This window comes from Adiantum capillus-veneris, chromosome 16, assembly GCF_014529385.1.
Source record: "Adiantum capillus-veneris isolate H3 chromosome 16, ASM1452938v2, whole genome shotgun sequence".
NCBI lineage: Eukaryota > Viridiplantae > Streptophyta > Polypodiopsida > Polypodiales > Pteridaceae > Adiantum > Adiantum capillus-veneris.
In genome coordinates, this window is record NC_140946.1 from 8128152 (window position 1) to 8266921 (window position 138770).

General features: G+C 42.7%; 2 protein-coding genes across 4 annotated transcripts; one reads left to right on the forward strand and one right to left on the reverse strand.

Moving 5' to 3' along the window:
* Positions 1-31145: 31145 nt before the first annotated feature.
* On the forward strand, positions 31146-97738 carry LOC147438519 (uncharacterized). Of its 3 annotated transcripts, XM_086484615.1 has the most exons (4): positions 31146-31298; positions 31514-31656; positions 57392-57486; positions 95125-97738. In XM_086484615.1, the coding sequence occupies exons 3-4, from the start codon at positions 57445-57447 to the stop codon at positions 97237-97239; spliced, it is 2157 nt and encodes a 718-aa protein (XP_086340741.1). In that variant the 5' UTR covers positions 31146-31298; positions 31514-31656; positions 57392-57444; the 3' UTR covers positions 97240-97738. The 3 variants fall into 3 exon arrangements, with proteins under 3 accessions (XP_086340741.1, XP_086340743.1, XP_086340742.1); XM_086484617.1 differs by lacking the exon at positions 57392-57486 and having other exon boundaries at positions 31514-31668; XM_086484616.1 differs by lacking the exon at positions 57392-57486 and having other exon boundaries at positions 31147-31298.
* Positions 97739-129295: 31557 nt separating this feature from the next.
* LOC147438520 (17.3 kDa class II heat shock protein-like) lies at positions 129296-130408 on the reverse strand. The gene is made up of 2 exons (XM_086484124.1): positions 130218-130408; positions 129296-130094 (listed from the first exon to the last, which is right to left on the reverse strand). Exons 1-2 carry the CDS (start codon positions 130308-130310, stop codon positions 129816-129818), a joined length of 372 nt encoding a protein of 123 aa, XP_086340250.1. The 5' UTR covers positions 130311-130408; the 3' UTR covers positions 129296-129815.
* Between the last annotated feature and the right edge of the window lie 8362 nt (positions 130409-138770).

Below are 138770 nucleotides of genomic sequence, written 5' to 3' on the forward strand. Positions count from 1 at the left end.
TTGAGCCTTCGGCTCTCATATGTTATGGAATGCCCTTCTTGAAGCAAAACTGCTCCAAGGAAATCACCACAAGCATCACATTGGACCTCAAATGCCTTTGAGAGATCTGGAAGCATGAGGACTGGTTGGAAGGTAAGCTTCTCCTTGAGCTTATCAAAGGCATTTTGCTCCTTAATCGTCCATACATACTTAATTTCTTCTTAGTTAAGTCATGTAGTGGTCCTGCTATTTGAGAGAATTTAGCTATGAAGCATCTATAGTATGCGCACATACCAATAAAGCTTCTTAGCTCATGTAGATTCCTTGGATTAGGCCATGCTTTTATTACCTCTAGCTTTGATGGATCCATACGGATATCATCTTCAGAGATAATATGACCTAGGTATTGATCTCTTGAAGGAAAAATTTGCTTTTCTTTTGGTTGAAAAAAAGCTTGTTCTCCCTCAATGCTTGAAAAATCACTTGGAGGTGTTGTTTATGTTCCTCCAAAGACTTGGACTAGATGATGATATCATCAAAGAACACTCTAGTGAATTTGCGGTAAGGTCTATAAATTTTCTCCATCAGAGAATTAAACGTAGCTGGTGCATTAGTCAAACCAAAAGGCGTGACTAGATATTCATAAAAACCAAACGTTGTGCGAAACACGGTCTTTAAGATATCTTCATCCACTATCCTTATTTCATGATAGCCACTTTTAAGGTCAATCCTACTGAAGTAGGTAGAGCCTTGTAGCTTATCAAATAGATCTTCTACCCGAGGCACGAGTACTTTTTATAGTGATATAGTTTAGTGCTCGATAGTCCAAACACATACGGTATGTACCATCTTTCTTTTGCACTAAAAGGACTAGAGAACAAAAGGAAGAGGAACTAGGCCTCACCATCCCTTTTTCTACCAATTCATGTACTTGCCTCATGATCTCGTCTTGTTGAGCTTGAGAGACTCGATAAGGAGGCTTGTCAGGCGGTGATCTTTCTGGAAGGAGCTTAATGTGATGGTCATCATGCCCTCGTTTTGGAGGTAAGTGCATAGGGATATCATCGATGAACACATCTTGGAATCCTTTTAGAAAATTAGACAAGGCTAACTCTTGGTGATTCCTACCATTTACATTTGATGAAACATTAAGATCTTTTAAAGATTCTTTGACAAAAATCATGTACACAAAAACTGAGCTCTCCATTGATTTATCAAAAGCAGGAGGATTTACAAGTGGAATAGTGCGACCACGCTCACTAGCATCTATATACGTGTTATTTTCCCTGTCTCCTTTCAGGGAACTTCATATTGGCAGCCATGCAATCAAACCATGGCGCCCCTAGGATAGCATCCTCATATTGGAGAGGAGAGATTAAAAATTCTTCTTTGTCAACATAGCTTTGGACATGAAGCCTCAACCTCCCAATCAAGGGAGTAACAAGGCTTGTTGTCCCTTGAAAGCTGTGTCAGCCATTACCATATCTCCCATCTCAAAAGCTTGAATGCCCAACTTGGTGGCCAACTCCGTTGATATGAGGTTGTGAGTAGAGCCAGGGTCAAACAAGATGAAGGCATCATGCTCTCTTACCTTTTCCCAAGCATAGGAAAGTGATGATCCTTTGCAATGAGCATCCTCTTTTGGAGCTTCAATGGTGGAAGCCCTAGGAGTCTCATTGCGAGCATTCTTCTTGGGGCAAGAACGATATCCATGTCCTTGCTCCCCACACTTGAAACACCTATGGTCCTTGCGAAAAGCTTCAAGTTCTTCAGGAGAGAGTTTGTTTTTGCCTTTGTAAACTCCCTTCTCCTTGGACCAATTGTTGTTGATGTTGTTGAAGTGCCTTGGGAAGAATTTTGAGCATTGGTTTTTCCCATTGAATCATTTTTTTCTTTGTTTTCCATGGGCTGGACATTCCGTTTAGCCCCTTGATGGAGATTGATGCGTGAAGCGACCATGGTGTGATGGATTACTTCGGTGATAGAACCAGGACGTTGAGAATTGATGTATTCTGCCATCTCTTCAGGTAATCCCGCACATAATTGATGTTTTTGCTCGGCAAAGTCTATCTTGTGGATAGACTTGTGGATAGACTCATGAGGGAGAAGCTTCAAGCTATATACTTGTGGATAGACTCATGAGGGAGAAGCTTCCAGCTGCGCCATTTGGTGAGCACTTTGGCCTTTGCATTGCTTGCAAAGAAATTGCTTCATGATGGAAACTCATAGAGTTTTCCATGTCTTTGGGGCTTCTCCATTGCCACGAAGGCTAGCCCACCATTGATGAGCTGATTTTTGAAAGTGCGTAGCTACATGACATAGCTTGGAGGACTCTGTGAAGCCCTCGTCTCCAAAGGCCGCATCAAATTGCTGGATTAAGGCCAACACTTTGTCGGTAGCAACAAGGTGCCATCATAGGTGAGAAAAGAGATACTCTTTCCTCCCTCTTTAAACTTATTTAACTTTTGTGACCTTTGCCATGCAGGGTATGATTTTCAATGTCCTCCCCTCTTGTATTCTCTAGGAGAATAGCCATAGCTTTTGTCGGAAGAGGAGGAAGGTGAAGAAGTAGCAGAAGAGGGTGACCTCTTTCTAGCCCTTTCCTTCCTTTGTTTCCTCTCTTCCCTTTCAGAATGACGAGGAGAAGGACTATGTGTTTATCTTTTCCTCTTGGGAGGAGTGGGCGATCGTCTAGACCGCCGTCTTCCTGGAGCCACATCTTCAGAGGAACTTAAAGTTTCATTGCTTTCTTGCTCTTTGGATTCCTCCTCTTGTATGGGAGAGAGTCTTCTTTTGGGGGTCTCTTCAAGAGGCCTCCTAAGCTCTCTCTCCTCTTGGACAGGAAGGGAAATTCCATAAGCACGAAGTTGTTGAGTAACTTTGGCTTGCAAAGCTAAGTTGCCCATAGCTTGCTGCAACCTTGTAACAAGAACATTCACAAACATGGGGACATCATCATTAGCACCTTCATGTGCAAAATCAAAGCTATCAATGTTCATTCTACTCTCTTGATTATTGTCATCCATGTTAACAAAATTTATGTATGTAAGTGTATGCTTTTGCAATTCAAAACCTTAGTTGCCACTCCTCTTAGCCTTTGAAAGTCAGCTCTTAAGTATCTACACAAATGGCTCAAAGTGGTTAACTATAGAGAGTAGTGGAGTAGGTCTAGCATATCAGAGTTGCCAAGGGCTAGCTCCTTTCGGACTTCTTATGGCTCAATAATGGTAAAGCCGTAGGCAAGTCTAAAAAGACTCCATTATTAAGACCAAATCTCCCGAGGTGTGCACCATATCCCACATAGTGGGCTCAACAAAACCGATAATAGATCCCAGTTCCACTTACCCTAATATAATTAACAACATCAACCATTTATAGGCTACTTAAGGACCACTCTTCTTAAGCAAGAAAAGAGAAACCAAATGCTCCGATACTAACGTAATGGTATTGGCCTATTAACTTGAGAGTAGCAAAAATTAATGAGAGTACTTTTAAGAAATTACTTTGTGAGCATAGGGGGTGAACATAATTGAAGATAACAACATAGACATAGCAATTAGTTAACTTGGCATGAAGAATACTTTTGCAAGAGAGAGAATTTAGAGAACGTGACAACAATTGAGGATCGGATTTATGTGGAACCAGTCCCCCCCTCCAACAGACATTTGTATTATGATTTCTCCCATTAAGAGAGACTTGTTACAATACAATCTTTGTGTTCCTTGTGACCTAGATGATGCAATGAAGATGGAAAGCTTCATGCATCACAAACATAACATAAACTTCGTGGGTCACTAGGCCATTGCAACATAAGGTCATGGTAGAAAGTCATGTCCCACCGTATGCAGAGCATCGTGGGATTGATACGACAGTTAAAGCGGTAGAGACCTTCTTCTATTGGCCGACCTTGAGGAGAGATGTGGATGCCTTTTTGCAAGCATGCCTGATATACCAAAAGGTCAAGTTTGACAGACAAAAGGCATTTGGGTTGTTACAACCACTTTCGATTCCGAATAAGACATGGGAAAGCATTGCTATGGATTTTATCTTTGATCTTCCAAGAACCTCAACGGGGAATGATGGTATATGAACCATTATCTGCAGGTTCAGCAAACATGCCCATTTTATCTCTGTCAAGAAGAAGATAAAATTTGATCAGATGGCACACTTGTTATGGTACAATGTGTTTAAGTACCATGATATGCCACAATCAATTGTCAGTGATCGTGATCCTCGCATGACAAGTTTGTTATGAAGAGGATTTTTTGAGAACATGGGCACTACGCTCAAGTTCTCGTCTTCGTTTCATCCACAAACTGATGGACATTCATAAGAGGCTACTTCTACTGTCTTGGATCTGCTGAAATGTCATGTGTCAGATAATAAGGGCAAGTGGGAGCAGTATTTGCCTATGCTTGAGTATGCATACAACAATACGGTGCATTCACCGACTGACAAGGCACCTTTTGAGATTGTTGAAGGCAGCAAAAAGGTTCCTCCCATTTTGCATACAAAGGACAAGATTTTCGAGTCAGATCGATATGTTGAGAACATGGACAAAATACACAAGAAAATTAAAGATGCCTTGGAGAAGACTCGGGCAAAGCAGAAAAAGGTTGTTGATCATCACTGTCGTGAATTGCTATTATCACCTAGTGATTGGGTTTTGTTAAGGTTCGAGAAGGCAAGGTTAAAGAAGATGAAGGGCAAGGAACGACTATTTCCTAAGCTCAAAGTGCGTTACTATGGGCCTTTTCAAGTGCTTGATAAGATTGATGTGGTTTACATGCTGAAATTGCTTGATGCGTGGAAGATTCATAATGCGTTTCACATGAGTCATCTAAGACCCTTCGTGGGCGATGTGCTAGAAGATATGCCATATGAGGATCAGCCAAAAGTTGAGGAACTTGATGAGATCTTGGTACCTGAGCAAGTTTTGGCACATAAGGACATAAAAGCTAAAGGACGGGTTGCAAGACGCTACTTGATGAAGTTCAAGAACTATCCACCTATGGATGCAAAGTGGATGGAAGAGCATGAACTATCGGAGTCAGTGGATGTATTGCAGCTTTACCTTGAAGCCTTTGGGTTACAGCCTACTTATGCCCCAACCCAATGTGTGCAAAGGAGGGGTAATGATAGAGCTAGCACATTAAATGTATATATATGAATTTAGTGTAATAGATGGAAATGACAAAAGTATGAAGGTCTCATTAAGTCATTTGTATCTATGCGTTACAACCTTTCTTGCGGATACATGCGATGATAAAAGAGTGCTAAGAACACAAGATTATCAGTGGCATGTATTTATGGAATGCAATTGAGGACGTTTCAATTTCAAGAGGGGGGTATGTCACGAGGACGTGGCAACTTCTAACCTTAGTTGTTGGTTTCTTTCCAATGATTTTTATTTAGTTTTTGAGACCCTCTTTTTGAAGTTGCAAATAATCGCACATTGTATGGCCAATGTGAACCGTAGTTTCACCTGCAGACGGAAAGTTGGTCGCCACTGGAACTCGTATAGTAAGAGGATGTCTAGGCTCAGTTCAAGATCATGTAGGTCCCCCCTGTTGAACCTAGCAAGTTGGTGGATACTAGGAAGTGAACTCAATAAAGGCATAGTGCCAAGGTGGGGTCACCGAGGGAAAGTACCCGACAGCTGGGCCACATTGCATTTTTGGATGCGGTCCTAGTGGGGATAGATGATCAAATGACCAGTGCGAGTCCAACGAAAGCATCCCCTAAAATTTAGGAAACTGCTATTTTGGACCATAAAATCTGTTCGCGACATTATCTCCGGAATGACAAGGGGAACATTTTAGAACTTTGTCGCAAAGTCAATTGGGTAACCAGTCAGGAGATTTTTAAGCTGGAAGCCCAAAACCAAAAGTTGCTTGTAAATGTGCCAAGTGGCCCTTTCTGATGCACTTTCCTCATGTAGAAGAAGAGGGCGCTCGATTTCTTGCTGCGAAGGCCTCATTTGCAAGCTCTTGTCACACAAGTTAAGAGCTATTGACTGCAAGCTTTCCCTCTCATGCACAGTGTAGTGCAAGAAGTCATGTCCTGCACACCTTACACTGCTCTCTCTCTCTCCCCTACGTGCAGTAATGTTACGCCCCACAAGAGGGCTCTTCATTTGACTCATGTACAGTTGTGTGGTCATATGCGTTTTTTATGAGGCAAGAGCCTCACTGAGCAGGAACAGGAGTAGTTAACTGCTGCTCAAAAAGCAGGCACCAATGAAGGTGATAACCTCACCGTATAGGTGCGTTTTCAGTGCTGGTTATGCGCTAAATTTGGATTGTTTTTCAGCCATACGCATGCCACAATCATTGGGAACATTGCCCCACTATTAGAGGACGGTTCAGGGACTGTTTAGGGATGAAAACGTGGCAAAAATCAGTAAATATTACGTGCTGAATTTACTATTTTTGGGCAAAAATCAGAGGGTTTATGTCAGTGGAAGTGAGTTCCAACAGGGGAATTGGTTTCGAGCAAGTTTTGGGATTGTTATGCTACCAAAATTTTGCCACAATAGGTGGTATCTAGCTGGATACAGGTAAAGAATTCCCATGACTCTTCTTGTAATTTACCCTCTTAAAGTATAAAGAAATATCGAAAGGGGCGCCAATTTTGGGGCCTACAGGTTGTTGGCGTCTGCTCGGAGCATTCCAGCTTCCGAGTCGTGTGTGTGCTTTAAGTGTTGATTCCCGTCGTAGGTTGCCTTTCCAAAATTCTCTCTGTGTGTGTCTAAAGTAAAGAAGTTCGTGTGAAAGCCTATGTCTACCGCCTATGGGCCAAGTTTCAGAGGTCTGGTGTGATTACTGTTTTGGGACTACCAGAGAGACACTGTCTGTCCAAGAGCTGATGGACCATGTTGCGGTCGGCTACGATCATATGGAAGGAACCCAACCCTGATTTTTGGTGCCAAGTTTCAGGATGGAAAGTCAGTCGACTTTTCTATTTGGGCTGATGTCAAGATTGCTTATTAAGTTTGAGTTATGTTTGAGAACTTGTTTGGTGATCTTGTTTGAAATTTGTTTGAAATGGATGGTATCTATTTTGAACCTATCTTGGTGCCCATTTGAACTGTTTGACTCTGGTTTTAATATTGGTTTCATAAATTGGTGATTTTACTCCCGGGTGGACAAGTGAGAAATGTTGTTTTGGTATTGTTTGAACCTCGGAACGACGTAGGCCGATAGCTGGGGAGCGTTTCGTTGTATGTTTGGAAACCTCGGAATGACGTAGACCGATGTCTAGGGTGAGTTCCATTGTATGCTAGGAAACCTCCGAACGACGAAGGCCGATGTTTGGGGAGCGTTTGGTTGTATGCTTGAACCTCCAAGCGACGCAGAGTGCGGTCTGGGAGCGTTTGGTTGTATAGTCCTCTGAGCTCATGACTTGGACCTTTTTAGGTTATTTGCGGGGGGAGTGACAAGGTAGTCATTGAGTAGCTTCATACCGTAGACTATTTGTCTTGGGGGAGTGCTCAGCGGCGCTGTTTGTTGTGTCTTGTAACATGCATATGTGAGCATTTGCGTTGCATTGTGGTGTGCCAACTACTAAATATTTCTAATTAGATGAGTTTGCCTAAATATGTAATTTTAGTGCATCAAGACACCCGTGGAAGATTAGTGCGGTCTCGGTGTGATCGCTAATTTTACTATGTCGGAATATCAAGAGTTTCGACTTGGATGGAAGGAGAAGCCAACTCCTTAACAAAAAAAAAAAAAAAAGCAAATTGATTTTCTCGGATTGTCCCTCGGAATGACCCTCAGAAATTTTTGAGCTAACTTGAGTTGTTTTGCAGATATGCTGTAATCGCGGACGATTACTTTTTTTCAAGAAGGGGGGATGTCACAAACTGCTGACGTGTCTAAAGAACAGAGCGAACCTTCAGATCATGGCAGAGGGGCCTAAACCCTAAGAAGAACAAGCAACAACAGAAGAAGAAGTCCTACCAACTTATGGGACCCCGTCTGATGGGGCCCAACTGACATAAAGGCATATAAATAAAGCGGGACCCACACACACACACAGCATTGCGTTGAGCTGATGACGTGGCAACAATTGTACGGATCACTGCAATTTGCATTGACCTGATGACATGGAAGATTGTACGGATTTTCGCATTTTGCGCTGATTTTGCTGACGTGGCAGCTGTACGGATACGCTCGCAGCTATTGAGCATGTGCTTTTGGACGAGTTGCTTTTGAGTTTGAAGCTTTTCACTGTAATTGCTTTTAATGGCCAATATGAGGCTAGGGCTCATTCTCTGGCACTCTTCTGGGAGAAGGTGCAGAGCGTGGAGTACTGTGTTGATGCAATATAAACAAGTACCGAAAAGGGCGCCAAGGTTTGGGGCCAATACTCTCTGGGGTGGAATTTCACCACTCCGTGTCACGTGTTCAGTTCCGTTGTTATTGAAGTGCTAAAAGTCTGTTCAGTCTATTCTTTTCTATTGGCACATGGTGCCTGTCTTGTGATAGCGCCCGGCGCGATGGACCAAGGGTGGGAGTTGCTAATAAGTCCGGGGCAATGACACGAAGATTCTTTGTTGAGGAAAAAAAATGTTGAGAGAGGTTCTTTGGGTTCTTGGTCGTGCCCTTGAGTTTGCAAAGCTGAAGCACGCACATAGCTTTGATACCAATGTCAAATGCAAGCGGAAGTGGTTAAGGATTTAGCTCGGATCTAGTACTCCGCACAAACACAAGGTTACTTAACTTCAAAGTTCACTTGAAAAGAGAAATTGAATTAAAGACAATGAAGGAGAGGGAGACACACACATGCACACACACACACAGACAAACTGCATGTTGGGTCCCAACCACCCTCAAGGGCCCCCTTGCTCTGTTGCCACAACAAGTACTTGCTTTTTATTACTTGCACAATGTTGTTACAATGGTCCTAGATGCTGAGATGCTAATGGGTACTTGCTATAGATGCTTGGTAGTGCGAGGCTAAGACTGGATGCTGAAAAACGCTGGTGGTTCATAGGCTGAAATCTACAAACTGATGGCGATGAAGGCTAAAAATTGATGGTTGAATCGATGGTACTCATGGTGAAAGACGTTGTTCTAATAACTTTTCTTTAACCTACAAAAAGTTCTATCTAGAATGCTTATTAGGTGAAGCAAACTCCCCAAGGTTGTGATCTTTCGATGCAAGAGGTATATCTTGAAACAGGACCTTTTTAAGTCTTTTGGTTTCAAGTACCATCCTAAATTACCATATTTGTAGACCGTTTGGAAGATCCACAAAAATCTATCAAGCCTAGATTTATTGTTGCCTCTTGTAGCACTTCTCTACCAGACATACAAGTTCTCAAGGCATATGTCAACTTCATCTATGCACAACCAGATCTTCCACATCGTCCATTGTAATAGTATCTTAGACATGCACGCATCTACAATTGGTATGTATTCCCAATGCACCTCATCCAATATTTTTTTATTCTTCATGAGAAGCTCTACTTCAAATCCAATGAAACCGGCCCGTGGGGCGGTAGGCTTTGGCTTTCACCCGAAATTCTTTACTTTATTTTAAACACACACACACACACACACACACACACACACACACACACACAGTACTTTGTAAGAGGAACCTACGAACGGGAATTAACACTAGTACACACACGGCTCGAAAGCTAGAATGATCCGAGCAGACGCCGACAACCTGTAGGCCCCAAAATTGGCACCCCTTTCGGTATTTCTTTATACTTTAAGAGGGTAAATTACAAAGTAGAGTCTTGGGAATCCTTTACCTATATCCAGCTAGATACCATCTGTTTTGGCCAAATTTCGACGACATAAAAGCCCCAAAGCTTGCGGGAAACCAATTCCCCTGCTAGAACTCACTTCCATTGGCATAAACCCTCTGATTTCTGCCCAAAAACAGTAAATTCAGCTCGTTGTATTTACTGGTTTTTGCCTTGTTTTCAGTCCTAAACAGTCCCCAAATTGTCGTCTAACAATGGGGCACGGTTCCCAATGATTATGGCATCATGGCGGTTGCAAAACAGTCCAAAAAACAGCGCGTACACTGCTAAAAATGCACCTGTTTGGTGAGGTTATGATTATCACAAACTGCTGATGTGTCAAAGCCTAAGAATGGAGCCAACTTACAGATGTTGGCCGAGGGGCCTAAACCCTAAGAAGAACAAGTAACAGAAGAAGTCCTCCCAACTTATGGGGACCCCATCCGATGGGGCCCCAAGTGACAAAGGATTAAAATAAAGCAGGACCCGCACACACGCAAAAACTGATGACGTGGCAACTTTCCAAAATTTTCATTGGCATGATGAAGCGGCAGCTGTACGGATTTTCGTGTTTTGCGTTGGTTGATGACATGGCAGGCTATATGGATTTCCGCGTTTTGTGCTGGTTGATGATGTGGCAGGCTGTACGGATTTCCGTAAATTACGCTAACAACTTTTGGCTTTGCTTTTTGGACCAGAAGCTTTTAAGTTGGAAGGCTTTTTACTGTAAACTGCTTTTTAGGCCAAGGGCCTTTAAATACGAGGTAGGGCTCATTCTCTGGCATGCTTCGTGGAGAAGGTGCAGAGTCTGGAGTATCGGTTGGTACTGTGTTGATGCAATATAAATAAATATCGAAAGGGGCGCCAAGGTTTTGGGCCAATACTCTCTGGGGTGGAATTTCACCACTCCGTATCGCGTGTCGTCTCTCTCTTTCAGTTCAGTTGTTATTGAAGTGTTAAAAGTCTCTTCAGTCTGTTCTTTTCTAGTGGGGCAGGTGGTGCCCGTCTTGTGACCCTCACCGGTACCTGCTTTGGAGTAGCAATTAGCTACTCCTGTTCCTGCTCAAGGAGGCTCTTGTCTCAGCACAAAAGCATGAAACCACACAGTTGTACATCAGTCAAAATGAAGAGTCCTCTTGTGGGGCATCACATAACTACACGTAGGGGAGAGAGAGAGAGAGAGAGAGAGAGAGAGAGAGAGAGAGAGAGAGAGAGAGAGAGAGAGAGAGAGAGAGAGAGAGAGAGAGAGAGAGCGAGAGAGAGAGAGAGAGAGAGAGCAGTGTGTAATGTGCAGGTCATCACTTCTAGCACCACATTGTACATAGAGAGGAAAGCAAGCACTCCATAGCTCTTAACCTGTGAGACGGGTTCTCAATGAAGCATTCCCCCATCATAAATCGAGCGTCCCCTCTTCTGCGCTTGACCTGTAATGCATCTGTGAACAAATAGATGCAAAAGGGAAAGATTTCCATGGCTACCTAAACCTATGTATCGCTAAAAACGCAGCAAAACAGCCCTGTAAACACGCATTTGATGCCTTCCAATGCTGAAAATGAGCTTGGTCCTAGGTAAAGTCATGGGAAGCTCAAAAATGGAGAGAAATGGCTGAAAATCAGAGTTATCAGCCTCCAAAACTGGTCCAAAAAGTCAATTACGAGTTCTATTCTCCCAAACTTGGTAAATTGGCCAAAAAGTGCCACTTGGCACTCATGCATGCAATTTCCCCGCATTGGCCTTCCTGCCTTAAAATCTCTCAACTGGTGCATCAATTGACTTTGCAGCAGAGTAATAAAATGTTCCCCTTGTTATTCTGAAGCTAAGGATGCGAATAGATTTCATGACCCAAAATAGCAGTTCCCTAAATTTTAGGGGATGCTTCCGTTGGACTCCCACTGGTTATCTGACCATCAATCCCCACTGGGACCGCATCCAAAAATGCAATGTAGCCCAGTTGTTGGGTACTTTCCTTTGGTGACCCCACCTTGACATTGTACCTTTATTGAGTTCACTTCCTAGTATCCACCAACTTGCTAAGTGCGACGGGGGTACCTACATGATCTTGAACTGAGCCTAGACATCCTTTTACTTTACGAGTTCCAGTGCAAACCAACTTTTCGTCTGCGGCGGGTGAAACTATCATTCACATTGGCCATACAATGTCCGACAACTTAAAAAAGAGGGTCTCAAAAATTAAACAAAAATCATTGGAAAGAAACCAACAACTAAGGTTAGCAATTGCCACGTCCTCGTGACATACCCCCCTCTTGAAATCGCAAACATCCTCAATTGCATACCATAAATACACACCCCTGATGATCTTGTGTTGTTGGCACTCTTTTATCATCACATGTATCCGCAAGAAAGGTCGTAACACATAGATACAAATGACTTAATGAGGCCTTCATACTTTTGTCATTTCCATCTATTACATTGAATTCATATGTAGATATGATGTGCTAGCTCTATCATTACCCCTCCTTTGCACATGTTGGGTTGGGGCATAAGTAGGTTGTAACCCAAAGGCCTCAAGGTAAAGCTGCAATACATTTGGTGACTCTGACAGTTCGTGCTCTTCCATTTACTTTCCATCCATAGGTGGATAGTTCTTGAACTTCACCAAATAGCGTCTTGCAACCTGTCCTTTAACTTTTTACTTGTGCAAGAGGCTCTTGCCTCTGCAAACGAGCATAATTCCACAACACTGTAGCGTTCTACCCATGACCAAGTAAGCTCAAATTTCAAAATGATTTACCAATGCGTCAAAGAATCAAAGCAATCGCCTTAGAGAATTGACGAGCAACGTGCCACGTGGCAGACCCACATCACTCCCGCAGGAGATCTAGTGGCCAATCTACATCGTGAGACCTCTCCCTATCTCATCTTGGTTCATACTTGCAAACCCTAAAAACACAGGAAAAAATCAGCCCTAATTTGACCACTTTTTGGCAAAGCGAACATGCGAAATTTCTTGTTTGTCTTGTGAAGAGGAACCCTCTTCCATAATGCCCTTCCCTTCGTCGGCCATAGTATAATCCCGCGTTCCTGTACTCTGTGTCTTTACCCAAAACAACCGAGGCTCACTTCTTGAGGAAAAAATGATTGATGTCCCAGCAACAACAGAACCTTGAAACCGGCCCGTGGGGCGGTAGGCTTTGGCTTTCACCCAAAATTCTTTACTTTACTTTAGATACACACACACACAGAGAGAGAGAGAGAGAGAGAGAGAGAGAGAGAGAGAGAGAGAGAGAGAGAGAGAGAGAGAGAGAGAGAGAGAGAGTACTTTCCAAGAGGAACCTGCGAGACGGGAATTAACACTTAAGTACACACACGGCTCAATGCTCCGAGCAGACGCCGACAACCTGTAGGCCCTAAAATTAGCGCCCCTTTCAGTATTTCTTTATACTTTGAGAGGGTAAATGACAAAGTAGAGTCTTGGGAATCCTTTACCTGTATCCAGCTAGATACCATCTGTTTTGGCCAAATTTTGACGACACAACAGCCCCAAAACTTACGCGAAACCAATTCCCCTGCTAGAACTCACTTCCATTGGCATAAACCCTCTGATTCTTGCCCAAAAACAGTAAATTCAGCTCGTTGTATTTACTGGTTTTTGCCATGTGAGTCCCCAAACCGTCATCTAACAATGGGGCACGGTTGCCAATGATTCCGGCATCATGGCAGTTGCAAACACAATCCAAAAACATCACGTACACAACATTGAAACACATCTATTTGGTCAGGCTATGACCCTCACCAGTGCCTACTTTGGAGTAGCAATTAGCTACTCCTGTTCCTGCGCAAGGAGGCTCTTGCCTAAGCACAAAAGCATGAAACCATACTGCTGTACATCAGTCAAATGAAGAGCCCTCTTGTGGGGCATCACATAACTGCACCGAGGGGAGAGAGAGAGAGAGCAGTGTGTAGTGTGCATGTCATCACTCCTAGCACCACATTGTACATAGAGAGGAAAGCAAGCATTCCATAGCTCTTAAACTGTGATGACAGGTTATCAATGAAGCATCCCCCGAGCATAAATCAAGTGTCCCCTCTTCTGCGCTTTACCTGCGATTTCCATGGCTGCCAAAACCTGCGTATCAAATGTCATAATAATCAATGTCTAATTCTCCTAAATGATTTTCTCATGTTAAACTGATCATTTAATATGGGGAAGTGCCAGGGGAGAAAAAGCTAGAATATTGGTTAAGCTAGCAAACTAGCCACAATAGGGATCCAAAGGAGCAAAAATAGGGATCCAAAGGGGGGGCCATCTGCAAAAGAGCTATGTGCAACAATGGGCTCAAAAGACCCTAAGGTTCAGCCCATTAAGACTTCCAAAATGCTAAGGTTCCAAAATTCAAAGGTTGTGTCCAAAGGTCAAACATTAGGGGAATTGGATGCTTTGTGTGGGTCCCAAAAGTCTTTGTCAAGCCCTACATAGGAGGGGGCGAGCCCAAGAAGTAGGGGATGAGAGAGAAACACCCACACACACTCACAAGCTTCATTTGTACACAAGGAGAAAGAGGGACACATGTCAACTCCCTAGGCCAGATGCCCACAAGGTGTACTCAAATCCTATTAGATGGCCATGGAGGTGGACCAATGAGAATTAGGCTAGAGTAAATCTAGTTTAGTTAATTTAAAAACACTTGATAAAAGAACCAATAAGAATTAAGCTCTCTAGAAGACTATTGGGCAGTCTCCCAAGGGAACCAATGAGCATCCAGCAACCCAATGGCTTGCCTGATTCCTATTGACCAGGAGGCAAAGGGGTCCAATGAGAGTTTAGTTGCATTTATTAATTACCTAAAGCTCTCACAAAAGGGGGAAGGGGGACACATGTCAGAAGGCTATCACTTATGCTGCTTAATTTCCATTGGCTAGGCCTGGGGAGGTCCAATAGGGTTGTAGCATGAGCATTTAGCAAGGGGGGCCGACCAAGAGAGAGAGGGGGCTGATTTTTGCAAGGCATTATCACACACACACTCACACAATCTCATGTGTGAAGTAAAGAAGACTCTCTCTCCTTCTCAAGCATTAATGGAAAGCTTACCACCTACTCCAAGCTTCTGAGAAGGGATGCCTACACCAACAACTCTTGGCTTTGTGATGCAAATCCAACCAAGATCCAAGCTTCAATGCATGCTCATCTCCTCTACCATGCTAATTACTAAGCTAAGCTATGCTAATATGAGTGATTATGTGAGGAGATGTACATCTTTCTCGTAAGAATACTCCTTCTTCCTCTCAATCTACTCTCATACCCCGCTAGCTCTCACCATCTTCGAAGGTGTGTGAGGTCTTGGGTCTGAGACGATGAGGGAATTGATGTTGTGTTTGATAAGTGTTTTGCTTAGTGCATGAAGTTTCCATCTTCATTGCACTAGCTAGTATTGAAGGAACACAAAGAATTGTATTGTAAAATGTCTCTCTTGATGGGAGAAACCATAATACAAAGCCTTTTGGAGAGGGGACCGGCTCCATGCAAATCCGGCCCTCAACTGTTGTCAATTGCTTAATTTCTCTCTCTTTTGAAGTATTGTTCATGCTATCTAACTAGGTGTTATGCTTTTTGTTGCTCTCTCCACCCAAGCACTCGTGTTATTCTCATTAGGAAGCTATTCTAATGAAATGCTCACTATGTTCATGCTATTTTCCGCTACACACAAGTTACTAGACCATAAAATGTTACATTGGTACTCGAGCACAAGGTTTCTCTTTTCTTGCTCAAGAAGGGAGGTCCTCAAGCTAGCTATAAATGGTTGGTACTATTAATTGCATGTGAGTAAGTAGAATAGGGATTTTTCAGCCTTGCAATGCGCCTGCCTTTGTGCAGTTAATAGGGCATCACCGTCGAGAGCTATGGTCTTAATAGTGGAGTCCTACAGTGCTTGCCCATGGCTTAACCACTATTGAGCTATTAGAAGCTTGACAGGAGCCGATGCTGTTTTGGTGTTGAACGAGCCTCTCTTATATTCCTTGCAATTAATGGTATTCGAGTCACGGGTACAGTAGCTTGAGTGCTTTTTCTAAAGGGGTAAAGAGGAGTAGCAACTAGGGCTTGAAGTGTCAAAGTACACCTAAAAAGTTTACACCTAAAGTTGTTAGAATGGCTGACAATAGTAAAGAGAGTGAAATTAATGTTGATAACTTTGATTTTGCTAATGACCAAGCTACTAATGATGCCCCGATGCTTGTTAACTATCTTGTGTCTATGCTTCAACAAGCCATGGGCAATCCATCCCTCCAAAGTGAAGTGCAATGGCAGCTTCGTGCTCATGGGATTCTCCAAGCTCCCCACCATGACAAGAGAGCACCTAGGAAGCCTCCTTGCGAGACTTCCAAAAGAGGTCTCTCTCCGATTCGGGGAGAAGAAGAGGATCCCTATGAAAAGCTCATAAATTTGCTCCTTGATGACGCATCTCCTTCTCAAAAGAGAACTCAAGAGCCTCCACCGAAGGAATGAGAAATAAGTGAGTCTCCCGCCACCTCAGTGGAGATGGCTCCACGAAGACCGCGGGCTAAACACTCTCCATCGCCTCCAAAAAGGAGAAGACTTCTTCACACCATACTTCAAAGAGGGATGACAAAAGGCAAGAGAAGAAAAAGGCGAGAAAGAGGACACCCTCTTCTCCATCTTCTTCATCCTCTTCCTCTTATGAAAGTGATGGTGAAGACAACGAAGATCAAGGAAAGAAAAAGGTGAGAAAGAGGTCACCCTCTTCTCCATCTTCCTCAAATTCTTCATCTTCTGAAGAAAGTGATGGTGCAACCTTTGAACCATCAAAAAGAAGAGGCCATAGGAAATCCTATGCCATGGGAAGAGGTCATCCAAGCTCAAGAAGTTCAAAGAGGGAGGTAAGAGCATCTCTTTCCTTACCTACGATGGCACTTTTGGTGCTACGGACAAAGTCTTGGCCTTTATCCAACAATTCGATGCGGCCTTTGGAGATGAGGGCTTCACGGAGTCCTCTAAGCTACGCCATGTAGCTATGCACTTTCAAAAGTCTGCCAGGCAATGGTGGTCTAGCCTACGGGCCAACGGGAATCTCCATGAACATGGAAAGCTTTAAGAGTTTCCATTATGAAGCAGTTTTTGGCCACCGATACCAAAGACAAAGTACTCACCGAATGGCAAAGCTTAAAGCTCTCTCCTTACGAATCTATTCACAGATATGTACAAGTCTTGGGACCTACAACTCAAAGCCACTGTCTTCAAAAAGTTGGATTTTGGAGAGCAAAAGCAACAATTTTGTGCGGGCTTAACTGAAGAAATGGCGGAGTATGTCAACTCCCAAAGGCCATGCACCATACCGGCGGTTATACACCATACTATGGTGGCTATACACCATACTATGGTGGCCTCTCGAATCAATTTCCAAACGAGGGCCAACAGAAATTCTAAGCCCACGAAAAACAAGGGTTCCAATGAGCCTAAGGGGAAGGACAATGTCCAAAAGTCTCCTAAGGGCAACTCCAACAAAGCTAAAGAGAAGGGAGTTTATAAAGGCAAAAATAAACTCTCTCTTGAAGAGCTTGAACGTTATCGCAAGGATAACCGCTGCTTCAAGTGCAGTGAGCAAGGGCATGCGTACCGCACTTGTCCCAAAAAGAACACCCGCCATGAACCTCTTAGAGCTACCTTGGTTGAAATCCAAGAGGAGGAAATTCACCACAAAGGTTCTCCTCTATGCCATGCTTGGGGAAAGGTAAGAGAACATGATGATTTTATTCTCTTTGACCCTGGTTCTACTCACAATTTTATATCTATAGAGTTGGCCACCAAGCTAGGCATACAAGCCTACGAGATGGGAGATGTCCTACCCGCCGCAGACGGTGCTTTCAAGGGGCAAGAAGCTTCAATCACTCCCTTAATCGAGAAATTGAGGCTCCATGTCCAAAGCTACGTGGACAAAGAGGACTTCTTTATCTCTCCTCTCAAGCATGAGGATAGGGGCACCATGGTTTGATCACATGGCTGCCAATGTTAAATTCCCTGAAAGGAGAATCTCCTTTAAGTTCAAGGAAAAAGATATGTATATAGATGCTAAGGAATACCCATTGTACATACACAAGCTTTCAACAAGTCAATAAAGAGCTCTATTTCCGTGTACATGATTTTTGTTAAAGATTCTCAAAATGAAAATATACATAATCAAAAGGAATTAGAGTTATCCAATATTCTCAAGGGGTTTCAGGATGTCTTTATTGACTACATCCCTTGTGAGCTACCTCCTAAATGAGGTAATGATGACCATGCAATTGAACTTCTTCTAGGAAGTTCGTCGCCTAACAAACCTCCTTATAGAGTTTCCCAAGCTCAACAAGAGGAGATTATGCGACAAGTGCATGAGTTAGTTGAGAAGGGCATGGTTAGGCCTAGCTCATCTCCATTTTGTTCTCCTGTGCTACTAGTGCAAAAGAAAGACGGTACATATCGTACGTGTGTCGACTATAGAGCACTAAATAGGATCACTATCAAAAATAGGTTTCCCGTTCCACGGGTAGAAGACCTATTTGATAAGCTACAAGGGTCCAACTACTTCAGTAGGATTGACCTAAAAAGTGGCTATCATCAAATAAGGATAGTTGATCAAGACATTGTAAAGACCGCATTTTGCAGTACGTTTGGTCTTTACGAATACATTGTCATGCCTTTTGGCTTGACCGATGCACCAGCCACATTCAACCGCTTGATGGAGAAGCTATTCAAGCCTCACCGAACCTTTACTAGAGTGTTCTTTGATGATATCATCATCTACTCTAATTCATTAAACGAACACGAGCGACACCTCCAGGTAAATTTCAAGTTCTAAGAGAGAATAAACTTTATGCTAATCAAAAGAAAAGTGAATTTTTCTTACAAGAGATTTAGTATTTAGGTCACATTATCTCTCAAGATGGCATCTAAATGGATCCATCAAAGTTAGAGGTAATAAAAAGATGGCCTAAACCAAAGAATCTTCATGAATTAAGAAGCTTTATAGGTATGTGTTCATACTATAGACGCTTCATAGAAAAGTTCTCACTAATAGCAGGACCATTACATGACCTAACAAAGAAAAACGTTAGGTACACATGGTATGCCAAGGAGAACAAGGCTTTCAAAAAGCTTAAAGAAAAGCTTATCTCTCAACTTGTGCTTACACTACCGGATCTCTCAAAGCCATTTGAGGTCCAATGTGATGCTTGGTGATTGCCTTGGAGCTGTTTTGCTTCAAGAAAGGCACACCATAGGCTATGAAAGTCGAAGGCTCCACCCTGTTGAGCAAGCTCTAGGTTGAAAGGGCAAGGGAACTGGACATACTCATCACTACCCAGCCATGCCCTATTAGGCCCTTGGCCTTCTAAATATAGGAACCCCCTTGACTGCATGTCCGTCCTGGCCCTTGGCCATGCCTGGTCTTAACATTGTCCTGACATTACTCCCCCCTTGGAGAAGCGTTTTCATCCGTGAAAACACAAGTGATGGTATATTCATAAGAACACGAATGTTTTCTACCGTGACATCCCTCATGGATCGAGTGGAACCTGGTTCAGTAGGAGGTTCAATGAAACCAAGAGTAACATCTTGATTTTCTACATTGTTGTCCATTTGCAACCATGTGATGGTACCGGTTCCTATCCAAACATAGTGTGTAGACTACATTTAGAATGCTCGTGAACATGGTAAACGAGTTTATCACAACTAAGATGTACCAAAAAGAGTACCTCTTGTCACTTTCCATGAAAGTAACTTGTTGACATAACTCATTAACCAAGTTTAAGTCCTTGACTTGTTCATGAATAAACAACCCCACCATAACTAGTGTTCAAGGTTGAGAGCCTGATTGAAACATGAAGAGACTAAACTTAGTCGCAAACATGCATTAACTGAGAGTAAGTAAACTCCAAGTAGAGCAATAAATGCTTACTATTGGATCGCTCGGTGCTAACATACGCACTTTGCATATCCTTCAGCACAAGATTACACTTTGTAATCTGCTTATCCCCTTGGATAACTGACAGTACTAAGGTGTGTTTTCCCTCACGGTTTACAGACAGTCTTCCCAGATGACAAGTAAATGGGAATCACAATATCGTGCAACATTGTTGAGGAATCAACAATGTCCGGAATAACCATCGTGGTTAACTTGAAAAATCCACAACACCCGAGTGACGAGCCATGACCTCTATTGGTGATTAGTAGACCAAAAAGTAATCTCATAGAGGTACTGCACACAGAGTGCAAAATACTTCATAAGCAAAAACTTGATGAATATGCATGCCGTTCCAAATCAGCCTTTGCTAAACACTAGGACCCATAACACCTAGTGTGCATGCATTTAGCAAAAAACATATCCGAACCTATATATCCATGGTGATCGTTGCCAATACTTATGGCAAATGTGATGCGCCTAGCACACATTAAAAAGGAATGTAAATAGTTCTGAAAAGAAACTAAATAATTTCAGTTGCAATCTTTTCAAAGCCTTGCTTAAACGTCTGAATCACAATAGAAGGTGAAACATGGATCACTTCTAGGTGCAGACAATGAAACTTTTTCATTAACAACTTAGAGCCTTGCTATATGTATAAACAACCATCTAGAATGTTGTTTAGAAGTACTTGTACCTGAACAAGTCATTCTAGGTATCCGACAATTTTTTGCCACCGAAATTGCTCATGATATGTCGTGCTGAAAATGGTATAGAAAACAGATTTGACCAGCACCTAGGGACTTTGTCGTGACACATATTTGAAATAATGGGCGCCAATGTCAGTCCAGAGACTCATATTCTCCAAATGTGGAATATGTCTCATGTAAGGATGTTTAAAAAAATAACATCCTGCAAGTACAAGGTGTACTTGTGTGTGGAGGTAACTCTAAACACTCCGCGACAAGAGTGAGAGGGACCCTCATTCATTGCTCCACACTGGCTAAACCGAACTCCTTGAGTTCCTACACCATGTTGTATCCCATGTGACAACATGTTTCAAATTGAATCCTACAAGTGGATTCATAACAACGTAATGTACTTTGGACACTACAGCCCAAAATACTTGTTTTGACATGCCCTTGGCATGGCCCTGGGGATTGAACTGAAAGTTCACTTACCCGTATTCAAATGCACAGGAGTACATCTCCCACCCGTGAAAAAAAACAAGCAACATTGCACTAGAAACCTTGGGTGTTGCCTTCGCAATCCAAACCGGTTGGGTAGAATCTACGTAGTCAAACCCCTTGGTAAGACCCTTTGTAGAAACTGCTCAACTAGCAAGTAACGATAACCAACCTAGGTAACCGTGTATAGAATGATGAGAAGCAACTTGAAAAGTTGAATTAAGCACCCTGGGGTCTTACCCCAACAATGTGTCCATAGACACTCGTAGTGCTATAGAAAGGGAGAGAACAAGAGCATGAGAATACACATGCGTGTAAAGCCTAGCTCTTATGGACAGCCATGCCGTCTCAATTGATTGCTGCATCGATACTTCCTTGTAGAGATGAGCTGCTGTGAGTTGAAGATGATCAAAAACTCAACTTGAGTGTCGCACTGAAAACATGTAGTGCAAACATGACACCCTAGACATCCGTAATGACAAGACTCTTGCTTGTCCAGTGACGTCGATGTGTACTTCCTGGGGTGGATCTGTTCGATCTGGAGAACAAGCACCCAGAGAATGCCAATAGTTAGGTCTTGCCTTTGGCTTGACAATGGTTCTTAGCCAGTGTGGCTCATAGTCATTATGCAAATTAGTGTTCAATGGACGAACCAATGAAGACTAATTTGAGTAGCAGCTTAGCCACGTGTTAGCTGAGAGTTAGAGCACCTTGGCTCAGGCTGACTTACGAGAAAAACATGTATCAAATGCTCTGATACCAGTGAAAGGGCAAGGGAACTTGACATACTCATCACCACCTAGTCATGCCCTATATAGGCCCTTGGCCTTCTAAGTATAGGAACCCCCTCGACTGCATGTCCGCCCTGGCCCTTGGCCATGCCTGGTCTTACCATTATCTTGACATAGGCATATATGAAAAGGAACTCCTTGCAATTCTACATGCCTTAGACTCGTGGAAGCACTATTTATTGGGGACTCCTTTCATTCTGCGAACAGATCACCAAAGTCTCAAGTACTTCATGACGCAGACCAAGCTCTTCGACAAACAAATGAGGTGGGCAAATTTCCTTTCACAATTTCATTTTCATATTGCTCACATTGTTGATAAGCATAATAGCCAATGCACTCTCAAGACGGCCGAGAGTGAATGCGGTTTCCATAGCAACTCACAATGATCTATCTTCTATGATAGATGAGTATGCTATTGATCCCGATTTTAGAGATGTGATTTCAGCCCTTGCACTAGGGAAGAGAGAGGAACCATTTACTTTATAAGACGGTTATCTTCTCTACGACAATAGACTATGCGTTACTAGCTCACTACGTGAGAAAGTAATGTATGAATCTCTTGCTCTTCCTTATGCAGGGCATAGAGGGATTTAGCCTACCCTAAAGGGGATTGAAACATATTTCTATTGGCCTACCATGAAAGCAAACATACAAGAGTATGTTTCTAAATGTGTGGTATGCCAAAATACGAAGTTTGATAGAGGGAAGCAACTTGGATTGCTTCAACCTTTGCCAATCCCTAATTCACCATGGGAGAGCATATCCATGGAATTTATCTTTGAATTGCCTAAGTCTATCCATGGGAATACGGGAATATGGACGATAGTAGACAGGTTCAGTAAACAAGCTCATTTTATACCTGTCAAAAAGACTATCGAAGCCCATCAAATGGCAACCCTCTTCATTTCACAAATCTTCAAGTACCATGGCTTCCCAATGTCCATAGTGTTGGATAGAGATCTTAGAATGACCAGTAATTTCTAGAAGGGTCTCTTTGAGAATTTAGGAACAAGGCTAAACTTCTCTTCGGCCTATCACCCGCAAACGGATGGCCAAAGCAAAATAGCTAACCTAACAATCCTCGATCTACTAAAAGCCTATGTAACGGAAGTAGATCAAAGATCCCAATGAGAGAAGTACTTACCCTTAGTGGAGTATGCCTACAATAACACTGTACATACTTCCATGGGAAAAGCACCTTTTGAGGTAATTGAGGGAAGATCAAAAAGTCCCTTGCTACTTAAGGTACACGGGAAGATCTTCGCTGCAGATTAGTATAGCCGAGACCTACAAGAATCTTTCCAAAAGATTAAGGATGCTATCTCTATCTCACAACAAAGGCAAAAGGCTACTGCTGACAAGCACAGAAGAGCCCAAGCCTTTAAAGAAAATGATTGGGTCTTACTCAAATTTCCCAAGGCTCGATTAAGGCACGCCACAGGCAAGAATCCTACGGGACACCAAAAGTACTATTCTAAGTTAGCAAAAAGGTGCTATGGTCCCTTCCTGATTCTAAGGCCAATCAATGAGATGGCCTATCAACTTAAGTTGCTCAGTCATTGGCTCATACACAATTCTTTCCATGTGAGCCTATTAAAGCCTTACAAAGGAGAGCCACCTCAAGAACTAATTATTGAAGACCCACCGGAGACCAAGGACCAAGAAGAGGTGCTACAGCGCGAGTCCATTCTCCGACATGAAGACAAGGTACTAAGAGGCGGTAAGACTATCCGACGATATCTTATTAAGTTTAAAAATTATCCTTTTGAAGATGCTAGATGGATGCGAGGCATACAATTAAAGGATAACCTAAACTAAACCTTGTCAATGCTTACAATGCTTCCCTAGAGTAAGCAAATGTACAAATGTTTAAAATGAACAAAGTTTTTGTCTTATAAGACTCTCTTTTTCTTTATTGTGCACAAAAATGAAGTAGTATGCATGCTTAGATCAAGTTTGCGGAGATGACGTCTCCAAAACACCAAGTAGAGCTTGTCACTCTACTATGGAAGACTGATAGGACTAATGTGCAGACATGCTTGCGGCAGCTTAAGCTCTCAAGCACCAAATGTACTAGCCATCCATTCTTGAATGATGTCGTAGGGTAACATAGGTATCCTCTACCCGCTATACAAAAAGGACTAATGAATATGCTTTATCTTCTCTACCCCATAGTCGAGGACGACTATGATTTCAAGAGAGAGGTAATGTCATAATAATCAATATCTAATTCTCCTAAATGATTTTCTCATGTTAAACTGATCATTTAATATGGGGAAGTGCCAAGGGAGAAAAAGCTAGAATATTGGTTAAGCTAGCAGACCGGCCACAATAGGGATCCAAAGGAGAGAAAATAGGGATCCAAAGGGGGGGACATTTGCAAAAGAGCTATGTACAACAAAGGGCTCAAAAGACCCTAAAGTTCAGCCCATTAAGACTTCCAAAATGCTAAGGTTCCAAAATTCAAAGGTTGTGTCCAAAGGTCAAACATTAGGGGAATTGGATGCTTTGTGTGTGTCCCAAAAAGTCTTTGTCAAGCCCTACATAGGAGGGGGCGAGCCCAAGAAGTAGGGGATGAGAGAGAAACACCCACACACACTCACAAGGGAAAAGAGGGACACATGTCCGCTCCCTATGCCAGATGCCCACAAGGTGTACTCAAATCCTATTGGATGGCCATGGAGGTGGACCAATGAGAATTAGGCTAGAGTAAATCTAGTTTAGTTAATTTAAAAACACTTGATAAAAGAACCAATAAGAATTAAGCTCTCTAGAAGACTATTGGGCAGTCTCCCAAGGGAACCAATGAGCATCCATCAACCCAATGGCTTGCCTGATTCCTATTGACCAGGAGGCAAAGGGGTCCAATGAGAGTTTAGTTGCATTTATTAATTACCTAAAGCTCTCACAAAAGGGGGAAGGGGGACACATGTCAGAAGGCTATCACTTATGCTGCTTAATTTCCATTGGCTAGGCCTGGGGAGGTCCAATAGGGTTGTAGCATGAGCATTTAGCAAGGGGGGCCGACCAAGAGAGAGAGGGGGCTGATTTTTGCAAGGCATTATCACACACACACTCACACAATCTCATGTGTGAAGTAAAGAAGACTCTCTCTCCTTCTCAAGCATTAATGGAAAGCTTACCACCTACTCCAAGCTTCTGAGAAGGGATGCCTACACCAACAACTCTTGGCTTTGTGATGCAAATCCAACCAAGATCCAAGCTTCAATGCATGCTCATCTCCTCTACCATGCTAATTACTAAGCTAAGCTATGCTAGTATGAGTGATTATGTGAGGAGATGTACATCTTTCTCGTAAGAATACTCCTTCTTCCTCTCAATCTACTCTCATACCCCGCTAGCTCTCACCATCTTTGAAGGTGTGTGAGGTCTTGGGTCTGAGACCGTGAGGGAATTGATGTTGTGTTTGATAAGCGTTTTGCTTAGTGCATGAAGTTTCCATCTTCATTGCACTAGCTAGTATTGAAGGAACACAAAGAATTGTATTGTAAAATGTCTCTCTTGATGGGCGAAACCATAATACAAAGCCTTTTGGAGAGGGGACTGGCTCCATGCAAATTCGGTCCTCAATTGTTGTCAATTGCTTAATTTCTCTCTCTTTTGAAGTATTGTTCATGCTATCTAACTAGGTGTTATGCTTTTTGTTGCTCTCTCCACCCAGGCACTCTTGTTATTCTCATTAGGAAGCTATTCTAATGAAATGCTCACTATGTTCATGCTATTTTCCGCTACACACAAGTTACTAGACCATTAAATGTTACAGTATCGCTGAAAACGCAGCAAAACAGCCCTGTAAATACGCATATGATGCCTTCCAATGCTGAAAAGGAGCTCCTTGGTCCTAAGTAAAGTCATTTGAAGCTAAAAAATGGAAAGAAATAACTGAAAATCAAAGTTATCAGCCTCCAAAACTAGTCCAAAAAGTCAATTACGAGTTCTATTCTCCCAAACTTGGTAAATTGGCCAAAAAGTGCCACTTGGCACTCATGCATGCAATTTCCCCGCATTGGCCTTCCTGCCTTAAAATCTCTCATCAGTTAACTTTGCAGCAGAGTACTAAAATGATTCACTTGTCATTTTGAAGCTAACAACGCGAATAGATTTCATGCCCAAAATAACAGTTCCCTAAATTTTAGGGGATGCTCCCGTTGGACTCCCACTGGTTATCTGACCATCAATCCCCACTGGGACCACATCCAAAAATGCAATGTAGCCCAGCTGTTAGGTACTCTCCTTTGGTAACCCCACCTTGACATTGTACCTTTATTGAGTTCACTTCCTAGAATCCACCAACTTGCTAAGTGCGACGGGGGTACCTACATGATCTTTAATTGAGCCTAGACATCCTTTTACTTTACGAGTTCCAGTGCCGACCAACTTCTCGTCTGCGGCGGGTGAAACTACCATTCACATTGGCCATACAATGTCCGACCATTTGCAACTTTAAAAAGAAGGTCTTAAAAATTAAACAAAAATAATTGGAAAGAAACCAACAACTAAGATTAGCAGTTGCCATGTCCTCGCGACATCCAACATGTTGGCTATGACCAGATAAGCTTGTAGGGGAAGGGTATTGCGAGGCAGGGAGAGGACAGAGCGAAACAGGGAAAGGGATGGGCAGGCAACACGCGAAGGAACAAGGGGGGGGGATCGTTTATCGGATCCACTTGAATGAGCTCTGTATATTTTCTCGTTACTTGAAGCTTTGGTCACTTTCATCTTTGTTTTGACTTTCAGCTGAGGGTTGACCACTACTCTTTACTACTGATAGAATGTTCATCAGCAAGCCTTCATGAATTTTTCATTTTGTGGATCTCTAGAGTAAGTAAGAAGATGCTCTAGGAGAAGGTGCGTACGCCTTGCCATGTGTACGGGCTCGATTCAATCTATGTTTTATGTGTGCTGGTATACAGACTCGGGCACCAACCCCCTGCACAAATGAAGTAAAATAATATAGACTAAATTCATACTTAATACATAAATGTCAATCCGACATGCCGCTGTGATTGTAGTAGTGCACTTCACAGTTGGAACCATACTCATATGTTAAACTGAACCATACCTGTTTGAAAATCTGTTTTTAAAGTCGTATGAAAACTAATAGCATACTTGGCCAAAGGTGGCAAGAAAAATTTATGCTAAAGAGGTTGATGTGGACATCATGATGATTGAAATTCTTTTTAGTTTCAAGACTAAAGTAACATGTGAGCAGTCCATTATTTATATGGTGCTATGAGTCCTTACCATGTAAAATCGTGTGTGTTTATTAAAATAATAATAGGGATACATATGTTTGAAGTTCAATGACTCGAACAAACTCGGATCTTAGGGTGTTTACACACTGGGTGCCCAAGCATGGGTAGGCTGCGCTGGAAGCCAGCATGCACAAAATTATTGGTTTCGGAAGAAGCGCCGTGGACATCGTTGGGCAGCCAAGCTCCCCTGTCCAAACTTGGGTGGGGTTGAGATGCACAAAAGACGAATACACCAGCCAATCGACTGTGCAGGTTTTGTGCCAGCCTGGACTAAATTTAACATTTTAACAAGTGATAAAATCACGAGGCCTGCCTTAAATATTACGATGCCAACACGTTCCCAATAAATCACCGTGTTAACCAGAAAACAATGCACATGCTTGCTTGACCTACTATATAATGTGTATAGTGCAATGTATGTGGGGTGATTCATGTTGCACACCCAATGTAAGTTTATGTTGCGACACACAAAAGACCCCTCTCCAATAGTGAGGTTATCTTTTTCTACCATTCCTGCTAGTGCGATTAATATAATAAAGAGCAAGATCTATACTGATTATCAAATTTTAACGAAGCATGGTTGCAACACTCACCATTGAGAAGTTTAGCTCCCCCGTCATAACCAGCTTGGACAAGGGGTGCTTCAAAAAGTTGTTAGTATAAACGACACAACTTGTAATAAAATCATGCACGCACATGATACACACACTCAAGCTGGAACGGGGCATGTTTTTGAGGTTGAATCGTCAATTCACATGAAGAGAACCAAGGAGAGGAGCTCCATGATGCTTGTGTATGATATTGTCTAACTATTCGACATCCCCACTAGCATAATCAGCATGCCCCACATTGAGTGCAAAGGAGTTCATACACTCGAGCAAGGCATGGCTCGAGAGCCGCTAGGAAAACTCATGCCACATAGAAGCCTATCACTAGCCGAAGCATAAAATAGAAATAACACATAAAATACAATGGTAGCTATTGATGTGGTATATGCACGAGTAAAATAGAACAAATTAAGACATGCATTAAACAAAAACATCACAAACACAAACACGAGTGAAATATGATGTCCACTATTCAATAACATTGACGATAAATGACAAAGAAGCCAAGATTTAGGAAGTTCTAGACTGGTGTTACTCATCCATGGGACAACATAACCATGAACTCCATCATTCACAATATTGACAAATGCCTAAAATATTCCTTCCCCTGTTGGAGGAAGGTTACCTTGCAGCCCAAATGAAGTAAGCTCCAAAGAAGTGACATGTTTCGTATGTTGTTACCCAAAGCTTCATGCCGGCAAGGAAAAGTAAAGTTGTTGAAGAAGGGGAGAGATAGATGAGTAAGCTCTAGCCTATTGAGCTCACAGCTTAGCTTAACAGAGATAAGGCACAAAGAAAAAAACTAAAACTGTTGTCAAGATATTGTTATAAAGAAACTTGAAATGGAATGGGAAGATAATGGAGCTTTTCGCAAACATAATGAAAGCCAAGTTAACCTACGAGACATCATTAAATTAACCGAGAATTAGCATGTGTAAGCAAAGAAGCTTGAAGGCCATGGTGGCGATAAAGATCATTCCCAACGTTGAGGAGGTAGACATACTGATTAGGTCCAACTCCTCTAGCATTGTGCTTGCTTGTTAAACTGGAACTCTATTTGGCCCTTAGATAATCCCCAAGATTGACGATAGAGAGCATGAACTTCTCAACGACATGCGAGATTTGTACCATTTTGATTCCCTTGCAGTTGCACACATGACCCCTAGTAACAATGCATCCGTTGCAAAGGAGTTCGACCCTGCATGTGGTCTATATAGTAAAGATCTCTGATTGCCCTTCTTTCGACTCTTTCCACTGGCAAAAACATCAAGGAATCTTTTAGAGGCTTCCTTCAGCGCATTGTACATAGTCTTCTCACCACTATTTCAAGCACCTGGCAAGCATTGGAAATTTGGCAAGGAAGCTCCCACTTTGGAAGTGTAGAAGACATGGCAAAAAGGATGATTACTTAGCACCCTTTAACAATGGGAAATAGGTGGAGGATGAGAATCAGCATTGTGGCAAACAGGCCTACGCACTGCATCCATGTCAATAACAAGATACATTAGTTATCTTCAAAAGACTTGCTACTATTTCGCATTGCTAAAAGGAAAGAACACGATACAAAAAATTCAGCAATCCACCTTTATACAGAGAGAGACTTCGGGGGGAAGTAAGAAAGAGACGAGCTTTAAGACACCCATTGTGAAGCAATAAACTACTGAACAATTCCTTGCAAGAGAGCTCAAATGAACTATAAGCATACTAGGTATAAGCCTGCATGAGACTAACCTTACAGATCCTATGCCAAAACATAGCAGTATATGCACACTGCCCCTTAAAGACAAGCACATCATAATGAGCATGACCACAGACATAAGAAGGCATACCAGATTTAGGCCAAAACTCTTTTCTTTGACTGAAAAGAACTCTACTTATAATACATCTATTTGAAGGAAAAGAATTCTAACATACCTTATTTGCCACAGTACAAGAAATTACAAGGCAACTCATTAAAAAGTATACCATGAACAAGAAAACTACAGAAAAAACTTCTCAGCTCTGTGCCACGCAGGCGGTCTGATTCAAATTTGGTAGGCACCTATCCGCGCTTAACCTCTTCAAATCATCCCATGAGCTTGTCAAATCTGCACTGCGTAGAGCATGTAGTGCACAACCCATATCTACCCATGTCAACCGCTCTGCTCATCCGCACGCGTGCGCAAGACAATGCTTCTCTCTCTCTTTCTCTCTCTCTCTCTCTCTCTCTCTTTTCTCTCTCTCTCTCTCTCTCCGTCCGCATCTCAAATCGCTGGTTCTTGCAAACGGATCGGGCAATCAAACGAGCTGAGAAACGCCTCGGATGGATTGATCTGAAACGACATACTAGCCTAACTAAAAAACAATCCCCAAAAATCACATGATTCCTTCAGAATATTCTCTCTCCCCCCCCCCCCCCCCCCCTCCCCTTCCACCCCTCTCCCCCCCTCTTTCCTTCTCTTCTATGCATCGCCTCCGCTCTCCCACGCTATACCGCCTCCTCCTGCACACCTGCCCGCCCCATCACCATAGCATTGTTCCCAATCCTTGGTTGTTGTGCGGACAGACACTGCAGCAATCAGACGGGCGCTTCAACCGCTTGCATCACTATAGGGGAGAGGGATTGTAGACGCGTGCAGGACCGCAATGGGGGCAGAGAGAGAGAGAGAGAGAGAGAGAGAGAGAGAGAGAGAGAGAGAGAGAGAGAGAGAGAGAGAGAGAGAGAGAGAGAGAGAGAGAGAGAGAGAGAGAGAGAGAGAGAGAGAGAGAGAGAGAGAGAGAGAGAGAGAGAGAGAGAGAGAGACTCGGCTCGCATCCCTCTTGCAGCCTCCTTCCCTGCTCTCGTGCTGCCCCCGCCTCAAAACTCTCGCGGCGTTCGTTCATTGTCCTTGCGTACCCCGACCTCACAAAGAACTGCACGCATGAACTACCTGCACCCAGGAACAACTCCTTCCCTGTCTCAAAAACATCTACAACCGCAACTCTCAAAAGTTGGTTGACGCAGCACGAGAGAGAGGGGGGGCGGGGTGTCGGTTAGGAGCATCTAGAACCTTGCAGAGCTATGACAGAGAGAGAAAAGGTATGGTGTCGTCCACACGAGAGAGAGAGAGAGAGAGAGAGAGAGAGAGAGAGAGAGAGAGAGAGAGAGAGAGAGAGAGAGAGAGATACTCACGAGTCACAGTGGAATCTGAAAATCAACATGCCAGAAAAACTCATTAATATCATTCATCATTGCTTTTACAGGCTCTTCATTTCATGAGTGCCCACTATCATATTCAACCAAGCAAACTTTTTCTTTACAAAAATTAAAAATTGAAATTGCCTTTAATTTTTGTATTTTCCAACAGCAAAAAGAAAACCCATCTCTATGGCCTTTGCCTTTGGCAGGCCAAAAAAGACCACACTTCTTGGTGTGTAGAGCTGCCCGCCCATCTCAAAAGGGGATGGGCAGGCACATGTTGGTGTGTAAACACTCTTACTTCCATACCTGTAGGTGATTGTCGTATGGAAACACATGGAAAGAAGTGTGGCACTGCACTTTGATGCTTGCAGGGAGTTTGCGAAGAGGCCTCTTTGAGCTTCTTTCTCCTGGAACACATCCTCTTTCAAACAGAGAAACTCCTGATGCGGTTTGTACACTCTGTATTCCGGCCCATTTCTTTTCTCAAATGCCACTATACATGAACTAGGACTCCGTTTTGCTGAGCACACCTCATTGTGCCGGACCTTGTCGAGTAGGGTTCGATTGAACTACCTTGTTGAAGAGGGTTCCATTGAGTGCAGAGCATTATTTTATCACAGGTTAATGAACTCCATATAATCTGCAGATAATGCCTTTTCCTTGCATTATCTTGGATGTGATTTAGGCCAAAACATAATGTATTGGGTGTTAATTCATAAAAAATTGAGAGCATAAACGAGGGTGGTGTTATCTGTGGTTGACATATGCAGTTAATGCCTTGTTTGCTGTCTTGGTGATATTGTAGTTGTTGCCAGCTAACTCTCTTCATTTGCAGGTAGTTCTCCTTGCTTGCAAAGGTTTGGATATTTTATCTGACTGCTGGCACAGAAGATGTGAAGATTCTTCAGTTGACACGATCAGATCTGTGGACTTGGACATACTGTTTTTTTTGATCAACGAGCTTTGTGGGGGTAAAAGGTAACTTTCAAGGTGTTTCTCATTCTCGTTTGCATGATTTCATCCATGAAAGTTCATTCTAAAATGATGGGCTGTTGTAATCTTAAGAATCGGTTTTTTTATAAGAAGTCCTTGAAATTAAAGGGAACGAGGAAGCTTGTTTTCTGCATCGTATTAGTTTAGCTGCCAGATTGAGGTAGGTTCTGTAGCACAGGTTTTGTGGCCCATCTGGTTTCCAGAAAGTCGACAGTTTTTCCAACATTAAAGCTATGGTAACATTCTCTGTGTAGACCAGCCCTAGGCTGTTAAAGACTAGGGTAAATGCCAGTTGAGATTCAAGCGATTGATTGTTTGGTACAGGGAAGATTCAACAAGATTTTTTTGTCATTGTGTATTAAGCAGGGGTTCCATTGGTTGTCTGAAGTACGAATCTTACTTTGTGAGACCCTTTTTTTAAGCTGGAGATTTTTATACTAGTCCTGTAGAAAGAAGCCATTTGCGTGACTTAAACTTTTGTCCTACTGCAATCAAATATAGGGATTTTTGTCTGTTCGTAATTTTCTTAACAAGTCGGAAGAAAAAACATCTTCCTGTTTTAGGATCTTTTTGTAAAATGTCTGGTATCAAGCTTAGCAAGATATCTGCAAAGTTTATTTGTGTGAGATGTAATTGACTTTATTGAAGCGCGTTAGAAGGATCCTTGTGGTTAAGGCATTTTGTGGGAAGGATGGTGCAGCACAATTTTTCAACTATGCTCACCATCATTTCTTTAAATTGTGGCAAGCTGTATCATGTTTGTTAGCAAAGTTCTTGTGTTATGTTTGGTAATTTTGATTTTATGTTTTTTTGTAATGCTTGTTGGCATGCACTTTGTCATGATTCACAGGGTTGATTGCACATAGTTCTGCTTGAGATCTTCAAATATGGTCTTGGAGCTTTTAATGTGCATATAGAAAGTTGTTGAGCTCTATGTAAATCTGTGACTAAAAGTCATTGATCTATAGGTTTTCTACAAAGGCTCATACATTCTTAGTTTCAGGAGTTTCAGAATTTTTGTGTACCTACAGATAATATCATCAAACCCACTAACCAATGCCAGCTTATGGTGTAATATGTTTGGTTCTACTTCATGGTGCTACTTGCATAAGTGGGGTGAAGCTCACTGCATTTATCTCATTGTTACGTTGTATGAGCTCTTGATTGCATGAAGCTCTGCTAGAGATCAACAAAGTTGTTGATGTGCATTTAGAAAGGTTCATAAGCTTGTTCAACCTTCATGGTATAGTGGATAATGGATGATGGATAATGGACATGATCTAAGCAATTTTACAAAAGCTCACAGGTCCATTTGGGATTCGTTTTGCTTTTGAAGTTTGCACAACCGTTTGTTATATGAAAAGTATGCATCAGCAACATGAAATTCTTGCCTGAGTTGAGAACATATGGGCCTTCGTTTTTAAATGTGATATGTTGATACTTCACTACACTTTTATTTTACATGACATGGATTGCACATAGTTCTGCTTGAAACGTACAAATGTAGTCCTCGAGCTTTTAATGTGCATATAGAAAGGTTGATCAGCTTTTGTAACCTCCATGGCCCAGAGGTTTTAATCCATTGGGCTACTACAAAATCTTACATTCTCACTTGTCTCAGCATTTTCTGCGAGTCTAAAAGTAGTTATTTGAGTTGCACAACGTGCACTGCACCTCTATGATTAATTATGTTTTGGCTGATAATTTGCTAAACATTTACTTTCTGTTATAAGATGATTGTCTTGTTCCTGATGTTGTCAACAATAGCCGAAAGTTTTTCTTTCAGAAAAGAATTGCCATAATTCACAGGATGTTGACTAATATATGCAGATTTGCCATGGTTTAAGTGGCTCTTGCTAGCTTTGGGAAATCAGGCATTACATGATAGGTCATAATCTGTGTGTCAATGAAACACCCAGAGGGCTACAAATATGTCCCTGTACAAAGTGGGGGCGTTGAGTTTTTCTCCCATGAGTCAACAATGAGCTCAAGGGCCATATAATGCGGAAACCTGAAGCACCCTTGGAATAACCCTCGGATATGCTGACGTGTCAAGCTACTGAAGACCTACAAGGTTGGGCACCCTAGTCCTAACCCTGGCCAATGTGTAGATCTCAGCCGAGGGACTAAACTCTAATAGAAGTAGAAGAAGACGAAGTTCTCACCAACTTACTGAGCCTTGTTGAGTGGCCCATGGGTTAGGATTAAAATCCTAACCCCCCAAGCAACTTATGGGACCCCCGTCCGATGGGGCCTAAAATAAAGGCACACACACCCACTCACTGAAGAGACCCAGCGTGGAGATGACGTGGCTGCTGTATGGAAGCCCGCTAGTAACATTGACATGCTGACGTGGCCTGCAGTACGGATTACCACGAACTGTGTTGACGTAGTAGGCGCTAACGTGGCACACCTCAAGTGCGTCTGAAATTTTGTCTTTTGGCCAGTATTTTAGCCAATGCCTATAAAAGGTCATTAGATCTTGCTTGGGTGTCAATCACACACCCAAGATCATAATCTTAATCATAATCATTATTCATCATAAATTTTACAAATTTCATAATTCATGGTTCTTTTCTTCAATACTGTATTCTCTATTCCTAGCTTGAGGTTGCTAGTTGGAATATTAAAGTCCAACATTAACTCCTTGTTCATGTGCTTTAGTTGGATTGTTCGTTCTCTTGCGTCAAAACGGCCATGATACTTGTAGAACCCAAGGCATGCCCACAGGTCTGCAAATGTCTGAACTTGAAGTGGAAGTGATCCAATTTATGGTGTCGATATTGTGTAAGTCCCATGAGCGATTTGTGCTTCAATCTACGTTCCCTTGTGCATTCATCATTGCCTAATCTTGTAGCTAACCGTGGAGAGAGAATTTTGGATGGAACCTGAATCAAAGAGGATATGGGCATCTTGGTCTTTAACTTTCCCATAGCTTTGTATGGTTCATTGGATATGTCAACGGTAGAAACACCTATCAAGTTAGAAGTCAATCCAATGGAGGGTCGGAGTTTTTTGTTTTTTGTGTTTTCATATGGAAGTGATCTTTTGTTATTCGGGTTTGTGAGACACTCCCAAGCAATATGGGCATGAATGCCACATTTGTAACACTTTCCTTCTGATCGGTACTGTGCCATCTCTTTGGGAGTTAAGACGTCGGATAGAAGTATTGGAGACTGTACTAGTTCGCGGGGGTGGGGTATCGTGGGTGGAGGATCGTGAACTTTTGTTTCTTTTCTGGGAAGGGGTAAATACTAGTTCTTTCTTCATGATGTGATAATCCACTCTTGCTGTGACATAAGTTGACTCATATTTGAGACCACTTTTCCAATGCAATAATCTTGCAATGGAAAAGGTAGGCCCACTGTGTACTTCTCAATCTGATCTGCCAAAGCAATATCTTGAAAAGTGGAAACTGGTAGATAAGCGTTTCAATATCGCTGGTTGTATGTTGAAAGAGTGTCCGAGGGCCAGGCTGAAATTGTAAACCTTGCGGCGAGGTGAGATCTGCGAGGTTCGGGCGTTGTTCTGCAATGTCTAAGGGCGAAAAACTGAAAACGTTGGTGTTTCTTGAGGTTTCGTCGCGGAGAATCTGCAAAACGCTGGGGTATGATGCAGATGCAAAAACTCTAGGGCTGAAAATCTATTGTTGTCGCCTGTTGTTCTGCAAATGTAAAACACTGGGTTGATCAGCTGTGTTGTGATGACGCTGGGGCTGATCTGCTGTGCACAAATCGCCAAGGCTGATCTGATACAAAAACGCTAGGTCTTCAGATGGCTGTGGGTCTTGCTGAGAAGTTGCGTGTTGAGCAAGGTGCTCCTGCTGCCTCTTCTGCCAGAAAGTGCTAGCGCTAGGTTTCTATATATACAGACTTAGCAAAATTGCCCTACCTACTTTCCAACAAAAGTCATTAAAAAATAATAAGTGAAAAATATCAAAAATAGGGAAAATAGGCCTATGCATTGTAAAAATGCTACTGATGGGATCTGACTAGAATATGATGATCATGCTATGTGCAACCAGAGGATATGCATCTAATTTAAGTGTTTGGACACGCACGGTTTGCGAACAGACTCACAAAAGTGCCTGATTACTTCCTATTCTAGACTGACTTGACTGAACTGAACCCTGATCATGCTGTAGCTTGTCCATGGACACATAGGGTTGGATGTGTCACGTGAAATCCCCTCCTTTTCAAAGTGAGGTACTGGTACCGAACTGTATGGCGTCGAGGGAGATCGCCAACAACATCCGGAATGCTCGAAAGGACTCTTCGCCGGCCCACTCTGAGGTGTGGGTCGTGCGATACTTGAACTTCATAAAGGTATGCAATGCCTTCTTCTTTGGGCCGCGCCGAAAGCGACACAAAGTCTTCTATGGCTCCTTCAATGCTTCAACTTCGTCTAGAATCACGCTTCTTTCTTCTTCAAGAATCTCCATGGCTGAAAATTCCTGAAACCATTTCCAACACAAAACCATGAACATACCTATTCCATGTAAAGTGACTGGAAAAAATCTTGTCTTCCTCAAAGATTGTGCATGCAATGTAGATGAACAGAGAGACGGAGTGCCAAACCGTTCACCATACGCACGCAAACAATGACTTGTGATCGAAAGCAATCCACTGTGGCAGTTCACAACAGAAATGCCCATGCTTGGTGCTCATACGGTCATGTGCTCTTTCTACCACTGTGTCGTGCCAAGGAAGAGACATGAAATGTGACTTCCTTGAATTCATACTTTTCAGCTTTTCATGAACAATCTGCATACATTTGTGCTCATTCATGAGTGAAACGTGCTCAACGTACAATATGTCATGCCTAAGAAAAGGGATCACATAAAGACGCTGACAAAAATACAGGAAACGATCACGATTGAAACACGAACAATGCGTGTGTATGAATCCTGCGAACACATAATACTTCCTGTGAGGGTTCTTTGGACCGAGCGTCGAGAGCCAAGATCGGTTCTTCGTGAAGGGGTGCTTTGGACCTAGGCTCGAGAGCCAAGATCGGTTCTTCCTGATTGATCGAATCTACAACGAGGTTAGCTTCGCTAGAAAAAACATCCACTAACTCATTATCCTTGTGAACAATCACGTCATCTTCATGCAAATCATCATGCTTGTGAGAAATCACATCTTGATCATGCAAATCATCATGCTTATCATTATCATCCACATCATCATGCTTATCATTGTCATTCAAATTATCATCATGCAAATCATGTGTTTCAGGCTTGGGAGAAGAAGAGACTGAGAGAGTCTCCTTTTCCCTAATCTCTTGCATATGTGCCTGAACTTGAGAAAAGAGTCGTGACATCTCTTTCATGTGCTGGTCGTTCATTGCTTGTCTTGTTTTGTTCTCGCGATCAAATTCTGCTTCTCTTTCGTTGTCTTGCGATTCAATTTGGCTTAACTTTCTTTGTTCTCGCGATCCAATTTGGCTTGGCTTTCTTTGGCTTCCAAGTCGTACTTACGCTCTATGGTTGCCACACTTTCTTCGTAGTCACGATCTATGGTTGCCATTCTTTCTTCGTAGTCCTTTCTTTCTGCTTCTCTTTCTTCGCGTTCTAACTTTCTTTCCATAAACAACTGCTTCAACTCCTCCATAGGAGTTAGTGCAATCCTTGGCGTAGATGGGGAAGGGGGAGGTCGGAAAAACCTCCTGGTGGGGAAAATTCTTCTTCGCCTCTCTCATGCTCATCACCTCCAAGCGAAGTATCTATTCCGCTTCGAGTGATGACCATCCACTGAAGTCATGGGTTCTTGTGGTCTTGGGTTCTTAAGTTCGCGAGGAACTTGGGTTCTTGGGGGTCTTGGTTCTTCGGGTTCTTGAGTTCTTGAGGTTCTTGCGGGTCGTGAGGTTCTTGAGGTTCTTCTTTCGCTTGCAATTTGTGTTAGAGAAGGATCTTCTCTTCACCCAAGTTCTGCTCTTTTCCATGGGCGCATCCCTTGGCGGCCTTGCGCTCATACCAAGGCTGCTTTTTCCCACCTCACGTCGATTGGCCGGCCGCTAAGTGCACGGTCCGCTCTCAATGAGTGAAAAGAGGCACAAGGGGAGGCTGGACAAGCCCTTCTTTCTTGGGTTTCTTGTCACTCTTCAAAAACACGATTAGGAATCGACACGCGCAAGTGAACTTGGGTGCGTGCGACTGCAACAAGCAAAAAAAAAAAGTGGTTCTTGTGGTTCTTTCCTTGAGTTATACAGAACATTGCCAAAGCTCTGATACCAATGTAAGGTGCTGCGGAATGAATGTTTGAACTTTGCTCAAGATGAGTGCTCCGAACTGTGCTCAAGGTTCCTTTTATTCTTATGGAAGGGAGAGCCTTCCGTTCTTAATGAGAGAGTGCAATGGATACAAACAAAGTGAATGGACACTGTGCGTGAAAGTGTATGAGATTGAGAGATAGAGAGAGAAGAGAATACGACACTAGAGATGTTGTAAAATCCTCCTCTGAAGGCCCCACTCTCTATGGCGAGAGCGGGCTACTTATGATTGCACAAATCTCTACAATGCTTGGACTTGTCGACGATGTCGACGACGACGAGACGGGCTGAAATCTGAAAACTCTAAGGGGCTGAAATCTGCAAATCTTTATCTACCGAAATCTGACTCTATGCCGATGACGATGTCGATGGCGACAATGCGACGACGACGCGCTGAAAACGCAGACGCTGAAATCTGCGTTTTCCGGGCTGAAACTGTAAACCTTGCGGCGAGGAACTGTTGCGGGGAGGTGAGATCTGCGAGGTTTGGGGGTTGTTTTGCAATGTCTAAGGGCTGAAAACTGAAAACGCTGGTGTTTCTTGAGGTTCCGTCGCGGAGAATCTGCAAAACGTGGGGGTATGATGTAGATGCAAAAACGCTAGGGCTGAAAATCTACTGCTGTCGCCGGTTGTTCTGCAAATGCAAAACACTGGGCTGATTTGCTGTGTCGTGATGACGCTGGGGTGATCTGTTGTGCACAAATCGCTAAGGCTGATTTGATGCAAAAACGCTAGGTCTTCAGATGGCTGAAAACGCTAGGGCTACTGCGGTTGTCGGTCTTGCTGAGAAGTTGCCTGTTGAGAATGGTGCTCCTGTTGCCTCTTTTGCCAGAAAGTGCTAGCGCTAGGTTTCTATATATACAAACTTAGCAAAATTGCCCTACCTACTTTCCAACAAAAGTCACTTAAAAATAATAAGTGAAAAATGTCAAAAATAGGAAAAATAGGTCTATGTACTGTAAAAATGCTATTGATGGGATCTGATTGGAATCTGATGATCATGCTGTGTGCAAGTGGAGGATATGCATCTTATCTAAGTGTCTGTACATGCACGGTCTGCGAACAGACTCACAAAAGTGCCAGATCACTTTCTATTTTAGACTAACTTGATTGAACCTAACCCTGATCATGCTGTAGCTTGTCCACGGACACATAGGGTTGGATGTGTCACGTGACATATACCAATTCTTGAACCACGTACATGACATGTCACCTCCGGTTGCTTTTGAGTGGAGAGATTGGGTGGGGTTTCCACCTTCGGAAGTATGATCTCTCGACGATGGATCGGACAGAAATAGATAGATAACTGCAAGCTACACACTGAACAACACTTTTATTACTTCAAAACAACTTGAGTAACTGTAAAAGGGAGAAAGAGAGAGAATCCACGCGAAAGACATGGAGTGGCTGAATCTACTCCCACAGGGCACTGGTCGCAAAGATTGGCGCCCCTCTCACTATTTCTTTATTATTGATTCGCAAAGTACAACTCTCGAGGGTCCTCTGCTCCGAGACTCTACGTCGAGATGCTGTGCGAAGTGAGGCCCCAAGCGTCCTTATAAACAATACAAAGGATGTCAAAAGCAGAGCCCGAAAAGCTTGTGTTCTAAAAGCGTCTTTCCCCCAAAAGCTGGAGCCAAAAACTGTACAAAGCAACCACCGCAAATTGTGGAAATCCGTACAACTTGCCATGTCAGCATGTCAGCGCGATTTACGGAAATCAGCTCCAACATTCAAGCTTTTGATATTTAGGTTTAAGGCTCCTCGACTGATGTTCCATAAATTGGTAGGGTGTAACAGACTTGGATACTCCAAGTCAAGAATCAACCGCGATAGCACTAAATAACCACTTCAAAACAATTCACAGATCACAATAGATTTGCACTGCCCGGTTTTTTTTTTCCACCTCTGCGATTTTCGAAAATTAGGGTTTTTGGCAGAAATTAGGGTTTGCAGGAATTTTAGGATTTTTGGCAGAAATTAGGGTTTTTGCTGTCCGCCACGTCATCCTTTGTGACATACCCCTCTCTTGAAAGCATTGTAATCGATTGCGATTACGTCTGTAAAACCGACAAAAGCCATAAACCGTCTTAGCAGACACTGACTGTTAGTAGTTGCCTACGTATTAGGGACACACATCTAGCACATGTACCAAATCGACAGTCACATCACACGACATCATAGGACATCACTAGACCATCACATGACATTCAACATTCTTTCGGATCTTAGACCATGATTTATCGACAATGTAGCTAGCAATCACATCTAGGTCCAATCGGGACCTCATCGATGTCCGATTGACTGACCCCTATTGCAACCATGTCTATTCGAGATCAAGTAGACCAAAATGCTGCAGTCATTTCGTCTATCAGTTCCTGCACTCAAAAGAAGTCAAGAACAAATCAATATCATTATCAGGAATTCCATTTCATAAAGTCATCCAGCTGAATACTGTCAGCTCTCAGTATCCCTGAAGCTCAAAGAGACATCAGTGACTTTAGTATCAAAATCAAGGCATATGTTGACAAAGGAGCGGAGTAACTCCCCTCTTGTGCATCCCACTGCACCAGATCTTCGGCCAAGCTGAATTTCTGGGTTCCGTTTGGAGTAGACTATGCTAAACCAAAACATCGAGGTAAAGTTTCACAATCTGAGGAGTATCTGCTAGGTCCTCCTCCTCCATCCACTTCGCATCAAATGTAGGAAAGTTCTTGAACTTAACCAAGAACCGCCTTCGGACTTTACCTTTCTTCGTATCCGTATGTGCCAAAATCTGTTCAGGAACAAGGGTCTCCTCGTTTTCTTCCACTGCGGGTTGCTCATGAGGCTCCCCATCATCAGGCACATCACCCTTAACAAGTTTCAAGAGACTCACATGCAATGCATTGTGAATCCTCCAAGTATCTGGCAGTTTCAATCGGAAGGAGACATCATTTATCTTGTCAGTAATCTGGAAAGGTCCGTAGTATCGCATACTAAGCTTTGGAAAATGCCTCTCCTTTACCTTTTTCTTTCTTAGGCGTGCCTTCTCAAAACGTAAGAGCACCCAATCATCCTCCTTCAGTTTCAAGTGGCGACGATGGCGATCCGCTGCCTTTTTCTGTCGTTCTTGAGACTTCTGCAAAGTCTTGCGAACCTTGGCAAAAGCCGTATCCAAATCTCGCGAATATTCATCCGCTTCAAATATCTAATCTTTCGTGCTCAAGAAGGATGGAACCTTCGCAGCACTTTCAACAATCTCAAATGGCGTCTTCCCCGTCGAAGAATGTATCGTGTTATTGTAGGCAAATTCCACCAAAGGAAAGTTCTTTTCCCATTGAGTCTTCTGATCCGAGATACAAGACTTCAATAAATCTAAAACCACTAAATTGGCAATCTCAGATTGCTCGTCAGTCTGCAAGTGGAACGATGATGAGAACTGCAACCGCGTGCCAATGTTCTCCCAAATTGCCTTCCAAAACAAACTCATAAATGTGGGGTCTCTGTCGGAGACAATCGTCTCAGATGTGCCATGTAATCGGAAAATCATCGTGATCATTCTGTGTTCTCGAGAGATCAAAAATGAAATCCATTTTAATATTTTCCTAGGGGCGGGTGGGTATGGTTAAAGGCTGTAACAATTCCTGTGCCTTATGCCTGTCAAACTTGACCTTCTGGCATACTGCGCACAAACTCTTCCACATCCTTTTTGAGTCTCGGCCAAAAGAAGTATCTCTCTACCCCTTCATGGTGGTAGTAATGCCGCGGTGACCCGTAAAAGGTGGATAGTGGCATTTAGTCATAACCTTTTCCCACAACGGCTGTGTAACGCACAACATAGTCTTTCTCATCAAGTAGCCTTCCCGAAGGGAGTATCCAGCTACTGTCTCCCCATCCCGTATCCGTGTGAAAATATCTGCAAAATCTGTATCTGTGGCATACTGATCGACCATATCCTTGAAGCTCCTATGATGTATCGCGGAAATAGCCAGAACCAACGGCTTCCGAGACAAAGCATCTTCCACCACATTCTTCTGTCCCTGCACATGGACAATCTGGAAGTGAAACTGTGACAAGATGTTCGCCCACCGCATCTGCTTTTCCAAAAGTTGCTTCTGTGACAAGAAGTAGCGCAAACTCTGATGGTCTGTAAAGACAGTAAAATCCGCTCTGAGTAGGTAATGCCGCCACTGAGTAAGAGCATGGATAACCACCAAAAGCTCTTTCTCATAAATCTGTGCTGTCGTCTCCTGCCTAGAGAACAATCGGCTCTCGTAAGCAATGACATGGCCTTCTTGCATCAAGACCGCACCCAAACTACGACCATAAGCATCACAAAATACTTCAAATGACTTCTGCAAGTCCGGCAAAGTCAAATCTGGTCCTGTAGTCAATTTCTCTTTCAATGTCTGAAAGGCAGTCACCTCTGTGGATCCCCATGAGAAAGGGACTCCTTTTTGTATCAAGATATGCAAAGGGGAAGCAACCTCTGCAAACTTTCGAATGAACCGTCTGTAGTACAAACACAGTCCCAAGAAGCTTTCAACTTCATGGACATTCTTCAAATCGGGCCAATGTCTATCTTGGCCGGATCCATTTGCACTCATGTTGTTGCTGAGACAAAGTGTTTAAAAAAAAATGTATCTCTGAAGCATACGATCTCTGTGTTCTGCTTCATTCTTGGAGAAAACAATGATATCATCAAAGAAAGTGCCAACAAATAGCTTGTACTCTAGAAAAATCCTGTCCATCATCCGGTTAAATGTCGTAGGAGTATTGGTTAAGCCAAAAGGCTTCACCAAAAACTCAAATAATCCAAAAAGTAGTTCGGAAGGCTGTCTTGTAGACGTCCCCCCTTGTGATTTGGATTTGATGATATCCACTCTTCAGATCAATCCTGCTAAAGCACGAGGATCCCTGTAACTTGTCGAGTATATCATCAATCCTAGGAATCGAAAATCTGTTCTTGTTGGTGATTTTGTTGAGAGCTCTATAATCGATGCACATTCTCCAAGATCCGTCTTTCTTCAAATCCAGCAACAATGGAGAGCAATACGGTGAAGTACTAGGCTGGACAAGACCCTTTTCCAAGAGGTCTTTCACTGGGTTCATAATCTTTTCATTCTGTACTCGGCTCACACGGTAAGGTGGCCGGTTCGGTGGCGTGCTTCCAAGTATCAAATCAATGGTTTGATCTTCAGGCCCTCTAAAAAGCAATCGGCATGATTGTGGAGAAAAATCTTGGCGTTCTTTTGATCAGGTCAAAACATATTCAACCTTTATCCATCGTTCAGTTCTCTCCCAAAAGAATGAGTAAGAAACTGAAGTTCATCTCTAAGCCCTTCATTTATCAAAGTCGCTTTCTCGGCCCGGTAGTCAACCACGGCGTAGTTCTTGTGGTACCAAGGGATCCTAAGTAGAACGTCACTCGCGTGCCCTGAAGACCCCTGCCATTGCAAACGAAGTTTGCCAATGCTCGGTGTAATGGCAACATCCCATCCCGATGCTAGTCAAACTACCTCCGCTTGTGGCGTCAGTCTGTCGGGCGTAATTTCCAAATCGAGCCGCCAATTCCAAGTGAAACGAAGTTGCCCTTGGCTCCTTCAAAAGAGCTTCTTGATCCTTCACTTTACCCCAAAAGCGGCAAAGTTTGTACTTTCATTCATTAGATTCGGTGCAGGTCCCACGCCATGTGGTACTAGTTCTGCTTTTCTATCTGCCTTTTCTGCCACGTTCCTCAGCTGCTCTCGAACTCTCAAGCCTGTCGTCGTCTTTATCGTTTCGTTCTTTCTGTGCCTTTTTAGGGCACTTCGCGGAGATATGTCCAAGTTCCCCGCATTCAAATCACTATCCCTCCCTGATGAAGCGAGCTCTCTCCTGAGGAGTAAGCTCGGGTCGTGCATCCTTTCTCTCTGGGTTGCTCTTTCTCTTTCTACTTTCATTCCCAGAAGTCTGTTCGGGTCGTTGTGTCATGACCTCATCTATGGGGTAGGTCAGACTGTCAGAGAGAATGGCAAAGCCTGGCTCGCATGACTCATCAACTCCTGAATAGAAGCTGACTTCTGTTCCAAGCAGTGATCTCGGATCTCTGTAGGTAGACCCAAGGTAAACCGCTCAATCTGTTCTCTGAACGAGATCTTCTTGAATGAAGAGGCGGGTAGAAAAGAGCTCCAGAATCTTTCACAGTAAGAATTTATTGTATCGCTCTTTGTCATCCGAAGATGGTTCCAAGCAGCTCATATATTTCGTTCAAACTCTTGCATCAACCAAGAAGAAATAAAAAGCTTTTTGAATTTCAGCCATTGAACTGGCGCAGTCTTGTTTAAGAGAAGCGTGGACCACCAAGTACGAGCATTCCCCTTAAGGTAAGAGGTAGCTCTCCGAATCTTGGAGTGCTCTGAATAACGTCCTCCCGCGAAAGCAATGACAAACTGCTGTATAAACGACAAAGCCTTCGAAGCATCTGAGTATCTTGAAAAGGTATCAAACTTGATCGAGTGGCCACCTTCCTTAAACTCTCGGACTTTCTTGCTTTTATCTTCAAGAAAATCATACTGGTTGGCTTTGTAAAAATTCTTCTTGTTTGAATAAAAGTTGCCGTTATCGGAGTCTGCACTTTCTGTAGACAAGTCCTCTGTAGAACTGTCTCTCACTGGGCGAGACTTAGACTTCTTTGCCTTTTTCTTGCCCTTTCTGAAGCGTTGTTTCTTGCTTCGCTATTTGCTTTCTCTGTCTTCTTCGCTCGAGTCTAAAGAGCTAGAAGAACTGTCATAAGAAGAAGGAGAAGAAGAAGAAGACTTGGGTACTCCTTCAAATTTGACACACTTCTTGTGTTTCTTTGCTTTGTCAAATGTCGATCGACGACCCAAATATCCTGGCAAGTCAGTGCCTTTCTTCTGCTTTTTGCCGTGCTTTTTGTCTTTCTTTTGCACGTCAAAAAGCTGAGCAATCCGTGCATCAACTACGTTCTCCAATTCCTTCTCCGTATATTTCTTGTGAGCAGAAGGTTTCTTGAGAGTGGGTTTCGGTAGTGGTGTTGTGGTTCTTTGCCACTTCATCTGCACCTCCTCCAAAGAGGTCTAGCTCATATATTTTGCCATGGGTCTATACCTTGTACTTTCCTTTAAGGGTGAATCTGGGCTTATCCTGGATTCATCTAGGTATATTTTGCCATCTTTGGATCCTTGGCAAAATTGAGCATCATCTTTGTTGCATCGCCAATCAATTGACGACGCTCCATCTCTCGCCGCTCTGCTTGAGTAGGCTGAGGCGGGCCATACTCTGCTGGAATCTTCGTTCTGATCCCTGCGCGCATCTCCAGATGTAGAGAGAGTGGACTGATCCTTGCCTGAAGCCATAGGTGCCACGGAAAAAAAAAATTTGGGGATCGGATTTCCTGTAGAAGAGAAATTGGCCATGCTCTGATACCACTGTAATAGACTTGGACACTCCAAGTCAAGAATCAACCGCTACAGCACCATATAACCACTTCAAAACAATTCACAGATCACAATAGCTTTGCATTGGCCCGGCGGAGTTCTGTGCCTAGAGATATTGGCCCCAAAGACTGGCGCCCCTTTCGGTATTTCTTTTTATATTAACAAGTTCAAAGTACAAGAGAGTGGGTCGGGATTCACTCTCAGACGCTGCGTCCAGATGCTCTGAGAAGTGAGGGCCCAAGCCACTTATTTAAAGGTTTACAAGGGATGCCAAAAGCAAAGCCCCAAAAGCTTGAAAGCAAAAGCTCTTTTCCCTCTCTCACAGAGAGCTTCTGAAAGCAAAAGCAAATTCTCCCTCTCTCTCAATGAGAGCAAAAGCTGAGATTTGCGTCGCAGGAAATTAGGGTTTTTGGTAGAAATTAGGGTTTGCAAGAATTTTAGGGTTTTTGGCAGAAATTAGGGTTTCTGTTGTCCGTCACGTCATCACTTTGTTACATAGGGGTTATGATTATTGATTCCTAACCCTTATTTATTTTGTGCTACTCGGCAAGACTTTATAAGTTGGTATTTCTTTTGTTTCTTCTTCTCTACTAGTCTTTAGGCCTCTCGACCAGTTCTTGCAAAACTCAGTCAAGTTAGTCCAAGACCTGAAGGTCACACAAATGTTTGTAGCACCACGTAAAGGCTTGCAGATGCAAATACCACTTAGAGAAACTGATCACGCCACAAAGGATTCTGACTTTGACTAAGAGATTGGCATGGACCACCTTTCTAGGGAAAGTGAGTCTGTGACGGGCCAAACGAACGTATTGATTTGATGCATCCATGACCTCGACGCAAAAACTTTAACCCTAAAACCCGTCACACAATTGATTTGATACCCACCGCAATACGCCACCAAACTGGCCACCTTACAAAGTAAGCAAAGCTCAGAATGAGGAAATAATGAGCCAAGTGAAAGAACATGTCGAAAAGGGTCTCATTGAATGTAGTACATCACCTTTTTGTTAACCAGTGCTTCTAGTTTTGAGAAAGATGGATCTTGGAGAATATGCATTGACTAGAAAGCTCTCAACAAAATCACCATCAAGCACAAAATAACGAAATTTAGTAGATCAAGACATTTGTAAAAAGATCAACCTGGTCTGGATATGACTCCTAAATAAGTTACAATGATTACGATTCTCATATGAGATCTCGATGAAGGATGTGGATGTTCAACGACTGTCTTCTTTGTGCAAGTGCTGTGTAACAAACTGTTGACGTGTCAAAGCCTAAAGAATGGAGCCAACTTACAAATGTGGGCCGAGGGGCCTAAACCCTAAGAAGAACAAGCAACAGAAGAAGAAGTCCTACCAACTTATGGGGACCCCGTTCGATGGGGCCCCAAGTGACATAAAGGATTAAAATAAAGCAGAACCCGCACACATGCAAAAACCGATGACGTGGCAGATTTTCGAAAATTGCGCTGGCAGGATGACGTGGCAAGTTGTACGGAATTCCATGTTTTGCGTTGGTTGATGACGTGGCAAGCTGTACGGATTTCCGTAAATTGTGTTGGTTGATGATGTGGCAGACTGTACGGATTTTCGTAAATTACGTTGGCAGCTTTTTGGCTTTGCTTTTTGACCAGAAGCTTTTGAGTTTTAAAGGCTTTTTATTGTAACTGCTTTTCAGGCCAAGGGCCTTTAAATATGAGGCTAGGGCTCATTCTCTGGCATGCTTCCTGGAGAAGGTGCAGAGTCTAGAGTGCCGGCTTGTACTGTGTTGATGCAATAAAAAGAAATACCGAAAGGGGTGCCAAGGTTTGGGGCCAATACTCTCTGGGGTGGAATTCCGCCACTCCGTGTCGCGTGTCGTCTCTCTCTCTCTCTCTCTCAGTTCATTTGTTATTGAAGTGCTAAAAGTCTATTCAGTCTACTCTTTTTTATTGGCACGTGGTGCCCATCTTGTGACAGTGGTATCAGAGCATCAGGCGTGTGTTTTTCTGAAAGCATACCGGTCCTACAAAAGAGCAGACAGAGCTTTTGAAATTTTATTTGAGGTATCTTCGCCCATCAACCCGGACTTATTAGCCACTCCCACCCTTACTTCATCGCACATCGGGGGCGCTCCCATCTTCAACGCTCATGTCTTAAGAGGGTATAAGCCAATTAAGATCACTTGCAAGAGAAGGATTCAGATTTGTTTCAAGTTACTGTTTTTTTCTCGGAAGCAGTGCCATGCAGATGTTGATGTCTACGGCTACCAAGCAACATACTCCAAGTACTTGGCAAGCTTTCAAGAAAAATTTTGCCCGAAGTTATATGGTTTCTGACATCTTCCTTCAGAGTGCAACTTCTGGCAGAGTCGGGTATCCTGAAATGCTTGCCATGGAAACCCTAGCAGATTATAACTTGAAATTTCTCGACATCTCTCAGTAGATGTCTCTTCACGAGCAGATGACCTTGGAGGTCCTGTGCGATTGCTATCTTGGGACTACCATCGCCGCCAAAGAACACTGTTTGTCCAAGAGCTGATGGACCATGCTGTGCTCGGCTACGACCTTATGGGAATAAAAAAAAAACCTAACCCTAATTTTTGGTGCAGGTTTCAGGATGGAAAGTTGGTTGACTTTTCCAGCTCGGTTGATGTCGAGATTGCTTTTCAAGTTTGAAATCTGTTTAGAAACTTGTTTTGTGATCTTGTTTGAAATTTGTTTGAAATGGATGGTATCCGTTTTGAACCTGTTTTGGTGCCGATTTGAATTGTTTGACTCTGGTTTTAATACTTGTTTCAATGATTGGTGATTTTACTCCCGGGTGGAGTAGTGATAAAAGATGTTTGAGAATGCTTGTTCATACTCATGTCCCGGACCCTTGTGGTTATTTGCGGGGGGAGTATTGAATGATTGAAAAGTGTTGTTTTTACTCATGGCCCGGACCCTTGTGGTTATTTGCGGGGGGAGTATTGAATGATTGAAAGTGTTGTTTTTACTCATGGCCCGGATCCTTGTGGTTATTTACAGGGGGAGTATTGTTGTTGTTACTCATGGCCCGGACTTGCATGGTTATTTACGAGGGGAGTATTAAGAAGTTTGAGCAGTGGTTACTCTTAGCACCTCCAAACGACGCAGGCTGCGGTCGGGGGGGGGGGGGCGTTTGGTTGTAAAAGGCCTCTATATCTCATGGCCCGGACCTTTTTAGGTTATTTGCGGAGAGTGGTGAGGGAGTCCTTAACAGCTCATGGCCCGGACTTGGATGGTTATTTGCGGGGGGAGTGTTCATCGGCGGCTTTATGTTTCTATGTCTTGTAACATGCATATGTGAGCATTTGTGTTGCATTGTGATGTGCCAATTACTGAATATTCCTAATTGGATGAGATTGCCTGGGTATGTAATTTTTTTAGTGCATAAGACACCCGTGGAAGATCAGTACGGTCTGGGTGTGATGGCTAATTTTACTACGCCGGAATATCAAGAGTTCCGATCTCGACGAAAGGAGAAGCTAACTCCTTGATCAAAACAGCCGAAAGGAGAAGCTAACTCCTTGATCAAAAGAGTAGAAAGGAGAAGCTAACTCCTTAATAAAAAGAGCAAACTGATTGTTCGTTGGAATGACCCTCGGAAATTTTTGAGCTAACTTGAGTTGTTTTGCAGATATGCTGTAATCGCGGACGATTACTCTCTTTCAAGAAGGGGAGATGTAACAAACTACTGGCGTGTCAAAGCCTAAAGAATGGAGTCAACTTACAGATGTGGGCCGAGGGGCCTAAACCCTAAGAAGAACAAGCAACAGAAGAAGAAGTCCTACCAACTTATGGGGACCCCGTCCGATGGGGCCCCAAGTGACATAAAGGATTAAAATAAAGGAGGACCCGCACACGCAAAAATTGATGATGTGGCAGATTTCCGAAAATTGTGCTGGTAGGATGACGTGGCAAGTTGTACGGAATTTCGCGTTTTCCGCCGGTTGATGACGTGGCAGACTGTACGGATTTTTGTAAATTACGTTGGCAGCTTTCTGGCTTTGCTTTTGGACCAGAAGCTTTTGAGTTTTAAAGGCTTTTTATTGGAACTGCTTTTCAGGCGAAGGTCCTTTAAATATGAGGCTAGGGCTCATTCTTTGGCATGCTTCTTGGAGAAGGTGTAGAGTTTGGAGTACCGGCTTGTACTGTGTTGATGCAATATAAAGAAATACCGAAAGGGGCGCCAGGGTTTGGGGCCAATACTCTTTGGGGTGGAATTCCGCCATTCCGTGTCGCGTGTCGTCTCTCTCTCTCTCTCTCAGTTCAGTTGTTATTGAAGTGCTAAAAGTCTATTCAGTCTGCTCGTTTCTATTGGCACGTGGTGCCCGTCTTGTGACATGCTGCATGTGGTGCTTCGAGTCAGTGCTTACTGAGCTAATTTTTGTCCTTTGTTTGTTTTGCAAGCGTAGTCGAGGCGATTACACAAGAGCGGGATATGTCACAAGTTTGTGAGGTGGCATACTTAGAGGGTTAGTGTCACAACTTCGCGACGTGTCAAGCCAATGAAGACCCAGAGGGTTAGGACTTCTTAGCCCTTACCCTAGCCAATCTACAGATCTTGGCCGAGGGGCCTAAACCATAGCAGTCCTTACTACAGGATCCTTATAGAGTGGCCCAATTATCAAATGGGCTAGAATTTATTCCTAACTTCTAACAACTTATGGAATCTTGGCTGATGGGGTTTAAAAATAAAGCGCGCGCGCGCACACACACACACACACACATTGTGGTAAAAGAAGTTCTTGGTTTATCGTTTTAACTCTTATAGCTTCACCTCTACACCATGGGACTCGGCCCGTCTCTAATTCTTGCAAATACGGATTCTTTCCTAAGTAGTTTACTACCCTATAACCAAAACTTGCCGTGAAGGCGCGGGGGCTTTCTCTCTGCAAGCATAGGCTGCCTCACTGTTGCGTAATGGGGTCGTTCCACTCATGTCGATTCTGTTCATCATTACGATTTGGCGGCCCACCTCCATCCACTATATAAAGAGGTGAGGGCGCTTCTCTGGCCCTCACTTGGCTTTGTTTGTTGTTTTGCCCAGAAAGATTTGCATGTGTTTGACATTGAAGCATGGAGCTCGCTACTACTGACAACAAGTCGGCCACCTCGCCCATGTGTATTTCTTTGCAAGCTTTAAAAAAAAAGGGTAGGATTGTTTATTTTGAAGTAACTGCTGTAGAGGGTGTTTTTTATTAAGCATGGTGTTTTTTCTCTAAACCTAGTTGTGATCCTCCATGGTTGGGAGTATATATAGCTAATCATGCTATGTCATGGTGACTGTGGTAAGTCTTGGTATTGAAAGAGATAAAGGTGTCATTCTTATTTACTGTTTGCTAATGGTATGAGGTTTACACCGGCCTTTTGAAAGAGGGCTCTTTTCTGGCGCTCTACTTAACCTGACTCTATTTTGTGAGAGTAACTAAGCCTACCTTGGTGGCCTAATGGGCTTCAGCATACCGCGTGGACTAATTAATACTGTCGCTTTTTTAACTTGTCGTAAACAGTTTTTTTCTGTCATCCGAGTATGGATTTACCAATTGCTAAACCGCTTGATAAATTTCTGTCAACAATTGGTTTGATTATGTGACAATTCTACTTTGGCAATGGGTTGCTGTTGCGTTACCTTGCTTGGCAAAACTTTCTCGATGGTAATCTGACACAGTGAAGGGCCTAGTGATGACCTGTTAATACATAGACTTTGTAATCTTGCTGGGTATATGTATTCACTTAAGGGGGTGGTGTTTTCTATCTTACTATGCTCTGGTTCTTGGTATGTTTTGAGGCCGGTTGCACCAGTTCCTACTATCTTATGGGCTAGGTTAAGCTATACATTGCATTGCCTAAAAACTCATAGACTGTTGGCTAGCTGCGTGGTTCTCTGTCCTGCTGCGCTATAGTTTTTAATAATGTTGGGCCTTTTTGCTTACCATGGCTGCACTTGTACTATAATGTATTCCTTTAGGATGTATTTACTTGGACAGATGATGCTCCTCTCATAAACTTTGAGTACTAAGGTAAGTTTAAACACGGTAAATAACATGACATATGTTCAGCTCATAAAACGAGGTATTTTTTTGATTCCGTGAAAGGAAACTATGGGTAAGTAACAGAGGGTTTTTTAGAGACCATTCTACCATAATGGACCTCTAACCTGGATTTTTTTGACTAAAGTTTGAGAACTTGAAAAAGAAAAATTATTTTGAGAAAAACTTCTCATTTATACTGCATTTGATTGGATGTTTAGGAACTAATAAAAAATGACTTCAAAATGATGGTGGATTAAGACACTTTGATTAGAAGGGGTGATGGCCTTCTAATCAAAATGATGTTCTCTAAAACTCTAGTGGTTTCCTTTAAAAAAAAGGGGGGACAATAATAACATTTTTTCCTAAAAATCTATGGACTTAGCTTGGTAAGGTTTAAAAAGAAGTTTATAAGATGGACATGAATAACAAGTGGTATAGTCCATTGATACCTGTAAAACACATCCAAGGCTAACTGAATTGTTGTCTTGTTTGGATGGATGCAGGTAAGGACTCTATCTTGTGTAAGGTGCAGCGGAATGAATGTTTTAACTTTACTCAAGATGAGTGCTCCGAAATGTGCTCAAGGGTTCCTTTTCTTTAGGAAGGGAGAGCCTTCTGTTCGGAGAGCCTTTTGTTCCTTAATGAGAGAGTGCAATGGACACAAACAAAGTGAATGGACACTGTGCGTGAAGGTGCTGAGACTGAGAGATAGAGAGAGAAGAGAATACGACACTGGGAAGTTGTCAAACCCTCCTCCGAAGGCCCCACTCTCTATGGCGAGAGCGGTCTACTTATGATTGCACAAATCTCTACAATGCTTGGACTTGTCGACGATGTCGACAGCGATGAGGATGACGACGAGATGGGCTGAAATCTGAGAATGCTACTGGCTGAAAACTGCAAATCTTTATCTGTTGAATTCTGACTCTATGTCGGTGACGATGTCGATGACGACGATGCGATGACGACGTAGATGCTTAAATCTGCGTTTTCCGGGTTGAAATTGCAAACTTCGATGGATCTGACCGTGCGGCGAGGATCTGTTGCGGGGAGGTGAGATCTGCGAGGTTTGGGGGTTTTACTGTGGAGTCTGACTGTTGGAGACTGAAAACGCTGGTGCTACTGTTGCTTCTGTCGCGAAGATCTGCAAAAACGCTAGGTCTCTGGCTGATCCAAAAACGCAAGGCTAATTTGGGGTTCTGCGGTGGAAATCTTCTAGTGCTAGGGCTGATCTACCGTCTACTATCGCTGTGAATTTGCAAGTGCAAAAGCGCTGGCTGATTTGATGCAAAAAGGCTAGGCATTTCTACAATGCTGAAAACGCTAGAGTTGTCGCGGGGTCGGTCTTGCTGAGAAGTTGCCCTTTGAGCAAGGTGCTTCTGCTCTCTCTTCTGCCAAAAAGTGCTAGCGCTAGGTTTCTACTTATACAAACTTAGCAAAAAATAATAAGTGAAAAATGTCAAAAATAGGGGAAATAGGTCTATGCACTGTAAAAATGCTACTGATGGGAATCTGATGGTCATGCTATGTGCAACCGGAGGATATGCATCTAATCTAAGTGTCTGGGCATGCACGGTCTGCGAAAAGACTCACAAAAGTGCCAAATCACTTCTTATTCTAGACTGACTTGAACCCTAGTCATGCTGTAGCTTGTCCACGTACACATAGGGTTAGATGTGTCACGTGACATCCCCTCCTTTTCAAAGTGAGGCACTGGTACCGAGCTGTATGGCGTCGAGGGAGATCGCCAATAGTATCCCGAATCTTGGAAGGGACTCTTTGCCGACCCACTCTGATGTGTGGGTCGTCGGCACTTGAACTTCTTAAAGGTCTGCAACGCTTGCTTCTTTGGGCCGCGCCGAAAGTGACACAAAGTCTTCTGTGGCTCCTTCAATGCTTCAACTTTGTCTATAGTCATGTGTCTACCTTCTTCAAGAATCTCCGTGACTGAAAATTCTTGAAATCACTTTCAACACAAAAACATGAACATAACCATTCCATGTAAAATGACTGAAAAAGCTCGTCTTCTCTAAAGACTGTGCATGCAATGTAGATGAACAAATAGACGGAGTGCCAACCCGTTCACCACACACACGCAAACAATGAGATTGAATCTTGTGTTTCTGACCTAAATCAATCAACTGTGGCAATTCCCAACGGAAATGCCCATGCTTGGTGCTCAATTCTTCTTGTGCTCTTTCTACGACTATGTCATGCCAAGGAAGAGACATGGAATGTTACTTCCTTGAATGCATACTTTTCAGCTTTTCATGAATAATACGCATACGTCCGTGCTTATTGATGAATGAAACGTGCTCAACGTACAATATGTCATGCCTAGGAAAAGGGATCACTTAAAGATGCTGACTAAAATACAGGAAACGATCATGAATGAAACACTCGACAAATGCGTGCTGACTAATCATTTGAACACATAGTACTTCCTGTAAGGGTTCTTTGGACCTAGGCCGAGAGCCAAGATCGGTTCTTCGTGAGGGGGTTCTTTGAAGTTTGGACCTCGACTCGAGAGCCAAGATCGGTGCTTCGTGATTGATTGTCTCTGCAATGAGGTTAGCTTCACTAGAGAAAGGATCAACTAACACATCATCCTTGTGAACAATCACATCATCTTCATGCTTGTCATTATCATGCAATTCATCATGCTTGTCATTGACATGCAATTCTTCATGCTTATCATTATCATTCAATTCATCATGCTTATCATCATGCAAATCTTGTGGGTCATGCTTGGGAGAAACAGAGACTGAGAGAGTCTCCTTCTCTTGAATCTCTTGCATCTGTGCCTGCACTTGAGAAAAGAGCCGCAATATCTCTTTCATGTGTCGGTCGTTCATTGCTTGTCTTGCTTTGTTCTCGCGATCAAATTCTACTTCGCTTTCTTCGCACTCACGATCAAATTTGGCTTGTCTTACTTTGGCTTCCAAGCGTGCTTGCTTGCGTTCACGCGCTATGGCTGCCATTCTTTCTTCATACTTACGATCAATTTTTGCTTTTCTTACTTCGCGTTCTAACTTCCTTGCTTCGTGTTCGAACTTGTTGTCCATAAACATCTGCTCCAACTCCTCGATAGGATCTGGTGCAATCCTTGGCGTGGATGGGGAAGGGAGAGGGTTGGAAAAACCTCTTGGTGGGGAAAATTCTTCTTCGTCTCTCTCAGGCTCATCACTCCGAGTGAAGTATCCATTCCGCTTTGAGTGATGACCATCCACTGAAGTCTTGGGTTCTTGTGAGTCTTGGGTTCTTGGGGTTCTGAAGTCTTGAGGTTTTTGAGGCTCTTGAGGGTCTTGAGGTTCTTCTTTCGCTTGCAATCTGTGTTAGAGAAGGATCTTCTCTTCACCCGAGTTTTGCTCTTTTCCACGGACGCACCTCTTGGCGGCCTTGCACAATGCACTCACACCAAGGTTGCTTTTTTCCACCTCACGTCGATTGGCCGGCCGCTAAAAGCACGGTCCGCTCTCAATGAGTGAAAAGAGGCACAAGGGGAGGCTGGACAAGCCCTTCTTTCTTGGGTTTCCTGTCACTCTTCAAAAACACGATTAGAAGTCGACACGCCCAAGAGAACTTGGGTTACGTGCGACTGGAACAAGCACCAAATTTTTTTTTCCTGTGGTTCTTGTGGTTCTTTCCTTGAGTGATACAGAACACTGCCAAAGCTCTGATACCAATGTAAGGTGCAACGGAATGAATGTTGAACTTTGCTCAAGATGAGTACTCCGAACTGTGCTTAAGGGTTCCTTTTACTTACGGAAGGGAGAGCCTTCCGTTCCTTAATGAGAGAGTGCAATGGACACAAACAAAATGAATGGACACTGAGCGTGAGGTGCTGAGACTGAGAGATAGAGAGAGAAGAGAATACGGCACCGTGAAGTTGTCAAACCCTCCTCCGAAGGCCCTACTCTCTGTGGCGAGAGCGGTCTACTTATGATTGCATAAATCTCTACAATGCTTGGACTTGCCGACGATGTCGATGACGATGAGGACGACGACGAGACGGGCTGAAATCTGAAAACTCTAAGGGGCTGAAATCTGCAAATCTTTATTTGCTGAATTCTGACTCTATGTCAGTGACGATGTCGACGACGATGATGCGACGACGACGCGCTGAAAACGCAGATGCTGAAATCTGCGTTTTCCGGGCTGAAACTGCAAGCTTCGATGGATCTGACCGTGCGGCGAGGATCTACTGCGGGGAGGTGAGATCTGCGAGGTTTGGGGGTTCTATTGTGGAGTCCGACTGCTGAAAACTGAAAATGCTGGTGCTGCTGTTGCTTCTGTCGCGAAGATCTGCAAAAACGCTAGGTCTCTGGCTGATCCAAAAACACTAGGCTGATTTAGGGTTCTGCGGTGGAAATCTGCTAACGCTAGGGCTGATCTGTTGTCTACTATCGCTTTGAATCTGCAAGTGCAAAAACGCTGGATGATCTGATGCAAAAACGCTAGGCCTTCTGCAATACTGAAAATGCTAGAGTTGTCGCGGGGTCGGTCTTGTTGAGAAGTTGCCTGTTGAGCAAGGTGCTCCTACTGCTTCTTCTGCCAGAAAGTGCCAGCGCTAGGTTTCTACATATACAAACTTAGCAAAATTGCCCTACCTACTTTCCAACAAAAGTCACTCAAAAATAATAAGTGAAAAATGTCAAAAATAGGGAAAATAGGTCTATGCATTGTAAAAATTCTACTGATGGGATCTAACTGGAATCTGATGGTCATGCTGTGTGCAATCGAAGGATATGCACAAAAGTGCCAGATCACTTCCTATCCTAGACTGACTTGACTGAGCTAAACCTTGGTCATGTTGTAGCTTGTCCACGTACACATGGGGTTGGATGTGTCACGTGACATCTTGTCTTGGAAGGTTTGTTTTAGCTGTCCTACAGTGGATTACACTTTCACTTACTACTTGGGAAGTTCTTCTGTTACTTTGTATACTGGAATGAGGCTTCATTCTTACAAGCATTGTACAAAATAATTCTAAGACTGAATTGTTTTTGTACTTATCATTTCATTTCTTCCAAAGCCAGTTGTCTTTTGAATTTCCAAAGCTAGCTGTCTTTTGAATTTAAAAGTTCATTTATGTCATATTATTTATGGTAGACCAGCTACACACACACGCGCGAAAAATTCCGTAGCAGAGCTCATGACATGAAAGCTGTATGGACGCCTGCGTTTTGCGTAGACTATTGCTGACATGGCAGCGTTGAATGGATAGCCCCTGAGGGCGCTAGCTCTTGGGAGCACATGCTTTTAGACTTAATGCCTTTCATGTAACTGCTTTTAGATGGCCAAGGACCTTCAAATATGTACCTAGGGCTCACTCTCTGGCATTCTACCTGTGGGAGATGTAGAGTAGAGCCGCAAGTGTTGTAGCTCGTTGAAGCAATATAAAGAAATACCGAAAGGGGCGCCATAGTTTGGGGCCAGTGTGCTGTGGGGGTTGAACTATGCCACTCTGTGTCTCGTGTGAAGTCTCTCTCTTTCACTTCAATTGTTTCGAAGTGCCTAAAGCGCTTTTCAATCTGTTCTTTTTTTGTTGTCATGTGGTGCCGTCCCGTTACCGTTAGGGTTTAATAAACCTAATTCTCCGAGTTTATCAGAGTATGGCTAAGGGGCCTTAAACCAAAAGAAATAAAGCAAATCGCGAATCAAGCTGACTTGGCAATCGTACATATAGCGCGCAAAACACGGAGCTGTTTACGCGGTACATTTACAGAATTTTGCACCAGTGTTGGATTTATACCCGTATGGTTCTATTGTGTACTTGTGTGAAAAAGGGTATTCCGTACCTGTGTGAAAAAGTTTACTGAAGGAGGTTTTTAAAAGTTTTATAAGGGGGTTGATATGTTGCGTTTTTCATTCCAGCCTCTACATAGGCTTGCAATTGTAGCTAGCCTTGGTCATTGATGGTTTATTCTAGACTCCCATGCATGTAGTCTTGACTCCTTGGTTTTACCTTTCTTTCTTTCGTGCTACTTTAGGTTTGTTATACCATGCACTTGTGCTTTCATCAGTTTCCTATTAGCTATGGTCAATGGAGTCTTCTATCTACTCGCGCGTCAAACTTGATAGTGAGGTATGTGGATTCTTAAAGCTTCAAGTTCTATTGTTGAAGTGTTGAGTTTAGTTCTCAAGTCTAAAGTCTCTTTCAATAAAGATGTTTTCAATGTTTAGTAGTTAACTAGTTTGTGTATATTTGTCTATAAAAATACGGTCGTGTATAGTTCGGCAGGTAAGGCTGAACCGTACCCCAACGATACTTTCATACCTGTGCGGTATTGTTGTCTGGTTTGCGTATGGAAAAACTATGTTCCACGTTTTACGGAACAACCCTCTAAGCATTAGCTTTGGAGGCAGAGCTTTTCACTGGACATTGCTTTTGGATCAGGGCCACATGTAAAACGTTTATAAGCAGAGCCAAGGCTCTCTTTTGGCAGATTAGCTTGGGAGCATTGTAGAGAGAGGACCCTCGGACATTATACCTTGTGAAGTATCAATAAGAAAGAAATATCAAAAGGGGCGCCAATTTTTGGGGCTAGTGCATCTAGAAGCAGAACCCCACCACTTCGTGCGTACTCTCTCTCTCTCTCTCCAAGTTCAGGTCAGTTGTTTTGTAGTTTCGTCACTTGTTGGTGTAGATTTCTTGCTTGGAGTGTGTAAGCCTGTTACATGTAGGAACTCAAAGTGTTTGAAATTTTGGGAATCAAAATTCGTTCATGTCGATGAGTAGGGCTCCTCGAGAGGAACAACTTTGACTTTTGTGGCGCATCCAAATTCTCATCTGTTGAAGAGAATTATAGAGGATTTTGAAATTTAGAAAAGTGTCAAAAAGCATGTTTTTAGAGCTTTTTAGGACAAAAATGAACTCACTTCTTTTTTTTGTTGTCATTTCCTCTTCTTCCAACTCCATAGCTCCCCGTTGTAGGTTCATGTAGGACTGGTTTGCTTGTCAGAGTCATAGTTACGTGGGAACAAGGCACGACAACGAGTATGAAAGGTTATTTCATGTTATGGACACTCACGTCTAAAGCACGGAACGGGAAGTTGGAATGGAAACGTGGAATGGAGACTTGAAAATGGCCATTTCCTGTAACTATGGTCAGAATAGCGAATGGCTAACGCTATGATACGGCACCAAGTGCCAAACAAAAGAACAAAACTAGATCAGACTCTAGCAGTTCAACCCTACTTGAAATAGAGAGGGAGAGAATCCACACAGTAGACATGGAGTGGTGGAGTTCCACTTCCAGATACTCTGGCCCCCAACCCCTATCTCCCCTTTTGGTATTTCTTTTATATTGCTTTGAACAAGGTAGAATTGGAAGGGGTGAAGTTGTGCAACTCCAACTGCAAGTTTGTTAGAACTCTCTCCTAAGGCTCATTTATAAAGACCCCAAGCCTAAAAGCACCAAATAAAATATCTTACGCCAATTCTAAAAGCTATTGCTAAATTAGGTGCCCAAAAGCTTGTCCGTAAATCCGGCTAGCCTACCACACCATTACTTGTAAAACGTGCTGTAAATTTTAGAATTTGGTACGACCTACCAAGCGTGCCATCATGCTTGCCAGTTTCTTTGCTTTATAGGCTTTTGCCCACATATCATCACTTTGTGAGACACTTCAACGACGAGAATAAATCTTTGAAATTTGATGCTTTATATGGTGAGTACGATGCAAGCAAAGTGTTGGCATTTGTTGCTCAGTTTGATATTGCGGTGATAAGGATGTAATTGAAGGGTACAACTGTACATTGGTGGATATCCATAAACCCATTATCTTAAGCACCGATGACTTGAAAAGTGTTTAAGAATTCTTCTTTGTTCAATTCTCGTCACCAAATGCAGTGCAAATGATCACTTGAAGATGGGACCAAGTTGGGCAATTAGAATGTGAGAAGGTACTTTAATATGTAGAAAAGGTTTAGAAAGCTTTGCTGCAAGCCTCCCCCTTTTTTTATATTTTGGATGCAAAGAAGAGAATATTATTGGAGGTTTTTCTTTTTTGATAAATGTTTTAATGCTTCAACGGTTTGCAAACTCAAAGAATAGAATATAACTTTGTGTGAACAGCACTAGGTGCTAGGTCTCTTTTATAGCTCTCTTAAATTACTCAAACTAATTTTGCAAACGCAACTCAATTGATGACAAAAACAATCTGCCAAAAGCCAAGTCTATTGTGCCGCCCATGAAGTCAAGGTCAAATACCCAATGGAACACAATTACAACCAGAATGACCCTTAGCACAATCAAAAGGGTGAAATGGCCAATGATGTTGCAACGTGCATGGCACTTAGGCCAATGGTAGATGCTTTAAACAAGGGTCTTTTGTTAGCAGACCTATGCTTGCTTGTATATTCATAGAAATGCCATGTTGGCTAGCTCTAAGGTTTCTGTAGGTCTAATACCATTGTGTACATGCGTACTAACGTCCTCTAGTCATTTACTCTTGAACGGGGACGGTCCATATTGATGTTGCAGTGCATAACATCGATATGTACTTGTGTCCTTATTTTTTGTATGCTTTTTCTTGTACGAATATCATTAATAGTTTCGCAAAATTGGGATGCCTGCCTGAAACCATGTGCATGCGATTTGTTGACACATTTTGGTGGCTTGTGAATAGGTGCTAGGTATAGCCCTCTTTTCGGAATGAGAAAATCCTAGGATTAGAGCCTTGGGCGATCTAAAAGTGGCTTAGAACATCAATAAATGTGTGTCCACACGAATTTTAATTTTGAAGTGGACATAAAAGGCTTAAATTAAAGCCTTTTGATCCAAGTTGAGAATTTTGACGAGTGGAAAGTTTAAAAAGACCTACTTGTAAGAGAATTTGAGTTTCCAAGGCACTTTCAATATCTAGATTTTGCATTTTGAAACTTTCCATGGTTATATCGAGCATTGGGGGGAATCTATTTTCATATCCTTCACCACTATTCTCACTACATGTGGCTATTTTTCAAACTGAACAGTCTATTAGCTTGCAAAATTTTCAAATTTTTAGTGTTCTCTCAACTTTCGACCATTCCTCTTTTGTCGAGATCACGGAGAAGCTCTCGCATCAATGTATATGTCGACAACAGAAGATGTGTGCGCATAAGACTGTCCTAAAACTTTGTCGAAAGTCCAGTTGTTTGGCCCTTTAATTGATGTTTGGAAGTGTAACTGACTTGGGCACTCCAAGTCGGGAATCTACCACAACACACGTAGGCAAGCTGAAAGAACTGAACAATATTGAGAGAGAGACGACACAACACAACATAGTTACACACCCAGAGAGATTGGCCCCAAATATTGGCGTCCCTTTCGGTATTCTTTATTAATAATGTACAATGTTGGAGGGTCCTTGTCTCAACAATGCTCCCAAGCTCATCTCCCTGAGAGTGATGTCACAAGACGGCACCACGTGCCAATAGAAAAGAACAGACTTTTTGTAACAGACTTGGACACTCCAAGTCAAGAATCAACCGCGACAGCACCAAATAACCACTTCAAAACAATTCACAGACCACAATAGATTTGCACTAGCCCGGCGGAGTTCCGTGCCTAGAGATATTGGCCCCAAAGACTGGCGCCCCTTTCGGTATTTCTTTTTATATTAATCAATCATCAAAGTACAAGAGAGCGGTTAGGGTTTCACTCTCAGACTCTGCGTCCAGATGCTCTGAGAAGTGAGGCCTTCACCACTAATTTAAAGGTTACAAAGGATGCCCAAAAGCAGAGCCCCAAAAGCTTCAAATCAAAAGCAATCAGTTCTCTCTCTCTTAGAGAGTCTTTTCTCTTTTTTTTAAAAAAAAAAAGCAAAAGCAAAATTCGCGTCGCTCATCATTTTCCATTTTTTTTTTTTTAATTTTAATAATCCGCCTCCGCGATTTCCGGAATTTAGGGTTTCTGGCAAAAATTAGGGTTTCTGCTGTCCGCCATGTCATCACTTTGTGACATACCCCCCTCTTGAAAGCATTGTAATCGACCGTGATTACGCCTGCAAAACCGACAAAAGCCATAAACCGTCTTAGCAGACATTGACTGTTAGTACCTACGTACTAGGAACACACATCTAGCATATGTACAAAATCGACAGTCACATCACACGACATCACAGGACATCACCAGACATCACAGGACATCACATGACATTCAACATTCATTCGGATCTTAGACCATGATTTATTGGCAATGTAGCTAGCAATCACATCTAGGTCCAATCGGGACCTCATCGATGTCCGATTGACTAACCCCTATTGCAACCATGTCTATTCGAGATCAAGTAGACCAAAATGCTACAGTCATTTCGTCTACCAGTTCCTGCACTCACAAGAAGTCAAGAACAAATCAGTATCATAATCAGGAATTCCATTTCATAAAGTCATCCAGCAGAATACTGTCAGCTCTCAGTATCCCTGAAGCTCAAAGAGACATCAGTGACTTTAGTATCAAAATCGAGGCATCTGTTGACAAAGGAGTGGAGTGACTCCCCTCTTGTGCATCCCACTGCACCAGATCTCCGGCCAAGCTGAATTCTGGGTTCCGTTTGGAGTAGACTATGCTAAACCAAAACATCGAGGTAAAGTTTCACAATCCGAGGAGTATCTGCTAGGTCCTCCTCCTCCATCCACTTCGCATCAAATGTAGGAAAGTTCTTGAACTTAACCAAGAACCCGCCTTCGGACTTTATCTTTCTTGGTATCATTATGTGCCAAAATCTGTTCAGGAACAAGGATCTCCTCGTTTTCTTCCACTTTGGGTTGCTCATCAGGCTCCCCATCATCAGGCACATCACCCTTAACAGGGTTCAAGAGACTCACATGCAATGCATTATGAATCCTCCAAGTATCTGGCAGTTCCAATCGGAAGGAGACATCATTTGTCTTGTCAGTGATCTGGAAAGGTCCGTAGTATCACATACTAAGCTTTGGAAAAAGCCTCTCCTTTCCCTTTTTCTTTCGCAGGCGTGCCTTCTCAAAAGTAAGAGCACCCAATCATCCTCCTTCAGTTTCCAGTCGCGACGATGTCGATCGGTTGCCTTTTTCTGTCGTTCTTGAAACTCCTGCAAAGTCTCGCGAACCTTGGCAAAAGCCGTATCCAAGTCTCGCGAATATTCATCCGCTTCAAATTTCTAATCTTTCGTGCTCAGGAAGGATGGAACCTTCGCAGTAGTTTCAACAATCTCACATGGCATCTTCCCCGTCGAAGAGTGTATCGTGTTATTGTATGCAAATTCCACCAAAGGTAGGTTCTTTTCTCATTGAGTCTTCTGATGCGAGATACAAGACTTCAATAAATCTAAAATCACTGAATTGGCAATCTCAGATTGCCCGTCAGTCTGCAAGTGGAACGATGACAAGAACTGCAACCGCGTGCCAATGTTCTCCCAAATTGCCTTCCAAAACAAACTCATAAATCTGGGGTCTCTGTCGGAGACAATCGTCTCAGGTGTGCCATGTAATCGGGAAATCATCGTGATCATTATGTATTCTCGGGAGATAAAAAAAAATGAAATCCATTTCAATATTTTCCCAAGGGCGGGTGGGTATGGGTAAAGGTTGTAACAATCCCTGTGCCTTATGCCTGTCAAACTTGACCTTCTGGCATACCAAGCAACTGCGCACAAACTCTTCCACATCCTTCTTCAGTCTCCGCCAAAAGAAATCTCTCTCTACCCCTTTCATGGTGGTAGCAATGCCGCGGTGACCCGTAAAAGGTGGACAGTGGCAATTAGTCATAACCTTTTCCCTCAACGGCTGTGTAACGCACAACATAGTCTTTTTCATCAAGTAGCCTTCCCAAAGGGAGTATCCAGCTACTGTCTCCCCATCCCGTATCCGTGTGAAAATATCTGCAAAATCTATATCTGTGGCACACTGATCGACCATATCCTCGAAGCTCCTATGATGTATCGCGGAAATAGCCAAAACCAACGGTTTTCGAGACAAAGCATCTGCCACCACATTCTTCTATCCCTGCACATGGACAATCTGGAAGTGGAATTGTGGCAAGTTTTTCACCCATCGCATCTGCTTTTCCGAAAGCTGCTTCTGTGACAAGAAGTAGCGCAAACTCTGATGTTCTGTAAAGACAGTAAAATCCGCTTTGAGTAGGTAATGCCGCCACTGAGTAAGAGCGTGGATAACCGCCAAAAGCTCTTTCCCATAGATCTGTGCTGTCATCTCCGGCCTAGAGAACAAACGACTCTCGTAAGCTATGACATGGCCTTCTTGCATCAAGACCGCACCCAGACTGCGACCACAAGCATCACAAAATACTTCAAATGACTTCTGCAAGTCCGGCAAAGTCAAATCTGGTCCTGTAGTGAATTTCTCTTTCAATGTCTGAAAGGCAGTCACCTCTGTGGGTCCCCACGAAAAAGGTACTCCTTTCTGTGTCAAGGTATGCAAAGGGGAAGCAACCTCTGTAAACTTTCGTATGAACCGCCTGTAGTACGAACACAGTCCCAAGAAGCTTCTAGCTTCATGGACATTCCTCAAATCGGGCCAATCACGGATAGTCTCTATCTTGGCCGGGTTCATTTGCACTCCTGCTGTTGACACAATGTGTCCCAAAAAGTGTATCTCTCGTAGGAAAAATTCACTTTTCTTAGCATTAATCACTAATGTGTGATCTCGTAATGCCTGGAAGACTTGAAGCAGATGATCTCTGTGTTCTGCCTCATTGTTCGAGAAAACAATGATGTCGTCAAAGAAAGTGCCAACAAATAGCCTGTACTCTCGAAAAATCCTATCCATCATCCGGTTAAATGCCGCAGGAGCATTGGTTAAGCCAAAAGGCATCACCAAAAACTCAAATAACCCAAAAGTCGTCCGAAAAGCTGTCTTGTAGACATCTCTTGGCGCTATCCTGATCATATGATATCCACTCTTCAAGTCAATCGTGCTAAAGCACGAGGATCCCTGTAACTTGTCGAGTATATCATCAATCCTACGAATCGGAAATCTGTTCTTGATGGCGATTTCGTTGAGAGTGCTATAATCGATGCACATTCTCCAAGATCCATCTTTCTTCAAAAACCAACAACACTGGAGAGCAATACGGTGAAGTACTAGACTGGACAAGACCCTTTTCCAAGAGGTCTTTCACTGAGTTCATAATCTTTTCATTCTGTACTCGGCTCACACGATAAGGTGGCCGATTCGGTGGCGTGCTTCCAGATTTCAGATCAATGGTATGATCTTCAGGCCCTCTAAGAAGCAATCGGCATGAGTGTGGAGAAAAATCTTGGTGTTCTTTTCTTCAGGTCAAAACATATTCAACCTTTATCCATTGTTCAGTTCTCCCAAAAGAATGAGTAAGAAAACTGAAGTTCATCAAGTACAATCTCTAAGCCCTTTATTTATCAAAGTCGCTTTCTCGGCCCGGTAGTCAACCACGGCGTAGTTCTTGTGGTACCAAGGGATCCCGAGTAGAACGTCACTCGCGTGCCCTGAGCACCCCTGTCATTGCAAACGAAGTTTGCCAATGCTCGGTGTAATGGCAACATCCCATCCGGGTGACAGTCGAACTACCTCCGCCTGTGGCGTCAGTCTGTCGGGCGTAGTTCCAAATCGAGCCGCCAATTCCAAGTGAAAAGAAGTTGGCCTTGGCTCCTTCAAAAGAGCTTCCTGATCATTCACTTTGTCCCAAAAAAAAGTGGCAAAGTTTGTACTTTCATTCATTTGATTCGGTGCAAGTCCCACGCCATGTGGTACCAGTTCTACTTTTCTATCTGCCTTTTTTGCCACATTCCTCAGCTGCTCTCAAACTCTTAGGCCTGTCGTCGTCTTTATCATTTTGTTCTTTCTGTGCCTTATCAGGGCACTCTGCGGAGATACGTCCATGTTCCCCGCATCCAAAGCACTTCCCCTCTCTGATGAAGCGAGCTCTCTCCTCAGGAGTAAGCTTGGGTCGTGCATCCTTTTTCTCTGGGTTGCTCCTTTTTTCTTTCTTCTTTCTTTCCTAGAAGTCTGTTCGGCTCGTTGTGTCATGGCCTTATCTATGGGGTAGGTCAAACTGCCAGAGTGAATGGCAAAGCCCCGCTTCGCATGACTCATCAACTCCTGAATAGAAGCTGACTTTTGTTCCAAGCAGTGATCTCGGATCTCTGTAGGTAGACCCAAGGTAAACCGCTCAATCTGTTCTCTGAATGAGATCTTCTTGAATGAAGAGGCGGGTAGAAAAGAGCTCCAGAATCTTTCACAATAAGCATTGATTGTATCTTTCTTGGTCATCCGAAGATGGTTCCAAGCAGCTCGTACATCTCGTTCATATTCTTGCGTCAACCAAGAAGAAATAAAAAGCTTTTAAATTTCAGCCATTTAACTGGCGCACTCTTGTTAAAAGAAGCGTGGACCACCAAGTACGAGCATTCTCCTTAAGGTAAGAGGTAGCTCTCTGAATCTTGGAGTGCTCTGAATAGCGTCCTCCCGCGAAAGCGATGTCAAACTGCTGAATAAAAGACAAAGCCTTCGAAGCATCTGAGTATCCTGAAAAGTATCAAACTTGATCGAGTGGCCACCTTCCTTAAACTCTCGGACTTTCTTGCTTTTATCTTCGAGAAAGTCATACTGGTTGGCTTTGTAAAAATTCTTCTTGTTCGCATAAAACTTTCCGTCATCGGAATCTGAGCTGTCTGTAGACGAGTCCTCAGTAGAACTGTGAGTCTCTGGGCGAGATTTAGCCTTCTTTGCCTTTCTCTTGCCCTTTCCAAAGCGTTGCTTCTTGCTTCGCTTTTTGCCTTTTCTGTCTTCTTCGCTCGAATCCGAGGAGCTAGAAGAACTGTCAGAAGAAGAAGAAGAAGAAGAAGAACTGGGTAGGTCTTCAAACTTGACGCGCTTCTTCAATTTCTTTGCCTTGTCAAATGTCGACCGACGACCTAAATATCCCGGGAAGTCAGTGCCTTTCTTCTGCTTTTTGCCGTGCTTTTTGGCTTTCTTTTGCGTGTCAAAAAGCTGAGCAATCCGTGCATCAACCACGTTCTCTAGTTCCTTCTCCGTATATTTCTTGGAGGCAGAAGGTTTCTTGAGAGCGGGTTTCGGGAGTGGTGTTGTGGTTCTCTGCCACTCCATCTGTACCTCTTCCAAAGAGGTCTGGTTCATATATTTTGCCATCTTCGGGTCCTTGGCAAAATTGAGCATCATCTTTGTTGCATCGCCGATCAACTGGCGACGCTCTATCTCTTGCCGTTCCGCCTAAGTAGGCCAAGGCGGGCCATACTCTCTGCCTGAATCTTCGTTGTTATCCCAGCCCACATCTCCAGATGTAGAGGGAGTCGACTGATCATTGCCTGAAGCCATAGGTGCCGCGGAAAAAAATTCGGGGATCGGATTTCCCGTAGAAGAGAAATCGGCCGTGCTCTGATACCACTGTAACCGACTTGGACACTCCAAGTCAAGAATCAACCGCGACAGCACCAAATAACCACTTCAAAACAATTCACAGATCACAATAGATTTGCACTAGCTCGGCGGAGTTCCGTGCCTAGAGATATTGGCCCCAAAGACTGGTGCCCCTTTCGGTATTTCTTTTTATATTAATCAATCATCAAAGTACAAGAGAGCGGTTAGGGTTTCACTCTCAGACTATGCGTCCAGATGCTCTGAGAAGTGAGGCCCTCACCACTAATTTAAAGGTTACAAGGGATGCCCAAAAGCAGAGCCCCAAAAGCTTCAAATCAAAAGCATCAGTTCTCTCTCTCTCTCTTAGAGAGTCTTTTCTCTTTTTTCAAAAAGAGAAATCGACCGTGCTCTGATACCACTGTAACAGACTTGGACACTCCAAGTCAAGAATCAACCGCGACAGCACCAAATAACCACTTCAAAACAATTCACAGATCACAATAGATTTGCACTAGCCCGACGGAGTTCCGTGCCTAGAGATATTGGCCCCAAAGACTGGCGCCCCTTTCGGTATTTCTTTTTATATTAATCAATCATCAAAGTACAAGAGAGCGGTTAGGGTTTCACTCTCAGACTCTGCGTCCAAATGCTCTGAGAAGTGAGGCCCTCACCACTAATTTAAAGGTTACAAGGGATGCCCAAAAGCAGAGCCCCAAAAGCTTCAAATCAAAAGCATCAGTTCTCTCTCTCTTAGAGAGTCTTTTCTCTTTTTTTTATAAAAAAAAGCAAAAGCAAAATTCGCGTCGCTCATTATTTTCCAATTTTATTTTTATTTTTATTTTTAATAATCCGCCTCCGCGATTTCCGGAATTTAGGGATTTTGGCAAAAATTAGGGTTTCTGCTGTCCGCCACGTCATCACTTTGTGACACTTTTAGCACTTCAATAACAACTGAACTGAAAGAGAGACACGACACGCGACACGGAGTGGAGTCAGTGGCAGAATTCCACCCCAGAGAGTATTGGCCCCAAACCTTGGCGCCCCTTTCGGTATTTCTTTATATTGCATCATCAAAGTACAAGTCGGTACTCCAGACTTTGCACCTTCTCCAGGAAGCATGCCAGAGAATGAGCCCTAACCTCATATTTAAAGGCCCTTGGCCTAAAAAGCAATTACAGTGAAAAGCCTTCAAAACTCAAAAGCTCCTGGTCCAAAAAGCAATGCCAAAAGTTACAAGCTTTTCGTAAATCACGGAAATCCGTACAGCTTGCAATGTCATCAGTCAGCACAAAACACGGAAATCTTCCTGCTGCCCTTAGGATTAGAGTTAGGGTTTCTGCAGTTTTAGGGTTAGGGTTTCCAGAATTACGATTTGTAGGTTTTAGGGTTAGGGTTTCCAAAATTAGGGTTTACAAGTTTTAGGGTTAGGGTTTCAGCAGTTAGGGTTTCAGGCAGAAATTAGGGTTTGCCACGTCAGCAGTTTGTTACATCTCCCCTTCTTGAAAGAGAGTAATCGTCCGCGATTACAGCATATCTGCAAAACAACTCATGCTAGCTCAAAAAGAATTTCCGAGGGACATTCCGTGGGACAATCAGTTTGCTCTTTTTATCAAGGAGTTAGCTTCTCCTTTCAGCTCTTTTGATCAAGGAGTTAGCTTCTCCTTTCGGATGTTTTGATCAAGGAGTTAGCTTCTCCTCTCGTACAAATCGGAACTCTTGATATTCCGGCGTAGTAAAATTAGCCATCACACCTAGACCGTACTGATCTTCCACGGGTGTCAATGCACTAAAATTATATACCCAGGTAATCTCATCCAATTAGGAATATTCAGTAGTTGTCACATCACAATGCAACACAAATGCTTACATATGCATGTTACAAGACATAGAAACAGAAAGCCGCCGATGAACACTCCTCCCGCATAACCTAACAAGGTCAGGGTTAGGAGATATTCAACGACTCCCTCATCACTACTCCCGCATAACCTAAAAAGGTCCGTGCCGGGAGATATAGAGGCCTTTTACAACCAAACGCCCCCAGACCGTAGTCTGCGTCGTTTGGAGGTGCTGAGAGTAACCACTGGTGAGACTTCCTAATACTCCTCCCGCATAACCATCCATTTCAAACAAATTCCAACTAGGATCACCAAACAAGATCAAACAGAACTCAAACATAAAAAGCAATCTCGACATCAGTCGAGCTCGAAAAGTAGACTAACTTTCCATCGTGAAACCTGTACCAAAAATTAGGGTTAGGTTTCTTCCATGAGGTCGTAGCCGAGCACAGCATGGTCCGTCAGCTCTTGGACAAACAGTGTTGCTTTGGCGGCGATGGTAGTCCCAAGATAGCAATTCACTAAACCTCCAAGGTCATCTGCTCGTGAAGAGACATCTACTGAGAGATGTTGAGAAATTTCAAGATATAATCTGCTAGGGTTTCCATGGCAAGCATTTCAAGATACCCCACTCTGCCAGAAGTTGCACTCCGAAGGAAGATGTCAGAAACCATATAACTTCGGGCAATTTTTTTTTTCTTGAAAGCTTGCCAAGTACTTAAAGTATGCTGCTTGGTAGCTGTAGACATCAACATCTGCATGGCACTGCTTCTGAGAAAAACAGTGACTTGAAACAAATGTGGATCCTTCTCTTGTAAGTGATCTTAATTGGCTTATGCCATGTAAGACATGAGCGATGAAGACGAGAGCTCGCCCGATGCGCGATGAAGCGCGATGAAGTAAGGGTGGAAGTGGCTAATAAGGCTGGGTTGGAGGGCGAAGATCCCTCAAATAAAATTCCAATAGCTCTGTCTGCCCTTTTGTAGGACCGGTATGCTTTCAGAAAAGCACACGCCTGATGCTCTGATACACTGTCACAAGACGGGCACCACGTGCCAATAGAATAGAACAAACTTTTAGCACTTCAAGAACAACTGAATTGAAAGAGAGACACGACACGCGACGCGGAGTGGCGGAATTCCACCCTAGAGAGTATTGGCCCCAAACCTTGGCGTCCCTTCTGGTATTTCTTTATATTGCATCGTCAAAGTACAAGCCGGTACTCCAGACTCTGCACCTTCTCCAAGAAGCATGCCAGAGAATGAGCCCTAAACTCATATTTAAAGGCCCTTGGCCTAAAAAGCAATTACAGTGAAAAGCCTTCAAAACTCAAAAGCTCCTGGTCCAAAAAGCAATGCCAAAAGTTGCCAGCTTTTCATAAATCACGGAAATCCGTACAACTTGCCGCGTCATCAGTCAGCGCAAAACACGGAAATCTTCTTGTTGCTTTTAGGGTTAGGGTTAGGGTTTCTACAATTGTAGGGTTAGGGTTTCCAAAATTACGATTTGTAGGTTTTAGGGTTAGGGTTTCCAGAATTAGGGTTTGTAGGTTTTAGGGTTAGGGTTTCCAAAATTAGGGTTTTAGCAATTAGGGTTTCTGACAGAAATTAGGCTTTTGCCATGTCAGCATTTTGTTACAACTGAGGTCGTGACACTCAATTTATAGGCTCTAGGCCTTCCAAAAGCAGTACATATGAAAAGCTTCAAGTCTAAAAGCATCTTGGCCCAAAAGCTAGTGCTAAGGGGAGCCAACGCGATTTGTGGAAATCCGCACAAGTGTCATGTCAGCAACGCAAATCATGGAAGTCCGGGAGAAGTATCTTCCACAATTAGAGTTTGCCTACATTAGTAGCAAGCATTCTGCTACTGGATTTAGCCCATTCATGCTGATGTATGGATTCGAGCCTAAATCCCCGATTGCTATTGGCTTAGAGAAAGTCAAGGAATGCCAAGCGTGTGATTTCTTGTATGACATGCAAGAAATGCTCGAATTGGCCAAGGATAGTATAAGAACGGCTTGTGATTGAGTCACTACCTATGCTAATCAAAAGAGATCTCCCAGAACTCTAGGGGTGGGACAATGGGTCTATTTGCGGATACCCAAGGATTCTAAGACTATGCGAACGGGAAAGCATTATAAGCTTTCAGCTAGATATTATGGTCCATTCTTGGTCACAAAGAAGATTAGCCAAGTTGCCTATAAACTGGCTCTTCCTTCGGATGTTATCGTACATCCAGTATTTCATGTCAGCCACCTTAAAGAAAAATTAGGCGAAGTCGACGTTGTTGTGTCTATCAAGGAAAATGTATGGCAAGATATACAAATTGATTATATTCCTCGAGAACCAGAGGCAGTTTTAGATCATCGTACCCATCATTCGCGCCAAAAGGATTATGACGAGTACTTAATTAAATGGAAGGGTCAATCTAAAAGGTTTGCTACTTGGGAATCAATTAGAGCTTTGAAAGCTTAGTATCCCCACTTTATTGATGAGGACATCAATGGTTTTTAAGGGGGGAAGTATGTTATGTCCCGCTCAAAGGAGAGGGGATCTAGCCTAGACGCCTTTGAGATGGGAGTCCAGTGTCCAGATGGACGTAGTGTGAACCCGGCCAGTGTGGCCAACCATTATTATAAAAGGGAGGCCAAGGCCTCATTTGTAGTTATCGACCCCCACTGGCAGAGTGCTAGTGGTTAGCCCGTGAGTCTAGGAGTGCGCGAGGTCACCTCGAGGAGGTGAGGCCGAGTGGTATGGGACGCTCGGTCTTAGAGGTGCACGTGTACGTCCTCGGATGCTGGCCCCAACACGGGGGAACTACCGGATGGTGGCTATGTGGGTGGTTCGTCCGACGCGTGTCTGTAGGCGGTCTGTGTAGCTGGGAGATCCACATTTTGCGTTCGTTTCATAATCGGTTAAAGATGTCTGCAAAATCCGGATTTGTGGTATACTGATACCATATCCTCGAAGCCGTGGTGATGAACCGCCGAAATAGCCAAAACCAAAGGCTTACGAGACAGTGCATCTGTCACCACATTCTTCTGTCCTTGAACGTGCACAATTTGAAAGTGAAATTGTGACAAAATTTTTGCCCACAGTATCTGCTTGTCTAAAAGCTGTTTCTGAGACAAGAAATAGTGCAAACTTTGGTGATCGATGAACACTGTAAAATTGGCTTCGAGTAAAAAGTGTCGCCTGTAAGTAAGAGCATGGATAATTGCCAAAAGCTCTTTCGTATATATGTGTGCAACCTGTTCTGGTCTGGAAAACATCCTGCTCTCATAAGCTTAACATGGCCCTCTTGCATTAAGACCGCTTCCAGATTGTGACCACAGGCATTACAATATACCTCAAATGACTTCTGCAAGTCTAGCAAAACCAACCCTAGGCCAATTGTTGACTTCACTTTGAGACTCTTGAAGGCTGCAATCTCAAGTGGTCCTCATGTGAAAGGAAACCCTTTCTGCATCAAAACATGTAAAAGGAGAAGCAATCTCCGCAAATTTTCGAATGGATCGCTCGTAGTAAGAGGACAAACCCAAAAAGCTTCGAACCTCATGAACATTCTTCAAATTTGGCCAATCTTGGATGGTCTCAACCTTGATCGGATCCATTTTGACACCCTCTGCAGAGATGATGCGTCCCAAAAAGTCTCCCTCCTAGCGCTCGATTTCTAGGGCTTCTATGCGCGTGAGCCACATGGCGGACAGAGAATTCAACGTACCCGTCCCATTTCTCTCTTATATAGACGAGATTCCTGAAGAGGTTTTACCGAAACGTGAAGTGATAATTATCCCATATTCTTCTACCCCAAAGTTGGAGCCTCTTCTCAAGGTGAACCGTTCCAAAAACAGTTCTTGCTCTCGAAGTATCAATTCGTGAGCTTATTCCAAGTTATCAATTACTTTCTACAAGCAGTCAGTATGATTGGATCACAAGATGGCGACGACAATATTATACTCGAGGACCCGATAGCAGTTCTCAAAGAGCAGATGGCAGCAATTTCACTAAGCCTCGCATCGATTCACACTCGCTTGGATCAGATGCAGATGCAAACCTCTTCTCGGAGTCACCCAATTGCTTCTCGGACTATACATGCCACTCCTCTGCCATCTTCTTTTGAAGCTCCAGTGGTCATCCAGGAAGAATCACTTAAACCAAAGGTTTCGGAACTCAAATTTTCTCACCCAAAGCATGGTTTCTCAGAGACAACTAGACACAAAGTACCTTCGTGTGAGCAACAAAAGTCTCAACATGAATATTCTTGGAAATGCTACAGTTCTAAGTAACCTACTTCTTATTAGAATCGTCAGCAACAGAAGCAACAACATGAAGCTTCCAAAGGATCATCAGCGATATCAAGATGGACTTGCTTAGTGGCACATATATCTAACCCTAGTCGAGTACTCGGTCGTGAATGCGGCGACGCTGGACAAGTTCCCCCTTGCGAGCCATGCCCTACATTTAAGTCTTTCTTGACTGATGGTGGTAAAGTTGAAGATTTATTGATCCTTTCCTTGTGCAAGAGGATCCTTCAGAGGTGTAAGAGGCAACGACTTCCTTGACCTTCCCCTTTTCAATTGGAAGCCTTAATACCCGCTGAGAAAGCTGAAAATTCAGAAGATTCTGGTTCTTGTGTGACAACCAACAAGCACATGGCTCCTTCTTTGGCCGTTATCCAGGCAGAAAAACTCGCCTTGTCACCGCCCTTGCAGAACAAAGTCTCTCTATGTGAACAGATACCAAATGGAGTGGTGAATGATAATTCTTCAAACTTGAAGACTCCAGTCCTTACCTTCAGCAATGCAAAGGATAAATCAGATGTAGAATCTTGCAGCATGACTTTAGTACTACCGCTGCAATTGAATCTTTGGACACAACTTGTTTCACAAGTAAACCTTTATAGATGGATGTATCGTCAAACACTACTCTGTCTCAGTCTACGACATGCCTTCAGGAGGATTTTACTCTTCCAAACAAACCAATAAAATACATTGCAGATTTCCAACCAGTGCTCCTCACTCGACAGAAAACTCAAGTCAGTTGACCAATAGTTTCACTTGAAGCAGATAAAGATTCAATCCTTTCTTGGACAAAGCTCGAAGTTCCAAATGACTTTGACAAAAGCACTAATCAAGTTGCAGATATGATCAATTTTCAGTTTGACAAAATAGTTATGGTCAATAATAGTGCCATGACATGGGACTTAACAGAAAAAGCTTTGGATGCAGAAGCACTACAACAATACATTTCCTTCTCCCATAGTTTCTACAACTACCTTGGGTTTTATTTTAAATGGGAGGGAATGTCACGATTGTGACGTATTCTTTGTCTTTGTACTACCTTCTTCACTTGATTCTTTTGCAGATACGAAGACGTACCAGATTAGAAACCCCTGTACTCGAAAGGATGTGTCTCTTCGTCCAAGAGTCGCACTTGTTCGGTGAATAGCCATGCCTCTTTAGCGAATGGCTGCACCTTTATGCCGAAAGGTTACGACTTTACAGTAGGAGGAATGACTATTGGCCTAGAGTCATGTCTTTTGACCTATGTTCATGTATTTTCATCGTGTCCCTTCAGTTTCTATATAAGAACACCCTTGTAACACATTTCAATCATCAAACACAAAGTCTTCTAAGTCTTATCTCTGAGTCAAGTTTAAGTTTCTTAAGAATTTAAGTACTTAATTAAGAATTAGTGACTAGAATCCTTACAAAGAACTATATGTCTACCCTTTTCATTCTTCAAAGTTGCTTTTCTTACCCAGTAGCCGACCACCACATTGTTCTTGTGGAACCAAGGGAGGACGTCACACCCTTCCAAAGGCATGATGTGAAAGTCCTCGTGCCCTAGATACCCTTGGCAATGCAACCAAAGTTTGCCAATGACCGGTGTAATGGCAACATCCCGTCCTGGTGCCACTAGAACTGCATCAATTGGTGGTCCCATTTCATCTGGCGTAATTTCGAGTCGAGCCGCCAATTCAATCAAAATGAAGTTGGCCTTGGCTCCTCCCTCCAAGAAGGTAAGGGCTTTTGATCTTGTACTTTGCCCCACGTTCTGCAGAGCTCCGTACTGTCATTTCTTTGCTCAGGGTCTGTCTCCACAAAACATGCTACCAGTCTTGCTTTTGTCTTTCGTTTCTTTGCTCGCTCCTCCGTTGCTTTAGAACTCTCTGGCTTGTCCTTTGACTGTTCTTTTGGTGCTTTGTTAGGGCACCTGGCAAACACATGTCCTTATTCTCCACAATCGTAACATTTACCCTCTTTAAAGTATTCAACGCGTTGCTCCGCTGACAATCGATATCTGAAGGTTTCTTTTTCTGTTGCTTTCCCTTTTTTTTGTAACTGTTGTTCGTATGTTCGTATCTCGACCGGTCCGAACTGTGACCAATCTATTTGTAGAGTACGTAAGAGTGCCCCCATGCTTTGCAAGCTGCAACAAACTTGGACAACCCAAGTCTGGAATCTAACACGACACACAAGAGAGAGATAACTTTAAAATACTTAACACTTAATTCACAGTTGGATTGAGTCGATACGGCCCGACATAGTTTTGTGCCCAGAGAGATTGGCCCCAAAGACTGGCGCCCCTTTCGGTATTTCTTTCTGTATTAATGCTTGAGCAAAGTACAATTGTCCTTGGGTATCCTCTGCTCACCAGCTTGTCAGCACAAAATGAGCTAGAGAGAGCCCTAGGGACTTTTATTTAAAGGCCCTTGGCCTTGGGGAAAAAGCAGTACATGAAAAGCCTTCAACTCAAAAGCACTTGGCTCCCAAAAGCAGGCAAGGCAAAAAGAGGAATTCCGTACAGCCTTCCACATTAGCACCTCAGCGTGAATTGTGGAAATTCCGTACAGCCAGCCGCTTGTACCTTTTAATGCTGTAGTGTCCCTAGGGCCTTGTCTGTAGGTGCTCTATAAGCTGCGGACACTTATGGACATTCCACGTCATCAGTTTGTGACATACCCTCCTCTTGAAAGAGTTGTAAGCGCCCTCGATTATGCTTGCAAAACAGACAAGAGGCCATAAACTAGTTTAGTAGACACTGATTCTAAGTACCGACGCACTAGACCAACACAAATCGAGCACTTGCACAAAGATGACTGAGTCAATGCACATTCACATCATATCAATCTCATAAAAATTGATTCCAGATCTAAGACCATGATTCCTGGCAACATATTTAGCAATCGCATCAAGATCCATCCTGTAAGGATTCTAGTTGCTAATCCTTCATTAATTACTTAAACTCATGATTAAGACTTCAGAAACTTGAATTGTACGGAGAAACAAGACTTAGAAGACTCTGTGTTGATTGATTGAATGTGTGATACAAGGGCTCCTTATATAGGAGACAAAGAGAGACAGATGAAAAGACACTCATGGTGAAGAGACGCGACTTTAGACGAAAAGACACATCCTTTCAGCGAAGAGCTCCAACCATTGGACGAAGAGTCGCAACCGTAGAGGGAAGGGGTGTGACAGGTCGTCGAAGGAGTGTGGGTTTTGGCGAAGAGGCACGCCTTTTGGGTGAAGGGGTGTGACCATCCAATCGTGGGGGTTCTCCTTGGCATGGCACTTCGCGTATCTGCATCTAAGAGTAGATGTAATACTGTTAACATAGTCACAATTGTGACATTCCCTCCTATTAAAATGAGAGCCCGTGTCAAAGAAATGACTTCTGATGTTGATAGAACTCTGGAAAAGCATTGAATCTTCGAAAATCTTTGAGTTATCGGAAACCTTTGTCTTGAACCTTTGCTTCTTGCGAAACCTTTTTGCTTTGACTGCTAAATCCCATGTCATTGCATTATTCAAAGACTTTTCCCAAATGTATCGAGAATCCCCGTTTAGCATGTCCTATTAGTGGCTGTATAGACACCAACAACTCTTGGCTATGGAATGCAAATCCAACCAAGAGCCAAGCTTCAATGGCATGCTCATCTCCTCTACCATGCTAATTACTAATCTAAGCTATGCTATTAGAGTGAGTATGTGAGGAGAATACTTCTTTCTAGTAAGACACATCTTCTTCCTCTCAATCTTTCCTCATTCCTTGCTAGCTCTCACCATCTTCGAAGGTGTGTGAGGTCTTGGGACTTTTGTTCAAGGCAATAATCTCGGATCTCTATAGAGAGTCCACAGCAAAACCGCTCAATCTGTTCTTAAAAAGTCTCTTCTGCAGTCAATCGGGGTCGAGTATCTTTCTTTTTCTGGAATTCTTCTTCTTTCTATTATCGTTGGTCGAGGTCTGTCTGGTCTTCTGAGTCAAAACTTCATCAGTGGGGTAGGTCGGATTCCCCAAATGTATGGAGAATCCCCGTTTGGCATATCCTATTAGTTGCTGTATAGACTTCTCAAGGCAGTAATCTCGGATCTCTGTAGAGAGTCCGCAACAAAATCGCTCTTTTTTTTCCTTATAAAGTGACCTTCTTAAACGAAGAGGTCGGTAGAAAAGAATCCCAAAACCTCTCGCAATATGCGTCCAAAGTATCACCCTTAGTCATCCGAAGATGGTTTCAAGCGGTTCTCACATCTCATTCGTACTCGTGGGTCAACCAAGAAGAAATAAAGAGCTGTTTGAACTTCAACCACTTGGTCGGAGCGTCCTCTTTCCTCAGAAGAAGAGTGGACCACCATGTTCAAGCATTCCTCTTTAAAAACGATGCTACCCTCCTGATCTTGGAGTGCTCTGAGTAATGCCCTCCGCAGAAGGCTATATCAAATTGCTGAATGAAAGCCAAAGCCCTTGGAGCATCTCAGAATCCAGAAAAGGATTCAAATATCACTGACTGTCCACCTTCTTTAAATTCCTTTGTTTTTTTGTTCTGGTCTTTGAGGAAATCGTACTGGTTGGCTCTGTAAAAGTGTGGTTGTCGAAGTCCGAAGTGTCAAAGGATGACTCCTCTGTAGAACTATTAGAAACTTGTCGGATTATGATCTTCTTTGCCTTTTTCTTGTTCTTTCCGAAGCTTTGCTTCTTGCCCTTTCTGTCCTCCTTGCTTGAGTCGAAGGAGGAAGAGCTAGAAGAACTGTCAAAAGAGGAAGAAGAACTGGGTAGTCCTTCAAAACGTGCATGCTTCTTCTGTTTTCGTGCATATGCAAAAGAAGATTGACGGCGGTAGTTAGTCCCCTTATTGCGCTTCTTTAATTGCTGCTTCGATGGCTTCTTTGTCGCACTTCGGCCATCGATTGCTGTGGATTCTTGGCAAATTGAAGCATCTGCTTTACGCACTAGTCAACCTGCTATTGACATTGCATCGCCATAAGTTCATACTGTGTGGGCCGGGGTGGCTCATACTTAGTCTCTGCTACGTCGTTTGAATTTTCTTTATTCCCTCCTCCCTCCCTCAGCGGTGGCAGAAGAGGTCGATTGATTCTTTTCAGAATCCATAAGTGCCGTGAGAAGAAGGATCTGATTTCTCGGTAGAAGAGAAATAGGCCGTGCTCTGATACCTCTGTAAGAAACTTGGACACCCCAAGTCTAGATTCTGTCACGACACAATAGAGATTCACTTCAAAACACTTCACAATTCAAGAGTTGACACGGCCCGACGTAGTTCCGTGCCAAGAGAGATTGGCCCCAAAGACTGGCGCCCCTTTGTCCCTTTCGGTATTTCCTTTTATATTAATCTTCGAGCCAAGTACAACTCTCGCGGGTGCTCGCTCTCAGACTCTGCATTGAGATGCTCTGAGAAGTGAGACCCCCTTGGGTTTATTTATTCTTACAAGGGATGCCAAAAGCAGAGCCCCAAAAGCATGTAAACTCAAAAGCAACAACCTGATCCAAAAGCTGCCAGTAATAGCATGGAGCGCCAAAAGTGAAATTTTCGTACAGTTTCCGTACGGACTTGCCACTTCAGCAGTTAGTGCGTTTTGCCAGTCTGCACAATAGTCAATGCAAATCACTGCCGTCCGTACAACAACCACGTCAGCAGGTTCTTACACTAAAAAAAAGAAGCCTAGTGTCCATAAGTTGTCCCCTCGACAGTTGTCCATAAGTTGGAACCTCTTATTGGTCATGCACTTTATTCTATCTAGGTAATCTGTGACAAAGGAGCGGAGTGACTCCTCTCTGGTGCAGCCCCATCTGTACCATATTCAACCCTGCTGATCTGCGGGATCTTTCTACATAGACGCAGCTAAGCTGAAAGCCTCAAGGTAAAGTTCCAAAATCTGAGGAGTATGTGCTAGGTCCTCCTTCTCCATTCACTTGGCATCCAATGCCGGATAGTTCTTAAATTTCACTAAGAATTGCCGAATCACTTTATCTTTCACTTTTCTTTTCTTTTGGGCCAGAATCTGTTCTGAAACGAATATCTCCTCTCTCTCTTCCACTTCAGGTTGCTCATTTGGCTCCCCGTCAATTGGCACCTCACCCTTACAGGGTTTCAAAAGGCTTACATGAAAAGCATTGTGAATCTTCCAAGTTTCTGGCAACTTGAGTATGAAGGATACATCATTTATCTTTTCTTGAACCTGGAGAGGGCCATAATACCTCATGCTAAGCTTTGGAAAAAGCCACTCCTTTCCCTTTCGTTTCCTTAGGCGTGGCTTGTCAAAACGTAAGGGCATCCAATCATCTTCCTTCAACTTCAAGTCGCGTCATGTCTATCTGCTGCCTTCTTGTGCCGTGCTTGAGACTTCTCTAGAGCCTCGCGAACCTCGGAAAAAGCAGTGTCCAAATCCCTCGTGTACTCATCGGCTTCAAAAATATTGTCCTTGGTGCTTAGAAAAGGAGGGACCTTCTTAGCACCTTGATTACCTCAAATGGCGCCCTCCCTCTCGAAGAGTGAAGCATGTTATTGTAGGCAAATGCCACCAAAGGCAAATATTTTTCACATTGAGTCTTCTAATCCGAGATGTAAGACTTCAATAAATCCAAAACCATTGAATTGGCTATCTCAGATTGCCCATCTGTCTGCGGGTGGAATGATGATGAGAATTGCAACCACGTGCCAATGTTCTCCCAGATTGCCCTCCAAAACAAACTTGTGAATCGGGGATCTCTGTGTGACACTATCGTCTCAGGCATGACATTTAATCGAAAAATCTGAGCAATGAACAATCTCGTTAACTGATCAGGTTTGATTGTTTCCTTTACTGGAATGAAGTGAGCTTGCTTGCTAAATCTGTCAATGATAGTCCAATTGCCATCGTGCTCACTTTGAGTCTTGGGGAAATCAAAGATGAATCCATAGCAATGCTTTCCTAGGGGCTGGTGGGAATGGGTAAAGGCTGTTGTAGTCCCTGTGCCTTATGCGTGTCAAACTTGACCTTTTTGGCATATTAAAAACTTCGAACAAAGTCATACACATCCTTTTTAAGCCTCGGCCAATAAAAGTAACGCTCCACACCCTTCAATGTGGTATCTATGTCGTGGTGGCTTGTAAAAGGTGGACAATGGCACTTTGTCAAGACCTTTTCCCTCTAAGGCTGTGTCACCAGCGTGTGACTACTATCTATCCTTTTTGTTGATTTCTTTCTTATTATCTATTTACTTTCACTTTTTGGAAACACCCCCTGGGAAATCTAACTGCCCTGCACTGCATAGCTAGTGTGGAACTGTCCAGAGGGAGTCCAGGCCTGAGGGCAAGAGAGCACTAAGGTTGGACAAGGACTATGGTTAGCCAAGTGGGGTCATTGACTAGCCAAAGTGGAATCCTTTGCTACAGAGGCTACATTTCAGTTTTGGATGTGGCCGCAGTGTACAAAGAGGGTCGGATGACCTAGAAAGATACAATGGCAGCATCTCCTAAAATTTAGGGAACTGCTATTTTGGGACCTGAAAATGTGTTGACGTCATTACCTCCGGAATGACAAAGGGAACATTTTCTTACTCTGCCGTGAAGTCAACTGGGCAACCGGTTGGGATATTTTTAGGCGGCAACCCCGAAACGGGAAAATGCTTGTAAATGTGCCAAGTGGCACATTCTGGTGCACTTGCCTTATGCAACAAGAAGTGGCGCTGAATTTGAAGGGAAGAAGGGCTCATTTGCTGATTTTGTCACAGGTTAAGAGCTATGGAGTGCTTGCTTTCCCTCTTATGCACAGTGCGGTGCAAGGAGTGATGCCCTGCACGCTACGCACTGCCCTCTCTCTCCCCTTTGGCAGTATGTTATGCCCCTCTAGTGGGCTCTTCATTTGACCAATGTACAGTTGTGTGGGTTCATGCGCGATTGCCGAGGCAAGAGCCTCTTGCACAGGTACTGGATTAGCTAGCGGCTAATCCCCCCGCAGGTACAGGTGAATTCGGAGAGGTTTCACGCCAGAAATCTCGTCCGATTCAAAGGGCAAGTAGCCCTACAGGTGCGGGAGCTCGAGGACTTGCTAGGGATGCGACCGGCACGCGAAACGGAGCCCGAAACAGCGAATTACAGCCTGCTGTGTATTTTTGCAGGTTTAGGGTTTTGGCCCTAAACGGACCCTAATACCCCCAGGAGGTTCGGGGACGCAAGGGGACCGCTGTACAGGCGATCTGGCGCATTTTCAGGGCTGAAAACAGAGAATTCAGCGTGCTGCAGATTCTCGCGAGGTTTTGCAAAGTGCCCGTATGCGTCGGGAAAGTCATTCAATGCGTGGGAATACTGACCGTGAAGGGTTCTAGTACAGTTATGCTGCCGAAATCGGGCTGGAACAGTGGAAATTCAGCCGAGTTTGTGCGGGGCAGCTTGTAGGAACCACAGCGTTTATTCCCTCTTTTGAACAATAAAGAAATACCGAAAGGGGCGCCTAAGTTAGGGGCCAATCTGGTGTCCGTCTACTCATACAGGTGCAATCTAGCAGCCTGTATCCCTCTCCCCTTTGTTGTGTCTTGAAAGTACAGGTAAAATAGACGACTAATAATGGGTGAAAGCTAAATCAAGGTTTAAAGTAAAGTCTACCGTCCTTTTTGGATTGAACAGGCCGGTTACATGGTTCCATCGACGGGATTAAATCACTTTTTCCCATAGAAGTGAGCCTTGGTCAGTTTTGGACTTGAAGACACAGGGGATCATAGACCAGACACAAGGAATTGCAATTATGGCTGACAGACCAGATGATGTGACTGAAGAGGTTTCCTCTTCACAAGGTCAACAGACACATGAAGTGGGTGAGTCCTCAAGACCACCACAGACTGATGATGATATATTCAGGACCCAGTTAGCTACTGCTGTGGCTATGTTCACACAAGTAATGCAGAACCCAAGGTTTTTAGCCTTTTTGCAACCTCCTGTTCCGTCTCAGCAAGTTGGGTCACTGGATCATATTCAAAAGCCTGTTAAGGCTCGAGCACAGGTGATTCATACCGCACAGTCAATGGAAACACCTGTACACTTGACGGAGAACATGCAGTCTCCACAACGTATGCCTAAGGTGCAAGAACATGTGGCTGAGATGCCAGTTTTTCAAGCTGTACCAATTCAGCCCGCCACCTTTCAACAGCCTATAGCTGGTTCTAATGGGCAGGGAAGCAACTTACAGGCTATGCAACAGGTCTTCCCACCACCTTCAGTACACCCTGGCTATTTTGGAGGTGGATCGGTATTCCAGAGCATGGCTGGTCATGCACCTGGAAATCAGTTTTATACGCCAGGAACAGTGTTTGGGGGTGCTCAAACGATGATGCCTAACCCCATGTACAGTGTCATGGGTATGCAACCAGGGTTTCAAAGCACTCAGGGCCAGTTCGGGATGCCACAGGCAAATTTTGGTATGGCTGGAATTACAAATCAGCAGCCAAATATGGCATTTCCAGGTCAAGTTAATAGCGGCCAAGGAACACAGATGAACCCTAATAGTGTTCCCATGTTTCAGTCACTTCCATATGACAATTTAACGCCGCTGGAGAGGCCAACTCCGTACAAAGAAGGTGGCAAAGGAGTGTCATTCACGACCTTTACAGGGTTTGATGACAGGAAGAAGGCTCTTTCATTCCTCCAGCAGTTTGACAAGGCCTATGCAGGGGGAAACTTTACAGAGGCTTCAAAGGTCCGCAAGGCAGCCACTTTCTTGACAGGGAATGCGGGACAATGGTGGACAACTTTATTGCTTCAAGGGCAAGCTCCGTCCACATGGATTTACTTCAAGCAGATTTTTGCAGCAACATGGTTATCTGATGATTTCGAAGCAGATGTCATGACAAAATGGCACCAGCTTAATGCTGCCACTTGCAGAAATCTGGATGATTACAATCGGAAGTTTTGGAAAGCTCTACTTCCAGTAACTTCCTATAGGTTTGTGCCATTGACAGAACAGATTGAAAAATACTGTTGTGGCCTACCTAAAGGATTGAGAAAGTACTGTACGAAGACAAAAGTCACTACTTTGACGCAGCTCATCGAGGTAGCAAACACTGGCAATGGTTTGCTCAAGGGAGAAGATTGTGAATTTAACACTGGCGTCAAGGCAGGATCAGGCAAGAAAAATTCAGCCAAGAAGCACGTTCCCAATGAGGCTCCTAGAGGGACTCAGGAGTCAGCCAACGCGAGGAAAGACAGCTACGGCTGAATCAGAAAAAGGACCAGCAAAGAAATGGAAAAGACGTTTTCCTCGCAAGTCAGAAGAGCAAAAGAAGGTCCTGAGGACAGAGAACAAATGCTTTATATGTGAGCAGCCTGGCCACATTGCTTACAACTGTCCTACAAAGAAAAGGCCAGCTGATTCTGAAGACAAGGAGGACAGGAAAGGAAAGAAGCCCATGGCTGGTCTAGTGCCAGATATGGTGGGCGACAAGCCAAATTCAGATGCAAGTGAGCTTTGCAGAGCATGGGGAAAGGTTAGGGATCAAACAGTGCTTATCTTCTTTGATCCAGGTGCCAAAGCCAACTTCATTTCCCCAGAATTGGCTTCAAAGTTGGGAATCAGACCTGAAGAGATGGGGTATACAGCAGAGGCAGGTTTGGCATGTCCTGGCCATACAGAGGCTGTGACACCCATCATTGGAAAGTTGCGTCTACATATCCAGTCCTATGTAGATGCTGAAGAATTTTACATCATGCCACTGGACGGATGTGATGTGTTGTTAGGTATTCCTTGGTTGTTTCGTGTACAGGGAATCATGGATGCCTACAACAAAAAGATCACTGTACAGAGCAGGGGAAAGACTCATATTCTGGATGTAAAGCTTAAAGGGGAGTCTATTCCTACTGTATCAGCTTCTGCTATTACTTCTGTAATGAAAAAGCATCTTTCTGCGTACTTGGTTTTTGCACGTGAAGTGTCAGATTGTGATGAATCAAATTTATCTGTGCTAGATAAAGAAAGGTCAATGTTTTTACAACAGTATAGTGACTGTTCTTCCGATTCATTACCGTCTCAATTACCGCCAGAGAGACCCGAGGACCATGCGATAGATTTGGTGCCAGGCTGTAGCCCACCAAATAAGCCTCCGTACAGGGTTAGTGCGGCTCAGCAGAAAGAGATAATGGGCCAAGTACAGGAGTTGTTAGAAAAGGGGCTGATTCAGCCCAGTTCATCTCCATTCTGTTCTCCAGTGTTGTTGGTGCAGAAAAAGGATGGCTCATGGCGTATGTGCATCGACTACCGTGCACTGAACAAGAATACCATCAAGAATAGGTTCCCTATACCTAGAATTGATGATATTATGGACAAATTAGAAGGAGCAGCTATGTTTAGCAGGATAGATCTAAAGAGTGGGTATCATCAGATCCGCATTAGATCAGAGGATGTGCACAAGACTGCTTTTAGAACGACGTTTGGCCTTTACGAATTTTTAGTGATGCCCTTTGGTCTCACAAACGCTCCTGCTACGTTTAATAGGATGATGGACAGAATTTTCCGTCCACACCAGCAATTTGTTGGTACATTCTTTGATGACATGATAGTCTACTCAAAGAATGAAGAGGAGCATAGGCATCACTTGGCCATTGTGTTCAAAGAGCTACGCAGTCATAGGTTGCTCATCAATGCAAAGAAAAGTGAGTTTTTTCTGGAAGAGATTCACTTTCTGGGACACATTGTCTCAAAGGATGGTGTCAGAATGGATCCTGCAAAAGTCGAAGCGATCAAGTCATGGCCAAATTTGAAGACGGTGCATGATGTCCGAAGCTTTTTGGGACTATGCTCCTATTACAGAAGGTTTATCCGAAATTTTGCTGAGATTGCTTCACCTTTACATGCTCTTCAAAAGAAGGCAGTCACCTTTAGATGGACACAGAAAGAGATTTCAGCTTTTAATCTCTTAAAGGAAAAGATGACTTCAGATCGAGTCATTGTGTTGCCAGATCTTAGGAAGTCATTTGTGGTCCAGTGCGACGCCTGCGGTAGTAGCATTGGTGCTGTGCTAATGCAAGATGGCAGGGTAGTAGCCTATGAGAGCAGAATTTTGCAAGGGCCAGAGATGACCATGCAGGTCTATGAGAAAGAGTTACTGGCTGTGATTCATGCGCTCTTAAGTTGGAAACACTACCTGCTAGGTGCAGATTTCGTTGTCCAAACGGATCATCAGACCTTGCGATACTTCTTGACACAAACAAAGTTATCTGAAAAGCATATGCGATGGGCAAATATTTTGTCCATGTTCCATTTTCAGATTGTGCATGTGGAAGGCAAGAAGAACGTTGTGGCTGATGCCTTGTCAAGGAAGCCACAAATTTCAGCTGTGTCGATTCCTTATCATCATGAACTTGATGATATGAGAGAACAGTATGCAAATGATGAAGATTTTGCAAGGGTCTTCAAGCAACTAATGGATGGACAACGTCATGAACACTATCTTCTTAAAGACGGGTTCATGATGATGCATGGCAGATTGTGTGTCACAAAGCCATTGCGACGCAAAGTTATGGAAGAGAGTCATGTCCCACCGTATGCAGGGCATCGTGGTATCGATGCTACAGTTAAAAGCGGTTGAGACATTCTTCTATTGGCCTACATTGAGAAGGGATGTCGATGCCTTTGTGCGAGAATGCCTAATATGCCAAAAGGTCAAGTTTGACAGGCAAAAGGCACCAGGGTTATTGCAACCACTACCTATTCCAGATAAACCATGGGAAAGTATTGCTATGGATTTTATCTTTGATCTTCCAAGAACGCAGATAGGAAATGATGGTATTTGGACCATTATTTGCAGATTCAGCAAACAGGCTCATTTTATTCCTGTCAGGAAGAAGATAAAGCCAGATCAGATGGCACGCTTGTTTATGAGCAATATTTTCAAGTATCATGGCATGCCACAGTCGATTATTAGCGACCGTGATCCACGCATGACTAGTTTGTTCTGGAGAGGCTTGTTTGAGAATATGGGTACCACGCTCAAATTCTCTTCGTCATTTCATCCTCAAACAGATGGGCAGTCAGAAGAGGCAAATTCTACTGTCCTAGATCTGCTGAAGTGCTATGTGTCAGAGCATAAAGGAAAGTGGGAGCAGTATTTGCCATTGGTGGAGTATGCATACAATGATACAGTGCATTCATCAACTGGCAAGGCACCTTTTGAGATAGTTGAAGGTGGCAAGAAAGTTCCTCCCATACTGCATACAAAGGACAAGATATTTGAAGCAGATAAGTATGTTCAGGACATGGATGAAATGTACAAGAAGGTCAAAGTGGCCTTAGAAAGGACTCAGGCAAAGCAAAAGAAAGCAGCTGATCGTCACCGTCGTGAAGTGGTATATTCACTTGGTGATTGGGTGCTTCTACGGTTTGAAAAGGCAAGGTTAAAGAAGATGAAGGGCAAGGAAAGACTGTTTCCAAAGCTCAGCATGCGTTACTATGGGCCTTTTCAAGTGTGCGACATAATCAGTGATGTTGCATATAGGCTGAAATTGCCTGACAGTTGGAAGATTCACAATGCGTTTCATGTGAGTCTTCTCAGACCCTATGTGGGTGATGTGCCAGAAGATATACCAGCTGAAGATCAGCCGGAAGTCGAGGAACTTGACGAGATCTTGGTCCCTGAACAGATTTTGGCACACAAAGAAAGGAAAGTGAAAGGCAAGGTTGCGAGGCGTTACTTGGTAAAGTTCAGAAACTATCCAACAATGGATGCTAAGTGGATGGAAGAAGGTGAACTTGCAGAGTCACCAACTGTGTTATCACTCTACCTGGAAGCCTTCGATTTGCAACCTACCTTGACCCCTTGAGTTTCAAAGCTACATGGATTGTCAGTGTGACAATGGCTTCTGAAACAAATGATGTACATGGTATTTAAAGTGAGCTCAAATCAAATACCTGTTACATGAATGTTAGAGCTGTACAGATTGTCAGTTTGGCAATTGCTCTGATGGAATGTCCAAAAGTTTGGTTAGTGCTATAGAAGTGAGTATTTTTTGTCAGTTTGTCAAGGATACAGTGATTGCTTCTATTGAAGAGTACATGTATAACTGCATTCTTAAACTGTCGGTTTGGGTATGCTCAAAAGTGTTATGGGATCCAACGTGTACTATAAGACAATGGCAAAATGTGCAGCTATCATTTTGTCATTGGAAAGTTAGTGACTCAAAGCAATGGCAGAGTGCGCAGCTACCACTATGTCATTGGGACAGAGTTCACACGCAGGCAATACATGAGTCGACGAGGTGTTGAATACACCAGGGTTGACAATGAGCATGTATGTGTCGTACATGTGTCGACAGGTGTTGAATACATCAATGTTGACTAGGAGCTTGTACGACATAGATGCAAACGAGGACGTTTGAGATTTCAAGAGGGGGGTATGTCACCAGCGTGTGACTACTATCTATCCTTTTTGTTGATTTCTTTCTTATTATCTATTTACTTTCACTTTTTGGAAACACCCCTCGGGAAATCTAACTGCCCTGCATTGCATAGCTAGTGTGGAACTGTCCAGAGGGAGTCCAGGCCTGAGGGCAAGAGAGCACTAAGGTTGGACAAGGACTATGGTTAGCCAAGTGGGGTCATTGACTAGCCAAAGTGGAATCCTTTGCTACAGAGGCTACATTTCAGTTTTGGATGTGGCCGCAGTGTACAAAGAGGGTCGGATGACCTAGAAAGATACAATGGCAGCATCTCCTAAAATTTAGGGAACTGCTATTTTGGGACCTGAAAATGTGTTGGCGTCATTACCTCCGGAATGACAAAGGGAACATTTTCTTACTCTGCCGTGAAGTCAACTGGGCAACCGGTTGGGATATTTTTAGGCGGCAACCCCGAAACGGGAAAATGCTTGTAAATGTGCCAAGTGGCACATTCTGGTGCACTTGCCTTATGCAACAAGAAGTGGCGCTGAATTTGAAGGGAAGAAGGGCTCATTTGCTGATTTTGTCACAGGTTAAGAGCTATGGAGTGCTTGCTTTCCCTCTTATGCACAGTGCGGTGCCAGGAGTGATGCCCTGCACGCTACGCACTGCCCTCTCTCTCCCCTTTGGTAGTATGTTATGCCCCTCTAGTGGGCTCTTCATTTGACCAATGTACAGTTGTGTGGGTTCATGCGCGATTGCCGAGGCAAGAGCCTCTTGCACAGGTACTGGATTAGCTAGCGGCTAATCCCCCCGCAGGTACAGGTGAATTCGGAGAGGTTTCACGCCAGAAATCTCGTCCGATTCAAAGGGCAAGTAGCCCTACAGGTGCGGGAGCTCGAGGACTTGCTAGGGATGCGACCGGCACGCGAAACGGAGCCCGAAACAGCGAATTACAGCCTGCTGTGTATTTTTGCAGGTTTAGGGTTTTGGCCCTAAACGGACCCTAATACCCCCAGGAGGTTCGGGGACGCAAGGGGACCGCTGTACAGGCGATCTGGCGCATTTTCAGGGCTGAAAACAGAGAATTCAGCGTGCTGCAGATTCTCGCGAGGTTTTGCAAAGTGCCCGTATGCGTCGGGAAAGTCATTCAATGCGTGGGAATACTGACCGTGAAGGGTTCTAGTACAGTTATGCTGCCGAAATCGGGCTGGAACAGTGGAAATTCAGCCGAGTTTGTGCGGGGCAGCTTGTAGGAACCACAACGTTTATTCCCTCTTTTGAACAATAAAGAAATACCGAAAGGGGCGCCTAAGTTAGGGGCCAATCTGGTGTCCGTCTACTCATACAGGTGCAATCTAGCAGCCTGTATCCCTCTCCCCTTTGTTGTGTCTTGAAAGTACAGGTAAAATAGACGACTAATAATGGGTGAAAGCTAAATCAAGGTTTAAAGTAAAGTCTACCGCCCTTTTTGGATTGAACAGGCCGGTTTCAGGCTGTGTAACACATAACATCGTGTTTCGCATCAAATAGCCATCCCATATGGAATAGCGTGAGATTGTCTCCCATTCTGTCTCCGAGTAGAAATGTCAGCAAAGTCAAGATCTGAGGCGTACTGGTCAATCACATCCTCCAAGCTTCTGTGATGAATCGCGGAAATAGCCGGAACCAAGAGCTTCCTAGACGATGCATCTACCACTGAATTCTTTTGTCCTTGGACATGGACAATTTGGAATTGAAACTGTGACAGGATGTTAGCCCATCACATCTGCTTTTTTGAAAGCTGCTTCCGTGACAAGAAGTAGCGTAAATTATGATGATCCCTCAAGACTGTGAAATCAGCTCCGAGTAAATAGTGCCGCCACTGTGTAAGAGCACGGATCACTGCCAATAACTCTTTCTCGTATATCTGTGCTACCAATTCTGGCCGTGAAGACATCCTGCTTTTGTTAGCATTAACATGGCCTTCTTGCATCAAAGCTCCCAGACTATGACCACAAGTATCACAATAAACTTCGTGTGGCTTTTTCAAATCCGGGAAAGCCAACACTGGTCTGATAGACTATTTTTCTTTGAGTGTCTGAAAAGCAATCACCTCTATCGGTCCCCACGTGAAAGGGACTCCTTTTTGAGTGAGCAAATGCAAAGGTGAAGCGATCTCTGCAATCTGAATGAACCGTTGATAGTAAGAGCACAAGCCCAAACAGCTTCGAACTTCGTGAACATTCTTTAGTTTAGGCCAATTGTGAATAGTCTCAATTTTGGTCGGGTCCATCTGCACTCCTTCTGCTGAGACAATGTGCCCCAAGAAAAGTATCTCCGACAAGAAAAACTCACTCTATTTGGCATCGATAACCAATCTATGCTTGCGCAATGCGTGAAAGACCTGTAGCAGATGATGTCTATGTTCTGCCTCATTCTTGGAGGAAACAATAATGTCGTCAAAGAAAGTGCCCACAAAAGATAGGTACTCTCGGAAAATCCTATCCATCATTCCATTAAATGTTGCTAGAGCATTCGTTAGTCCAAAAGGCATCACCAAATATTCATATAAACCAAAAGTTGTCCGAAAAGCTGTCTTGTAGACATCTCCTAGAGCAATTTGGATCTGATGATATCCACTTTTCAAATCAATTCTGCTGAAGCAAGAGGAATCCTGAAGTCTATCGAGAGGATCGTTGATGCTTGCGATAGAGAATTAGTTCTTGATGGTGATTTTTTTGAGAGCTCTATAATTAATACACTATCTCCAAGATCCGTCTTTCTTTAGTACTAGCAAAACCGGAGAACAGTAAGGTGATGTGCTACGTTGGATGAGACCCTTTTCTAGAAGTTCTTTTACTTGGTTCATTATTTCTTCATTGTGGGCTCGGCTAAGTCGATAAGGTGGCCGGTTCGGTGGTGTACTTCCAGGAATCAAATGAATCGTATGGTTCTCATGACGAGGTGGAGGTAATTCGCCTGGTAGGCCTTCAGAGAAGCAATCAGCATGTGTGTGCAGAAATTCTTGTCGTTCTTTATCCAATTCAGACATATTGGTTCTTTGTGTCACAAGACGGGCACCACATGCCAATAGAAAAGTACAGATTGAACAGACTTTTAGCAATTCATTAACAACTGAACGGAGAGAGAGAGACGACACGCAACACGGAGTGGCGGAATTCCACCCCAGAGAGTATTGGCCCCAAACCTTGGCACCCCTTTCGGTATTTCTTTATATTGCATCAACACAATACAGGCCGGTACTCCAGACTCTGCACCTTCTCCAGGAAGCATGCCACAGAATGAGCCCATGGCCTCAATATTCAAAAGCCTTCAAAACTCAAAAGCTTCTGGTCCAAAAACAATGCCAAAAAGCTGCCAGTGCATTTTGCGGAATTCCGTACAACTACCACGTCATCAATCAATGCAAAACGCGGAGCGTCCGTATAGCTGTCACGTCATCAGTTTTTGCATGTGTGTGTGTGTGTCCTACTTTATTTTAATCCCTTATGTCCCTTGGGGCCCCATCGAACGGGGTCCCATAAGTTGGTAGGACTTCTTCTTCTGTTACTTGTTCTTTGTAGGGTTTAGGCCCCTCGGCGGGCATTTGTATGTTGGCTCCATTCTTTAGGGCTTTGACACGTCAGCAGTTTGTGACACTTTGTTTTATCATTGAATTCTTTCAAGTAGATTGAGTAAACGAAAAGACTAGATTTCATTAATTTTGAAATGGCCGAAGTCGATACAATAGGGATGGACTCATCCTTCAAATTTACATCAAGCACAATTTCCTACCGTTCTCATTCGTCAAAGTCGCTTTCTTAGCCCGATAATCAATTACAACGTTGTTCTTGTGGTACCAAGGGATTCCTAGGAGGACGTCACACTCTTCCAAAGGCATGATGTAAAAGTCCTCGTGTCCTAAGTACCCCTGACAATGCAAACGAAGCTTGCCACTGACTTGTGTAATGGTAACATCCCGTTTGGGTGCCGCTAGAACTGCCTCCGCCTGTGGCCCTATTCTGTCGGGTGTAATTCCATGAGCTGCCATTCGGGTGAAATGAAGTTGGCCTTGGCTCCTTCGCCAAAGAAGATAAAGGCTTCCTGATCTCATACTTTGCCCCATGCGTGGCAAAGTTCTGTGCTTTCGTCCATCTGATTCGGAACAATCCCCATACAAACTGGTACCGATCCTTCTTTCATCTTTCCTTTTCTGCCACGTTCTTCAGCTGCTCTGAAACTCTTTGGCCTATCTTCTGATTGTCCTCGCTGTGCCTTTTTGGGGCACCTTGCAGAGATGTGTTCTTGTTCTCCGCAATCAAAACACTCCCCCTCTTTGAGATAATCTGTTCGCTGTTCCTCGGTCGATCGGGGTCGTGCATCCTTCTTTTTTTGAAACTTTCGCTTTCTTCTATTATCATTTTGTGAGTTTTGTCTGGTCCTAGGTGTCGAAACTTGTTCAGTAGGAAAGTCAGGTTACCCGAATGCGTAGCAAATCCCCGCTTAGCATGTCCCATCAATTGTTGTATGGACGCAAATTTCTGCTCAAGGCGGTAATCTCGGATCTTTTTGGGAAATCCACAGCAAAACCGCTCGATTTGCTGCTTAAAATGACCTTCTTGAAGAAGAGGTCAATAGAAAAGCATCCCAAAGTCTATCACAATAAGCATCCAAAGTGTTGGCCTTGGTCATCCGAAGATGGTTCCAAGCGGTCATCACATCTCGTTCGTACTCCTGAGGAAGCCAAGAAGAAATAAAGAGCCGTTTGAATTGTAACCACTTGGTAGGGGTTTTTTTTCCGTAAAAGAAGAGTGGACCACCACGTTCGTGCATTTCTTTTTAAGAATGATGCTGCCCTCCTGATTCTGGAGTGCTCTGGGTAGCGCCCTCCACAGAATGCTATGTTGAATAAAGGCTAAAGCCTCGGGAGCATCTTGGAATCCTGAAAAGGATTCAAACTTTATTGACTGTCCACCTTTCTTAAATTCCTTGGTCTTTTTGCTCTTGTCCTCGAGAAAATCATATTGATTGGCTTTGTAAAAGTGTTTCTTCTTTGAATAAACCATGTGGTCATTGGAGTTGGAACTCTCAAAGGAGGATGAATCCTCAGTAGAGCTATTAGAAATAGGTCGGGACCTGCTCTTCTTTGCCTTCTTCTTGTTCTTTCCAAGTCTTTGATTCTTTGTTCGTTTCTTGCGCTTTTTGTCCTCTTCGCTCGAATCGGAAGAGGAAGAGCTATCTGAACTATCAGAAGAGGATGAACGGGACAGTCCTTTGAAGTGTACATGCGTCTTCTGTTTTCTTGCACTTGCAAAAGAAGATTGACTGCCCAAATAACCAGGGTAGTCCTTCCCCTTGTTGCGTTTCTTTGATGGTTTCTTCGCTCCCAAAAGTTGGTTGACTTGTCTTTCAACAACATCGCCTAGTTCTTCTTCAGTAAACATCCTTGGGTTAGGAGGTTTCTTGAGGGCTGGTTTTATTGTGACTCTTTCTGCCAATGCGTGTGCACTTCCTCAATCGGGTGCCGTGTCAAAAATTTGGCATACTGTGGATCTTTTGCAAACTGGAGCATCTGCTTTGTGCACTCATCGACATGCTGTTGACATTGCATCTCGATTAGTTGATATTGCGTAGGCCGAGGTGGCCCGTATTCGTGATCTGCTAATCCATTTGAATTTTCCGTGCCTCCTCCCATTCTCGAGGTGGTAGGAGGAGTCGTCTGATTCTTGCCAGAATCCATGTGTGTCACGAGAAAGGAATCGGATTTCCCGGTCCCTTGAGCCCCATCGCACAGGACCTCATAAGTTGGTACAACTTATAAAATTGGATGTCCTTTCATTTTGGCCGCTTGGATTGGTTCTTCAAGTTGTCACAACTTCTTTTGCATCTTTCAGCAAGGCTCTGACCTCTTTCTGTTTGTAGTCTGTCCTTTAGGTCATGCCACGTCATCACTTTGTGACATACCCCCCTCTTGAAAGAAATGTAATCGCCCTCGATTACACCTACAAAACCAACATAAGCTAGCGACTAGTTCAGTAGACACTGACTCTTAAGTGCTGACGCACTAGAAAACACACATCCAAATACTTGCTCGAAGACGACAGTCCCTGAACATTCACATGACATTCACATCACTATCCGTGTTGAGATCTTTGATGAGAATCATGGTCATCATAACATATTTAGCAATCACATCCAGATCTCACCGGTGTCGGGATTGACTAATTCTTGTTCCTATCATATTCACATCACCCCTCAGGTGAATCAAGACCAAAATGCTGCAGTCATTGCGTCTTTCAATTATGCACTCAAACATCACACACATAAAAGAGCACATATATCAAAATCATTTAAGGAATTCCAATTACAAAGTACTTCTTTCTTAAAGTCATACAATAGAGTAGTGTCAGCCCATCAATACCCTTGAAATCTGGGAAGAAATTAGTGACTTTAATCCATCTGGGTAATCTGTGACAAAGAAGCGGAGTAACTCCCCTCTTGTGCAGTCCGCACCGCATTGGATTCAACCCAACCCACTGATCATCGATAATTCTTGGAATAGTCAAAGCTAGACTAAAAGCCTCAAGGTAAAGTTCTAAAATCTGAGGGGTATCTACCAAGTCCTCCTCCTCCTCCTCCATCCATTTTGCATCCAATGCTGGATATTTCTTAAATTTTACCAAATGCCGGCGTATCAATTTACCTTTCACTTTCGTTTCCTTGTGAGCCAGTATCTGTTCTCGAACGAGAATCTCCTCAGTCTCTTCCACTTGAGGTTACTTCTCAAGCTCCTTGTCCACTGACACCTCACCTTTGAAAGGTTTCAACAGACTGACATGAAATGTATTGTGAATCTTTCAAGTATCGGGTAACTTCAGTTTGCAGGATGCATCATTTATCTTTTCCTGAATCTGGAAAGGGCCATAGTATCTCATACTCAACTTTGGAAAAAAGTCGCTCCTTACCCTTTCGTTTCCGTAGGCGTGCCTTCTCAAACCGTAGAAATGTACACGAAAAGCTTCAAGTTCCCAAAAGCTGGCCAGCGCAAATCGTGGAATTTCCATACAGGAGCCACGTCAACAGCGCATTTTGCAAAAAATCCGTATGGCAGCCACGTCAGCAACGCAAATTGCGGGGGTCTGTACAACCGCCGGGTCATCAACATTTTATACATATTTTTATGGCATTTGTCCCTTTGGGCTCCATTGGATAGGATACCATAAGTTGGTACAACTTATAAAATTGGATGTCCTATCATTTTTTCCTCTCAGATTGGTTCTGCAAGTTGTCACAACTTCCGTATCTTTCAGCTGGTCTCTGACCTCTTTTTGCCCGGAGTCTGTCCTTTGAGTCATGCCACGTCATCACTTTGTGACAACACAATACCCAAAGAAAATATTTGATGCTTGCTCCAAGGTGCGACACTAGGATGATGGGCTTGAAGAGCAAAAGGCCTGGAGGTGAAGGCGAGAGATAGTGCACCTTCTTATAGTGTCAAAGATCTCTCCTGAAGAACTACACTGACCTTAGCTTGTAATAATATTTAGCCAAGGTGACCCAAAGGGCTACTTGTCTCTCTAATGGCAACCATCTTTGCTTTAAATGCAACATGTAGCAAAATTGTTATTTGCTAGGATGGATTTAGGTGAACTTTATAAGAAGCTCAAATCAAAGACATTGATTCTTTAAAAGATAGCAGTGTGAGCACTAAGAAAATCTCAAGAAGTATACAAGTTGATTGCACTGGTTTCGGTGGTGCTAATATTTTGAGCAAAGTTTTATGACTTGTGCTGCTGGCAGAGTGTTTGACACTTCATTTGATTTCCGAGTGTGCTGGTGACAATAAATACATTTCAAGATTTTTATCCCTCATTTTCAGGATTGTCAACAAATTATCACTCTGTTTCTTTTCTTTTTTTTGGTATGGCAGATGTCATCATTGTTTGTGGGAAATCTTTCATCTCACATTCGACATCGAGAACTGGAGAATGCATTTAAAAGATTTGGCAGATGCAGTTTGGAGCTGAAAGAAGGATTTGGATTTGTTGTCTACGAGGATCACCGTGATGCTAAGAGGGCGTTGGAGGCACTGCAAGGGAGATCAATTTGTGGTGAACAGCCTTCAATTTCATGGGCAAAAAAACGGCGTCCTTTTCAAAGATTTCCTTTCAAGGAAAACTTTGCTGGCAGAGAAAGGTACCATTCTAGAAGGCGACCGCCGTTAGAGGCAGAGGATGGTAGGAGGGATGAAAAATTTGTTGATGAGATGAAGGGTAGTTTAAGAGCAAGTGAAGCTAGAGATGAATCAGCCAGAAGTACTGAAAGAGATGCAGAATGGAAAGACTCGGGCCATGAAAGGTCGGTGTTTGATGAAGAGGCAAAGGATGCAGATACATTGGACAGTGGCCGGTGGGATCCGCACATGGAGGGTTCTCCTGATAATACATTGGTCGATAGACTTTTGGAGGATGAGCATCACCATTCAGATGGCAAAGATAAAGAAGACGAGACAGGCAGTGTACATGAAAAATCTCAGGCATTTCCAAGAGATCAAAGGAACAAACATCATGAGCGGTCCTCACGAATTTACCACAATGCAACAGAGCAACTCAAGAGAGGGCGAGACACCTTTGGTGGAAGACAACAGGAAAGATGCTATAACTGTGGACAATCAGGTCATGTGAAAAGGCAATGTCGATCAAGGCCGAGAAGATTAAATGTGCACAGTAGGGAAAGTGGTTATGATGGCAGAAGAAACGACTTCAGATACCCCAGTACTCGTGGTGGCTTCAGAGGCATGGGTGGTAGTGGTCGCTTTCGAGGCTCTAATGGTTCCAGAAGGATTTTGACCAGGGATGTTGAACCAGGCTATGTGAGGAGGACCTCCAGAAGACATGATGTGGACCTCAACAGAAAATATTCTGATTCAGCAGACACCAAAACTCGTGAAAAAAGCAGGAGGCGGCCTCGCAGGTCTGAAAGCCCCAAGGACTCCTCAAGCAGGGAAAGGAGCAAGAGAAAGCATAAGAAGTCTAGAAAGAAGTCAACACGTATCACAAAGAAACGACAAAGATCGTCCTCAGGTTCTCCCTCTAGTTCTCAAAGTCCAAGCTCCACTTCTAGCTCCCGGTCTCCTTCAAAATCACGGTTGCATTCAGCATCAATGTCTGAGTCTTCTAAGTCTGTCTCACATTCCTTTGGCTCTGGCTCACGGTCTCGGTCATCTGACTTGCAATCATCAAAGTCTCGTTCATCGTCTGCCAGTTCCTCCTCCAGGTCACGGTCAGCAAGTGCACGATCCAGAAATTCTGTCAGCAAGTCTAGATCACAGTCACCCTTATCACAGTCACCAGGATCACATGTAATCTCCTCGCTATCTCCGAAGGCGAAGATGACTTCTTCACCTCGGAGCAGTGCTGCAGGAGGTTCTCAGTCTTCAACATCACAAGGGAAAGAGGCTTATGAAATACCCATCGATGATGACGATGATAGGAGACACAACACAGAGTACCTTACAGAGTGTGAAGATGTAGAGCAACATGATGCAAAGAGAAGTGAGAGAAGAAGGATATGGTCGAGGGAGGCCAAAAAGCAGAAGATCCAGTCCAGAAGTGACGAAGAGCCTCTTCTTGAATCTGTGCCACCTTCTAATGGCAGGATTCATGGTGCAAAAAGCATAGAAGCTAATACTGATCAAGATCCACCCCAACAGGGTAGTACGGTGAATAATTCTGCTTCTAGAGGTTCGGAAAGTCTTAAGCTATCAGAAGCCATCTTGGGCCAGGCTCGAGGTACGGAATGCAACATGTTTTTAGCAATTATGAAACAAGGAGGTAGGGAAGCTGGTGCTAGCCAAGATTGGGGAAATCTCAAGTTTGGTGCAGCTAGGTTATGGCCTTGGGAGGCTATGCTTTGTAGAAGGTTCAAAAGAGGACCTATTTCTACTGCAAATTACGAAAGGAGGAAGGCTCAGAATGAAGAATTTGGTATCAAGGATACATTTGTGAGGAGTAGTAGTGGTTGGTGGGAGAACCATAGTGAGTAATAGGTGGAATCCCTGCAAGCCTTGTAAATCATGTTCCTGAAACTCCTTAGACAAACGTTACTCCCTGTCCCCCTCCTCCGGTACCGTCCTCTGTACTACTCCCTAAGGTAAAGTTCCACTGAGTGTGGAACCCCAAACCGGGCTCTTTTTAAGCAGCTGCTTTATGCGTAGGCATTACATGGTCATGAGCCTCAGATGGGAGCTCAAGTACTTGATCCTTATACAAGGGATCTGCAGTGTGTTTCTGGTTCAAAATTGGATTAGTTGTGCAAATATACACTTCCTCTTCACCTAATTGGGAGGTAAAAATTGTTGAAGAGGTTAGTTCTGTGCAAAAACTGTACGCAGTTTCTGTTTATTCCGGGTAGCTCACAGGCTGATTATGTTATGGGTAATGGAAGTCTCATCTACTCCTTATCTATGTAGGTGGCAATCTACTGCACTAAATTACTTGCTTTTCTGCATAATTTTAATCGGCGGCAAAAATTAATTTTGGTGATTGATATGGAGATTTTTAAGTGGATTTGTTTTGAGTAGTTACATGTCAGTCATGTGCCTTTCTTTGGGGTTGCCTTCGCTGAGAATGAGGTGAACTCTTCATGTCACTGAACCTCCTATGTCCTCTGGGAGTGAAAGGGTTTTCAGTCTTTCCTGTCTTGTATTTGGTGTCCTAATGCTGAAGCTCTTTTGTTGCAACTGATGGTATTGAAAAGGCATTATCATGGGCTGAGTAAGGATAATACGATGTAAGGCACCAGTTTTTCAAAAGGTAGTTGATGCAACCTTGAGCCAAGAAAAACTACTCTTCAAGAAGTGTCCTTTCTGCCAGATCTTCTTTGGTTGCATTTTATGCCCTCAGACGAGACCATTCAAAAGTTGGGCAATAATTTCCCCCCCCCCCCCCCCCCCCCCCCCCCCCCCCCCCCCCCCCGCAGTAGTGTCGATGGAAATGCCTGCCTTCTGCAAATTTTATCATTGGCAAATTTTGAACAAGAATCTCTTTCAGGCTCTAACCTGCAGTTATAATGAGTTGGCCTTTGAATGTCCCTTAGACACTGATATGCAAGGATATTCAAGTGACCAAGGAAAGAGTATCAACAACATTGTCCCGGGAACTCATCCTTGCATGCAACACATTCGTCTATGGCAATGTATGTAACATTGATGCTACCAAAGGAGGCTAGCGTTTCATACCAGGTTTTATGCACGAGTGTTGAAAAAGTACTAGAACTTTTGGTATTTTACCGTCCTAAGTGGTATCATGTACATGATGAAAATGTCTAAATCTTGTACTCTCTTGCCATGTATGCAGTACCAGTACCACCAAAATTGACACTTTTGAGTTCTTGGGTACTTGTATTGTTCCAAATTTGGTACCTTCCACAACAATAGACACTTGCGAGTACCAAGAGGACCAAATGTACAACTTTGTATAGGTCTGGGTACTACTAAAGCACCAAATTGAGTACTTTGCAGCGGTCTGGATGCTTGGTTAAGTACTGATTTGGGTACTTCACAACAGCCTCGACACTTTTGGTTGAGTACCAACTGTGGTACTTCTCTTAACTTCAGGAACATACATTACGAAAAATTCCCAAATTTTGGTACTTTACAAAGGCTTGGGTACTTCTCTTGGTCTTAACACTCGCTAGGACGACACGCACTGACAGCACCTGAAGTTTAAATCTCGAAGTCAAGAATACTGTTCATGAAGGTCCCAATTTGTCACTTTTTTGGACCTTTAGAGTGCACAGTATCAAAAGTACTCAATTAGACCCTTCACAAAGGCCTTGGTACTATTTGCACAGAACCTAAATATGATACTTTTCTATCATCTGACGGGAAGAAAATCTCGTAGTCGTTTTGGAGAGTTGTATGTGCAATCCTCTTATTGCCGACCTTACCTGTGGCACATGTAGGACTTTGTACATAGAAGGCACCCCACCTCTTACAGTACTGGCTGAATATGGTCGTTGAAAAAAAAGAGGTTAGAGCACTCATACTACTATACTTGTAAATAGCAAGAGACTAGAACACTAAATGAAGTTACACCTTTAAACCATCAAAGAGTGGGTAAAGCACATTTTTTAGATTTGGATCAGGTTTGACTTTTGACAACTAGACCACACAATAATACTCACACAGATAAAAGAGCATTGTTTTTGTATCGGGCCTCACTGCACAACATGTGGCCGTTGATATACACCACACGCAGCCTGTATTCAAGTTAAAATCCATCTATGGTTCTGGTTTGTTTCAGCTCCTCAAGAGCACACCATTGACATCAAATATTATTAATCGTTTGCCGTGAGCCATTACATCTTGTGGTAGCTCTGTGGCTAGTACGTGATCGTATAGCCACCAAAAATTAATTACAATAGTTTCAAAATAAAAAATGAGTCGAGGAACTTAGAGACTCTGAAGGCATAACATAGATTCTAATGAGACACAAATCACACCCAAAATCTCTCACAGTACCAAGGGTGGTTCTAACAAAGTTTCATTTTGGAATTAAATAGTACCAAAGCTGAATCAAACTAACAACACTCCTCTGCTATAAAGCCCAACAAAACAGTGGTATTATGATCAAGGATCAACAAAGTGCACAAGAGCAAAAGAAAATCATGATATGTTTAGAATACAAAAGGTAATGGAAGGAGGCAAGAAACCCATATTTATGCATTAGATCAATAAACATGGAAAGTACGAAGAGTTGTTGCAACGGCTAAAATTTGTAAGCACCGGCCTTGTTACCACGACCATGTTGGGGATTCTTTCCTCTTGCAAATAAGAGCTCAGGACAAGGTGAAATCAATCGGATATTTTGCCACCGCACTAGTCGTCTCCTTGAGATCGGCATTTCCCTTGGCAACTCCTTCAATATCTACCTCTTTGCCTTCAAATGTGTCCTTGATTGTCCTTTTATTAGTACTCTCCACCTCAGATATCTCTTCACAACCTTGTGCCTCTTGAGTCTCATCCACTAGTCTACTGCCAATGTCTGAAACCATGCCTTCTTTGGAGTATTTTTTCTTCTTCTTGCCACTCTCCTTGCCGTCCCCTAACAACCACTTCCCCACTTTTGGTATCAGTACTTGCTCGCTCAACAGTCTCCTTACAACCCTTTGCTCCCCTTAGCTTTCTCAACCTCGGTGTGCTTTGCATCTGGCATGTTAGCATTGATCCCAACAACAACCAATCCCAGGTTGTCCTTGCCTTTGGCAGTCTCCCTCTTGTCCATATCGGAGCTCCCTTGGATATCCCCCCAGTACCTCACCATAATCCCCTTCCCCTCCATCTCACCATCCTTCAGATCCCAGAGGATGTCTTGCACCTTTTCCAAAGTCTCTTAGTCTTCAAAAACATATGACTCACAGTAGTGCACTTTGTCGGTCTTGGCCCATCATACTTCACATTACCAATACTCTGCCCATCTTTGAAGACCTTGGCAGCATGTTCCTCATCCGCATAGTGACACAAACAAGTTTGGGAGCACGATCACACTAAATTAGCACTGCAATCATCTCATAAAATCATAATAGTGCCAACTTACTTTGTAATGGTGAGTATGAAAAAATTGCACTAAAGCAAAGGGGGGTGGTATTGATGGCGACTTTCAAGCATGAGGTTGCCTACAACATGTGCCACTTTCCTTGGTCTTGTCAAGCATCCTCTCAGAGGTGACTCCAAGTTAGCAATGTAACCACAAACCGGCCCTGCATACCCAATTGATGTTGCTTATGGACTGTGTATAGCAAGGCTTCTTCTCAATGGGGAATGTACCGGAGAGGCACCATTCACCTTTCTCCATGCCTCAATCTTTCGTTCCAACCCCCCTAGCCTGCTCCTACATATCTGCATTACACTTTCCCCAATACCACTCTGTAGCATGCGGGGTCATTTCTCACCGCATGGCATTGCTCAAACATAGCCTCACACAAACTTGTATCACCTTTTGGGCGCTTGTGCTTGAAGACTGCCAACAAGGAGTGGTCTTCAAGGAGGGCAACATTGCTTAGTCCTTTGGAAGCACCCTTTTTAGACTGAAGCTGTATATCTCATGCAAATCCTTTGTTGCTACGTAAAATTTGATAAGACGTGGATACTCTTTGAGGTGGCAAGGTTAGCAGAAATTATACACGAAAGCAAAGTGCTAATATGGACGCTCGGGCGCAAGCAAAACTCGGAGGATTGGTCTAGGACTACTAGTGCCTTGTTGTTAGCAGATGGAATGCATAGGAAGGGGGAAAACCTTGGCCAATGGTAAATAGAAATCTCAGAAGGACATGATAATTGACCTTGTGTATCAAGGATAGGGGGGTGGTTCGTAAGGGGTGGTTGCCCATATAGCCGATGTAACTGTGGTCCCTGGATGATGTCATGGCTCAACACGAGCATGGCAAGACCTTGTAATTTTTTGAGATGATCAATATAATTCACTCACAATTGTGAGTTCTGCTTAAAAAAAAAAAAAAGATGTGGATACTCTTCTATTTTTTTTTTTGTCTTGAAAAAGTGTCAATTGATACTGTAGAGTTGGACATGCCCTACCCTTATTTTACAAAACTAACAATGCTCATTGTATGATAATTCAAAAGCAAAGAGAAGCTTTTCAAGCACTCAAGTGTATAAATATACAAAGCAAAAACATTTAGTGGTGTAGAGTGTTGGTAGAGGTTCTACTCAGTACCAAATGAATCAAATTTGGTATTGTTTATCTTTGAAAAGTCTAAAACTACACATTTCCTATCGAATCATTACCAAACACTCCACAAAACCATGCTCTAGAAACCAATAGTCACAAAACAACATACATGCGTAGGAAAAAACTCAAGTAGCTTGCACAACATAAATTGAGGGCACATGCAAAGTGACTACGGAAGCTCATCTCTATTCCTTGTTGTGGACTTGTATTCATCACCAAACATAACCGAGGTTCTCTTGATTTGCTCCATAAAGCAACTCTCCTTGTTTGCATAAATGTTTGGGGTCCGGGCCTCCTCCCTCACAAACCTAGTGTGAATTGTTGATGGTGCGGCAAGGAGATTTCATCTTCTCCTTACCCTTCATCTTTGGAAATTGCTCATGAGTAGAATTTGAAGAGTCTGCTTTGATGGTGTCCTTATAGCAACAATAAAACTAAATGAAAACCACCAAGAAGAGATATTGTGAGCAAAACAATAAGTAGTGGAGCTACATTCAGAAGGTGTAGGCTAGAGGAGGTGAGTTGAATCTAGGGTAAGGAGCCTGCGTAGGTGCTGTTAGGAAATAGGACATAGCTAAGTAGATATTAGAGTAGTTTACTGAATGGAGAGAGATAATTTTCACACACGAGAGATATTTTATATAAATATAAAAATAAAAATAAATAAATAAATAAATAAAAATAAATAAATAAAAATAAATAAATAAATAAAAATAAATAAATAAAAATAAATAAAAATAAATAAATAAATAAAAATAAATAAATAAATAAATAAAAATAAAAATAAATAAATAAATAAATAAATAAATAAATAAATAAATAAATAAATAAATAAATAAATAAATAAATAAATAAATAAATAAATAAATAAATATATAGAGAGAGAGAGAGAGAGAGAGCGCACGATATACGTGGTTGATCCAATGTGAGCTACATCCACGAAAAAGCAGCCACTCAAAGTAGAAGTAGGTTACAAAGGGATTATACCCTTAATGGAGCTCCCACCTTGCTTCACTCTTACCATGCACCACAATGCGTTTTGTGTGTAGAAGAAGCCGTGTGTAGCCGCCCTTGGGTAGACAAGTCCAAGTTGGATTCTTCAATGCGTCCACGTGTGGCCGCCCTTGAGAAGACAAGTCCGCCTTTGAAATCGGCCGCTGGCCATTGACTTCCGACCACCGACCACCACTGGCCATTGACTACCGGCACAAACCGGCCAACCGATCGGACATTTTTGACCACTTTCGAGCCGCCGTCCGGCCATAATATTCCAGCAAAAAAGAATATTCTGGTGTAACGGGGGTCTTACAAATGTTCGTTTTTAGTACAAAAAATTACAAGGGATAAATCAGGCACCATACTTAACAATTTTCCCACTTGGAGATTGATCTCCACACCAAACACGCGACCGCTTTCCATCGCTGATTGAAAATGAGCAAAAGCTCAACTTCTCCTTGTTGACTACCTTTGTAAACATGTCTGCATGATTTTCACTTGTGTGCACCTTTCCTAGCTTTAGCTATCCCTCTTCTAAAAGAGTACGTATGAAGTGATATCTCACCTCAATGTGCTTTGTCCTTGAGTGAAAAGCTGAATTCTTTGCAAGATGAATGACGCTTTGACTATCACTGTACAAGACACGATTGTCTTGCTTATATCCAACCTCCTCTAAGAATCTGTGAAGCCACATAATTTCTTTGCTTGTCTCCGTCGTTGCTATGTATCTGCTTCTGTGGTAAAAAGTGAGACCACTTTCTGCAGCTTTGAAGCCCAACTTACTGCTGTGCCTCCAATCGTGAAGACGCAGCCAGTAGTGCTCCTTCAAGTAACTTTGTCACTTGCCATATCTGCATCAACAATATCCTTGCAAGAAAATATTAGTGCCTCCAAAATACAAAGCATTTGTTGTTGTCCCTTTTAGATGCCTAAGTATCCACTTCACAGCTTGCCAATTCTCTTTACCTGGATTGTCTATGAATGTAGTAACAACTCCCACTACATATAGAACTTTAGACATATATGCTATCTCCTCTTGTGTCTTTGGACACATATCCTTGGTTAGTTTAAAGGGACCAGCCAAAGCTGTAGAAATAGATTTTGCATCTTGTATTGCAAACCTTTCTAGTACCTTCTTGATGTAATCCTGTTGAGATAGCTTTAGTGTCTTCTTTGTTCTGTCCCTTGATATCTTCGTACCAAGTATTCTCTTTGCAACACCTAAATCTTTCATTGAAAAAGATTTAGACAGCTCCTCTTTTAGGTCTTTGATGTCCTGCATGTTAGCAATCATCATGTTAGCAAACATACAACATTAGGATGATGAACTTCCCATCTCCCAAATTCTTTGTGTAAATACAGTGATATGAGTTGCATCTTCTGAATTCGTGATCCAACATCCATCGATCGAACTTCAAGTACCACTGTCTTGACGCTTGCTTTAAATCATATAAGCTCTTCTTTAAACTGCAAACCATTTTGTCCTTACCTTTTACTTCATATCCCTTTGGTTGAAACATGTAAATTTCCTCCTCTAAGTCATCGTGAGGGAATACCGTATTTACATCCATTTGCTCAAGAATTAAATCATGAGTAGCCACAAAGCTCAAGACAAGCTTAATTGATTTTATTTTTATAACATGAGAAAATATTTCATTGAAGTCAATACTTTTCTTTTGAGAAAACCCTTTTACCACAAGCTTGGACTTGTACTTTTTCTTCCCACCTTCTTCTTCTATCAGCTTATACACCCATTTTTTTTGTAGTACCCGCTTACCTTTAGGCAACTTAACCAACTCCCATGTTTGGTTGCGATGTAATGAGCCCATCTCCACTCGCATGCGCTTCATCCATTTTTCTTTGGATTTGTGTTGCATAGCTTCTTCGTATGATTCCGACTCTCCATAATCTGAGACCAAGAGATGGTTGAAGGAAGGAACAAACCTTTCTAGAGGTCTACTTGCTCTTGTGGATCTTCGGGGAATAGGTTGAGGCTTCTCATTTGGTTGACATTGCTGCACGTTGTAACCGTTTGCACTCGTTAAGTCTTGACCGTCCTCAAGCTCCATGTACTCATCACATGTTTCTTTTGTTTCTTTGCTTTCCAAGTAATCTTTGTACATATTTTGTTCATTGAAAGTTACGTCCCTACTTCTAAAGATTTTACCATCTTCAGGATTCGATAGGCGATACCCAAAGTCAACTTCTCCATAGCCAATGAAGAAACACTTTTTGGACTTCAAATCTAGCTTTGACCTTAGGCTTCTATCTATGTGCATGAAAGTCTTGCACCCAAACACTTTGAGAAATACATAATTCACCGGTTTACCTATCCATGCCTCTTCTGGAACTCCCCCATCCAATGCCATTGAGGGTGGCGGTTGATGAAGTACACGGACGTACTTACTGATTCCGCCGAAAGCTCAAGCGGTAGGTTTGCGTGTAGCCACATGCTTCGTGCTCGCTCCATGATTGTCCTATTCATCCTTTTTGAAATTCCATTTTGTTGAGGTATCCTTGGGGTTGTCCTTTGCCTCCAAATGCCATTGCTAGCACAGAAGCTTTCAAAAGCTTGGCTGCAATATTCGCCTTCAATGTCGGATTTGAGGCTTTTAACCTTAGTACTTGCTTCATTCTCCACAAAGGATTTCCACCTTTGAAATATGAAAAATACATCGGATTTATTCTTCATTACATAAACCCATGTTTCCTAATTGCATTCTCTATGAATGTTACATCGTACAATGAGCCACCAAGTGATGGTGTACTTGCAGGACCCCAACATCAGAATGAACCAACTCAAGTTTTTTATTTTTTCTTTCATTTCCTGATTTTTAGAAATTGTTCTCTTTTGTTTACCGTAAACACAATCTTCACAGAACTCTTAAGTCCACTTCTTTCAAACCTGGTAGAAGCTTCTTTGATTGAAGGTTTTGCATTCCTTTGACACTCATATGTCCAAGCTGGTAGTACCACACCGCACTGTCAACTTGTGTAGCTATTGCACAAGATGAAGATTGCGTGCTGACAGTACACAAGTTAAGTGTACCAACCTTTTCTCCTTTGGCAACCACCAAAGATCCCTTTGAGATCTTCCACCGTTTATTTTTGAATGCAATGTTGTGACCTTCATCGTCCAATTGTCCTGTAGAGATCAAATTTTTGCGAAGAGAAAGAACATGCCTAATATCTTTAAGATTCCATTCATTTCCATTAGCAGTGTTGACACAAACTGTACCTTTTGTCAACAATTTCACAAGCTTCATCATCTCCAAAGTATACATACCCAAAATTACCTTTGGTGTAATCTTGGAAATGTTGCTTGCGCAGTGTCGCATGGAATGAAGCTTTGGAATCTACTATTTAAGAATTAGACCCCGAGGGTTCACCATGGAAAACTTACCGCACCACATAAGTGCAAGAGAGAGGGTTTTTTTTACAATTTACATAAGCGTATAAGTTAGGGGCAGGCCCCCAATAATTTATCTCCCAAGCTTAAAAATAAAGAAGGGGGGTATCATATTTATGGGGGGGGGGGGGGGGAGGAGGGGGGTGTGGAACCTGACCCAAGTTGATTACTTGTAACGATTGGTCATCGGTGTGCACTAGAACTTGAATGAATTTTGAAAAAGTTTTTTATCAGGTCACACATCAAAATTTGCATCAAGCCGGTCAAGCCGGTCATAGATAAGGGCTAATTTGGAGCAGGTAAAGGGTTGATTTTCACCAGCTTTGAATGGGTCAGAATTGGACGAGTATCTAGAGTGCAAGTTGATCGGACACAGTTTGAAAGTTAAACTAAGACACATTGAGGATGCATCTAGTTATCAACATAAGTGTTTCCTTAATACATTGCCAGTCACTATGCTACACACTCTTTGACTAGTTTTATTTAGTTAGATCATGTGATACCTAAATTTTATATATAAGATAGGGGTATGATAGTTTTCTGTATTGATTATGTTATAAGCATAGATAGAGGGGTCATATTCGCTAATATGAGTTGTATATAAGGGTTTTATCAAAGTTGTCCGCTCGCAGGTGATGTCCCGTTTTGTATATAGAGTGAATCCCCCAAAAAATAGACACATTGTTCGATGAGAGATTTAGAGTTTAGAGCATCTTTCTCTACTTTACATTAGCCTCCAATGTTGGCTTATTGTTTTGAGATTCTTATTCTTAGATCAGCAATCCTTCTTGACGTGGCCCTTCTTGCCGCAATTCTAACATTCAAGAACTAACTTTGTGCGTGACTTGCTCCGCCTTGAACGATCACGACCCTTTTGGTTTTTAAACCTCTCTTTAGGTCTTTCTCTTGTTTCCACTTATAGTGTAACACTTGATGATTCACCAATGCTTCTCCTTTGCATTTCCTCGTTTAGGAGAACACCCACAACATCATCAAACTAAAGAGTATTTGTGTCAGAGATAAGAGTTACTTACAGCCATCACAAGGCTGTTCCAACTATTTGATAGAGAGGATAGTATAGGGAGAGCTCGCACTTCATCATCGAAATTGATTTTCACCGATTGAAGTTGAGTCATGTTGGTGTTAAAGTAATTTAGGTGTTCTGCAACAACTGAACCATTCTCTTCCATCTTTATATTGAACAAACACTTCATGAGAAATACCTAATTGGATGCCAATGCTTTCTCGTAGAGGCCGTCTAGTGACTTCATCAAGTTCTCCACGGTCTTTAATTTTAAAATGTTGAAGGACACCATTGACCCCAAACTTAGCCGGATTGTTCATAATGCCTTTCGATCAAGGAAAATCCATGCTTCATATGCCATTGTTGCGGGCTTTTTTGCAAGTCCGTTTAGTGGCAAATAAAGGTCCTTCTTGTAGAGATAGTCTTCAATTTGCATCTTCTAGTGCTGGTAGTTTTTGCCGTTGAGAAGACAAGTCCGCCTTTGAAATCGACCACCGGCCACCGGCCATTGACTACCGACAATTGACCAACTGATCGGTCACTTTTCGACCACTTTTCGACCGTCGTGCGGCTATAATATTTCAATGAAAAAGAATATTCCGACGTAACAGGGGCCTTACAAATGTGCATTTTCAATACAAAAATTACAAGGGATAAATCTAAGCTCCATACTTAACAAGTGCCACAAGTGCAATGTTAATCAATCTCTCCCTCATTAGATTCAACGCACTTCAAACTCCACTCAACTCCACACCCCATCAAAATTACACCATACACACATCTTGTTTCACACCACTTGGGGCTATATTATTTTATGTCTACCACAAAATTATTAAGAATTAAAAATTATTTTACGAAAGGAATTCTCTCTAGATTCCAAAATAAAAAATGTTGGAAGCACCAACCAGGTAGAAACAAAATGGTCCTTTTTGAGTACTATCAAACCATGCTTTCAACCTTGTGTTAAAAAAATTATCTTCTCTTTCTTACTCTTAACTCTTTCTCCATCTTGAATTTCTCAGGTATATTATACATTTGTCCCCAAAGAGTTGGTCTAACGGTAAGGCTTTGGCCTCTCAACCTACGGGTTGTGGGTTCAAAGCCCCTATTGGGTCACACTCTAGAGGGACACCTTGTGCTCACCTAGTGTTCACGTTGCTAGGGCTCTTGCCTTTGGACATTCGAGTGCATCCTCCTCCTGGGGTGGGTCACCCGAGGAGGGGTTCCTAGCTGGTTGCTACGAGTTCTCTCTGTCGTTCCCAGCATGTGGTGCATCAATTAGGTGGCCATGGTGATGCCTACGCATGGCTCTTGCCCGATGGTACGCGGCCCTTGCCCGACCATGTAACATGGCTAATATTTGGAAGGGATAAGCACCTCCCCCTGTGGGCCCTATGGTGTGTCGAAAAAAAAGAAGGTATATTATACATTTTGGTGATAGTAAGCAAATAAGGTAACCACTCGAGTGTGCCAATCCCATAGCATTGGTGGTAGTTGGCGTGACCTAGATACATTGGCTCAATATTGGCATGTTTTAATGAAAATCATTGGATTCAAACATTGATAGTCTCTAAATTGACAATTTTAGGGAGTGTATATCTACTTAGTCGAACATTGACAACCTCTTGGAAATGTAAACAACAAGTACACATAAAGCCCAAGCTTTGATGAAGATAGAGGCAACTTCTTTTTCGACCGAAGCATCAAGTCGATGACTTGTAAGATGCAAAATCCAAGTCGTGTGAGCAAAGACCACATGGAAGGAGAAGTATGAGGACTCCTTTCATCTCAAAGCAAGAAGGATGCCAAGGTAAAATCAACATACTTTTTTCAATATGTTATTTTTCCAATCGATATTTTTCACAATGTGATGTTTGCGTGAAGGGAATTGGGCAATACTAGGGTTTCAAGTTGCATTTGTGCTTCCACAAATGAACTTTGGTTTATTATGACTACAGACAAAGAAGTTGGACATGTTCACACCAAATCAAATGAATTTGAATTATTAAAGGCATTTCAAAAGTATGAAATAGAGGTTTCATATGTTGTGTGACTTTGGTGCTCGTGGCGATTACTTTTTTAGAACATGTACCATATCATGTGGGTTGACAAGAGTGATGAATTCTTAAAAATGTATACTATATGTGCACATTAGAGGTGGTCATTTTTAAAAGACACCCGTAGTGTGAATATAGCCTGTATATAGGCAAATTGTCAATGGTTTGTCGATGCACGTGAAATGTTGAGTGGCTGCCTCGAGCTCTTGTGACAAGGATGATGGTTCTTGATTCCTTGGGCTTTCCTTTGTAATCATGGAATGAACTATGCTACTCATTTTAACGTGATCAATATGAAATATTCATTTCTTCTTGATGGTTGTATGATATGTGTTTATGTTGTTATTGCGCATGAATATTTTGAATGTCCATCTCGCTTTAGATTTCCACATGTTTATGAAAGAGATATGTGTAGAGTAGTTTGCAAGTGTAGTTGGTTGGTAGAATCAAGATAAATTAAAGAGGTTGTCAATCCATGGCATTACTGTAACTCCACTAGCCTATTGCCTAAACCTTAAAGAGTCATTTTTATAGCCAATGATCTTCAATCAACGTTATTTTGCGTAACTATGTGTGTAGCTATTTGAGGAGGGTAACAATCGGGATTTTTTTGCCACTAATTATAATCCTTAGCCATCGGCGAACTTGAAACTTACAGAACATGTTAATCAACTAAAGTGAAATTTGTTTCCAGTAGGTATAAATTTTGGATGACTAGCCTTCAACATACCTTGATTTTGATCAAATTGTGGGAATCTTTACATCAATTGTGGGCTTTGTGTTTGTTGATTTTCATGGGTTGTGTTTGCTATATGTGTCTTTTTCTATGATCGTTTTCTTTATCACATTATCCTTGTGTGAGAGTCTTGTCTCACTTGCACTTCCAATGGCTACACCGTAAGATTGTTTTGATTGTTTTTGTTTATGCTCGTAATCCTATGCTGCGTAATGCCTTCCCACACATCATATCCCACACTCTCTACACTAGGGATGCATTTCTGTGATGGGTAATGGCACTCAACATAAGCTTGGAGTTTGTTACATAAGTACAAGTTTTTGGTTTTTGCGCGCGCGCGCACACACACAATGTGTCTTTGTTGCTCAATGGTTTCTATAAACTTTACAATCCACGGGTTGGTGGATTTCCTCCTCACCTTATTGCTAACGGATTAACTTGGTTAGACTTAATACTTGCTTGTCTTTGTGGGATTGACCCCCTTATGAATTTACCTTGCCTAGTGGGCACCATGTGCTTACTATTCGTCAGAAGTTGGGGTAGCAGTTATTGCCTCCCCTTTGTTGTCGATACCCTCTCAGTATTCGTGACACCCATATCTTCCCCTCGATTGGCGAGCTGACTACTTACATTAGAAATGATGTTCTCTACCCCTCATGGCCATCTGCAGAGGCAGGGTTCTATTCCTCTCCTCCGCCAACAATGACTACTTGTAAGTGTTGCAGCTCCGTGATCTCATTGACTCAATTTCTGCTTGTGATGCGTATTATGCTTGATAAAGTAGATGCTCCCTGCTATCCGATGCATCTTGAATATACTCCTGCACCTTGTTTTCTGGGATCCCAATGTGCATAAGGAGGCTTTCGATATTTTCACTTGTCATTAAATATCTAATATCTAACCAACCCAAATGATTTTCTCATATTAAATTGATCATTACTTCGTTAGCGTAGGAGCCAAAATCTCAATCTTGCGCTCTCATTAACCGATGTGGCTGCGATAAAAAGCTCTAAAAAAAACTACGCCATCAAAAGCTACCAACTGCCGAGTGAATAAAATAAAAAAAGCATTTTGCGTTGCTCTCAACAGCAATTCGATCTTCTCCACAAGCAGTTCGCAGGTTCCCAGAAGCAGCTCGGAGCTTTGTCTGTAGGTTTGTCTCTGGCCACTGTTTGAGAGAGAGAGAGAGAGAGAGAGAGAGAGAGAGAGAGAGAGAGAGAGAAGGCTATGAAGCTAGTAGCATCTTTTGCTCTCAGTAGCAATTTGATCTGCTCCACAAGCAATTCGCAGGCTCCCAGAAGCAGCTCAGAGCTTTGTCTACAGGTTTGTCTCTGGCCACTGTTTGAGAGAGAGAGAGAGAGAGAGAGAGAGAGAGAGAGAGAGAGAGAAGTCTATGAAGCTAGTAGCATCTTTTGACGCTCCTCCTTTCAACCAAAGCCATCATCGTAGCACGTTATAATTTTCGCACACACATACTCATAGCAGTAATTCTTACAGGAGGCTGTGACTTCTTTCTAGCTAGTACTGCATGAAGTAACAAGCATTGCTGGATGTGGGTCTACAGATTACCCTTCTCTTTCCATGCTTTTCTTTTGTGCCCCAAAATAGCGTGCATTTACCCTATGCTTAAGCAACTTATTATAGGAGGTTAATTAGCAGCTTCTACTCACATATGAAGTCATAAAGAGAAAGCAATGGAGACAAAAGTTAAAAGTACTTGCTCGCACAGAGCTTTAATGGAACCATTTTTGCACACACATACTCACATGAGTAATTGTTACAGGAGGCTGTGACTTCTTTCTATCTAGTACTGCATGAAGTAACAAGCATTGTTGGATGTGGGTCTACAGATTACCCTTCTCTTTCCATGCTTTCTTCTGTGCCCCAAAATAGCGTGCATTTACCCTACGCTTAAGCAACTTATTATAGGAGGTTAATTAGCAGCTTCTACTCACATATGAAGTCATATAAGAGAAAGCAATGGAGACAAAAGTTAAAAGTACTTGCTCGCGCAGAGCTTTAATGGAACCATCAAACGTGGACCCTACTGCCTTCAACTCATCCTCTGATCTATGTTGCTGGAAGTGGCAATACCCATCTATGGTGTTGGAAGTAGCAACGCCCACCTAGTTGTTGTACTGACACCTTATACATGTTCACATGAAAGCAAGGAGCCATCCAGAAAAGCCTACCTGGTCGACATGACGAGAGCATTCTTCAATAGCATAGAGTTTGTAGGCCAAGCTCCTCCCTATTCATTCCAGCTGTAGAAGGTCGACAATGTCACTGTTTGCCTCATCGGCATATTGGAATCGACTTTCTTTTGCTGTAAGGTCCCCGACCCGCCAATACCAAGATCGGGATGGGATCCTTGACAGGTCTCTAGGTCTCATAAAAATCAGAGTCTCTAAACAAGAAAAATCCAAGGAATAGACCTTTACCATTGACAATGGTTTGGGTCTATAGCCTTAGAAGAAGACCTAATCCTGTCTCGTAGTGGAAACGGGATAATATATTAAAAGTTCAAAACTACTCGGCCCTATAACTTCCTATAGTTGAGCTAAGGTATCCTCAACCAATGCTTTCCCCCCCCTAACATATGTGAGGGCACAGCCGTTGGTGGATTCCTCTTCCAAGTGAAGAAGTTTCTAAAATGTTTTAGTGCGCAGGAATGGATAGTTACCTGACTAATCAGGTCCACCCGTCCATGATTGACAACTTTAGTTAATCCCCACTTGCCACTCCACATTCACACATGATTCATTTATTTTACTATCACATTGTTTTAAACATTTAAAATAATGGTTTCTTTTAACGTTCCATCATAGTAATTCCTTGAAGACATCATTGAAAGCATTCTTTTAGAAAACAGACATCTTTAAACTTAAGACAGGGTACTGACAATAATACCATGGTCCATAATAACCATGACCAGTACTCGTCTTGTCTCAAGACCACCTAAGGGTGAAAAAAAACGGCACCCATTCTTTATTCATAATCCGGAGTGGATAAACCCCCACCCAAGGTTCCCGGTGCCCATACACCAAACCAGTTGCCCATACAATCGGCGGCTCCCCTAAGATAAAAAACGGTATCCTAACTTATGTAGAAACATCAAGACATGACACGGAGTAGAAACTCATCGTTCATGGGGATAACCGACTTATCCGTGGCTAGAAAGCCAATCATTGTCATTAATTTATACTAAGGAGTCGGAGGTGTTTTGAGACAAGCTGTCTTAAGGATGACCAATCATATCTTTTCTAATTCAACCAGTTTTAACCCAAACAATTCTTTCCTACATTATAAACAAATGCACGTTGGAAGTTACCTTCCGTTTTCAGCCAGTTTATCCTTCCTAACTTTACGTATGTAATGCTAACTTAAAAATGAACTTAAACTAAAAAAACTTAATTGAATAATGCGAAACCCATCTGGGACTGCTCGTCCATGTGCTGTGGGGAGGGTGCCCGTAGACTCTTCTCTGTTGGCCTATGGATAGGCCCAGCCTCATGGTCATTTGTGGCTTTGTTTCACTTGTCGCTAACATCCTCTTCCTCAGTAAGAGAATTTTCCCTGGTTCTCTTGGGAGCCATGTCGATAGCCGTTTAGGTTAATCAATTAGAGGTTAATCTCTAATGATTTCTACGTAGTGTTCTCTCTAGATGAGAGAGAGAATATCAAGGCTCCGAATCTATCAATATATGAAGCAAGGGGTCCTATTTATAGTTTTTATGGCACTCACAAGCTCTCATAGGCTGTAAAAGGCAGTTGCTTGCAGTTGAAGCAGTCCCCAACAAATCAAAAAATGCCCCCTACTACTAAATGAGTCCCTGGCAGGTCAGTGATGACCCTCCCATTACCTACTAGCTTTTAAAATGTCAATTCTGCTATATTTTGACCTATTTTTGCTTAATTGGTAAAATATCTTGTAAATATCTGGGAGGCCTTTAATAAAGTCTATGCTTAAATGATTACTGCAACCCTTCAATTTTTGGAATCTTCCGGAAGGACTAGCGGGGTCAGTTTTTGACTGAATTTAAATCTGAAAATTTCTAGCCTGGGGTTTGCTTTGCTTAAGATTCCAAAAATATCAATATTTGCCATGGTCGAGAAATTATACATTTCTTTTTCAATAATAATATCAGTTTGATTAAGCTTTATACAATCTTTAAGGTTTCAGAAACTGGAAACCTTACAATCACCCCAACTTAAGAATTTGAGATGCCCTCATCTCAACCGAAATTGGAAAATCTTTGAGAAGAGAAATTCATCCTCCCAAGTGGCATCTTCGAAAGGATAACCTTTCCCCTTTACCAAATGTTACTGATTACTCTAAGAGTTCTTTCTAGTTTCTGGTTGGAGTTGCTTGTTAGTCAATTTTTCCTCAAGAAACTCTTAGTGTTGAGCCCATCTTAAAAACCTTTACAAACCATTCGTTTCATCTCAAAAACCAGGTTAAATCAATTCCATAAAAGATCCATATATCCACCTTGTCAACATGAACGCGCTCGGTCTAATTGACCATTCAGAGTAATCATCGTTCGACAAGTATTATGTATTTCAGCTTTGCCAATCTGAACGCGCTCGGCGTGTTCTTGCCATTCTGAGCAATCTGCATTCGGCACAAGCTTCCACCATTGCACTAGAGGTACCCCCTATGTGCTCTAACCTGGTTGACCAACAATATGTAAAGGGTTTTAAGAAGTATCATACCAAGAGTTCTTTTCGGCTTCCTATTAGTATCGTACATTAATACTTTAATATCTAGGTCATTTTTCAAGGAAAGCTATCGTGTGCACAAGGAATGTGAGTTGGTTGCTTAATAACTATCTCAATCTCAAGATTCAATTTCTTTTCATACTATCGAGAACCTCTTCCTCATTTGCTAGATCAACCCTTGATTTCTTGATTAAATACCAAATTAACTTTAGATTCCTTAAATAATTTTGGAAAAGAAACTCGTGTATACCCTTATATAAGTAACTCAAAGTTTTACATTATCGACTTATAGTGGTTCACAAAACTGCCTATTGTTGTTGAGCTCTAGGATTACTAATTGTAGCCAAGCAAGGGGCTCTTTCATCTTCTTCGTTTATTAAGGTTGGTTTTCTCATGATCGTATATGCTCTGGCTCCTCTTGCTCTTCCTCTACCTCGTCCTCCATTTCTACCTCCTCTTAGATTATCTCCTTGATTTTGAGGAATGGCTCTAGCAGTAATTCGAGGGTTTTGTTCTTTTGGACAATTATTTCTATAGTGCCCCATTTGATTGCATCCATAGCACCTAACGTTTGGGAAGGTCTGCTCTAAGTTCACTGCTACAGCTACTCCACGTCGTTGATATCCTTGGTTGGAATTTTCCCTGGCTCTTCCCCTAAAGTTACTAAATCCATTATAGTTCTTAGCAGAGTTGGTTCCTTTGGCTGCAAGAGGCTTAGCCCTGAGAAGGGCATCCTGTATGGATGTATGCCTCATGGATTTGATCCATACCTCTGCATCTCGTTCCATGTTGACCCCTTTACCTTTGAAGTTGGGGGGTTTGCGCTTGTTTGAGACGAACAAGCATGGTATAAAGAACAAAAGCAGTTATCTAAATGATTTTGTAAGATCGATAGACTGACAATTTAAAGACTTATGACACGGACTGATTTGGAATATGGTGATACAAACGATGGGTGTTTGTAGTCAGATTTTTACAATCTTCTAACTGATTGGTATAATAGTTCTTATACTCATTGAAAATCGGCAAGTAAATTATAAGATCCAAATTCTTAGGGGTATTCTGAGAAAAAGTTTTGATTCTTCCATATGGAATTATCTCCACCACTTTATCCCATAGCCATTCGTTCAGGGGTTTCCCCGTGCCTCTGGATAAGTGGGAACAGTGATACTTGAGTTTGTATCCAAGAAGTAGTACAACTGAACCACTCTCAGTTCCTCAGCCCAGCGTAGTTTCTTTAAATTCGTGGTAAGACATCCCAGCCTTTATCTATCCGAGTCGTATGAGGAGTGTGAGCCTTCATTAGTAGCTCCATCACGCTTCGTCGAAAAAAATAGTTTGGAGAACGACAAGCACTCTCATAAATAAGCTCAAAGACTTGGAAATTGCGATATTCAACCACAGGATCTTTCTGAATTATTGACGCATAAGCGTTAGATTAGCTAATCAATTTTTCTTGTTTCTTTTTAAATTTCCAGACAGTACAAATTTTTTCCAAACTAACCCAGGCTCTGAAACCTAGGCTCTGATACCACTTGTAAGGTCCCCAACCCGCCAATACCAAGATCGGGATGGGATCCTTGACAGGTCTCTAGGTCTCATAAAAATCAGAGTCTCTAAATAAGAAAAATCCAAGGAATCGACCTTTACCATTGAAAATGGCTTGGGTCTATAGCCTTAGAAGAAGACCTAGTCCTGTCTCGCAGGCGGAAACGAGATAATATATTAAAAGTTCAAAACTACTCGGTCCTATAACTTCCTAGAGGTGAGCTAAGGTATCCTCAACCAACGCTTTCCCCCCCCTAACATATGTGAGGGCACAGCCGTTGGTGGATTCCTCTTTCAAGTGAAGAAGTTTCTAAAACGTTTTAGTGCGTGGGAATGGATAGTTACCTAACTAATTAGGTCCACCCGTCCATGATTGACAACCTTAGTCAATCCCCACTTGCCACCCCGCACTCACACATGATTCATTTATCTTACTATCACATTGTTTTAAACATTTAAAATAATTGTTTCTTTTAACGTTCCATCACAGTAATTCCTTGAAGACAGCATTGAAAGCATTCTTTTAGAAAACAGACATCTTTAAACTTAAGACAGGGTACTGTCAATCAAAACATTGTCCATAATAACCATGACAAGTACTCGTCTTGTCTCAAGACCACCTAAGGGTGAAAAAAAACGGCACCCATTCCTTATTCATAATCCGGAGTGGATAAACCCCCACCCAAGGTTCCGGGTGCCCATACACCAAACCAATTGCCCATACAATCGAGCGGCTCCCCTAGGATATAAAACGGCATCCTAACTTATATAGAAACATCAAGACATGACACGGAGTAGAAACTCATCGTTCATGGGGGTAACCGACTTATCCGTGGCTAGAAAGCCAATCATTATCATCAATTTATACTAAGGAGTCGGAGGTGTCTTGAGACAAGCTGTCTTAAGGATGACCAATCATATCTTTTCTAATTCAACCAGTTTTAACCCAAACAATTCTTTCCTACATTATAAATAAATGCACGTTGGAAGTTACCTTCCGTTTTCAACCAGTTTATCCTTCCCACCTTTACGTATGTAATGCTAACTTAAAAATGAACTTAAACTAAAAAAACTTAATTGAATAATGCGAAACCTGTCTGGGATTGCTCGTCTATGTGCTGTGGGGCGGGTGCCCGTAGACTCTCCTCTGTTGGCCTATGGCTAGGCCCAGCCTCATGGTCATTTGTGGCTTTGTTTCGCTTGTTGCTAACATCCTCTTCCTCAGTAAGAGAATTTCCCCTGGTTCTCTTGGGAGCCATGTCGGCAGCCGTTTAGGCTAATCAATCAGAGATTAATCTCTAATGATTTCTGCGTAGTGTTCTCTCTAGATGAGAGAGAGAGAGAGAGAGAGAGAGAGAGAGAGAGAGAGAGAGAGAGAGAGAGAGAGAGAGAGAGAGAGAGAGAGAGAGAGAGAGAGAGAGAGTATCAAGGCTCTGAGTCTATCAAATTATGAAGCAAGGGGTCCTATTTATAGTTTTCTGGCACTCACAAGCTCTCACAGGCTGTAAAAAGGCAGTTGCTTGCAGTTCAAGCAGTCCCAGCAAGTCAAAAAATGCCCCCTGCTACTAAATGAGTCCCTGCCAGGTCAGTGATGACCCTCCCATTACCTGCCAGCTTTTAAAATGTCAATTCTGCTATATTTTGACCTATTTTTGCTTAATTGGTAAAATATCTTGTAAATATCTGGGAGGCCTTTGATAAATTCTATGCTTAAATGTTTTTTGTCCGAATTTAAATCTGAAAATTTCTAGCCCGGGGTTTGCTGTGCTTAAGATTCCAAAAATACCAATATTTGCCATGGTCGGGCAATTCTACATTTCTTTTTCAATAATAATATCAGTTTGATTAAGCTTTATACAATCTTTAAGGTTTCAGAAACTAGAAACCTTACATTTGCAGTGAAGCCTCTGCGCCTTCCACGCGTAGCAATCATAGCAGCTTTGTGTGCAACAAGACCCAGTGGCTAGTTGAACAGTATATCCAACTTCAACTAGCTTACTCAGCTCGTTTCTGCATGCGCAACTAGTTATGACCAGCATTATGCCGCTCCAAGTATAGCTCATGCAGATTCAACAACCCTGTGCCCTCGGTCATCCTTCAATGTTCTCTCCCTCTGTGTGTGTGTGTGTGTGTGTGTGTGTGTGTGTGTGTGTGCGTGCACGCTAGACATGTTGCAATTCTCTCTTTTCAAAATGCCAGTCGAGTTGCAATTGTATTGGTTTCTCTGAGTGTTTGATGAAGACCAGATCTTTCTTGGTAACGCAAGACTTTCCCAAGGCTTTTGTGCTTGAGAGCTTGTCTTTCGCAATTGCCAACCGATCTTCTTTCACCCCTCTTCAACCAAATAGACTTCCTATGGTGTAAGATTAGAAGTGTTTGCCATACAATTATGAGTGTTTCACCTATGCTTTCACTTTGACGGCGCCCAAGAAGGTCTGACAAAGCTGAAACAAATCAGCCCTCACCATGTCGTAAAACGTCCTCATACACTTTGATGCCTTTTTTAATTGCCACTTGATCCTCTTTCATCCAGTGCAGTAATTTATGCTTTCTTCTAACTGACCCCTCTTCAACCACATTGTAAATAAGTGTACGATGCGGGAGGCTGATTTCTTTCTCTCGAGGATGTCATCTCTTGGATCGAGTCGATTGCAAGGTATGCTCAATCTGGCCGTGGCAACAAAGATTTGGGCTGTTTATACCAGATAGAATTGAAATTCATGTCTCTGATTGCAATCACCTATGCTTAAATCTCGAAGGCTTGTGGCCTTATACAAGATCCTCAGTTGTGTGAGATCTGGTTTCTAGTCAGGGGCTCTTGAAAAATCACCTATGATTTTTGATGGCTTATGGCCTTATGCATGACCTCAAAAATAGCGCCAACCTTGCCCAAAATGGTCTGACAAAGCTGATACAAATCAGCCCTCACCTTGCCAAAAAACGTCATCATATACTCTGATCGGCTGAGTCTATATGTTGAATGTGGTACCTCACAGAAGCATGAGAAGGCTTTACTAACCAGACGTGCTCTCTTAGAACTGCTGCAAAATGGATTGAAGAGCGAGAGTCAACATGTAGCCAAGCCTCCAATTGTGTAGACCAGAACCAACACTTTAAACTCCTGTTATTACCATGTTTACCTTGGAGCTAAGCAGAAGTGAACTCCCTACATTATCACCATCTTCATGATAATCATCGTTGTCATCGTTATCGACATTGTTAACTAGCTCCCATTGATCCAAATCTTTCTTGGTAAGGCAATGATTCCCAAAGGCTTTTGTGGTTGAGAGCTGATGGCTTTCTCAATTGCCACCTGATCCTCTTACATCCCATGTGGTAATTTCTCACTGACCTCTCTTCTACCACATGATGAATATGTTGTGCATTCTCTGACGTTGTGCCCGCTGGTAATCATCAAGCCTAACTTTTTGCCTTCAAGTACAACATGGTTGTTGCATCAAAGCTTTGGGATGTTTTAACCAAATGCTAAGAGACCACCGTTCTTCAAACTCAACCACCTATGCTTGCACCGTTTTTGTGTCCGCAGAGGTGCGAAAAATCTAGGGTAGAAGCAATATCCAATACACAGTTCAAGCATAGCTAGACCGAGCATGGTGAGCACTCAAAAGCAATGAGTTCTTCTTCTAACCAAATTCAAGGCGTATTCTCATAAGGAATTGTACCAAGTTTCTAGGATACACAGTCAGCTCCACAAAAGTGAGTTACTTCAGGAAGACTCATGTTTAGGACGCACTTTGTTGGATACAATTTGGCAACACCTCCTCAATTGCAATATAAAAACAATAGTACGGGTAGCAAACAAAACCGAGCGACCTCCAGTTTTGTGTGTGCAAATCCACTCAGAAATGTTGAGGAGTCAAAAGCAACGATTTTGCCTTTTTTGACTTGGCTAATATGCCCAACGTAGTTGTGGCAAGGGAGCATACCTAATGCAAGGAGAAGACACCGCTCTAGATGCACAATGACGTTTGGTGCTGCGTTTTTTGTCGATTCCCTTTGGGCCGTCATTACTCTCTCTCTCTCTCTCTCTCTCTCTCTCTCTCTCTCTCTCTCTCTCTCTCTCTCTCTCTCTCTCTCTCTCTCTCTCTCTCTCCAGCAGTCTAAAACCAGCGAGCAGCCAACAATCTCAAGTGAGCAGTGGGAGCGACCTCAAGCGAGCAGACAACAAGTAGCTGAGCACTTCAATGCAAGGAAAACAACTTGTCAAGCTACCTTCTCTGATACATCAGCAGAGGAATTCCGTGAGTATGACCAGGTGGATCTTTGCATGGTCGACTTTCGGAGCAGATTTTAGATGGTATAAAATAGGAAATCTCTCCTAGCGTTTTCAGGCAGAGAAGGGACGTTAGAGTGAGTAGCTAGCCATCGTTTTTTTCATCTAGCCAGCATTTTTTCATCGACTTGCTTGCGTTGTGCTGGCCACTGCACATCAGCCTTACTGCTTGGCAATCGCAACATATTAGCTTGGTGTTTTTTCTTCAAATCAGCCTATGCTCTCAGCCTGCACAGCAGATCAGCCAGCTATCTCACTTTTCAGCCCATTTTCCATCGACGGCCATTTCCACGCCGACATCAAGTACTCGGTTGGTGGTCCATCATCGGAAATGCCAAGATATGCATTTTGAGCCCTTCATTCCTCTCACATCGGGTGCGCATTTCAACCATCAGTGGCGGTCGGCACCTTGAAAGCGTCTGCCATTCCGAAAGATCCTGACATGGTTGAGAGAATACATGATGAGAGTGCTAGTCATGAACTGTTAGAAAGAGGTTGTTCTTGGTAAGGCTTTTCTTGATATGTATGCCCCAAATACAAAAGCAGAAAAAGTTTTTAATGAGATTTTTGTGAGAAACGTCGTCTCTTGTAGTATGTTGATTGTAGGATATACCTAGCATGGTTGTGGCAAGGAAGTGAGGGCTCCTCGCCATACATAGTCTCTTGGAATGCTCTTTGAGAATGCAAGGATAACAACTTGTCAGGCTACCTTCTCTGATACATCAGCAGAGGAATTCCGTGAATATGACCATGTGGATCTTTGCATGATCGACTTTTGGAGCAGATTTCAGCCGATATAAAAAAGAGATGCTCTCCTAGCATTTTTAGATAGATAAGGGGGGTTAGAATGAGTAGCTACCCAACGTTTTTTGCATCAGGATAGCTAACGTTTTCTCACCGGCTCGCTCTTGTTATGCTCGCTACTGGAGATCAGCCCTGCTGCTTGGCAATCACAGCATATTAGCCCAATGTTTTTTCTTCAAATTAGCCTATTCTCTCAGCTTGCAGCAGATCAGCCAGCGATCTCAGTTTTCAGCCCATTCCCCGTCAACAGAACGACTCGTAAATGCCTTCGAAATCATCCCGTTGCGGTCCGGTGCCTCGGTAGCCCGTTGCGCTTCTCCTCGGCCATTTTTTTGCCGACATCAATTGCTTGCTGTCCATCATCAGCAACGGAAGCAGCCTGGATTACTCCAGCCATTGCCAATTCCTAATTCACCATGGGAGAGTATATCCATGGATTTTATCTTTGGATTACCCAAATCTATCAATGGTAATACAAGAATATGGACAATAGTCGACATGTTTAGCAAGCAAGTACACTTTATCCCCGTCAAGAAGACTATTAAGGCACACCAAATGGCAACTCTCTTCATTTCATAGATTTTCAAAAACCATGGATTGCCAACATCCATCATGTCGGATAGAGATCCTAGAATGACCATTAATTTCTGGAAAGGTCTCTTCAAAAATCTAGGTACAAGATTGAATTTCTCTTCGGCCTATCACCCACAAACGGATGGCCAAAGTGAGATAGCCAATATTACGATTCTTGATCTAATAAAGACCTATGTTATAGAAGTAGATCAACGCTCACAATGGAAAAAAGTACTTACCTCTTGTAGAGTATGCGTATAATAATACTATCGTTACTTCTAGGGGAAAAGCACCTTTTGAAATCACAGAGGGAAGACCTAAAAGTCCCTTGCTACTTAGAGTACATGGGAAGGTCTTCACTGCTGCCGATGAGTATAGGCGTGACCTGCAAGCATCTTTTCAAAAGATTAAGGAGGCTATATCTATCTCCCAACTAAGGCAAAAAGCTGCTACTACTGACAAGCACAGAAGGGCCTTAACATTCAAATAAAATGATTGGGTATTACTTAAGTTTCCTAAGGCTCTATTTAGCAAACGACGGGCAAAAATCCTACGGGCCATCAAAAGCAGTATGCTAAACTAGCAAAAAGATACCATGGTCCTTTAAACTTTTCAAATTTTGAAGCCAATCAATGAGGTGGCTTATCAACTCAAGTTGCCTAACCATTGGCTCATACACAATGCTTTTTTCATGTGAGCCTACTCAAGCCCTACAAAGGAGAGCCTCTAAATGAACCAATTATTGAAGACCCTCCCGAAATCGAAGATCAAGAAGAGGTACTACAACCCGAAGCTATCCTTCGGCATGAAGACAAGGTACTATGACATGGTAAGATTATTCGACGGTATCTTATTAAGTTCAAAAATTATCCTTTTGAAGATGCTAGATGGATGCAAGGAATCCTACTTAAGGATAGTATGAACCTTGTCAACGCTTACAATGCTACATTAGAGTAAGCAAATGTACATGATTCTTTTAATGATCAATGTTTTGTCTTATAAGACTAATTCTCTCTTTATTGTGCACAAATTTAAGTAGTATGCATACGAGAATCCTGTTTGGGATGACGACGTCTCTCAAACAACATGTAGAATTTGTCACTCTACTTGGAATATGAAATGGACTAAAGAGCAGACATGCTTACGGCAACTATATCTCCCAAGCACCAAATGGATTAGTTATCCATCTTGGAATGATGTCGTAGGGTAAAAAGGGATCCTCTACCCGCTAAGACAAATTGACTAATCACTATGACTTTATCTCTTTTACCTCATAGTCGAGGACGACTATGATTTCAAGAGAGAGGTAATGTCATTAAATATCTAATATCTAACCAACCCAAATGATTTTCTCATATTAAACTGATCATTTAATGTGGGATAACAAACGGGAACAAGGGTTAGAATATAGACATGTGTTTACGGATTTATCTCAACACGAGGCCAATGGTAAAGGGGCCCAAATGAGAGATGGTCTGCCAAAGAGCAAGGTTAACTAATGGAGCTTAAAAGACCTTAGGGTTAGCTTCATTAAAGACCTCCAATGGTTAGTGTTAAAATTCCTTTGACGTTAAACAAGCTAGGGCTGAGCTTGAGGTGGGAACCCGAGCTAAACTTGTCTTTGACCTTAAGCAAGCTAGGGCCGTGCTTGAGGTGGGAACCTGACCTAAACTTGCCTTTGACCTTAGGCAAGCTAGGGCTGAGCGTGAGGTGGGAACTCCACCTAAGGTGCTTGTCATGCTTGATGACTAAGGTACTTGAGGTACTTGTCATACTTAATGAGGAAGTTGCTTGAGAAGCTTCCTATGCATGGGGGGTAAGATGCTTGAGTAAAAAAAAGACCCTACATGCTTAATGAGGAAGTTGCTTAAGAAGCTTCCTATGCATAAAAGTCCCAAACTTAGGGGAATCTTTGACCTAACCTTCCACTCACCCAAGGGGTACCCCTTTTCTAAAAGGGCACATGGGACACATCTCAGACTCTCAGTAAGCTTAACCACATGGTGTTCTTGAATGCTATTGGTTGGGCTAAAGGGGGGTCCAATGAGCTTCTACTTCCATCCAACAAATATCTAGATATTTTCAAGCTCTCTCTCTCTCTAAGGGGTAAGGAGGACACTTGTCAAAAGACTACCCATGTACTTGACTGCATGCTGCATGTGATTGGCTAGGGGGAGAGGGGTCCAATGAGCTTGCAACATGTAGAAAAGTCACCACTCGCCCAAAGCAAGCAAGGGGGGTGCTAGGGGGATATACTCCACACACACAAACTCATTTGCAAGTGTATTCTCACTTGGTGAAAGTTGAGGAATACCACCTCCTTCTCCAAGCTTGTGAGAAGTGAGAGCCTACATCAACACTCTTGGCTATGGAATACAAATCCAACCAAGAGGCATGCTTCAATGCTTAAGCTTGCCATCTTCTCCATCTCCATTACTATGCTATTATGTGTGCTAGCAAGAAGAGTAATGATAAGTGATGAACTATTTCTTTCTCCTATGGAATGTTTCTTCTCCCTCTTCCCTACCCTCATTCCCCGCTAGCTCTCTCCACCTTTGAAGGTGTTTGAGGCCTTGGGACTGAGGCTTGGGATAGTTAATTCTGTCTACAAGTTTATGTTATGCTTGTGATGCATGAAGCTTTCCATCTTCATTGCATCACGTAGGTCACAAGGAACATAAAGATTGTATTGTACCAAGTCTCTCTTGATGGGAGAAACTATAATACAAATGCCTATTGGAGGGGGGACCGGCTCCATATCAATCCGGTCCTCAACTATTGTCATGTTCTCTAAACTCTCTCTCTTGCAAAAGTATTGTTCATGCCAAGTTAACTAAGTCCCATGTTTATGTTGCTACCATCAATTAAGTTCACCTGCTATGCTCGCAAAGTAATCTCTCAAAAGTGCTTCACTTAATTTCCTAATTTCCCTACTCTCAAAGTTCATAGGCCATTTCCATTACATCACTTCTTTGCGTACTTTTAGAACTTGGAAACTTTAGTACTCCCTTGGAGTTATTTCAAGGCCTTGACAGACTGCTAATATTGCTTCATCCTCCCTCCTCCCTCTTACCAACATGTAGGTATACCTCTCTTGCCTAAACCCCATGTAGTACATATGGTCCTACTTAAGGACAAATACATTTTTATTTCATCTAACATTGTATTGATCAGCTGTTGTATTCAATTTTTGATTGAGGATTGGAGATGAACCTAGATTAGATCGAGATAGACTAAAAAATGGCTTCTAAGCTCAGTACCTTGCCATTCTTCTATAAAAAGGTGAGGCTATCCCTCACTTAGACTCGTGATTTTTGATTGCTAAGAAAGGAGTGTGGTTGTGAGGATGTTGTACTAAGAAAAAAGAGTGAGGGGTTCAGAGTGTGAAGACCTTTGGCTTGTTGATTTGTTGTGTGGAAAAATAATATGGGCTCTACTCATCATCATGGACATTGTGGAAGGATCCTCCTTGTAGGTTTTTTGCTTCACGTAATTTGGGTTGTATTAGTAACGTGGAATTCCTAGAATAATGTGGCTCTATTTCAAAGGGAAAGCAAGGATTTTGTGCTTGTTAATGATGGGGCCCACTTACTTATTTAATTTCTCTGACGTTTTGAGAAATCAAATCCTTCTAATAGGTAATTTTTCCTTACTGGCCCAACCATGCTAATTTCTATTTGAAACATTACTTGATGGAAGTACTGGTTATGTAAGCCAATTTTCTCTAAAAATCAAGGAATATTGAATAGTGTAAACCTTGGGCTTCTTGATGGTAGCAAGGTAATTCTAAATTTTAGATGAAAAATCTCAAGTAATTGCACTCTTATATATGCTGGAGTATTTTTGGAACCCTATTGATCAGTAGTTGGTTGACTTGATTTTTGTTGCTAACTTTGGTATTTTATTGCTAACTATGGTCTCATTTTGATAGTGGTATAGTAATGGTAAGATTCTGTTTGACGGTGACTTATACCTGCCCTCCTTGTCTTGGTTGCTTCTTTATTACACACTCATATGTATGCTTAGGTTGGATTTTCTCTATTATTTTTGAATTCTTGCTCTGATAGTGCCTAGGCTTCTGGTTTGCATCAGGCGTTAATAAAATGGGTAGGAATGATCTTGATAACCTGCTCTTTGATTACTATTGTTTTGACTATTTTGGGAAGTACTTACTACTGTTTTCGACTTAGATCTACTTAAATTTGATTTGCTTTTTTATGGTGATTTTACATCTTTGGATGGTTGTCCTTATATGGTTTGTCACATCAGCCTTAAGAACACAGTCGAGGTCTTGGAAAAGCTTTTGCTATCCGGATTGTTGTACTCAAACTCGGCTTTCTTTGTGCCCTACTATGTTACATCTTTGACTGGTTTTCCTAAAGATGAGGATTGCCCCTTTCATATGGATTTGATTTATGAAGCCTTTCCTCTTTTCTACCATTGCCTCGACTTTTGTTTTTTTGACTACTAACCTTCTATGTTGCGTGTGTTGCTTCACTCACCAGAATTGATCCCTACTAAATGTCCCCGATGTTATGTATAGTTACACTCTAAAATAAGCATGTTTGAATGGATGCATGATCCTTATATGGATCTAGTTGCAATATATTTCTTTGAAAATCTCTTACAAAGTGTGTGCATGTAGATAGTTCGACAAATTTAAACTCTTGGGTAAAATATGGACTTACTTTTAAATCTTTAAAGATAATTGGCCATTACTCTGAGTGTGTAGCTATGGCTTGGAACTTAAGAAATTGTTTATTATCAATTTTGTCACACTTTAAAGTAAGGAAAAGATGATTTTATAACCTTAAGAATAGGATCAAGTTTTCACTTTTGCACTTATAGGATTGTAGCTGGTCTAATTTTTTTAAAGTATGACATGGATAACAAGTTACAACTGATAGGTTCGTTGGCGACACTTGTTAGACGTAGACAAGTCTAGTAGAATATGTTGTCTTGTCTATATGGATGCAGGTGAGAATTGCTATCCAACCTCAAAGATAAAGGTATATTTAATCCTCATTATATGGCGTAAGTCCTGATGTATAGGATAACTAGAATTTGATGTCATTCTGATCATATTGTACAAAAATGAGTCGAATGTAGAATCGTTTTTGTGCAAACCAACTTCCTAATGTCTAAAGCTAGTTGTCTTTTGAATAAAATGTTCTTTTGTGTGTAGCTAATATCTTAATACATTAACAAACACATTTTTTTGGCTGCTAAGAAAGGAGTGTGGTGGTGAGGATGACCTTTGCCTTGTTGATTGCTGTGTGGAGAAAGACTGTGGGCTTTACTCATCATTTTGGACATTGTGGAAGAATCATCCTCGCAGGTTTTTTGCTTCACTTAATTTGGGATGTATTAGTCATGTGGAATTCCTAGAAGTATTGGCTCCATTTCACACAAAAAGCAAGGTTGTCGTGCTTGCTAATGATAGGGCCGACTTACTTCTTTACTTTCTCTTTGGACTTTTGGGAAATCAAATCCTTCTAATAGGTAATTTTTACTTATTTGCCTAACCATGCTTATCTTGTTTTAAACATTATCTGATGAAAATACTAGTTTTCTAAGGGAGCTTGCTCTAAAAATAAAGGAATATTGAATACTGTAAACCTTGGGCCTGCTGATGGCAGCAAGGTAATTCTAAATTTTATTTGGAAAATTTCAAGTAATTGCACTCTTACATAGCGCTGGAATAATTTTGGAACCCTATTGATCAGTAGTTGGATGACTGATCATAACTTCTTCATTTGAACTTTGATTTGGGTGATCTATAGCCTCAATCAAAGAGCACAATGCCTTCACCCTTGAGCACAAAAGCCCATGAAGTTCAACTTGTTCATAGGAGAAGGGGGGGGGGGGACTACCACTCTTCAATATGGCAAGGTCATATGCACTCACAAGAGCAAACAAGGCATAGCTTACGATGGTCTCCATGCACTTGGAAATTTTGAAAGCGAAAGAGAAAATATGCCCAAAAAAAAAAGACCTTATGGCATCATGGATCATCTTCTTAGTTTGCACCTTCAGTAAATGGTTATAATGCAAGATGATCTACTTGTAATGTATGCTAGGTGATCCAAACTACAGTTTGGCTCACTAACGCCATTGAATCTTCGCATGGCACTAGAATCCATAGTAGTCGTCAGTTTGGATCGCTCGGCCTCTAGGTTACACACCTCTCCCACTTTACTGAGTCTCAAGGTGACATGATACAATTAATTTGCATCTCCATCCAAGGCTTAAAAGGTGCTGCAAATGACACAACACCAACTAGCTTGGCTTGGGGTTCTTGTAGGGCACAACAACTTTGGGGCATTGGGAGGAGGAAGGTCATAAACATTGACAAGAGCAAACAAGGTGCAACTTGCACTACTAGTGTCTCTACTTGGCAACTTCAGAAGCAGAAGAGAAGATGAGGACACGCCAAGAAATTGCTTATGTATCATTACGGTCGGCAACGTTATGACATCAAGATATCATCTATTGCATCTTTAGAAAACGATAATGAAAGCTAATGTACTTGATGATGTATGCTAATTGATCCACTACTGATGTAGATGTAGATAGTCTGTGGTACAATAGTAACGGGATATATAGCAACAAGCCAGGGCAGCATAAATTTAGAGAGAGAGAGAGAGAGAGAGAGAGAGAGAGAGAGAGAGAGAGAGAGATAATTTCTCACTGTTTGAAAGATGCATATAGACGAATAAACATTTTAACTAATGTTTGGATTTTGGTCGTATAAGCTCCTCCACCAAATTAGAAATTACACACTCAAAGCAAATATAAGTTTTGATGATGAGATCAATACTGTTGTCTATTACATATTCACGTTTCGTTGAATTTATAACGTAGCAAATGATAAGTATACCTTTGTAAGCAAACAACATTTACCAAGCCATGAACACCTATTTCTATACTAAATTGTAACGATATGAGGATTGAGAGCATTCACAAGAATTTTTGGATAAATTCTCACAATAATTCTCACATTGTGACTTATCTCAACATCACGAGCTTCTGTGAGGGAGGCACTATAAAACCTAGCTAGGTATGATTGGGGGCAGGGGACTGCCGGGCCCGGTGGGGGCCGGTGGTTCCCTGCCCTTATCGTACCTAGCTACATATGCAATGCCTCTCGAGCAAAAGCTCATGATGTTATGCATTGTATGAAAAACACTGAATTCCAATATCAATTTACCAATGATTTGCTACGCCATTCTTGCATGTAGCTGTAAGTACAAGATAGGCCGGCACTGCGGGCCTCCATTTCTTATAAATTCTGAAGAGACGGAGTGTCAACTAATTGCCTGTGTATGTCACTCACTTAGAATGTGCACTATCTACTTATTTTATCTTTGGAAAATTGTAATTATGAAAAGTTTAACTAGTGTTTTGCTCTTCCTCGACGTAGGTTTTCCATAGGGCTCTTTTTGTGTGGTCTCATTTAGCATCACAAACGTGTCGAATGAAATTTTGTATGATCATTTCCACATACTCACGGAAAGCTGGAATGAAACCATGCGCGCGCGCGCGCGCGCACACGCGCACACACACACACACACACACACACACACACACACACACTATACTAGTAGTCAATATGCAGGGGCCCGGCGGCGCTTCATCTCCAGTGAGAAATGTGAGGCTAGCCGCAGCAGGAAGGCTTCAAGTACGCAAAATCAAAAACCCTCAAGGATCAAGTGTTACCCAGCAACACAGAGCCCACCTGAACATCAAATGTTCGAGGTCTGTGAGGCTCAGGGGTAGGCACTTTTGGGACTACGATGGTGAGGATTCCATCTTGACAGGCGGCAGAGATGCTGTCCAGATTCACGTGGCTCGGTAGATTGAACTTGCGCATGAATTTTCCAGCAGGCCTTTCCACACGAACATACTTGATGTCCATGTCCTGACCATCCAAATCACGTTTCCTCTCCCCACTGATCTTCAATATGGTGTCATTCTCTATTTGGACCTGACGACGTACAAGTACTGCCACTTGATTATTCATGGGTAATATTGAACCTGCATGCGCCCTCAGAGAGAGAGAGAGAGAGAGAGAGAGAGAGAAAGAGAGAGACAGAGAGAATTCAATTACCTTGACGTCTGTGTTCCTCAAACCAGGGACGTCAACCACAAAGATGAAGGAGCCAGAGAGCTCTTTCACATCCACAGGCGCAGTAGTTGCCATGAACTGATTGATCGTGAAAAGCCCCGATTCCGATTCCGATTCGTCAAGGAAGCCGCAGGCTTGCTTGCTGGACACGCACAGTTTTACGAGAAGCCGCGATAACCTTTCCACCTGTTCATTTCTCTCTACAAGGGGAAAAGAGTAGGTAGAATTAATATTAAAGTATGCAGACGGCCTACAAGACTAACAATTGATAATAAGGCCGAGGGAATGGCGAGTGAGGGTAAGATGGTGTTTGGTAGCTTGCTGAGACAGCTAGTGTGCGGGTGGGTGTTCTTCTAGCCTTCTTGCGGTTGGCCTCAATTCAACTCGACAAGAAGGAACAATCTCAGCTCAGCTATCTATCCGTTTGTTATGTGCTAAGTTTTGTTGCGCATATCTCCCTTAAGCAGAACTCCGTTGCAAGTAGGCCCCTTTGAGCTCCCGTTTTTCTCTCGCATCCGGTCCTCATCAGGTGCGCTCTCTGCCATCGATAGAGCCCTTGCTTGCGCGTACTACAGTTTTCAGAAAGCGATTATTGTCTTTGTTGCAATGGCGATTAGTATCTAGTAAATAATCGTTTGTGCTATATAGTGCTAGCCTTCACTACACCTATTTAAGGTGGTTGCCTGCGTAAATAGGGAGGATAGATTTGCAGTTAGGAGCTACATTTTGTGTTGAATTCCACACTTGCTTACAGCAGCATCTCTGTGTTTGGTGTTGGCTTGCAATTATTATCTAGAGGGGTTATCTTCTTGCGATTATTATCTAAGAGCGATTATTACCTCCTTGAAGCCTTTTACCCCTTTTATAAGTCTGCGTTATTGGTAATGGAACTCGACGCTCTGGTCGTAAGTGAAGATATCGTTAAATTCTCACATATGTTAGCGGCTAGAAAAATACTTGAAAAGGAGTTCGCCGTGCCGATGGATGAAGGAGATGGCTCGGTCTTGCGACCGTTGCATGATGCGGAAATTATCGAGCCCCAATTTCGCTGAGGGCTGCAATCACGAAAGAGGACAAAACTGTCTCGATTGGAAAAGCTCTGAGGAATCAAGAGAGAAAATGGACTCAGCTCAAGGGTTTCAATTCGAGGTAAAAACCCTCAAAGATGGGGTTCCTCAAGGTCCCATTTGTACCAACATAAATAAGGTGTCAAGTTCATATGCAGCTCGCAGGCCAGACATTTCGTTTGCTAGCATACTCAAGGGGACTGTCTCTAAGGACGTTGGAAAAGGCCCATCAGAAGGGTTGTCGAGTGAAGGAGATATTAAAAAACTACAGAATGCAAGAGCTAGACTTGAGCAAGAGCTCAAGGAAGTCAACAAAATGATCGAGTCCGGCCCTATCAACAACAAAAGAACTTGCTCCCAAGCAGACTACAGTGGGTTGGTGGAAGACGGGTTGGCAGATCTGGCCTTCTCTGCTTTAAAAAAGTCTTTGCCACAGCAGGTGGAGGTTTTCGAGGCTATTACTATAGCGATTCCACCAACACTTATAAAAAAACAGTTAGCTAGGCAAGGTAAGCTAACGCTTATATTTGGGTTCAGTGGAAGAATCCCGAACAGGTTTGAGATGATTCAATGGCTTCAGGGCCCACAATTTCTTGGTCATGGAGGAGCAATTGAAGTACTTTTTACCTAGCTAAAGGATTCTGTTCAATGAGATTCAAAGAGGCCTCCGATGTAGAAAAGATCCTTGACAAAGGGCCCCTTGTTTTTAATAGAACTACGGTTTGTGTGGTGCCTTGAGAGCCAGTGTTCGACTCAGCTGAATCTCTACAGGGGTTTCATTCGGTCTGGGTTGAGTTTGTGGGACTGCCTAGCTGGTTGTGGGAAAATCTCAGGATGCTTGCTAGTCAACTGGGCACTCCCTTATTTATACCTAGCAAGAGAGGGTTTGGGAGAACCTCAAACAGGGTTTGTATAGGCTGGGATGTGTCTAAAACGCCACCTAAGAGCATGTTAATCAATGTTGGAGCTGGGCTTGTTACTATTCCACTAAACTTTGGGACAACTTTGGACACTTCGCCAAGGATTGCCCCTTGAAGACTAGTGATACTACAGCTTCGGCAGCACAGGTCCCCAGTGAAAAGGAATCCCCGATGGAAGGGTTAAAGAAGCAAGGAGGCAGTAAAACGAAGGGGCAAATGCAGGGAAGGATAAAGATGATATGGTATGTGACAAAATGGATATAAAGATGCAGAAAAAGATTGTGGAGGAATCGATGCCCATACAGCGAATCACTGAAGGTGCATGCAATAATAATAGGATCATTACTCCTGCTTGCTACCCCAAAATTTATGACAGTGACAATGGTGACGGTTGTTCAAGTCCCTGGTCTGAAAAGAGCCAAAAGGGTGAAGCCAGTGGCAAGAGACTCCAAAGTGCTTGAAGTCATGAGAACACTTGAGGTGAAAGGATCTGCTCCATGCTCCACCCCTTTGAAAGGAAGGGGTTCACCGTCCCACTGCACAATCCATTGGCATCACTGCAAGAAAAGAAATCCCCTGCCTTGGAACTCCCAGATTCCCCTGAGACCAAGGAGAGGAAGGGTGGGCATGATTCGGATGCTGAAGAATTCGTTCCTCTATCCCAATGAGTCCCTCTTTAATGATGAAGTCTCTCACTATTCAATCTTGGAACGTAAAGGGGTTGAAAACCTGTAAGAAGAGTACCCTATTCTGGGAGGAAATAAAAAAGGAGAAGGCAGTCAACTGTTGGGCCATCCAGGAACACCACTTAGATGCTATAGCAAGAGAAAGAAGGCGCTAGGAAAGAAGCGCGTATTCTATGGAGAAGGAAATAACGGTTTTAGTGGCGTCCTCAGCATTGCGGACAGGGAATTGGAGTCGAAGTTGGTTCTAAACCACCCATCCGGCACAATCCTGGGGATTAGAATCAAATGGGAAGGGCATCCCTTCACCATTGTGAATGTGTACGGCCCTTTGCAATGCAAAAGAAAGAGCTAAATTATGGATGCATCTTAGAGATACTCCTATTGAAGGTGAGTGGTTGTTGGTTGGCGACTTCAATATGGTAGACAAGAGCAGGGATAAAACAGGATCCTCCAGTATGTTGACTGGATCGAAAAGGTCTTAATGGCACAGTTTGTGCAAAAAGTGGGCGATGAACGACTTATGGGAAGTCGGCCCGTGGAACAGCATGCCTGGTTTCACCTGCACAAGTCTCCAGCATGCCCACACTGCCTCCAGGCTGGACATATGTTATTGCTTACACCAAGCTGACTGGATACCGATGTTGATGGAGATGAAGGTATTCCCAACAAAAAGCCTTTCAAATCACATACCTCTGCACATACATTTCAAGAAGAATAAAGGGGAGGAGCAGATCCCAAGAGGTGGGAAAAGACTATTAGTAACAGAGCCGGCACACCTATTCAAAGACCCTCTTTTCAAGAATCTAACCAAGAGGGCACTGGGTAAGCTGAAAAAAGATGTCGACCTCAAAAAACACAATGCTTGGGACCTATTTTCTCGGAGTATCCAGAAAGCAATCAAAACCTCGGGCCCCCAACTCAAAAAAGCTAGGGAGGTGCACCTTTTGCATCTTACAGCGGAGGTACAATAGCTTACCCAAGGGGCTTGCTACTGAGGAGGAGCACAAACGATGGCTCGAAGCCAAATCTAGCCTTGCAAATGAGCAGCTACAAGTTATCAGAAAGGCAAGGTTTCTCTCCAGGGAGACTTTCCTACAACCTGAAGCCTCTAATCAAGCTTAGTTCTTTAGGGCCTTAAAAATCAAGAAGAGCCGGGGCCAATCCGCTCGCTATATGATGAGAAAGGGATAGAAGTTCATAAACAAGATGAGATGGTTGGTCTGATGTTGAGCTATCTTAGTCAAATCATTGGATGGCCAGAGATCTAGTCCCAGGAAGTGGAAGAAGCCAGAGGGACCTTACTTCAAGTGTCAAGAGGAAGATTCCCCACTCAGAAGCTAATAGCTTGGAAGGGGCATTTTCTGAAGACGAATGTTCACTAGCATTGCAAGCCCTTGGAAAGGAAAAGTCCCATGGTTGGGATGGGATGACGGTGGAATTCGTTAGAGAATTTTGGGATGATCTCAAGGTCCCAGTCACAAGGTTGGCCAATAAAGCCATTGTCGAAGGGTCGTTGGAGATAAGTGTTAAGAGAGGGCTTATCAAACCCATCCCTAAACAGATTTGCTGTTCTCAATTGAAACATTGGCACCCTATAACGATGATGTTAGTGGCCTACAAAATTATTGCTAAAGCAGTAGCCCTCAGACTAGCCCCCCTACTAACCAAGATCATCTCTCCCCATCAACATGGGTTCATCAAAGGAAGGTCCATTTACGATAACATCTTGGCAGCAATGGTGGGCATCGAATACACAACTTTCACAAAGCAAGAGTGCATTCTGCTGCAGTTGGACCTTGATAAGGATTATGACAAAATAACATGGACATACATAGAAGCCGTCATGAAAGCTCTGGGCTTTGGGCCTCGCCTATGTCGTATGGTATGAGTACTGGGTGCTGGAAGCCAGTCAGAGCTCCTATTTAATGATAGAATTGTGGGCTCTTTTGAGGCTAAAAGGTCTATTAAGCAAGGATGACTTCTGGTCCCCTTGCTTACAATAGAATCACATCCTCTAATCACGACGCTCAAAGCTAGTGTGGAACGAGGGAGTTGCAAGGCCTGGCTTTACCAGGAAATAGCCAACTACTAGCAAAGCTATTTGCAGACGATTCTCTCCGGCGTGCCCCCAGGTCATCAGGAAAGCTCTAGAGATTGTACAAATATTCTCAGTAGCTTCGGGGTCCCAGTGTAATATAGAGAAGTCAAGGCTGATCTCCCTATCGAAAAATGACTCATTTGACCCTTCTGACTGGTCGAGGGAGATTGTCACAAAAGGGAATATCTTCAGACATCTGGGAGCCCCCTTGGGGGGTGGAAGTAACTCACAAGCAAAGATTTGAGTGGGTGTTTGAGAAAATCAAAACAAAAATGAGTAGATGGGAGTATGCTCTTCTCCCATTCCCAAGTCGGATAAAAGAGATTAATGCCTTTATGATCCCTTATATTGCCTTCACTAGCTCAATTTTCAAGATGGCTAAGTGTCATTGAAAAGAGTTCTTAAAACCAGTAAAAAGGTTTTTGTGGAAAACAATACAAAATCCTCCAGGCCATGGCAATGGGCCTGTTGGGAATCAGTTACTCGGTCGGTGAATCAAGGAGGCCTCAGAATTCTCAACCCTTGGCCCATGCAGAAGCTTGCTGTGCCAAATTTATTGTCTCCCTGGCTAAACAGGATCAAGATTGGCCTGTCATGATCAGAGATATGATAGAAGCAGGTAAACTTGGCTCGAAAGGTGGAAAGTGGAGAGGGGTAGAGGTTCATGACAAACTATTAGCCCCGACGTGGACTACTCTAAGACTAGGGAGCAGCTCACGAGAACTGGTAAGAAAATGCAATAGAGCAGCAGGATTCTTAAAGTGGGGGGAAGAAACCAGATACTTCAAGAACTCCATTTTACATTGGTCCCCCTGGTTCTCCAAAGTTATAGATCTGCCACAAAATCCCTATTGGATAGAAACAACCAGGAAGCTGAACAATAAGGGTATGAATCGACCTGGGCACTTTTGGGATAGTGACTGCAAGAGTTGGAAAACCGCTGACCTTAAAGACTATCGTGATAGAAAAGAATCATATACCAATTCCAAATCCAAATCCAAATATCTGCCAACATATACTCATTTCAAATCCAAATCCAAATATCCTTCATTTTGTATACCCGGGTAAAAGCATGCTCGGGACAGTGGTGGCTAGCAACTGCAGCATGATTTTTTGATTGATGTTGCCTAAATTGGTGGATCTACACCCGACGTGTTGTCTAAATCGGCGGATCTACACTTAATATTGTTAAAAAACAGTAAATGTCTTATTTAACAATGTGGTGCCTAAACCGGCGAATCTGCACTAACAAGTGGTGTTACCTAAATCGATGAATCTATACTAGGATGAGCATTGACACAGTGGCTAAACCGGAAAATCTGTGTGCTTGTGACCAATGGACTAGAGAAGAAATAAAGGAAAAAAATATTTACTATGTGTTTGACACCACTTTGGAGTATATCAAAGTACTTACAAATTGTTGTTCACTATCTGAGAGCACCTTAGCTCACATGAGTAGCTGCATAGCTTATTGAAAAATTATCTCAATGAAAATCCCTTTCAATACAATTAGAAGCCATGACCTTAGCAGTGTTTGAGTATTCAGCTTAGAACACAATGCAGAGAATTAAAATAGGAAAAGAGAAATGAAGTATTTGATGTACATACCAGGAGGGTATAATGTATTTGAAAATATATATACCATTGTTGGCGAATGGGAGAGGTACAAGTGCTGCCACTAACAAACTTACACCAAAGTATAGCTAATAGATCCAAAATATGTTAGTTTGGGATTAATAGATGGCGATGAACTTTGCAATGACAACTAAAGAAGGGAGTAGTATACAACTGAGACAAATGTGAGACAACCGAATGGAAAGAAAAATTATGCAGTTTTAATTTAATAGCATAGATCAACTAGTGCCACTAACCAAAACAAAAAACAAGAACAAAGCTACAAGTTGTTGCAGTTGGCCAAAGTAAAAGATGTAAGTATGACATTTTGCTGGACTCATTACATGAATCGAACAACTTGATAGAAAAGACAAAATTATGTTGACTACTTATCAAGGTCTACCATGATTAGCCTTTGATTGATGGGAAAGTGGGATTATCCTGCTTAGATTGTGCAAGAAGATAAGGTAGCCCTGTCTTGTATAAAAGGGTTAGTATACTCAGTCGAATAAGCACCTATTTGGCATTAATGCTATGCTTATAATAAACTCGATCTGCATGGCTCTTTGTGAATGATTGGACATGAAACAAGTAGTTGAAATAATCTCATGTGGGTGAATGTTGGCGGGATAAATAGTAATATTGCTGCCCTAAAAGTGTGGTGAATGTAATAAAGATATTCATGTGGAGCAACTTTTACTAGAATTAAGAAGTAGAAAAATATGAGAGGATTTAGCAAGAAAAATTATCATAAAGTTGCAAGTACATCAAATTTCAATCCCTACAAATGAGTTCATGACTTGTTTTAACTTGAACAAATCACAAAAAATGATGTAGTATCATGATACACAATGTAGAAAGTGGTTATAGCTGAAGATTTTAGTGGGGGTATTTGCTAATTAAAATCATTTAGTACAATGTGGACAAAATTGCGAGAAATATTATGTTGAGTACGTATGAAAAAAATTCATAAAAACCATGTCAGACTACGTGTGCTACGAGAAGCGTTGACAACTTAAAGCAAATCAAAATACTAGTTATGAATCCCAGCATACGGGAGCCGATAGAGATGTTGCGATATCGGTAAACAAATAAATTGGGCTACAATAGAGATCTACGAAAGGAGGGCAGAAGGGAGTCTTCATAGGTTTATGACAAAATAAAATTAAAAAACATGTGTATGGTGTAGGGTTGGGGAAAGTAGTGCTAGGGGGTTCGAGGCAAGGTTTCTTGGTGTTAGTGTAGGGTCTAGGTGTAAAATTTCCAAAGTTCTTGAGTCATCCCTGTTGGAGCATATTTGACAAGGATCAAGAAATGTTGATAATATGACTCTAGATATATGGTCCCTTGAGTACAATCAAGAAACTTATTCATACGGTCCGAATGATATACTTTGTTCTAATAGTTCTTCTTCAATTGAGTCTTGAGATAATCCCAAGTTGCTGCATTAGGGTCAACATCGTTTTTTGTGCAATGATCTTAAAACCAATGCTTGGCCATCTTTTCTAACTCATTAGGAGAAATATGGACTTTGCATGGGTCTTATAAGGAATCCTAATGTCATAAAATCTAATATCTAACCAACCCAAATGATTTTCTCATATTAAACTGATCATTAATGTGGGAGAATAAATGAGGACAAGGGTTAGGATATAAACATGTGCTTATGGATCTATCTCAACACGGGGCCAATGGTAAAGGGGCCCAAAGGAGAGATTGTCTATCAAAGAGCAAGGCTAACCAATGGAGCATAAGACCCTAGGGTTAACTTCATTGAAGACCTCCAATAATGAGTGTAAAAGTCCTTTGACCTTAGGTAAGCTAGGACTGAGCTTGAGGTGGGAACCCGACCCAAGCTTAAGGACTAAGGTGCTTGATGTGCCTGATGACTGAGGTGCTTGATGTGCCTGATGAATGAGGTGCTTGAGATGCTTGCGTACTTGATGATTAAAGTGCTTGAGGTGCTTGTCATGCTTGAGATGCTAGGGCTGTACTTGAGGTGAGAACCCAACCCAAGCTTGAAGTGCTTAAGGGCCAAGCTTGTGGTGGGAACGGGCCTAAGCTTGAGGTGTAGAAAAGTCAAGATTCAATCCCTACAAGGAGGGGGATGAGCCCCACAAGAGAGGGGATGAGAGAGAACACCCTCATAC

What these genes read in the sequence shown, in the direction of transcription:
- LOC147438519 (XM_086484615.1), top strand. Translation starts at nt 57,445, where the DNA reads ATGGAGTCTTCTATCTACTCGCGCGTCAAACTTGATAGTGAG. An exon ending in GCGTCAAACTTGATAGTGAG is followed by an intron (nt 57,487 to 95,124) that starts GTATGTGGATTC and finishes TTGGTATGGCAG; the next exon opens with ATGTCATCATTGTTTGTGGG.
- LOC147438520 (XM_086484124.1), bottom strand. Translation starts at nt 130,310, where the DNA reads ATGGCAACTACTGCGCCTGTGGATGTGAAAGAGCTCTCTGGCTCCTTC. An exon ending in TGAGGAACACAGACGTCAAG is followed by an intron (nt 130,095 to 130,217) that starts GTAATTGAATTC and finishes GTACGTCGTCAG; the next exon opens with GTCCAAATAGAGAATGACAC.